The following is a 144,179-nucleotide window of genomic DNA, read 5'->3' as shown; positions in this document are numbered from 1 at the left end:
TTTATCAGTAATTACTCAAATGTGCTGCTCAAGATTCTAGTTGTATGTACCAAAAGTATTTTTTAAGGAATAAAGTTTGAAAATCCATTAAAGATTGTAATCTGTGTTTATTGGCTGAGCAGCAGCGAAGCCTGTCTCTCGAGAAAGTACAAAATGTCATTTCTGTCTTACTGTCAGCACGATATCTCGAAAATAAAATTACCTATAGACTTAAAATTTTTCATGAACCTTCATTTTTATATAATTAACACTGAGTTTTATTAAGGTGCATGTCACCCCACGTGATTTTGTTAAGTGATAGCGAATGATTTTAAATTCGTTTTTTGGATAACCATGATGTCAACGAGAAAATAGCAGTGTAACTAAATTTGTAAACAAATTTAGTACGATCGTATGAGATTTCAACATTAACAGCTTAATTCATAGAGTTAAAAGAATACTAGTGGGAAGTCAGTGTTAAACATTTGTCACAGGATTTGATTTTAGCGCCCTCTTGCGTTGAAGTACCTTCCCTTTCATATCGAAACTTTTATTATTTAAACACTGTTATAAAAAACCCAATTTAATGAACAAAAATGTGAATCTATCATGTGATAAGATGATTTATCTGTAAACTTTTAAATTTTGCAAGAAACATCATTTCTACATAGAAAATAATGAGTTCTAAATATGAACCATGAAATTTGGATATTCAGGGGGCAAACACAATTTCTCTTTTGTCTGTCTGGGGATATAAGTTTTGGCCTGGGTTCTCGAGAATAAAATGAGCTATGGACTTAAAATTTTGTAAACAATCTCGGTTAAGGAGACACGTGTTGAGGAGTATCCCTAACTAGTTATTATTATTACTATTATTGTGGTGGTACACAATCATTTAGTACGATAGACAGGTTTTAAACTGTTGTGCTATCTAAATTGATCATAAAACCTCCATTTCAAAAGGATCAACTAAGTTAGAAATGAGCTAAATGCATTTTAACTTGAACAGTGTGCAGAGTGTTAGATTTGCGCAAAATCCCGACAGGCCAGCCGAGCCCGTACTACTCCGCTACTGACTGTCTGGGCAGCCCGAGTTAAATATCCCAGACCCCAAAGGATTAAACACCCACTTTTTCGATCCCCACCAAAGCTAGTGTGGCTAACGCTCGATTTCTTTTTAAGGGGAAATTCTCCCACTAGCTGAGTTCTTATACAATTTAAATGAACTCTTAACTTCCTTACTAGTTCACATTCTGCCAGCCTAACTCCTTACTATCGAAAACACTTTTGCTTTCCGCCGAATCTTATCATCTCCACTACATCTACTTTTTTATGTGTATATGACAGAAAAATACTCTATTGAAAATACTTCACTTTTATACAATACATGTAACCTTACATTAAATAAATGTCTTAGGCACATCAAATAAGAATACAATTTTTACCGTCTTTATATCAAATTACTATCAGTTCTTATACAATTTAGGTGAGCTCTCAACTTCCTGGCTAACTCATATTCTAGCAGTCTAACTCATTACTATCGAAAACACTTTTGCTTCCCACCAAATAGCTCATCGTCTTCAGTGCATCTACATTTTTATTTGTATATGACAGAAGAATACTGTAGTGAAAATACTTTACTTTTATACAATACATGTAACCTTACATTAAATAGATTGCTTACGCACATAAAATAATAATATGCTGTACAATGTTTACCATGCTTAAATCAAATAACTATCAGTATATGGAATTTACGAGAATCACAAAAACACCAGTAATCTACATTTATTTAGTTACCAACAGTAAATTGTTTTCCTAAAAGTAGATGTTTCACAGTTTTATCTTACTTGTAAAAGGATCGCGATCGTAACGTCTCAAACATCTCCAACCTGTGCTGTTCCGTTCCCAGCACATAAAGATGTAGTGTGTTACATCTGAACGTTATTGCCTTACACAATTTCACATGTGTATCCCAATGTATGCTCCACGATACGTGTAACCTCTCACAATATCAACATTATTTTCTTATCTTACAAGCAGGAAGATGTCTTTGTAGAAATTGTGGTACAAGAAGTAATTCACGAATTACGGCTTTTGATGAATAAAATGTTTTTATATCTATACATCTCCTAAGACCAGTTACTTTTATATGTGGCTTACATCAAATTGTTCATTTGGACTCCAAATGGTGACCTCTTTAAAAATGGAGGGTTAAAATAATGTATAAGTTAAAATGAAACATGATTTTATTAATATTAAGAATGTAAAATGACTCAAATATGCGTGTTGTTATAGTTTGAATAGCTTTTCCACATGACTATATCTGAAAACAACACTATGAACTCAAAGTAAATTTATTTAGACATTTTCAATATTTAAACATGTTAAGTCTTAAGAACAAGTGTGCAAAAGGAACCATGTTATCGATTAAACGCAATATTTTATCGGTACAATCTTCTCTAATCATAAATTCCTGAACCGTGCTTCAAGCCATTCAACTGTCGGAATATTACGATTACATCCAACTACGAAAAAGTCGTTAATTCCACCCACCACCTATAATAAAACAGGCTCGGAAAAGATATTAAAGTCTGTTGTAGTGGATTACCTGTTGATGTAAATGTAAATAAATGTGTGATCAATGTGTGCGTTAACATGTAATAAGCCGATTATTGAATTGTTTCAAAATATTATTTTACGTTAGTTTATGTTACCAGCTTTTGAACCAGGTAAAACATGGCCAATATATCACGATTTTGAATGCCCATTTTTTGCACTAGTGATAAAAAAAGCTTTAGCTTAATTCATTGGAATGTAAGAAGTATTAGGAATAAATTTAATATGTTAGAGGCAAAATTAAAAACTATTAAAAAGAAATTAACATTATAATATTTACCGAAGTGTGGATAAAGAGTGAAGAGACTCCTTTTTATCACCTAACAGGCTATAAAATGTATAGTAAATGTAATGACGAGTGTGCGGCAGGAGGGTGTGATCGTTTACATAGATAATAAGTTAAGTGCTAAGTTTATTGACTGCAATATGACCACTGCTGACTGTGTCATTGTGGACGTTAAAATAAGTAACATTCCATTTTCAATAGCCGCTATTTATCGACTGCACGAATACACACAAAAAGATTTTTTTAGTTGAATTAGAAGATAAATTAAAACTCCTAAAAGCAAACTCGGTAGTAAATAGGAGATTTTAATATAAATATATTATCAGATAAGCCAGACGTGCAAAAATACATATCTATTATGAGCAACAACTGTTTTTGTACCCATGATAAAACAAATACGAGAATAGGACATAACTCGCAGTCATGTCTTGATCACATATTATTATTAGACACAAATCTGTAAATATATTTGATATAGCTATTTTTCAGTTAGGAATATCAGATCATTTTTTATTAGCCCTAAGTTTCGAATATGGTAAAAATACGTCACACGTAAATAGGGAAGTACTAATAATTAAAAGTAAAACTTTTGTGAATTATAACAACGTATGTAATGATATACTTAGGAGTAACTGGGCGGATGTATATAATAGTATTAATGTTGATTTAAGTGTTGAAAGTTTTTTATGTGATTTTAAAGGCATGTATAGAAAAAATAACACGTATGTAATGGAAGTACCGAATAATTTAGCTAGAGCCAAAGTGAAAAGTCCGTGAATAAACAAACACATTTTAGATGCAGTTAAGAAAAGGAATACTTTATATAAAGCCACATTGGAATAGGCCTTACGATATTAATCTTAAGAGATATTATGAAAATTACCTTGAAAAGATTAAAACAAAAAATAGATTTAACTAAGAATTCGTATTATACTAACTTGTTAAATAAATACAGTGGTAATAGTAAAGAGCAATGGAAAATTATAAATCAAAATTACAGGAAATAGGAGTAAAGGGCGAGTTGAGTCAAATAGAACTAGAGAGCGGCATTGTAATTGATAATCCAACTCTTATCAGTATAGAAGTAAACCAAATATTTTCGCCAGTACGGCTAATCAGCTGACAGCTAACCTTCCCAGTGCCGGCGCTTGGGACAGCAGCGATACACCTCAACTCTTGAATCTTTTTTTATCTATAGAACTGACCAGGAAGAAATCCTGGATATAATTAAACATTTTAAAACAAAAAAATCACGAGGTGTGGATAACATTTCTGTGATATACTAAAGCAAATCAGTCATAGTATTGCACCGGCACTTGAGCATATTTTTTATTTTAAGTTTTAAGTCAGGCCATTTTCCAACATATTTTAAAAAGAGTATTGTGGTTCCTTTACTGAAGAAACCTAATTCAATAAAATTAGACAACTTGAGACCGATTAGCCTTCTACCGATAACTTCTAAAATAATAGAGAAAATTATGAAAAAAACGGCTTCTTAGATTCCTAAACAGTAAACACTTTTTTAGCGAAAATTCAGTTTTGGGTTCACGAAGGGAAAATCAACGGAAGATGCACTTTCAGTTTTCGTAGAAGACATGTTTATATAATAACATCAATTTTTGGCAAAAAGGCATCTGCATTATTTATTGATTATAAAAAGGCATTTGACCTGGTGGACTAAACTATTTTACTTCTAAATTAGAACATGCAGGAATAAGAGGAGTGGCGCTCAGCTGGTTTAATACATACCTTTCAAACAGAGAACAAATTGTAAAATTTAAAGACTGTTATAGTAATCCAGAAATAGTTGAAAAAGGTGTGCCACAGGGCTCTGTGCTCTCGAGTACGTTATTCTTGATTATATTAATGATTTGCTGAAAAAAACATTCAAAGGGCAAAATTTATGCGTTTGCCGATGATTTGGTTCTATTATATGTTGATGAAAGCGAAGAGGAGATATGCAATGTATAATACAAGACTTAAACATTTTGAAGTTGTGGTGTGTTCAAAATAAAATGATTGTAAATGTATCTAAAACTAAAGTAGTTAATTTTAATTTAAGAGATTTAAGAGATTTTAAGTTTATTAATGATATAACTTTTCATTAATTTAATTGTAAGCAAACAAACATATGTAGATGCGAGAAAATTGAGATAGTTAAGCATTTTAAATATCTAGGAGTATTTCTAGATAGTAAATTGTCATGGGTAAAAACATATTGAATATATACAAAATTCTTTAAAGCGTCAAATTAGGAAATTTTATTATATAAGGAATAAATGTAACGCAGATCTATTACGGACTTTGTATTTTGCTCTTATACATTCTAGGTTGCAATATGGTATTCACTGCTGGGGAGGAGCGTTTAAAAATTCAATAGGAAAACTTAGAGCAACCCAAAACCATTTTTTGCGTATAATTTTATATAAAAACACAGAGAGAGAATATCTTTTCCTCTTTATCAAAAGCTGAATATTTTACCACTCCAACATTTATTTATTTATAAAGTATTACAAATTTTTTTCAAAAGAAGCGGGAACAATAGAACAGAACATTTATATAAGCATACGTACATGACGCCGGAACGTAAAAAACAAAGCAGTTTTAAGACCAAAAGTTAAAAAAATCTTTTTTTTAAAAAATCGTTTGTGTTTTTAGGCCCAAAGTGTTTTAATAATGTTACCAATTGATATAAAAAAAAGTGTAAATCTAATAAAACCTTTAAAGTTCACCTGAAAAAATGGCTGATGAACTCTGAGGAAACCAAACAATTAACAGATATAATTGAATAAAACATTTTCTGAATGTATATGTGAGTGCTGTAAAGGTTGTGTATATGGAGTATGTATAGGTAAAATTTAGATTTCATTTAAAAAAATAAAATAAATAAACTACGAAAGTAGCAGTATTTGATAAGTGTGGTATAATTGTTCCAGTAATTATGTTTTGTGGTTGCTTAATTTTATATTAATAAGTAAGGTTTAAGATTGTCCACATTAGTTGTAAACAAATAAAGTGATAACACTACAGAGGCGAATGCCAATGCTCAAATTCTCAGTGTCATAAAAGTAGTGACTGATAATAATGTATATTGTTTGATTGCCGGCCATCAAAACTGTGTAGGATGGTCGAGTATATTCCTATCATTATAAGATGCATGAAGTTAATAATGCAGAAGAATAAAGATATTTTCATTTCATTTCATTTGATTAATTTGTAAATGCCATGTTGTTTTTCATTATTCATCCATCACAGTCTTTAACACTAAATAATTTTGCTAAATCTATTTCAATTTTTTCTACTGTTGAATTTACTCTTCTTAAATGAAGAATATTAACACTCTTTGTGTCCACTGACTAGTATGATATAAATGTATGTAGAACGTGTGATTATTTGAAACGGTATCTTACTTGCTCATGTAGACTGGATGTACTTCGGGAAGGATCATTATTAATAAGCCTAGTAAACATTAAGGATCTGAAGTTTCATGGAAGTTCCATACCACTTACTGTACACAACATTTACGAATTATATAATTCATTCCATTTTAGATACATTCGCTTAAAAAACAAAGTAATCTATCGCACTTTACCGGGGAGTTATTTGATTGTTTCCCCCAAACGAGGAAAATGGATTTCATTGCTGCGCAGATGGATCAGCTTCGTGAGCATTTGAACTTTGACCCAACGCCACAACCCCATCCTTCACCCCCAAACTCCCACGTTCCACCAACCCACCCTCCAGCTCTCAGTTGAGTACTTCCTACCCCGACTAGACAATGTCATTAAACAACTGCTTGAGGTTTCAGACCCCACTCTTCAAAAACCCTTGCCGCCTTTGTTTATATGTAAGCCATGCACGTTTTACAATAGGAAACTCAACGGGTTCGATTTCACGTTTTTTATATTCAAAAGGTGTATTTTCCTCAATTTTTTGGACACATGTAAGTATTTCGTTGTCAATAACACTGTATCGATTATTTGTCAGATGGCCTAGTAGCTGGATGATTATTAAATGGTAATATATTTCCTTATATTATACTCGTACAAACGTCCCCACGAATAGCTGACCTCCTTTGATACATTGCAAAATGTGAATGTTTTTACCATAGATAGAAAATCGGAGTTAGATTACGACCGATCCATTTGGAGAGAATACATTTACTTCAGAACGTCTCGAAATCATAGTATATTTATTTTTTTTTTACTTTTAGTATTCTTCTTATATTTCATTTTTTTATGTTACTACTTTCTTTGCCTTATTTTCAAACGGTATAAACTGTTAATACCTGTGATTGTTTGGGTTATTTTGTTTTTAATTTTTGTGTCAATTATAATGAATGACGCTGACAATATCTCTCTGAATCATGATTCAATGGGAAGTGCTTTAATTAATTTTGACGTAATGGAATGACTAAAAAATTGAATACAATAGCATGTTTTTTATTAAATATTGCTTAAGAATTTATATATTATTATTCATGTTAAATTAACTTTTTACGAACAAAAAGTGTTATTCCCTTCAGTTATTATTTAAAATTAAATATTATAATAAAAGCATTGTAACAAAATCAATCCCCAATCCCTATCCCCAATCGTTGTCCTTGAGGCTGTTCCCAATTACTATTTAAAATTGCTATAATGTCTCGTGGAATTAGGAAAACGTATTTGATTTATCTGTATTCAGGAAAGGCACTTTAAAAAACTATTACTAAAATACTGCGAATAGTTAAAAAAATAAATTATTAAACCCTTTTACAACACCTAAAATAATCTTTTCAATTTATCTTAAACCAATAGAGCAGAGTTTCCATATCAAAATAGTTAATTAGGGCTATTCATAGTTTTATTACGCTGTATCGAAATCTCACCAGTTCTGATCAGTCGATATATTTTGATCAAGTCATTGATCAACTTCGTTCAACATTTGATGAAAAGTACCAAAAATGTGATAAAACTTAATCTAGGCTAATAGCGTGATTAAAGAAGTGCTTAAAATTTAACCTGGAGATATCCATGTTCCCGTAAAATACAAAAAATACTTGACGTATTTTATAAAAATGGTTTATTATATTCATCTAGGATCAACATTGTACAAGACATCAAGTTAAAATATTTTCTTAAAATATTCTAACACTTTTCAAAATTTGTTTGTTTTGTAATAAATTAATTTAGATATTTTTACAAAAATGTAGAATATATTAATATCACAATTAAAGATTTCTCAAAGATTGAAAATTATATAGTTGTAAACGGTATTTTTATTTATAAAATAAATATCGGTAAGTTAATCCACATGGTCCATACTCCATGTTAATATTAAACTTAATTTCATTCTCTTTTTTTGTTTCACAAGAGCAATCATATTGATCCTGGATCCACTCTATCAAGATAATGGGCTTGGGTCCTCGGAGGGATCCATATTGTGTGCTATCAGGACAAAGGATCCCCTAATGGTTTCTTTAAACATTGACGACTTTGTATTACTACACAATGCAGTCAAAGAGAAGACTTGTTGCGACTCAAAATTCGATTGAGCTGCTCATAAAAGATTACTTTACCTCCAATGCTAGTAATAATTAAGTGAATTAGTAATACTACATTAACTTTATTCGAATACAGTAATTTAATTATAGACTTAAAGAAAACTTTGTTGTGAAATTATAGTCATTTGAGTATTTTTTTTTCTTTTAATAAATAAATATTTGAATGGATATTTTATTTCTATTAAAATATGTTACAAAATGATTTTTATTCAATCGCTAATCATTACTAAATCACTGATGAATAGTTTAAGTATCAACAATATGTTATATTAAGATCTCCTCCAAAATACTCGTATATATTATATTTATCTCATGTATATCAACATTCAAAAATTGGTAATTCCATTTCTTATGGTAAAACTGGCATTGAACCATTTTCAGTCCCATCATAAAATTCACATTCATATGCTCTCATCATTGCTTACTTGAGTGTTCCTTTAAAATATTTCAGTGTGACAAATTACACAAAGTACTATTTATAATTTTTAATGTTGACTTGTTTCTTACTTATAACACTTCGATTATTTAGAATAATTTGTAATCTGCTTATTTTATATTGCGTAACGTTTAATATAAACAAAAAAGTTTTCTTTCATAATGATTTACTGTCATTATTAGGTTTGTTTTCATTGTCTATAAAATGTTCTTGTTTTACTTTTTTGGAGTTTTTCCATCTCATCTCTTTTAGTTTTTGCCTCTATTTTTAAACACAATTTATTTCACATTTTCCACGATTTTTTTGTTTTGTTCATATCCTCGCTATTTTTCTCTCTGTCTATCTTTCTATAAAAAACCTTATAATAATTTCCTTAATTTAAATTATAATTATATTATTTATAACTTTTTTATAGGAATCCTATTCTTGCTTCTAAACTCCTTCTGTATCGCCTTTACTTATAACATATCCAAGATAAGTTTTTCCAACGAAAGTAGTCATGCTCAATTTTACTGCGCAGGTTACTACGCAGACCAGCTCTCTCCCGCGCCGGAGGTGAGGGCTAACAGCACAGTCACCCTGAAGAATCGGGGTTTCCACCTCCACAATCTGTCTTACGCAGGGCCCATAGTAATGGGAGTGGGAGGTATGTACTACTTTAACTTACAACAGTCACGAACTTTGATAAAACGCTATGGAAATCTATAAATAAAAGGTACGTCCACAGATCAAGGAAACAAATTCCAACCTTCTGAAACAGTTATGAATTAAGATCTTATTAATTTATTATAAACGTACACCAACATGCATAAGGACGCGTTTCTAGCATAATGAGAACAAAGACAGCGTCAAATTATCAAACAACTGGCAGTCTGTAATATAGAATCCATTTTGATTGCTGGATGTCGCAGTGATTGTTGATTGGTTAAGTACAGCCAAACACGATACAGCTCCCCTTTATAAGCGGATACGTTTTTTTAGAAGTACAGTACAGCGAGGGTAAAATATATCAAGAATTTAATCAATTTAACTTCACGATATGAACCGGAAACTGAGATGATGAAATGAGTGAAGATCAATTAGATGGATAAATATAATTGAGATGTAGACCCTCAGACTTAGCTGAGCTGAAGTGTCTCTTAACAAGTATATTTGATTAAATAATAGTGTAAATAAATAAAATCATATTTTAATTTTGATTCTCAGCCAGGTCTTTGGTTAATGAAAATCTAATTATGTATAATTCTAATTATTTGGGAGTGCCGATAGCCGAGAGGTCTAAGACGTTGGACTTCGAATCTCAGTTAGAGATAGCGCAGGTTCGAATCCTGGCTGTGACCGTTGCACTTTTTATCAATACCATCGACCTTGTACTGTATCGACTTTCCCTCTTATTCTGCTTGATAAGATCCTCGCCCAGGCCAGTGGTCTATGAGGACAGGCAGAGTAAGGCTTAAAAGGGGATCGGCTTCTCCTTTAAAAAAAATTGTCATCCATCACCCAGCCTAAAATAAATTCTGGGCATTTTTTTAAGTCAATGATGAGGTTACTACGAGCATCAAGTGACAAAAGAAGACAGACAAGAGTACTTTCTAATCTCATACACTAAGCAGAATCAACTGAGTCTATTTATCATTAGACTCATTTTAGACTCACAGGTCCATCCCGCATAGCACAAAAATGTTTGGTGTGTAAATATATAAATATCGATTAGCTTATGTGCTTTTATTAAGGACTCGTCTGGAAACAAACTCCAGTGACATATAAATGAGAAAATAGCATCATCATAACAAAATAAGATTTAACAGTAATTGGCATTCAAACGTCGAAAGAGAACAATCTCTGACAGCTATTTAGTTAAATGTTATTCAAATTAATAACAACGTGCTGTGTTGTGTTTTTCTTAAACATCAATGTAAATGTTGACAGAAAAAGATTTTTGGAAGACTGTGAAAAACAGTCTTTCCGTAGCAAAAGTACGTAGAATTTTAGTATTTTATCTTATACAAAAATCTGGGATTGAATTTTACTTTAGTGAAAAATCAAAAAAAGGCCAGAATTTTTTCAAAAAGTGTACACGCCCGCAAACCGTCTTCAGGGGCAATGGAAATAAAAACACAGTAACTGGGGTTGTGGCTAATATGTTTACAAACAGGAAATACAACTGTTTGTGTGACTTGATTGTAACACCCTGTCGCATAATCCAATTCTGTGTCATTGGCAGTGTCCAGGATGACACACTACCAGTGTGACCCAAAACGTCGTACTTGCGAACTTCCATCAATCTCTAAACCCTTCCACGGCTCAACACATTTTGTCATTCGCTGCTCTACAAACAACGTGTTCATCTCCTCCCCCCCCCCCATCCCCTTGTATTTGCATAGTCTAATGATCTTCCGCGCAGCGTTGTCTTTTCTTTTGTTGGTCTAGAACTATTGATTGTAGCTTCAAATCCATAATACCCCACCATCCATTGTGTATAGGTTACCTAAGCTTATCAACCATAAGCTTAAAATGTTTTAAATTTGCCCGCATTATATTTAGCAAACAACTATGTTTACTTGCACCAAAACTAGCAAACAGCTTTGTTTATAAACAGCATATTAGATTCGCGATATTTTCACATGTAGACACAATTTTATTAATAAGTAAGCACAACACATAGTAAAACTTATACTTGTACAGTAAGTACTGTATACAGCACACAAACAAGATTTGGTAATCGATGACAAAAACTTGCATTGAAAAGCACAAATTCATTCAACCATCGCACAGAACATCACAGATATTCATGATATTCATATTCTTACAAGTATTATATTTGATTTAGAATAATATACCAATCAGGGGCGCACCAGGAATTTTGGTTTTGGGGTAATTGGGGGGCTGCTTGCGGCTTCTGCGCGCTTGGGCTTGCTCCTGCCTGGGGCGGGGCTGCTGCGCTTCGGGGGGCTGGCTGGACTTCGGGCCCGCGGGCCAGGCTGGGGCCCTTCGCGGCCTTGGCGGGCGGCCGCGCCTGCTTCCTTCCTTCGGGGGCTCGCGGGTTGGGGGGGGCTCGCTCCCTGGCTACTTAGCGGCGGCTTAGGGTCGGGCTGCTTGCTCTGCTCGCCTGGCCGGCTTGCTGCGGCGCCCTCTCCTCTGCCGGGCTACTCGCCCCGCTGCGGAGGCGCCTTCGAGCGGAGGCTGCGCTTTCTCCTCCCCGCTGCGGCTGCGCGACTTGGCCGGCTTTGGCTTGGGCGGCCCCGTCGCGCCGCCCCTGCTGAGCTTTGCTTCTCGCGTGGGGCTTCGCGGCTGGCTCTGTTGCGCGGCGCTGGCCTCGGCTCTCCCGCTTGCCGCTTCGCGCGGCTGGGGCTTCGCTCCTCCGAGGTCTTCTCGGGCGCTTGGCGGTGCTGCTTCGGGCTCGCTGGCTGGCGCTTCTGCTCTCTGCACGGCCGCTGACCTGTGGCTTGCTTGGCTTGGCTTCGAGCCCCCTGCTTGGCGCGGCTTAGCTCTGCCGTCCGGCCTTGCTGCCGGGCTTGCTGCTTCCTTTGCTGGGGCTAGGGCTTGGCGGGCCCCGGCTGCTGTTGCCTTGCCCGCCTTCGGACTTCCCATGTATAAAATGTACGCCTATAGTTTTCCATTAATGACCTTCAATGACAGTAATATTTTATATTAGTTGGCCTATAACTATCGAACTACAATAAGATGTACCATTTAGGTACATCACTGTATTACATGATCATTAAGATAATTGAGTAAGCTAAAACAAACTAGTCTGTGGCTGTTTCATAATCAACTACAAGTTAATCTTATTAGAGAAAAATTAGTTAATAGGTTACTATTACATTAAACAGCTTTTAGCTCTAATTAAAACCTTATTAAAATTACAAGTTAAAAGCTTTATACTTGATTTTTATTAGAAATTGTCATCCTGGAATAAGTTGGATGTCATTAATTTGTTTTAAGTTTTCAAGGAAAGAAATAATAATTTAAATTACAAATGTAAATTTAATGATTACAAAATGAGATGTAAGATAAAGTTAAAATATTTTCAAGAACAAATTTCAGAGTTTTTGGTCGATTTTTGATAAACAGAAAACTACCTCTGTATTGGTCACTTCTATTTCACGGTGAATATTCCAAAGCCGCCAGTCCACTCAGTCTGTTAGCACCCCATGGTTAATTCCTTAGTTAGGTCTAGAGTCTACGTAATGTTGAGAACGACTTTTGCTGTACTGTGTTCAGGGATAGTGCACAATATTTACAACAATAATGGGATGTTAGGAAACATGTCCTTATCACACGTTCAACAATCAATTACATTTCTAGGTGTGTTGGTGTGGGTCTAAAAGCTGTTGTGCCACAACTCCAACTCGGCTTTGAGCAGGCTTTCGTTGTTTTTTTCCCACCAACTTTCAATTATGTCATTTTTATAAAAAACAACCACGCTGATGATAATTAAGTTTTGAGGTTTCTTTCCTTTCCACGTGATCCATCGGCTGTAGGCATCAGACACTCTAACCCCTTCAATATGTCTTTATGTTTCATGAATCGGGTTCCAAAGAAACTTATCAAAGATTCAATCCAAGGGATGAAAAAATAGATCGCGGTAGTAACTTCAGGGTATCTGCTGGTGTAGTTGTTTTTATTTTGTGTCTGCCAACTGTTCGGGGCATGGGAGATTTTACATCCAAGTTGTTGGCCCGATCTGGGTAGCCTCTTTCAAACAAGGAGTGAAGCTCTTCATCGCATTTTGTTCTTAGGATTTTAGGCTTTCAAGTACAGTTTCAGCATGTGTTGATTTGCAGAAGATAGTTCCAATCCTTCCTTGCAGCTTTTTGTTAGGTTTACGTGTAAACCAAGGCGCTTGTTCTGATGCAAGAGAGAAATGATGAATTTCGCCTTGACGTAAATGAGCTGAGTAAAATAAGAGTTCCAGAAGAAGAGTCTCTATCACTCCAGTTTTTTATTTCTCAACGCTACTTCAACTGGTTGAAGAAGTCCTTATGACAAAGACGGCATTCATGCCTTTGCCCCATCAGTTGGACAAAGTTGTAGCAGTTTTTTCACACTTGTTGGTTTCAACATTATCTCCGAAGCTATACACTGTGTAAAACGGGCTGGTCTTTTAGGAGTGTCCACGAAAAAATTATACAACCCTCTCTACTTATTCGAAAAGTTTCTGATAGGTGCAACTTAGAAGGTTTGATAATGCCAGAATAGGCTATGAGAAAGCGCAAATGCACAAATATTGCTGTGGGGTGAGCTTCTTGGATACAGGCTTGGGGTCCATTAAACTTCCACTCATGGCAGCCGATCCATCGTACCCCTGGGACAACCGATAGGTTATGGACGTCAATGTTACTATCTTCAAGTCCTTTTATTACAGTTTTTGCCAACTCCCAACCGGTTGTGGGAGGTTAGTGGCATGAACTTGAGATTGTCTCACATATTGGTAATTATTTGATGCAATCGAATTACGTATCGATCGACACAACGAAAACTGTTTCATTGTTGAAACACTCGGACGTTTTCATCTGCGAGATACTAAAAAAACTTAGCCTCTTTAACTTTAGTTGCTATTTTTTCAGTTATGAACGGTTACAGCATCAATTATTTGGTTTTGGAAGTTCCAACTTTGTAAGTAGCATTTTTTTCCACAGGATTCAAAGTGTTTTTTTAATCTTGATCCCGCTTCAATTCTGGCTCTAAGCAGTGCTCTAAAGTTACCCCTGATTCTCCGGAGCAGGTCTACGATTTATATCAAACTCGCCATAATCTCTAAGGCCCCCTAAGAGCAATATTTTGCCTTCCACACATATTTAATAGTGTCTATTATCGGAAAGAATTTCTTTTCACGTTGTTTTTGGGCCTTGAAGGTCTTTCCCTTTATCAAGGGATTTGTCGAATTGATTTGATTTCACTATCCATTACTCTTTTTAAAGTTAGCTGGCTTACACAAGAGTCCTTCTGGTACCTGTGAGCTGCATGTTTTCAAAATTTTTCTATGCTATTTTCGTTAGAAAAACCTTCCTCAACAAGTGGCCAGTATGTTGAGCGTTTACTATTGCTCTACTTCTTTTTTGGGAAAAAAACAGCATACAATGAACACAGTATGCAGAGTCTTTTTTCAATTCAGAATAAGACAGCCAAGTATATTTATTTAGCCATGAAACAAAAAAGTTTCGTTGTTGAGTCCCGTACGTTCTGTAAGAAAGTTAAAAGTCTACTTTGAGGGACCCATCTGTATTCAACACTTTTAACTTTTTCACTGTCTGTCAATTTTTTTTGTTTTAAACAAAGCAATGTCTAGGTATTTTGACTTACATCGAACTGCAGGAGATTCTTCGTAGCTCCGAGACATTCCTCCACACAACTCAGGCTGTTTCAGACATGTAGGCAGCTCTCTTACTTGCCCGAAATATTTTTGTGGCATTTTCAAACGGTTTAAAATAGTTTTGTATACTAGCTTTTCTTTTATCACATATCTTTACTAGGACTACTGTCCAACCAATTTGTCAGACCGAGACCACAAACACAGTTGAACTTGACAGCAGACAACATAACACCACTATACTGCAATTCGATAAAACTACGACTGTCAACTGGACAAAAAGACCAAATTCACTGCCGGGGCGGGCACGGCGCGTCTGGTGGAGAGTTGTCGGAACTAGAGCTGGTCGGCCATGGCAACGGCTCGTAGTCATCGCCATAGAGCAGGATGGAATGGAGGAGCTAACACAGCAGCGCAGGCAGTTATACTGGGAATACATACGTCTAAATATTTGTTTGCCACAACTCTTGCTTTCTTGATTTAATCAGTGTACTTTAATAAATAGGTTTAACGTTACCATTCATTTATAGTTTATAAAAGTACGATTAAAACATATATGATGATAACAGAACGAATTGATTAGTCACATACAGTATTTATTAGTCGGATATATCAGGTCCTTGGGGGGGCTTAAGCCCCCAAAGCCCCCCCTGGGTGCGCCATGATACCAATTACAAAACAAAATGGGATGTAAATCTACAAAGTTACATAAACAGAATTTCATTTTTTAAATAGTTCAAAAGTACAATTTACCATTTACTACGGGGACCCGACAGGTACTTCTTAAAATTGTCTGTCTGTCTGTCTGTCCGTGGTGAGAAAAATGTTAACGACTTGAAACTTGGTACGTAGGTTCCTCTTGGTCCGAGAAAGAATTCTAATGATTTTGAAATCAAAAGATCAAGTTATTGATAAGACTTAAAATAATTAATGATAAGACTTAAAATAATTAAGTCTTATCATTATACTAAATTCTTAATATTTTCGCATTGATCTTATGATTACCATGGCGACAACAAGAAAATCATTAAATGAACAAATTTGTAAACCCACTTAGTACAGCCATATGACATGTAATGAAGTTACTTTGTTGGATTGGATGGTAAGATTTTGGCTACGTTCTGTTAAGTCCTTTGTCACACCGTTGTGTCGGTTTATCGTCCTTGGAGTATATATGAACTAATGTGTGTTAAATCCTTTCACGTCTTGTGGCATAAGTGGTACTAAATCCTGAAATCTTAGTTTATTGGCTGAGTTTAGCCAATTTTCCAGAACATACCAGGGCAATATTATCTGTGTACACTTTATTCCTCCATGGTTAATTAAATTAGGCAAGTTGTTTATATACAAATCGCAAATATTAGGTCGAATCACTGACGCCTGAGGCACTCCATAACAGATTGGTAGCCATCCTAAACGAATATACTTACTCTTTCGTTATTCTGTCGTATATTTCAATACTCCGTTCTATCAGTTTATTTGTTGGATAAGATTTTACACAGCAAAAATCTTTAACTTATTAGTATGTTATTTATACGAACAAACAAAATTAAAATATTTTTTAATATATAAGAAAAGGTCTAAGATCCTGAACACCTTCTTATATGTTATATATTTGGATATAAATATTTTGAAAATCTGCTGCAACTAAAATTACTGTATGTCGTCTTTTGTTCTGAACAACGCACCAACTAAATTTACATACGAACAATCTGAGCTAAACAAACAGTACCGAAACTAATTAGCCATCGTATTTTCGTTAAGCATAATTTATTACCCATTTCATAACATTGACCAAGGTTGCGATTAATTCATTACAGTCAGGCTTGAAAAGAACTAATCTATTTTTTTGTCTGAATGGATCTAGCTCCTGAATTACCACCACCAACGAATAGTAAATAAATTAAAATAAAATAAATAACTAATATATCATATAAATTAACTATTGAAAAAATTATACTCTCCTTTAAGTACACTAACATTTAAAAAGCAACTTTTAAAACATATTTTGAAAACATTGCCCGTAACTTCAAAAATATTTTTACAAACAATGTAGTTCAGACGACGAAACGAGTAAAATACTAAAGCTAGTCTGTTAACCCATTATTAGTTTGTTTAGAATCATTATAAGTTTGTATAGAATCATTATCAGTTTGTATAGAATCATTATTAGTTTGTATAGAATCATTATCAGTTTGTATAGAATCATTATTAGTTTGTATAGAATCATTATTAGTTTGTATAGCATCATTATCAGTTTGTATAGAATCATTATTAGTTTGTATAGAATCTAATTTTGATCAGTCTTATCAGTCAGACATGCCTCAAGTTATTCAGAATCAGCCCTACCTAGAGTTTTTGAAATCAGACGTAACTAGGGTTACTCAGAATCAAGATATCTAGAATTACTTCAAATCTAGTGTTACCTAAAATCAGACCTGTCTGGGGTTTCTTAAAACATAATTATTTAGAGTTACTCATAATCAAAACTATCTATAGTTACTAAAAATCAGATCTGCGTAGGATCATCCAAGATTAAACCTATTACAAAATCATGTCTACCTAAAATTACTCAAAACATTATTCAAAACCAGACATACATAGTTTTATTAAACATCAGATATATCTAGAGTTACTTAAAATCAGTCCTTTCTGGAGTTACAAAAAACTATTTACGCAACCATTTCAAGGACTCAAGACACAGCAACTCAAGGATGATTTTTTGTTATCCTCTGTTCGTGCAACATTCCAAACAGGATTCGAATCCAAGTTTCTGATATTATAAACTGACCGTTCATCGACCAGAGACGGTTACTCGGAAATAATAGGTATAAAGCAGTTAACCTAATCCTTTATCCAATGTTCAATTTTGTGTAGACGTTTATGCTCCGATTGCTCTTCACAGCATTATACACTGCACAGCACTAGACAGTTAATTCGTACTGCTAGTACTACAATATTATGTAGAACAATACAACTCTAATGAATGATATTGATATTATCAATTCTATCCATAATTTTGCTTAAAAATAAATATAGTTAATCGCAAATATTTAATTTATTGGCAATGAATTCAAAACATAGTCGTCCTAACATTCTTGAACAATGGACACTGACGTATCAAATACTTTTTTATAATTTACTTTTTGTTTTTCAAGTCACACTGATTTTTAATAAGTGGTTTCTTCTTACTATTTTCAGTTTTCATTAATTTTTCACTACTACCATATAAGTATTATTTAATTTGGATCCTTGTGACGTTCGTAAAAACTTCTTAAGAAAATCATTGAGTGATAAAGGATTTTATTCAACTTCAGTTAGCAATATCAAGTAAAATAGTTGATAAATGAAAAACTCGTACCTTTACCCTTCAGCTTGCATCATATTAAGTTTGTAATACAATTTTCACTGACTACCTAGTAGGTTCATTTAAAAGTTTTATAAAATAGCGTACATGAGTTACAGTTGTGTTACAAAAATGCAATCTTTTCAGAATATTATAACAAATTGAATCTTTTGCTTTATCTCATCCATTGAACTATTTTTCGAATTATTCGTTCACTTCTTCCAAACATCCCCTTTAGTACATGATAGAAAAGAAAACTGCTCTCCACCCATAAAATATGAGAGGTATAGGTTTTGCTATAGTAATTATAGATTCGACGCTGAACACAGATTGTGGTATTGCTCTTCATCCTTGTGAACATATGGCCTTCAAACTTTTCATCTCTTTATACTTTCCATATGTTATTCTGTTTATAGTAGACCTAGTAATAAATGTCATATTATTCTACTTTTTAAAACAAAAGGCCATTTTTAATTACTTCAATCGCTTCATAAGTTGGTTTTGGATTTAATTTAGTTGTTATGGCTTTTATTAGTAAACCATATAACAAAAATAAATGAGATTAATACAGTTCATATTTTATATATTATATTGTTGTCAGTTTTACTTCAGACAAATATCCCAACTTTATCTAGTAACGTATAAACTATATTATAATCAATACAAGTAAAGTTTAAAATATCAAAAATCTAATTAACTCCAAATCACTGTAAGGTTATTTTTAAAGTGAAAGGATTTGAAATCAATTCGGTAGTTTATTTTTTACGTGCAGTAAGATGTAAGGTCTAAAATTATAGCAAAAAAGTGAATTATTTTAAACTTATTTTCACTCAAATGATTCACAAGATTCATGATGTTACAGCGTACAGTTGTATGAATATTTGGATTTACTAAGCAGGATTTGAGCTTGAAGCAGTGGTGCGAACATAATTTGATCAAACATTTTGATCAAACTGTCTCTAGTTGCCTCGGAGAGCGGTATCATGAGTTTCTGTGCTGATCGCTGCCATTGACTGGGCCGCATTTAATTATATGGAATTGATCATCGGTACATGGCATCTCAAGGTAAACTCAATGATCTTTACCGTAGCCCTCTAACGGAGAGATCCCGGGTTCGAATCTTGTGAAAGTCATAACAATTTTCAAATGCCCTGTCCCCACATGTTTAGGTATGGATAAACCTAATACGTATAACACACGATTATTTTAAAAACTATAACGTTTTTCTTAGTTAGATGGGGAATAATCTACCACTAGGGTAGAAGAAGAATGCTTTGTCATAAATCATTGTTTATTTTAAAAAAGGTATGTATTAACTTTAATAATTAATTTGCATGTGTTGAAACATAATTACCTTCAGTTATTCTTCCAATATGGTGTATATTTTCAATATAAGTAAATTTTAAAAACTCCACGTTAAATTAATTTTTGTCGACAAGTTAAAATGAAACCACATAAACCAGATTAATGAATGCGATATGTTTTGACAATACATTTTATTCTCAAAATTATTTACTCTCATTTTGATTTTCAACATTTATTTTCATTAATCCTAATTGCCGAAGCTTAAAACACTTTAGCTGCGGCTCTAAACTGAATGAGATAGACTACTCCGCCTATTTTTGTGCGTGGTAAGGAGTCTGCCGCTGTCAACGTGTTAAACAACAGTGCAATAGGCTAAGACTGACTGTAATATATGTAGTTAAGCGACATCTTGCGAAATAATTGTTGACACCCCTTTGCAATTCTGATTGCTTAAGAAATTTCACAATTTATTTATTAACCTGTGTTTGGTTTACTATACAGGTTTCATTGTGGTGGCAGCTTGTGTGATGACATTCGAAGCACGAGACAGTGCCGCCAAGGTTGTGCCTACGAGGCTGAAGTACTCCACAACACATCCCCACCGCCACAGCAAGCTTAGCCCTGCAGTGTCCAGCAAGCTCCACTCTTCTGTGCGCACGGACAGTCGGCGCAGTACGACTAAATGGGAGCAGACAGCCGTGTTCAGAGCGCCTGCCGTGTCCCCGGCCGCCAGTGAGGCTCTGAACCGTCGGGCTCTCACTGCGGCATTCATCCAGTTCTCCAAGAATCTCCAGCAGGCCGGCCCGATGCAACCGGCCATCAGCAAGAGTCCCTCAGCTCCGAACCTTGCCGAAGCGAAACTTCCGACGCCTACAGTTTCTCCTTTCCTAAAGTCTCATGTTTCTCCGAGGCAGAGACAGAAAAGGAGCAGAAATTCCTTACACCCATCCGACAGCGGTTGCACTCTACTGAATCCTCACGCTTTGTTACAACGGCAGGCTCTCTCTATGGACAATCCCGACTACAACCCTTACTTTTCTCCTCCGCATTCGCAACAGCTCAGCAGACAACACAGTGGGAAGGGCAGTAAGGAATCGCTGGAAGTAGATTTAGGCGCGGTGTGTCAAGCCCACGGATCTCAAGCTTCCATGGCTATGGACCTGCACCTCCCTAACGATTGTCCGGTGACCTTGAGAGTCAGAGACAAAACAAAAAGATCCGATACGGCAAAGAGACACGCTTTTGTCAGACAAACGCAAATCGTTGATGACGAAGAAACGGACCGAAGAGAAACCCATTCTTGTAGTCCGAGACTCTCCAGTCATCATCCGAGATCCTACGATGAAATCAGGCCTTATTCCAGATCAACGCCACATAGCAGAAGAGAATCGTTGACTAAAGCACCGTCGTTGAGATCCAATACGGAGGAACATCCGAGGTCTCGGTCAAACACTGGGGATTCGCGGAGGAGTTCAATATCAAAGAAAAGGTTTTCCAGAACAAATACAGAGGAAAGAAAAAGAAGGGGTTCGACCACATCAGATAAAAGGAAAGACGGTAATGTATCTCGTTCCAGCTCTTATGAGAAACGAAGACAACATTCCATCTGCTCCGGGAAGTCAGAACCACCTGGCGAGTCGGGAAGCGATGCTACTCCAGAGGAACTGGATAGGAAGTCTGAAACTTACATAGTTATAGAAGAAGTTGATGTTCAACTTCCAACATGTTCAGGTGCTGAAGAGGTAGTAATGGGTGATTCAGGTGAGGCAACTTGATACACGGTTTTCAAGGATGGATAAGTTTGAATCAATCTCTTGGCATAAGAGAATAGTATTAGCTTTGGTTCCAGAGAGGGAGTTTGTGGAATGCGTTCTGGATATTCTGTGGAAGCGGATGGCACATGCTAGGTAGAGTAGAAGATAGAAAATTCGTGTACATTGTCTACAATACATAATATTTTCACTAGCATAGTATATGTTGTTACGATTTACGAAGGAAGAAATACTCCAAATTACGGTAAATATACGTATGATCACCGTGAGACCATAGTATTCACACATTAAAATTGGTTAATTTATGAGATATTTATACTACAATCCCATACTTGATGTTTAAAGATCTCAAAGGTAAAAATGTGAGTTTATTTCAAAGTTAACCTATTTTCAGAAAACTTTATTACTACTGAATCTAAAATCTAATAACTTTTGTCTTGTGGTGGTCTGCTGGTGTAACAGGCATTTTTTAATATCTAGCGCCATCATTATTTTGTGGATTTTTACATATCATACTTTTCCGACTAATGGATTTGAGTTGTGAAATTCCGTCCAAAAACTGTATTTTGCTGTTTTCACATTTGCACATCTAGTAATGCTCGTTTAATTAAAATGTAGCTCTCATATAATTTTCTGTGACGATCTTTCAAACCTAGTATTTTCTTTAACTGAGTAGCGCGTTTGCAAATTCAACACGTTATCATTATTTTATAGACTACATAATATATTGTCTTTCGATCGTGTACTTTTGGTGAGAGGTTAGTTGGTCTCACACAGAACTGAAAAGGAAAGAGAGTAATACATTTGTGAGCACTAAAAGAATAACGTACTTTGCCATCGTTGATGGTTGGTGTAAAATCAAATATGAAGTTTCTAAAACTTATATTAACTTATAGAACTTAAAAAAATCTGTGTGTATAATCTGCTTGTACATACACATATGTTATAATTACTTTACCTATATAATTATGCTCGTGCTTTAGAAACTATCCCATAAAACTGAACGAATACCAGCTTTCAAAACGTTGTGTTTAAATTGTTAACACCCTCACCAGTGACGCCTTTTTTAGTATAAAATAACAGTGTTTTCGAATTTGTCGAAATATGATTCTATCTGTCGCAGAGTCAGATAAATTTATTGCTACGAAATTTCAAGAACATCTATTATAAAGTTACTCTGTTTTATAGATTCGCTCACTCGACAAAACAAATATCTAATTTTGTATTCAAAGAGATGGAAGTTTTTGGCACTTGAAAGGAAACAAGAATTGCAAATATTCTTTGAGAATTTCAGACAAGATAGATTAGCCGGATTGGAATTTACCAATCCAAACATTTGTTAGTTTTATCTTTGGAAGTAGGAGCTCTTCAGAAGACAACTCATTTATTGCTGAAATTTGTTACCGTTTGAAATCCCTCGATCTATAAGACATCTAGCGGCTAACGTGGGAACTCTTGCCGACGACGGAGGGCGCGGCGACTGGTAAGCAGCGCGCCGGGTGGATTGTAGTGGAACTAGTGCAGCGCGTAAAACAAAGCTACTAAAGCAGACGATGGTGTGGTGTTTACTTTGATCTGCTCCTGATTGGCGGGAAAAGTTTATCTACAGTCAATGGTTTCATTATAGTAGAGCTAAAATTCTAAAGAAATATTCGAACACTCATGTTTTTATTAATCGGTTCATCGTTATTATTGTTTCACCAGTATAACGTTTGCCTTCACAATAGTTCATTAGTTGTGGTCGCACAATACTATAATACGAATACTAAAATCAGGGTTATTTGTGAGAGTCGTGAATTCAAGATTATGGTAATTGTAACTAGAGTATACTTTAATATTGTAAAACAAATATACCAAGATTTTGTAAGGTTATCAAGTACGATAAACTTATATAATTAAGGTTGGTCTGTTTCAATAAACTTAATTTAATTTTAATATAATATAAATAATTGATAATTATGAAATTATTCAATTCAATAAATAGGCTAAGTAAAAAGCAACCGATTTCTCAGCTTATAGATTTGTCTTAAATCAGCGTGGTTTGTTAAAGCACAGCATATTAGTACACAAGCTACAATGTTTATATTTTACACATGGTTCATTTAAATCACAAATAAAAACATTATAAAACAATATACAAATTATTAAAGAAATTATATATATATATATATATATATGTTGTTTTATCCCCGTTAACACCCTCGCTGCTGTTCTATACTGAATCATCACGAGTACCGTTACGTACACTTAATAACCAGCACACAGTACAGTGGCGTCTGCCGAAGCCAACGAGTTGTTTTAAAATCGTAGTTTTAAATTCACATACTTTGTTCGGAGTAAGGAAAGAACGTTATCAATAAATTATAAAACCTGTTTTCATAAAACTGAGACGTATGTATAGAAAATAATAAAAGTAAAAATCAACAAAGAAGGAAACGTTTTTCTCAACAGTTCTTATGTCCAGTATGAACAAGTGTGAGACAATTAATCTCCTGGAAACTACAAATTTGTGAAGTTAGGCAAAAGAAGAAGTATTTTTTTAATAATGTACGTATTATAAGGAAATTCTTCATCCGAATTTAAAGATTTTAATAATTACAAATAATCATAGGGAGTTTAAGGAGATTTGTTGTATTCAAAAGAAAAATATAAAATTTCTTTTTAGGTACTTAGGTAAGATGGAAAAATTCTAAACGCTGGTCTCCAGCAAAATTTTGTCGCACAGTTCCCCATATTCCCTATATGCCCTCCACTCAGAAGCAGCTGGTGGTTGTTATTGCGGTGTAGGTAGGATGAATCCTTCACTTCTTTTTAAAATGGTAGTATTTCGATATTTTTGACAAAGATTGGCCGAATAATAAGAGGAGAAATATTATTTATTGCCAAACTCTGGGAGCAATTTTGGAATTTTTACTCCCAGAAAATGCATTTCTAGACCTGTGTCTTGTGAAAAATCTTATCATGGCATAAAATTCTTCAGTGTCAATTTTAGAACACCTAAAGGATAATTGAAGGAATTGTACAATCCATTATCATTATCTAATTATTAATTGTGTGGATTTTAATTACGTATATTTTAAACGGTTTAAGGGTGGAAAATATTTTACTTATGAATTTTACTACCCTCAAACTTAGTTGTTTTTTTAATTTTATTTATAAGATTTTTGTATTATTGTATACACGTCATATCTTATAAATCTTGAATTAAACATTATTGATTTTCTCATCCAAATTTCTTTAAAAATAACTTGGGTCAAGGTTATATGAGTGGAAAGCATTTAGACTTATACCTTCTAACATCAAACGTTTGTGTACCTCATATACACATCGCTGACACAAACGTTTATTACATTAATTCTTCAAACAAATCAACGTTATCAATACATTTCTTTCAAATAAATCAATGTTGCGTTTTTCTTCACCGGCAACGTTTAGTCCATGTATTGTTTGGTAATTCTTACAAAGACAAACATAAAACTGACTATGAACCTTGACCTACAAAGTTCAGCCACACCCTCCTTTCTTTCAGTGGTTCATTTAATCTGTTGACCACAACTAACAAATGAAAATAGTAGCTTGATTTTTGTACATGGGAAGAAAACAATAAGATTTTATTTATTCTTAGAATAATAACACTTCTACAAAATAGTTTCCAATTTAAGTATTATTTTTTATTGTTATCTTCCAATTTTAAAATACCTAAATATTCTAACAATAATTAAATTTAAAATAGCCTACTAAGAATTGAAAAGAAAATCTTTGAAGCTGTTATTAATATAGAGGTTTAGTTAGCTAATTACGTAACTAGTATAATGAAAAATAGATTATGTTATTGTAAATTGTAGTGGATGGTAATCACATTGTTGATAATAACAAGATTGTTACGAATGTAAAATGAACTATAGTATATAAAGCTCTTTCTACAATGAGTTCAGTTCATATTCAAAACATAAATCATATACTTTATTACTTACTCTTCAGCTACTGTTGTACTATTTTAAATATAATATCCATACGGTATGAAGCAGTCTTATTTGTTTTGGTGTTCCATAAAATACGAGTTTCTGCCTAAACAACTATCACATATGCACAATGTATCAAACGTAAGCTTCATCAAGATGTCGATGTTGTGGTGAGATTTAAAGTCGTGTTCATTGAAGCTATCATAACAGATGCTTCATATTACATCAATCAATGTATGAATTTAAATTGTATAATTTTCTTCTATTTCTTGCTGGTTACTAAAAGTAGGTATGACAAATAAATCAAACCATCTGAGATTATAGTTGGTGAGACTGTATGTAATTAGCCACCTACAGTACATTTTAATGGTACCATAATCAATAACGAATGACTTCTGTAACACAAAGTCTTTCCAATTCTATTCAATATCGTAACAAATTAAAATTTACAAAAATTATTCTATGTACCTTTATTTTCTTAACATGTTTCACACTTAAAAAATTCATACTCAAAACATACTCATTATTAAACTCATTGATGCAATTTCTCTTTCAACAATGATGAAGATTTTCAAATAAATTAAAGCCTTCATAGTTGTGCTCATACTGTTACATAACCAATAATTGTTTAACTGTGATATGACTGTTGATGTTTATATGTTTTGTATATGTAAATTTTACTGTTGTGCCAATAAAACACGTTATAATGCTAACTTTAGTTTCTCACCTTTTTAGACCATTTTACTACCAAGAACGTAGCCAGAAAAATATTTTGGGGGGTCAAGACAACTAATATTTTTGTGTAGTGAACAGAAAGTTCGTGACCCGTTTCTATGTTGAGAACGATCTTTCAGCATTAAATGTCAGTATTGCTGAATTACTTTAAAAAATAATAATCGCGTACTAAAAAAGAAATAGAAAAAATAAAATTTGGGGGGTCCCGAACTCCTTGAACTCCCTCTCTGGCTACGTCCTTGTTTACTACAAATCATAAGGTTTTGTGATAATAGAAGCTTTTGCTACTTCAGCCCAGTAGTTGTGAATATGTTTTGCCTGAACATGCATATGTTCATCCTCGTTGGTAAAAAGTAATAAGTATAATGGGCTCTTGTATAGGAATGGATGTATTCAAATTCCTGAAAGTAAGAACTTTTTTCCTGAGAACACTTTTAGTCTAAGATTTTAAACCACTTAGGAGACTCTCATCAAGCCATCCCAAACGCTTTTTTAATCAGTCTACAGTTTTCAATGTCAAAGATCTCTATTGATTCTTGTAGTTCACGGTGTGACATTTTATACTATGTGATTTATGTGGATGAATCAGTCATAATCAGACGAAAACAACAACTCTTGAAAGAGACAGTATGTATGACTAAAGGTTGTTATTAACTAATCAACATACCATAAAATAACCTATCATAAAATAACCTGTATACAAATTAAAGGATTTGAAGAGTCAAAACATAAAAGGGAGAAAGATAAAAATTAGCCATGTCATGCAGAAATCAATTAATTATTCTTAATTGTCTTTTTGTTCTGATACAAGCACTAGCACTGACACTAAATTTAGAACTAGAAGATTTCAATACAATTTTTAACGTAACCATGAAATTCGCAAGGTAGTTACATTTTTACAAGGTGGAGTACGACACCATACGTATCACTTAACAGGCTTCGCTAAGGTTGAATGCCAAAGTTCAAGCTTATAGCACATTCCATCCTTGAGATTCAGACCGAAAACAGACAGATATCATACAAAAAAGAAATTTTTACGTTCCCACAGAAGACAAAAGGGGAACTGTCTCAGTCCACTGAGTGTTAGGCTTCAATGACTTTCAGCCAAATACCATGGTTGGACATGCACCATCATAGAACTCATTCTTGTCTGTATCAAATTAAAGTTCCATGCAAAATTCAGATATGTTGCCACATAATAAATTCACATTTATATTCATTATGTTAAGTGTCATAACAGTGTTTAAATATATAAATAATAAAAGTACGATTGAGATAGGTAGAGTATTGCAATTTTGACTTTTTACTAGAGCACTGCAACACAAGAGTGCGCTGAAATCACATCTTGTTACCATCTTTTACATTGAGTTTTCATTCTATTATTTTACTTTTTACTGTATAAACGGGCAGTAAGAGGGAGCAATTTTAGATTGGCTCATGTCAATATGCGCTCCCTCAACACTGGATTTGAAGAACTCCATGCCCTTGTGCAAGATTTCGATTTTGAGGTAATTGGTGTCACTGAGACATGGCTTGACCCTTATACTCCTCCTTATACTCATTTACGAGATGCCGGGTTATACTTTTTTGAGAGCTGACCGCAGTCTGCAGCCTGGTAGTGGCGTTGCCGTTTACATCAAGGGCTATCTTAGATTTGAGCGAGTCGAGCTGACCGAAGTTGACCCTAGTATTGAACACATTTCGTTTATAATCAGAATGAGAGAGTGTAAACTAGGGGTTGCCATCGTCTACAGACCTCCTGATGTGAACTACACTTGCTTAAAATCTCTGTTCCAGTCTTTTTTTTGTGGACATGGCTGTTGAGGTTAACTCTGTCGTCTGTTTGGGTGACATCAACGTTGGTCTGATGTGCAATACCTGCAGTGCTGCTGGCTACCTTCGTCGTCTGATTAAGTCTCACAACGTTGTACAGCACATCAGTGAGCTGACTAGAGTGACAAGCATTTCAGAAACACTGATTGATCATCTGATTGCTGACAAAGCTACCAAAGTAGAAAAGTGTGGAGTTATAGACACATCAAGTATTATTGATCATCGAGGATTGAGAATAACAGACCACAGAGTAATATATTGTGACTTAAGATTCGAACAAAAGAAGAAGACTCACCCAAGTTGATAAGGTACAGAGATTACTCCAAATTTCATTTGAATGAAACATTGGCAATGGCTGCTGAAGTGGATTGGAGTAGAGCATGTGATCTCAGCAGTGTTGATGATATAGAATATTTCATAACTTCCAACATTAAAAGCATTTTTGACAAACATACTCCAATTGTTACTAAAAGATTAACAAAAAATAAGGCCCCCTGGAGAACCCGAGAGAAGTTATAGAACTCACAAAAGTAAAAACCAGGTTGAAGAGGCAGTTTCTTAGGAATCAGAATGATGCTAACTGGTCAGAATATAAAAGAGTCAGAAACACACTGAATAGTGCTATAAGATCGGCAAAGAAGAGATATTTTGAAGATAAACTGGCCAATTGTAGAGACTCTAGTATTTTCTGGAAATGCTTACGGCAGAATGGTATAGTGCGGGTCAAAATATCAAAAACTGCCTCCAAACATGAATATTAATGATATAAACAAGTACTTTCACAGAGATGGGCACGTCTTGCGAACCTGATGAAGCATTGGAGCAGTTTTATGATACGAACAGAAGGGTAGGACTAACTAACGAGTTTAAGTTTAGGATAGTTTCACACAAAGAGGTGGTGTCAGTAATGAATGAAATTACCTCTAAGGCAGTAGGAACAGACGACATCGGTATTGATATGACAAGAGCAATAAGCCCATATGCTACTGATGCCATTACCCACCTTGTAAATATGTCCTTGGCAAGAGATGAGTTTCCACAGACATGGAAGATGAGTATAGTCAAACCATTGCCGAAAACACAGATACCAACAAATATTTCTCATCTTAGACCCATATCAATCTTACCAGCCATGTCAAAAATAGTGGAAAATTTGGTTGTGAGACAAATTGCGGATGTTGTTGATGAGCAAAATATTCTCCCGAAACTCCAGTCTGGGTTCAATGTACTGTACTGTTCCAGCGGGAGCCACGGTACCTGGCAGAAAGGCTGTGCAGTCGTGCCGAGATCGTTTGCCGCAACACTCGGCAGAGTGACCAACTTCACTTTAAAAAAGGTGATTGGAGATTGGAGATTGGTCGAAGGGGGTTTTCCCATTTTGGTCCAAAGTTGTACAACGGTCTCCCTTGTGACCTTAAATTGCTTGAAGGTCGCCATTTTAAACTTCGGCTAAAGAAGCACCTCTTTTCACTGGAGTGAACGTTTTATACTTTTAACTTTGTACTTTTAACTGTTTTAAATAAATTTAGTGTCTGAAATATATTGTATTATGTTGACGTGAGTTATTATGAAAAACAGATGTATCTGATAATCGCTTGAAATAAAGGCATGTTTATTTATTTATTTATTTATTTATAAATAGGTATTAATATATCACATGTTAAGATCTCATTTGATTATATTAAGCTTGTCTTATTAATTCTGAAATGTTATCGTCTCCATCATTGTTACCCATAAGAAAAATGTAAAAATATTTGGTAAATACATAGACAATCATTGAACTCTGTATTATCTATATAAAAATTAAGCTTTATGCGAAATTTCAAGTCTTCAGGTCATGTCTTTTTCAAGATATCCTGCGGATAGGCAGACAGAAATAAAATTTTTCCGGCCCCACAAGTAATAGGCTTTCCTAACAATAAGGTAAGTATAAAACTGTTCACATTTATTCTAAAACAAGGATTTCATAGTTAAATTTGTTTGTTAACATATTCTCTCATAACGGATGAGCTCATGTAAACATTCTCCTACGTTAATATATGTTTGTATAGCACGAATACATTAATTAAACTAGTCTTGATGGTCGAATTTAGATGTCTGATGAGATAAACCACAGAGAATTTCAAAGTAAAAGGCAGGAAGCTGCCTAGGAAGTCATAGTTAAGATTGTCCAAGACAGCAATATAAGCTTAAGTAGGAGTAGCAGGCTGTCTTGAATTCCCCACTAGGCACAAATGGGGACAACAGCTGGCGCGGGGCGATACAACAAGGTGGTTCTCTTTGTTGTACAATAAGTTATCGTTTTTTATATTAAAGACGGGCTAGAAACAAATTTTTGACAAGCTGTAATTAACCTTTGTATTTAGCAATTACACTGACCATATCAATCCCAGCCAAGGTATCCTAAAATACGTTGTTATCTAAGTCGTGTTACATGACCATTATATGAATCAGTCTTAAAGTCTTGGCGTGCATTTACTGATCCTCGATGACTCAGGTAGCCTACTTAACCTATTACATAGTGCACATTCGTGTCAATTCAAAGTCCAATTCTGAAAATCAAACTAAGCGAAAGGCAAATTAAACAACTGGTATTGAATTATTAGGTGAGTCATATGAACTCTTCATTTTAGTTTCAAAGTACAAACACAGTATTATTGTATGTTGAGGAAGGATAAGTAATTTGAATGTCTCATGTTGCCAAATATTTTTAGAAATATTCATATGTAAACTTTAAATTACAGAGGAAATTCCAATTTGCCATACAGACAAAAATGAGTGAGAGGCGTCCATGCACGAAATTTGAATGAGCGCCATTAAAGCCTATTATTCAGCATGCTGACAGTTTTTTATCATTTGTCTGCCGGGGGATGTGAAAATTTCTTTTCTGTACGATACCTGTCGTCTGTGTGCCCGCAGGACACCTTGAGAATGAAATGTATTTGAAATTTTAAATGGAACCTCAAAGAAAGCTTTTTTTACGCGACATGTTATGTCCCTGAGCACACAAACTGATTTGTATTTGTCATCGTTGTTTTAATCTATAATTTAAATTAGGTAATACTATATGGTATTGCTATTTGCATCATAATATGGTAGCTGATTTTAATTATTGTGGACATACAAAATTCTGGGACACTGTGTAGCACTTTATGTTCTGAGAGTCGGTTACCTGTCAAAAATATTGCCAATATTTACAGTAAATATATGATGTTTAAATTGCTTTTAAGAGTATTTACGGGTCGTATTTCAAATCTAAAATTACACGTGTTTGATTCCTATGTATAAGTAATGGATATATCAAATTTCGTTCAAAATGCCCACTAGATATTGTGTGATTGAGTATCAAATATTGAAACATCTCTTTTTCTTCTCCAAACTTTCACATGTGTACATTCATTAAAGTAGTAATTCATTTTTAATTTGAGGAAATAAAAGTTATATAAAGCCGATAGCACACGATTTTTGATTCTACCTCCGAAACCAAACATTAAAATGTATAATAGAATTTTTTACTGTTCTGACTAGTTAATAGAGTTTATTCATCTATCTGGGTTCTTTACAACTGATTATAAGAGTCTGCCAAAGTTGGTGTTGACTGAAAAAGTCACAAAAACGGCGAAACATCCCTAGAGATAATGAAGTATGCAATTTTATGGGTCATTGTTTCTACAATCTACCCTATCTCGTTGCTTTTGGATAGATTCAAAAAATGTTCAATGTTAACATCATTTGGAACTCTAATATGAACAGCAAAAGGTTCCGCTGAGTCCTTAAGGTACAATGGGTACTATAAGAAAACTTCACTTTAGAAACATTTCAATGCTCCATATTACGTTCCAAAAGGCCCCAGAGGAACTCTGATATTAAAAGAAAACTTTCACATATTATGTGAGATGTTATGTTTATTTTGAAATAGATTATATGTAATCTGTTTTATATTGCCTCTCAAGATTTGGCATCGATTATAGGTTGCTTCCACTCAGTACTCTAACATGGAAAATGAAGTACCCATGCATGCGAGCAGTAAATGATGATCATTGGGAGAAAACTATATATCGCCAACTTATATCTGTCTTAATACTCAATGTCATGCCTCTAAGAATTAATAGAAGAGCATCGTCTGGGGCCCTGATGAAACCTCTATGGTTATTTAAAAACTCCAATGTTCGCAATCAATCAGCTGCCTCTTCACTGCTCCAGGACGGATTCCACACTGCCTACAACAACGTCACTCGAAACACTATTGTAAACAACAGACTGTTTACTAGCATTCGTGATATAAGTGATGATCATTGGAGGAAAACTATACACCTCGCTACTTATAATGATCCATGTTATATTTCACACGGATGGGGCTACCGGGTGGCAACCCATTTTCATTAAAATAAAGTATTAATCGAAATTATTTCGGTAGTTTCAAAATTCAGTGTACAAACATAATAACATAAAACAAGACAAAAACATATTGAATCTATAATCTTCTCCTTTTTTGAAGTTATAAAAAAATAAAGCACGGAGCAAGAGAAAAAAGGACAGTTATCATTACTCTTGTCTACAAACATTGAATTGATTGATTTAATTGATTAAAGTGACCGTTGTTAAAAATATAATTGTCCTTTCGTTTAAATCATAAAGTATCAAACGATACTTTTGGGCTCGGCCTTTCGAATAGTGTAGTGTAATCACGGTATTTCTATAGGGCGCGGTCACGTGACGTCGCAAAGTAACCTGAACTGTAACACGGCGAACAGTTTAAATTAGCGACCACTTCGTTCAAATTCGTTTTAGGGACGTAAAATGACTGCTTAGAATAATTAAGTTACGACGTTGATTATATGTGTCATTAAACTGTAAACGTGTATATAATTATCGAAAAAAATCATTTTCCGTCGGAAATATACTTCAAAAACTCTACTGATTAGAGCTTCAACTAATTTGGACTTCAGTGATTGAGGTAAACGTAGTGTTTTCGATTGAGTTAGGACGACGATTTTTGTTATCATTAAACTGTACACTGTGCCTATATAATTATCGAGAAAAAAATCACTTTCGGTCGGTAAATACCGAAGAAAAGCTCTCTACAGATTCAAGTTTCGACGATTTTGGATTTCATTGGTTGAGTGGTTGTGGTAAAAGTGATATTTATATTAGGACGGTGATTTTAGGTATTAATTCAACGCCAACGAATACATATATAAGGAAAAAAAATTAAATCACTTCCGGTCGGAAAATACCGAGGAAAAGCTCTATTGATTCAGATTTTGACGATTTTGGATTTCACTAATTGAGTCATTGAGATAAAAGTGGTACTTAGAATTATGTTAGAACATTGATTTCAGGTATCAATTGAACGCCGACCAATAATTATATAATTATAAAAGAATAATTGAAAAAATCACTTCCGGTCGGATAATACACCGGAAAAACTCTATTGATAAGAAGTTCCGACTACTTTGGATTTCACTGACTGAGGTATTATTTCATTTTCGTTAGTATATTCCGATCGGAAGTGATTTTTTTTCTCGATAATTATATATTTATTAGTCGGCGTTGAATTAATCTCTAAAATCAATGTCCTAACATAATTATAAGTACTACTTTCACTTCAACCACTCAACGAGTGAAATCCAAAACCGTCAAAACGAATCAGTAGAGAGCTTTTCTTCGGTATTTACCGATCGGAAGTGATTTTTTTCTCGGTAATTATATAGGTAGTCGAGTACAGTTTAATGATAACAGTTGATACAGTTGATAACAAAAAATCGTCGTCCTTACTCAATCAAAAATACCACGTTTACCTCAATAACCGAAGTCCGAAGTAGTTGAAGTTCTAATTATTATAGTTTTTCAGTTGTATTTTATTTCCGACCAAAAGTGATTTTTTTGATTTTTTCCGATAATTATATACTCGTCTACAGTATAATGATACAAAAAAATTGTGATTATAACTCATTTATAAATACCTAAATCAGTGAAATCCAAAGTAGCCGAACTTCTAATCAGTAGAGTTTTTCCGGTGCATTTTCCGACCGTTACCTTGATTTGTACCCGAGCAACACTCGAAAAATGCCCTCCTCTCCTAAAGGGTTTTCGGCCGTTAGTGGCCCAATGTCCCCGAATAGGTATTTCATTTCTCCACAGAATATAGTTGTGTCAATTATACACTTGAGTGAAGCTCTGTTATGTTCTTTTTCTTTCTTATCCAGTGAATCCAACATCACTTTGGTGCCTTCTACTCGGCCAGAATCGAACTTCGTAAAGTTTCTGTAGCTATACAAGAAAATTTGTGGTACTAGAGTTGCTGTGAAAGTTTACTTTGCCTATTACGTCTTTCCACTTTCTATAAGGCGTAGTTACTAAATCTCCATGTTTTTGGTATTTACCTTTTACCAGTGAATTCATAGGCAAATAACACACAAAACGTCCCCCGGATCCCTCGGTTTCGGACCCCCCCGAAAGAAATTTCTGGCTACGCTACTTAGTGTTTTCTTAGATAAAATGCATACCAGTTCATATTAATGAAATGACAATTATTATTGATATGCTGAGACTAATAATCGTGTCAACCAGATAATCGTAATAATTTATATTGTACTGGTTTCCTGTCAGCGTAGACATAAATAACAGAAAGAATCTTACACAACAAAAGGAAAATAAATGATAATATGATGGGCTCCTAAAGATAGGTATACGTAATATACAGTTACCGTAACATTTTCAGCTTTTGGAAGGGATGGGTGAATTGCCGGGTATTTGCAGCTCTGCTGGTAATTTTATTTGACTTACTAAAGTTGAGAGCTTTGAAAAACCCCATTTGAGATTCTTCTAAGCAATTAAGATGTATGACCCAAACTATTGAAAATTATCATGTTTTACATAACAAGATCCCATATCGAGCATACACGACAATAGCATAATCAACATTGTATTTACTAGACATAGCCAGCCTTATGTACTTAATATCTTGATACTTGACTTTATTTTTAACATGTTATAGTCAGGATACAGGCTCTTCAATTACTACTTCAATGTTTAATGTGACACAGTTCATTGCTACCTTTACAGAAAATATATCGATATCCCATCAACAGGGCAAGCAATGTCGTGCGATTCTGCAGTCATTGTGTCACGTAAAGTAGCATGACACTTGAGGTAATCAAGAGTTATGTAGCGTCTTTGGATGCCACATGAACAGTATATTATGATGTGTAGTTTTTTGTTAGTTTTTCAATGCTAAATAAATTGCATGCAGTAAATAATTCATAGATTTTGTATTTTGGTAGTTTATTATTGTTAAAATACTCAAATAAGGGATAATCATCCTCGTCTGTGAGCTATTATATATAGAACTTCTCACTTATTTTGTTTATAAAGGTGAGTGTTTGAAAAAATTTCAGTTATATATTAATATATCATAGAAGGAATGCTCCACACGGGCTCAATAAATTCTTTACATGTGATTCATAAAATATTTACACCAATAAACATTAGTAGCAATTGTTACACTGAAAATTCCGTCCCATATTTCAATGAATATATTCAGTCAATTCTGAAGTTATATCAAATTATTGCTTTGTCGTAAACGTATTAATAACTTGCTTTGTTTATAGTATGTTATGTATAACACATTTCATTCTGGCTTGTTCCCAGCTGGTAACAGTCGATAGTCAATGTTGGTCATTCTTCAAACCGTGTACATATTTTTTGGCAGACGAACATTTATTGCAAACGTTAACATGGCCACCGAGAGTGTTTGTAGTGTAGCCTTAAAAGAAATTTGACAGTGTGGTGTATTGTATTACTTTGTTTTAAGTTGTGAGTTAAGATTATTTTGGTTAGTGTTATGCAGTATTGTACAAGTTATAAAAATGTCTACCAGATCCCAGCTGACAAAGGATTTGAATGGTAAGTCAGAGAAAATAAAATTTTCTGTCAATTTATATTTACCTTGACCTAGAGGTTTAAGGTTTCGTCGTTAACATTCATAACACTGGTTCAAACTTTACTCCGGGTGTTTATGCGTAAATACTGCATTATAGTTATATTTACGGATATGTAAATATGTTTGCATTTGATTTAATATTTGATATGATAAGAGACTCAACCTCAGGTTAATAGTTCTTTTTTCATAATTTTGACAGCTAACTTTATCAATGGTGTAATGTTTACATTGAGTCTGTCAATTTCAAGTGATCCAATTGCCTGGTGTTACTTGTCCATTTACAATAAAATCATTTTCCCTTTAATCCTATTTTCAGTGATAACAGAGCACAAAAGTATTCATTAAAATTTGTTTCTTTTACCAAACTGATAACAGTTATTTTCGTTTTATGGAGCCCTACTAATTCAAGTTTTGTAAGGGTCAGGTTCAGCTAACTTATATACTAAACAGAATTGGGTAACACTAGATGAAGAAATAAAACCTATTTTATTTAATAATAAATATCCTAAATAGGCTATTGTGCTTAGTGACATTTGTAAAATTGTGTCCAAATATGGTAAATTAGCAATATCCAGTCATAAAGTTTGACATGCAGTCATATAATAACTTCCTAATTTTAAATGTACATACGATCTGTTGACAAACCACTTGGTATCTTCCAATCACATAAAAATATATTTTCTTGATTTAAAAGTAACACGTGATTACATGATAAACTCATACTCTTACTTAGAAAAAACTATGAGCAATTAAAAGGGAATATACTAATATAATGTACTAATATTTACCTGCTTACATAATCCACACTTAAACACATAAATAACTCTCTAAACTAATTGACGGAATTAGAGATAAAACCTAACTCTGTGGCATCCGTACAGCAGTAGAGAATGGATGCCATGTTTATCCAAAAGGCAGTGAAGGCTACTGCACGAGATGGTTGTTGGTGCTCTACTAACCTGTTCTTTCCACAGAATACTTAGATAAGCTATTGGGCACAGATAACATTGAAAATCATAGATAACAAGAAGCACAGTACACAAATGTAACCACAAAAGGACATTTCCATTTCGATAATTTAAAAAATTTGTTATTTGTAATTTCCACTTCGTAAATATATATATATCTATATAAATTTGTCAATAAACGTTGAATCACAAAAAGTACTTGCTCCGCCGGGACTCTGAACCGGGTCTCTCACTTGCCAGGGGAGCATGTAACCACTACACCACACAGCCCTCTCTTTTTACGATTAAATTATTTTGTATTTGATGGTTTCCGTCACGTATGTGTTTTAAATAAGCAAACTAACATAGCCTATGATCGGAAGGCCAAATACAGGTCAAATGACAATATTTATTATAGTATACAAATTATTCTGAAATTTTTACTCTGTTATTATAATTGTGAAATATCCATACAGTGCAAGGATTTGTGTAACTTTTTGCATTCATATTTTAACAGAAACTTGAAAATTGCAATACAATGGCATAGAAATTAATTAGGGCCTACCCGGTACTCTTTTTTGAATTTTAATTTTGTAACAGCCTAACTTAGAGGTTTATAATAGTGAACTTGAATTAAAAGAAATCTGGAATTATAGTGTTGGCCTACTGTAAGGACAATTGTATTGGATAAAGTAATTGACAATCATAATTTGTTGTATTAATTTTGAAGTAGGCTATAGACTATTGTGTACTTTATTCATTCACATTATGTGTAATTTTTCAAAGAGAGAAAGCTATGAAAGTAAATAAGAAAGAAATTATAGTGCATGAAGCGCTAAAGATTAAAACACACTCTATAAAGGTCCTGAATGGCCTGACATTTATGTCTCCGACCAACAGCAAATCCTGCAGGTGCACAATGCCTATGGCAACAAATGAAAAACATCTCTTGAAATAATTTTGGTACTTTGGGATTATACCGACCACACCCAGACATGAATCGTTATTTCACATTTCGTTTCTACTGATTACTAGATTAGCGTAGAACAATATTTCGTCAATATAAAACAGGAATTGTCTTATCGCAAACCCCTCCCCATCCTCAGACAGAGGTCAAAGTCGAGCGTCTAGTAGATAACGTGATTGCAGTCTCGCCGCCCGTTCAGCTGGTGCATCGCTTTGTTGTACTTCCGTGTTTTACCTCTACATTTCTCCAAACACAAAAATTCAACAAAAACAATCATTTACCAAACTAAACTCTTTATTAAAAAAACACTAAAAACTTGTTTTTATTCTTGATCACATTCCGCCACCCAAAATGCGAGTGCCTCCGGCCATCAGCGCGGGCATTGACAGCACCTTCGGTGCTGCCCCGCGCTGATGTCGACGAAAGAAAAACATCCCTCGAGATAGTACCTATCAGTAAAATATCAAATTCTAGAGGGGCTAATCAGAAATATAAATTGAATTGTAATGGAAAGGCAATTATGTACCGTGCAAATCACGTGATGCCGCGCGGCCTGCCGTAATCAGGATTCTCGAGAAAGATAAGATAACAGCGATCACAATACCTGGAAATGCTTGTAAGTTTGTAATTTTGTAATTGAAGAGTTGTTTTTTTTTTCGTTCTATCATGTTTGTTTCTATAAATTTCTATTTTTGTGTTCTTCATACTAGTGTGGTCGGTATAATCCCAAAGTACCATAATTTTATTTATTATCACAGCTTCACCAAGGTTTTAAATTTTCCGCACGGCTGAAGGTAAAAATATGATCTGTCAATATTTGAACTTAAACTAATAACCTATTTATTAAAGAACCTAAATAGGCTAAAGAAAAAATAAAAATCTATCTGGATATTAACCAACTACATTCTAAACCAAATTTGATAAAAATCCACTTGTTTTATTACTTGTGTTTCATGGCTACAAGCACATTATACATTTTTGGAAAACCCCTGTTTTTTACTTTGATGTTTCAAAATAAATACTTTTGCTTAAAACCAAAATTTGTCTTTTTTTCATAAGCATAAAACTTCATAATTTTGAATTTTTAAATAAATGATTATAATATAAATATTAGATTTGAATGTAATCAATATACAGGGTGAGTCAGAAATATGGTAAAATATTTTAAGACAGGGTTCTAGACCTAAAAATAAGAAAAAAATGTTATATAAAGGTAGGTCCGGAAACGCTCCATTACTGAGTAATGGCTGGCGAAAGATTTTGCTTTGTTTTCAGTTCACCTAGTGAAATTAAGTGATTCTGAAAGGTTTTGTTCTTACTTTTTAACTCAAATAAGATGGATGTATAAAGAAAATTACCTGAAAAAATCAAATAAAACCACTCTAGAGGTTGTAGTGGTGAACAGTTTTTGAGAAAAAGTATGAAATTTGCCAAAAATCTAATAACAAAAATACCGTCTTAAATATTTGATGTCGAATAACATTGTTAAATGACCAATAAACAAATTTTTTTTCATAATACAGATTTTAGAGAATTTAATTCTGAAAATAACCATAATAAACAAAGTTAACTAAATGTGTAAAAAAGTTAATGATATTGACTCCTCACGTATCACACTACACAGCAAACGTTTGCTGTTTTATAATAAGGAATGAGTATCTGATTGGTAACAGCTGGTGAAAAATAAACATTTTTAATTCAAAATTTTATTTCTAAATACAATAAACATCTACAATTGCTTTTAGTATCACCCGGAAGATTAAAAAGGATGCTCTAAATGACCTCCATTGTTCAAAATGCACGCGTTCAGGCGTATTCTCATAAAGTTTCGGACCCATTCAAAAAATCCAGGTGTCTGCTTAATGGTTTCTATTCCATTATTAAATGTTTAATCGGAGTTCTTCAGTGGTATCTATTGGGGAAGAATAAACTAATGTTTTTAAATGTCCCCAAAGGTAAAAAAAGTCCAAAGGATTTAAGTCCGGTGATCTTGCTGGCCATTGAAACTGGTCCACCTCGCGGCCTATCGATTTGATTTGTGAAACTCTCATTTATGTGTCCACGAACAGCCAGAGAGTAGTGCGTATGTGCCCGTCATGCATAAACCACATGTTTTTGGCTCATATGCAGAGGTACATCATCAAGCAGGTACACCACGCCATTAAGCCCTGGGAGGAAGAGCACGAATACGAGAAAATGATCTGCTAAGATTCCATCCCAAACATTTTACTGAAAACTGATGTTGCGGGCGATTAGGTTTGATAGCATGAGGATTTCTGTCTGCCCAAATGTGGTTGTTATGGAAGTTAATGATAGCTGTTCTTGTAAAGTGAGCCTCATTGGTAAACAAAAATTGTATTCAAAAAGTTTGGATCAGCACATTTTAAACAGAAGCCATCGACAAAAACAACATGGGAAGCGTAGTCTTGCGGCAAAAGAGTTGCTTAACATGGAGTTGCTTGGACATGCTGGAAGTGGTATGGGTTGTAACTGGTACTCGTGTAGTATTCTCCGAATACTAGATTGGCTGACATTGAACTGTAGTGACAATTCTCTAGTGCTCTTTTCATGATAATCATAAATTTTATTAAGAACCAATTCTTCTAATTCAACAGTCCTACATGATCGGGGGGGCGATGCCTGCATTACTATGCTCCGAAGACTTCAAAGAACCTGTTTAAGATAGTTCTTTTGCTAGACAGACGTCTTGCTGAAGTACTATTGCAGCGTTCCAAACCATACATTAAAATGCATGTCTGCTAAATCAGGGTTTGAAATACACATGAATATTACCTTCCATTTTTAATAAATGAAACACACAACACAACATCACTAATAAAATGGATGGAAATAACTAGTTAAAATACTTAACACAAGCACATAGTATCTTTACAGTTTGTTGTTTTGTTCAACAATGAGGTGACATATGTCATCTAATAATAAATGCCTAGCTAATTATTTATTATTTAAAAATGTTTAAACAGTTGTTTAAATAATTAATTATTACCAGCTGTTACCCAATCAGATATACTCATTCCTTATTATAAAACAGCAAACGTTTTGCTGTGTAGTGTGATACGTGAGGAGTCAATATCATAACTTTTTTACACATTTAGTTAACTTTGTTTATTATGGTTGTTTTCGGAATTAAAATTCTCTACAATCTGTATTATGAAAACAATTTGTTTATTGGTCATTTAACAATGTTATTCGACATCAAACATTTAAGACGGTATTTTTGTTATTAGATTTTTGGCAAATTTCATACTTTTTCTCAAAAACTGTTCACACTACAACCTCTAGAGTGGTTTTATTTTATTTTTCAGGTGATTTTCTTTATACATCAATCTTATTTGAGTTAAAAAATAAGAACAAAACCTTTCAGAATCACTTAATTTCACCAGGTGAACTGAAAACAAAGCAAAATATTTCGCCAGCCATTACTCAGTAAATGGAGCGTTTCCAGACCTACCTTTATATAACATTTTTTTTTTTTTTTTTTTAGCTCTAGAATCCCGTCTTAAAATATTTTACCATATTTTCTGACTCACCCCTGTATAAATGTACAGTAAATACTGAAAGACACGTACATCAAACTACTACTAAACCTAATTAACAGATATCTGAGTTTCATATTGAATATAAAATAACACAGCAATCAAAGGTACTTAAGTTAAAAATTAATGTATGAAAATATTATATTATTTCATCAAATAACCTGTGTTTTCTTTTTTAAATATTACATCTCTGGAGGCTGTATTCCTGAATAGCATGTTGATATAAAATCAATAAATAAGTTGCTGATAGTTTATTAAAATTATTTCTTCAGTGGAAAATTTAAAATCTAACCTGAGTGGTAGACTAGCAAAATATTATACCTACCATGAGGTAGATCATGGTATGTCAGACCTTGCGTAAGGATAAAATAAGAATCATCCCTTGGAGGAACATATAGGACGGTCACAAACTCAATGTTGCCTAAGTAGAAATTAAGTTTCACGCAAAATTTTGTCTATTGCTTAATTCTTATGATATTCTGTGATCAGAAAGAAGAGACTTTATCAGCCACATGAATCAGAACAAATAACTTTTATTAAAAGTGTTTTGATATGATTTTAAACTCTTGTAACTTACTTTTTGAGAAATCTGAAACTTTAAATTTATGTAAAGTAGTTACACTAGCTTATACAGCAGGTTTACCTATAAAGTTTTTAATTTTACACTGCACTCCAATTAAGTTTTTAGATGCAATGAATATTTTTTGTTGACATTTAGCATAATAAATTAAATATCTAAACACTGAAATTATATATTAATATAAATTAAAAATCTTAAATTAATAAAAGAATTAGCAAAACCAATGAATTGAAATGTTTGGGGAACACTACACATAAACAGAAATAAAGAAAATCTCATAAACGATTTTTAAAATTCCAGTCTTCTTTCTTCTGTTTATTAAAAAATTAAACTGTAGTCATATCTAATTTTTTGTAATGGCTGAAATATTTCCAAAATGTTGTATTTGCATATTCACACCATATGGTATTTTAATATTAATTTTAATAAAAATAATGTAAGAATTTATTTGTGACGTTGCCTGATAATGATACCTTCGGTTTCGAAAGACCTCGTCCAAAATATAAATCATTTGGAAAAGTATTGTTTTATTAACATTTTAGTACTATTGAAAATTATATTTTAATATAGCAGTCCAATTGGCCATTTACCTCCTAAATTCAAACATACTCTCTAAGTAGAGTGTACATATTCTTGCTTGGAGTTCATTCTTCAATTTAAGTTAGATATAAAATAGTTTTACTGTTTTATTTGTATGTAGACTACTTTGAACACAAATTTCATAGGATTCAGGGCATTGAAGAAGTAAGAAATCATCTTTCATTGTCTTTTGAGAGAGTAGAAATAAAAACTTGTGATTTATTACATACTCGCATTTAAGCAAGATAGTAGTACACCATGTCATGTGTCATGTAGCAGGTTTCACTGAGGTTGCTTGCAAAATTTCAAATCTAGAACTAATTTCATTCTCAATATGTCCTGCGGACAGATAGACATATTTAGAATCACAGAGAAATTTTTACATCTCTCCCTATTAGACAAAAGGAAAATTGTGTCAGCCTAATGAGTGATAGGATTCAATTACGCTCAGTCGAATTCCATGGTTGAACATGTGGAAATGTAGTTTCATGCAAAATTTAATGTCTACAAATGAAATCTTTCCTGAAATGTATTGTCACATGGTACATTAACATTTTTGCTCATTAAGATAGGTTTCATTGCAGAATAATGAAAGTTCACTGAAATGTGATTTATGTCACTGACTTTTAACATTCGCTTTCCACTCTATTATTTTTCTTTTTACTCTATTAATAAAAATGACACATACTAAAATCTCATATGATTTTAATCAGGTTGTATACAAATTTATTTATTCTGCTGTTTTCTTGTTGCTATTATAGTTACCCATAAGACCAATGTGAAATATTTGCTAACAATCGGCCAAATCCCAAGAAGTGACATGCACCAGCATCAATCTCAGTGTTGTCTATACAGAAATGAAGCTCCATGCAAACTTTTAAATCTTTGGATCAGTTTGTTTTCAAGATATCATGTGGACAGTCAGAAATATTTCCAGCACTCTGAGTGATAGGCTTCGCCAACGTTCAGCTAATAATATTGACTTCCATTTTTTCGTGTTGAAGGTGTTTTTTTCAGAGAGGATGGTCCGTGAAGGATGCAGTTAAAAAGTTCTTATGTTTTTCATCATTTTAAAGCCAAATTTTCTGAGTCACAAAAGATTGCTCTTATCAAAATTGCTGACTGGTCAAAGTTTCCTGTTTTGGTATTATGTATTAAAAAGTTATGGTAATAAATTTAATAAGTGATTAATGTTTTTGGAAATTAAGTATTACCTATTAGACACAAGTGGAAATGGAAAGAACTTGTAGGCTTGTCACTGTCTTCTAACAAAAGAACATACTTTTTTTGGAATGCTAGGATTTTCAAGCTTGTTGGACACAACTCAACAAGATAAATCATCTTTATCAGCATTCCTCCTGATAAGATTCCAGTATCAGTTTTAAGACTATAATGGACAGGTAATAAGTTAACATCTAGATTTTGTTGTTTCATTGTATGGCTAGAAGAAGATGGTTTTTATTATAGAATAAGTTGAGTTTTCAATCTCTGGTGAATAAGTATGATACACACACAATTTTTATATTTTTTGATGTCACAATTTTTAATACTAGTTATTTAGATAAGCCTTGTTTACAAGATTATCTGATTTGTTACTTTTTTGTGGTAATTGAAAAATACTGCTCACAAAACAAAACAAGTATAATTCTTATATTATATAACTCAACATTGTCTTTGTACATAAGATTTTACACTGTCATACAGTAGAGGGAAAACCTTTTGGGCTCTTCACTTATCAATTAATCTTTTATATAATTAACATAATGGATTTCAAATTTCCCATTTTAATAATCTGCAGGTTTATTCAAATGTTTGTCAAGTTGTATTGACTATAAATGAATAACCTAATTTTAAGACAATTTTCCAGTTTTCCTATCTATTACCTAATGTTATAATTGGCTCTTATAGTGTTTAATTATAATTAGATCAATGCTAATAAATCAGTGGATTTAAAAACTAAAGCCAGTCATAATTTTTTGTTAGGGTGATCATTGTAATTGAAACTTATGTCTTCTTAATCAAATTTTTTAATGATTTGTCTTTCTACATAATTTTTCTTTAAAGCAATTTACCAATTCAAGCAAATCTTAAAAAATAAAATGCTAAAAATTTTGAATACTGTTTCAGTAAATATTATTATTTATATATTCTCAAAATATTTTATTCTCATCTATTCCTTTTGTCTTGTATAAGCTAGTTTTCATTATTTTAAACATTTTAATTGCTACATTGGTTTTGTAAAGTTTTGGAAGGAAATGTTTAATGACCTCCATTTTCAAATTGGTATATTTTATTTTTTACCATTAAGTTAAACATTACATAATACATTTATATGTAAACAATAATAATTATTATTGTTAATACATATATATATACTAGCTGACCCGACAGACTTCGTCCTGTCAAAAAGATTTGTAATGTGCAGTTTTTTTGCCTACATATTTAAAAAAATTCTCCTGAACAGAACCGTCACCCTGGTGATAGGGCGTTGTGAATAAAAAATAATTAAATAAAACATATATAAGGATTTAAAAGTAAGTAATCGCTTTATTGTTAATCATGTGAATCATAATTATTATTATTATCATTGTAGTGCTTTGTGGTATACGATGTTTTTTGTTTGATTACCTGGCGCATAGATAAACAAATCTGATGGTTTTCCAACACGGGAACAGGCAACATACAATTGACCATGTGAGAAACATGGGTTTTTCTAGATTAATACCACAAACACTTAATGATTGCCCCTGGGACTTGTTTATAGTCATAGCAAAAGCAAGCCGCACTGGAAACTGTAGTCGTTTTAAACTCAAATGGCACATCAGTCGGAATCATTGGGATGCGCGGTATGAGAACATCCTCTCCTTTATACTTTCCTTTGAGTATAGTTGCTTTCTATCACATTGTTTAGTAAATTTTTTTATCGCTAACCGTGTACCGTTGCAAAGACGCGGTTGGTTGATATTTCCCAACATTATAACCACCGATCCAACCTTTAATTGAAGATTGTGAGGTGGCAATCCTGGCAAATCCAGCGAGTTTAAAAATTCCGGTGGATAGTTGACTACATCATCTTGATTAGTAGCCGAATCAACTGATTTATATATCCTCAATTCGCCTGTAATTTGTTCTTGAATTTTGAAATTTTACGTGAAATTTTAAATCTATGTTAGTATAAAATCATTTTTATGTTTATTCATAGTTTTTTTACAAAATTTTAACTGTGCTTATGAGATAAAATGTAAATGTCATCAGTAACAATGTTTATAAGATATAAAAAATATTCAAAATCATCTCAATTTCATAATGGACTGAATTATATTCATAATTAGCCCAATGTTGAAATTCAAATTTAAATTTTTACAAATATTCATATGAAAATCCTTTTTTTTTGGGATTGGGTGATAAGAACTAATATTTTCAATTTTGTAAGAGAAAAAAAAAATCAAGGTTTTGGTTTTTTACAGAACATATTTTAAGTTGTAATGTCCATGCATATTTGTAACACTGTAAAATATCCACTAATTAGACCTGTAATGAAGTTTAAAAACAATATAATTCCTGTTTTTATGGGAAAGGTGTATTTGAAAACAAAGAATCCTCAGTCACAACCTTTCACAACAGGGAATGTTGTAAAAACAAGTTCTGATTATATTTAGTTAGATGAGGGAAGAAAGTTTTCTACTTGAAAAATAATTTCTATTAATGTAGATACCCATGGTTTCCTATAAGGTCCCACACTATTTTACAATGGAAAATTCATGGGTGAATGGCCAGCATTCATAATGGCTATTACACTGAAAAAATAATGTGGTTCAATGTTTCAGCTCATAAGGAAAAACAACGGCAGGATTTTTCTGAGAAAATGTGAATGTGATGAGTAATGTGTGTCTGTCTGCCTATCATGCTTGACTCACTGGATTAAGGAGATAGGGCTCTGTGTGCAATTAATCTACTGTGAGAATTTCCTCTTGGCTAGAACACAGTCACAACACTTGCATCACTTTCAAGTAGGCCTCCTACACACTCATGAGTGTTGATCACTCTCCTGATAGCTTGTTGGTACAGGGCGAAGAACCTTTCTTCTCTAAAATAATACAGTACAGAGATTAAACCATGAACGGATTCTTTTTGGATTGTACAATTACAGGCAGATTGTACTGGTAAAATGCATTAAATATTTATGTATTGTTAGAAGTGACATGGCAGGTTAATTACTTTTTGAATTCAGTTTTTTTTTTATTAGTGCCGCGGAGAGAAAAGTACTTTGGGATTTTTTAAACCAAACCTGGAGTGAATTGTGTTGACCCTCAGGTATTGTGATCAACACAGATACTCAAAAGTTCTTACAATTTGGTCATGGTGTGAATTGCAATAGACAGGTTCTTAAAGAAATCCCTATCAAAGCTTGCTTAACTCAAGGTTTGACTTAATGAGATGGGCTCTGTGTGCCTAGTACACTACTTTCCTCTTGAGTCATCAGTGAACCTGTCTTTTGAGCCCAAGACCTCATCTTGATATTTTTATCTTAAGAGCGGCCAGCCCTTTTAGAGTGAAATAAAACTTTCTCTGAGTATTACCCCATAAGATAAGTACAATGAACTAAATGAACACCTTTATTGTACCCTTATTTTTACAGTCATAGATAGTATGGGCGTTGTCTCATTTTAAATGATATAATTTAATAACGAATCCAAAACGAAATTCCTAATTTTTCTTATAAATGTAGGGTGAGGTTTACTATACTTTTTTTTGAATATTTACATATGAGAGAAAAGTACTTTTTGATTTTTTAAACCAAACCTGTTGTGTATCAAAATAAAATAAACCAAAACCAAGATGTCCACTAGTGATCAACCAATGACAATTACTCAAATACTTCTTTACAATGTGCGTCATGGTGGATGATTGCAATAGGACAAATTCTTAAGTAAATCTACAAAATATAAAATTAATCTTGTTTTCAATTAATTTTCCATTGGTTTGCAACCTGTCCCATACCTGGCATCACTTTTGAGCCAAAGATTTGATATTTTTATCTTAAGTGCCGGCTTTTAGTGAAATAAATTACTTGCATAGGTCAGATCATTTCCACATTCTCCTCATTAAGACTCATTTGTCATCATGAAAACCTACACAGTTTATGGACCCTTCATTTCAGATAACATAGAATGTATTTGTCTCATTTTAAAGATATAATTATACAATCATCGATTAAACGACTAATTTCTATCCTCTAATATTGTGTAGATACTTTTCTTGAATATTTACATCATGATGAAGTAGGCTACAAAATATTTCTCAAGATTAAGTCCTATGGTATAATCAATAAACATGGTAAATCAAAGTAAAATATAATGGCCAAAACCAGTTCAACTAGTACATCACCCAATTTGACAATTAGGACTACCCTAATACTTTTTATCTCAGTTTAGTGGTATGAGTTAGATAGTCAAATCAATTTTTTAAATAATATAAGTGAAAATAATCTTTTTTCAGGGAAATTAATTCTCTTAACAAGCACTGAGCTTAATGGGCAACCTGTCAAAGATCATTATAGGCATCACTTTACTTTTGTGTAACACAGTTTGATAGAAATGATTAAATTACTTGCTATTGTTACCATAATCATTCCACTCTTCTCCTCATGAATTGGACTTCATTGTAAAATCAATGAAATACCGTCAGCGTTTGATGGTAAAAATTCATTTCAGATTACATTGATTTCATTTGCATGAGATTTTGACTTGAATTTGCATGGACCATACAATCATCTTGATTGCATCACTTAAAAACACAAGTCCCTAGAAAATATTGTGTAGATTTTATTTATCTCACAAACTCTGGAATCAAAAGTTAAAATAATATTTTTGTTCCCCGTCTTTGATATGTAGGAGAATTTTCTAATGTTTAAATATTCAAGTGATAATATACTTAGGCCTACCAGATTACTTTCATTCAGTTATTATGTAACAGGGCAAGTAATGGCCTTATCTTGTGATTTATATGATAATTGCCAATAAAGTCTTTTTTATAATAATATATTAAAGTGAGAGATAATAATTTTTAGGGGAAATATTCCTCTCCAGCGATGAGCTTTGAGGTAATAAAAATCTATTTTTAATATACAGTTGACCTACTTTCATGGTGTAGGATTCTAGGAGCATGAAGTAAAATCTTAAATGTAAGCATAGTTTGTGGGTATGCATACAAATTAAATAAAACTGCTAGGTACGAGAAAACTAAACGGATAAGTGTTTATTTTTAAAATCTTTATCATGAAATGGGTCCAAAAAGAGTCCCGGGTCGCTTGCTTTGATGTAAAAAATTGATTACACACAATTAGAGTTCTACTATTATAACCTTACACCAAAGTTATGGACATAAATATGTGATTGTTTCACATATTCAGTCATCCGGCTACTTCCTCAGGAAATAAAAGTCAGAAGAAGATTCTAATATTCATTACACTAGACATCAAGTTGTTGATATGATATCAAATTTTGGTCTATATTCCATCATGGTGGAGAGTACAGACAGGCCGCAGACGATCAAACAACCATTGGCCGACAAACCGAGTCAAAAATTCTCTTTTAGTTAAAGAAAAATATATATGATATAGTATATATATATAGGCAAGAGTGTCCAAAAAGTCCCGGGTCGGTTGAATATTTTTCAAAATATTTAAAAATAGAGCTACAAAACCTTACACAAAGTTTACTGGACATAAAAATCTATTTTTATCACATATTCACAGTCATCCGATACTTCCTCAGGGGGGCGGCCCGCTAGGAGTCAGAAGAAAATCTTAAAATGTAAGCATAGGTTGAATATGCATATCAAATTAAATGGTCTATATTAGTAGAGTACAGAGCCGCAAACCCGACCTCAAACGGACAACCGAGTCAAAAATGACAGCTGTTCAAAGATGGCAAGAGTTTTGGGTCCAAAAAGTCCCCGGGGTCGGTTGAATATTTTTTCAAAATATTTAAAGTAGAGCTACAAAACCTTACACAAAGTTACTGGACATAAAAATCTATTTTATCACATATTCAGTCATCCGCTACTTCCTCAGGGGGGCGGCCCGCTAGGAGTCAGAAGAAAATCTTAAATGTAAGCATAGGTTGATATGCATATCAAAATTAAAGGTCTATATTAGTAGAGTACAGAGCCGCAAACCCGACCTCAAAACGGACAACCGAGTCAAAAATGACAGCTGTTCAAAGATGGCAAGAGGTTTGGGTCCAAAAAGTCCCGGGTCACGAGCTTGAATATTTTTAACCCAAAATATTTTTAAAAATAGAGCTACAAAAACCTTACACATTTTTTAAGTTACTGGACATAAAAATCCTATTTTATCACATTATTCAGTCATCGCCATCTTTGAACTTCTTCCTCAGGGGGTCGGCAACGCTAGGAGTCAGACTAAGAAAATCTTAATTTGTAAGCATAGGTGTTGATATGTAAATTAAAGTCTATATTAGTAGAGTACAGAGCCGCAAACCCGACATCTCAAACGGACAACCGAGTCAAAAACAACAGCTGTTCAAAGATGGCTAATGAGTTTGCAACTTAGGTTATGTAACACAATTTCACTGAATGAGCTTTTTGATTTTAACTTTACTAACCCAAAAACTGTTTACAATTTAATGAGTTATTCAAATGATCCTCAAACACCTCAAGAAATCACCTCATGTCCATTTTTTAATGTTATAGGGTTTTTTATTTTTGTTAGTGGTATTCAATGATCACAGGGGAAATGTTGATATCAGTTGTCTTTAGGATGAGTAGGATCACATTCATTGATCACAGGGGAAATATTGATATCAGTTGGGATGAGTTGGATCACATTCATTGATTCACAGGGGAAATATTGATGTCGTTGGGATGAGTAGAATCACATTCATTTGATCACAGGTTGTGCTGTAGGAGCCTGTACAAGGCTAGAAAACTTTAAAAAAGGGAAACTTATTGTTTATTTTCAATGACAAATTGGTTTTGAGTGGATAAGAAATTGTTTTTTATAGAATACAATTGGAGTAGTAATATATACCTCTCCTGATTAATAGTTTTGGACGTGATTGCAGTCCCTTAATATTATTGTTTCACATATTAGAAAGAGTATAATTTTGATAATGGTTGTAAACTTAAGTTTCATTATAATTTTTTATATAGAAATTGAAAAGAAACAAGGTTCTATGTCTATTAAAAATACAATTTTATTTTAATAGCTCTTTAAAATGGACCTTATAAGTCAGTGTATTTTTTAAAATAATAAAAAATAAATGAAAATAGTAAGTTAATTGAAATAAATATAAGGTCAGATCAGTCTTAAAATAAGTGATAAAAAGTATTGTGTAGAATATGTAGATTTTGAAAACAAGATAGTCTTCCCAGGAAATAAAGTTCTTCTGTTATATAAATTGTTCTCTGCAGGAGCCAGATTTTTCATTGCTCTTTTCATTTTCTTGCAGAATAAATGTTTTCTACTTGATTTTCTTTTGACAGTTATCATAAAGAAAGAACAAATGAAAATCTGTAGTTGCTGGGGTAAGAGATGTGAATTTACTTGTAACTTACAAAAATAAGGACACATAAAATTAAACAAAAAAAAAAAAAAAAAAAAACTTAAAATTATATTAATTTTTGTAGTTTCTCAACCATTAGCCAATTTTTTAATTCATTAAACATTTTCATCAAACACTTGAAGTAAGATTAAAATATAAATAAACTTGCATGGTAAGAACAAACGTTATTCTATGTGAAGGATTCAGAAATACACGCTCTTTAATTAATTAGGATAAGATTGAATTACAAAAGAATAAAATGCTATTTTAATGGTGTTTCAATTTCTGTGAACTATTTGATATGGTGTTTTTACTGATGATTTTCTCCAAATCGTTCTTATTATTCTTTACTCTATTCGAATCACAGCATGCAATGCATTACAAATATCAGAATATGGTGAGTTAAACTATTGGTTTTTTTTTTTTTTACAGAAAGTGTTAAAGCACTCCTGGGGAAAACGAGTGAAGATATTATTGAAAAATGTCGTCCGACTGGAACAAAAGGAGATAAAACAGAAAACAGGGGTTTTGGTGAGTTCTTTTAATCTTATAACTGTATATTTAGTTTCAAAGTCTTTTACAATATAGTGATAATACAGTCCTATTAATAAATAGTCAAAGATATTTCAAAGTTGCTTTCAGCTACAAATTTTGAGTAGCAACCAAGTCTTAGAGTAGTACAATGGTCAGTTTCTTAGGATATCCATAGCATCAGTTTATGTTCAAGTTTCCATATTATTAAGTTTTGTATTTAATTTTTCAGCTTTAGCTGGAAATTTACTTTGATGTGATGGTTCATTACTAGGGGAAATGTTTACGTCGCAAACTATTTTTTTATTGTTCCTGTGTTGTTTGAATTTTCTTCTTTGTATTTGACCATTATTTGTAATATTTTTTAGGAAATTTGTAATGCGTTTGTTTTTATAAAACCTGAGATACAAATGAACAGTGGTAAAACAAAACAGTGTAACTGTTTTAAAACTTCATACAAACAGTAAATTTTTAGTGATATTATCATCAGATTATAAGCTATTAAGCTTAAGTATATGAAACACATTATAATTGTAATTTTCAAATTTAACGATGTTTGAAAACTTTGGTGTCATACATATCCAACAGGTTTATGTAAATATGGGTTTATTAGAAGAGGAAAAGTATCTAATAAATCTAAGCGATAGCTCAAAAGCAGGATCGAACTGGCAACCCTTCCGTTATCAAAATCCAGCATAGCTAATGCATCAACTAGTGGGACCTTTTGGTTTATCAGTCTCCAACACACTATACAGATCGAACTAATGACTTTGGTTATCAATCCCCCCACACACTAACAGAACAAACTAGTGATAGTTCCTTGATTATCAGTCACAAATGCTAAATGGATCCAATTGGTGGGACCTTCCAGTTATCAATCTCAAACACACTAACAGATTGAAATAACAATCATGGTTATCAGTCCCAACTTGCTACCACTGAACCGTTCCAATGGATGATATTATGTTGTTGACTTTATTATTAATTTATCTCTTTGACATTGTATTTTACAAGATGATTCCAGTTACATTGAAGAGTAAATTTGGTTGATAATGTACACATGCCAAAAATGTATGAGTACCTTTGTTCTATTTTTTTTAAAACAAAAACAATAATGTAATAAAAACGTTTTCAATTCACCCTTTTAAATGTGAGAGCAGATGGCTTCTTGCACGTAATTTGCTGAAGGAGACAAGTGGACATATATCTGCCTGCCTGCTGACTTTTGCGTAATACTCATGTAATAATGAAAATACGTACGAATTAAAATAATTTGTGTTTGGAGACATGTTTTTCAACCAAATGGTGATAAAATGTTGTACTTGAATAGGAACCAATTTAAAGAATAGAATAATATTAGTTCCTAAAATAAAAAATGTTTCTTTGTTATTATAGTAAACTGATGATAAACCAAAACAAATTCAAGTAAATGTATAATTTTTAAAACTTGCCTGCTGCTGAAAAATTACTAAAAAATATAACCGTGTTATAGACAATTTAATTCTGCATAATTGGGTAACAAATTGGTATGTGTATGTTACAATATGTACACAAATGTAGTGCAATCTAGGTAAAGAGGTATTCTCATTGTCTCATCAGGTTCATATTGTAGTCTATAAACATCTGAATCTTATTTGTAGTTTTCAGGTGTCTCATAATTGTAGTCTTTGTAAGCATCTGAAATCTTATTTGTAGTTTAGGTGTCCTCTGATGCCAGAACGATGCAAAGAGTTAATTTTGAGCTTCTTCATCCTTTGTCACTGATTATTTCTGGATCCTTTCAGACAAACATTGACTGTAGATTTCAGGAGTCTAGTCTGTGAACAGCATCAGATTTCAGATGCTACATGTAAGATGAAGGTGAACTGGCAGCTAAACTCCACATCCGCATTGAGAATCACGAACTCTAACCGCCATAGCTTGCGTTATGTGTTGAACAACTTTTTTGTGTGTCAGTTATGTTGTGGCAAACGTGTAACACAAGGATTATAATGTTAGAATTCAATTTAATTGAAAACCTAAATTTTAATGTGATGAACATGTATTTTGTTTGTCCAGGTGTTCTTCTGACCTTGTCGCTTGTTCTTACTCACTCAGCAAAGGTTCCGACCAGGGGTAAGTTATGTGTCTACACTGTATATCAGAAATATTAAAGTTGTGAAGTTTTTGTTTATTATATGCTCTTTATATAGTACAGCCTAATTTATAATTTGATTAAATGTCAGTTAATTTATACACATTGAAAACTGATCATTCAAAATGTAAGGTAACTGGTAGAAAATTCAAACCATCCATAAATGTAAAGTATACAAAAAAGGGACTGAAACAATTATATTAGATCAGATAATTAATATTTTTTAAAACAAAAGTATTAATGCTATTAAACTAGATTTAAATTTTCTTTCTTTGTATTGCATAATTTAATGTACTGTATTAATATGCAATACAAATAGCATTTAAATTTAGATTAATTAATAGTATTAAGACTTTTGGTTATATAAATTTTATTGAGCTGAATATAATTTATATAACAGAAGTCTTAATGTTATTAATCTAAATTTAAATGCTATTTGTGTATTGCATAATTGTGTGTGTGTGTAATGTGTACTGTAATTAATATGCTGTAAAAAAAAATACAAAATGTAAAGTTTTTGAATAATGTGCAGTAAAGAAACTCAGTCACACACAGGTTACACATGGATTAATATTTGACAGATCTTTTTGTGACAGTGATAAGTTAAACAAAGGCCTGGGTGATGAGGGTTTGGGGAGTGGAAAATTGACCTTGTCAGCTGTGAAACTGGGTAGATAGATTACATTTGGACTCGCGCACTATCCTTCCATTGTTAAATTTCGTGAAAAATCAAAGCAAATTCAGCAGTTCTTATTATATAAATATGTAACTCACTCTAATATGGCCTGTACAGCTGTGCATATAGCCATAGTGAGTGTTAATTATAGTACAAGACTACATGTTTCAATGTTCCTTCGTCCTTTTTTTTTTGTGTATTTTTGTAATTCTAGCATAAAAGAAATGTACAATACATTAATATCGAAGATTTCTCTATTATTTAAAGCAAAATTCAAATTAACCATCCTATTTTTACAATGATACAAGGCCAAGAACTGAATCACGGGAAATAAGTTCAAAGTATCTATGATTTCAGGTTTTTACATTTTCATCCATAAGATTTATCCATTTTCACACTCTAAGAAATCATCATAAAAATGATCCATCTAAGTTTATTTAGGTTTTATGAAGTAAAATTTGTGTTATTATAAAAATTTCATTTCTTCGAGATCATTAAACTTATTGCATGTGTGAAAACTCTCTCTACACTATTTTAAATCTATATTTCGTATCTAAAGGTCTCTGTAGTTGCAAGTACCAGTACCATTTTCATATATTTTGAGATATACATAATCTTCATGTTAGTCGAGACTAAGGAGTATATGAAACTCTGTAACTGAACTAAATATTTTAAAATGTTATATAGACCACTTTCTCTCAAAACCATTAAAACTCGAGTCTAAACAGCAAAAAAATGTATTTGGAATAAGAAGAACCACAACAAAATTATTAATGAATGCTTTAAATATATACAAATTATTGCAATATTTCCTTATAACAGATAGAGAAAAACCAAATAAATTGTCAAAACCATTTTTATGAAATACATAATTAAAAAACTTGACAACACACTATGTAACAGGTTTTCTTTGTCTAAATTCCACACCATATTTAACTTCAAGTGTTTAGAAAAATTTTAATCCAGACTGGTACATATACATTTTATACAAAATGAAATGCGACAAAAATACATCCACACCCCTTTATTGTAAGTTAAAAATCTATTTGAAGGAAACTATAATATGTTCTATGCATGCACGATGTTTTTATAACAATCATCAATATGTGGTGTAAAAATATGTTTTGTGTCTTAATACATTTGAACAGTTGAACATAACTTATGTTTGATAAGTTATTTAGACTTAGTCATTGAATTCGCCATTGAAAATGTGTTTTTTATGTTTGAAAGATTGATTACCACACCATACACACTACCTGGAAATTCAAGCGATTGAGAGCAAAAGAAACAATCAGGTTGGCTTTGTTTCTTCTTTAAAACTCAATCTGATAGACCTGTGATGAGTATCAAAAATGTTATAGAATTAATCATCATAAAGTTTTTTATGAAATTTAAATGAGCATTGATTAAAAGTATTTTTAACACATTCGAGTCTACGCTCGACGCCACTGCCCCAGACTCGAGCGCGCGGATTAGTTTAAACCCCCCCCACGACCACCACCCACGCGAAACCCCCCCACCCAACCCCCCCTCGGCGCTTCGAGCATGACGCTCTGAGCACAGATTGCCGATTGATATACTCAGAGTTGCTCGAGAGTGATTATTCCCATACCGAGTGCCGTCCTACTGCATTAGAAAGCCAGCTTTGATGTTCACGTTCTCGATTCAGAAAAATTCCGCTAGGCGCTACTTCACGTACATACCCGCTTGAGGCTTTTGTTTATCCACTGACGTGCCCGTGGCCTTGGCGCACGTCGTCATGTGCTGTCTAGGGCAACAATAAATTTTTTTAGCATTTGAAATTTTTTTGGCAATTAAAATTATTTGTAAATATGTATATTAGTTAAATGCCTTTAAAAAAAAACTGAAAATTACTTGTGTTTTATTTATTCAAAAAGTTAGTTTTCAAGTAACACAAGACATTCGCGGAAGTTTTTATTTTTCTACTTCAAAAAAGGTAAGTTTTTAAATTTAAAAAAAATTAATTAGATTTTATTCGGAATACAGTTTTACATATCAATTTTAAAAGAGGAAAGATAGAAACTTTCAAGAAAATATAATATCATATACATAAATTTAACAGTTTTCTAAAAAAAAAAATTTGAAAACCTAGATTAATTTATGCAGACCAGGCTATTAAAAACAGCAAATAGCGAGCCAGACTCCAATGTGTTTAAATATAGCCTACAAGGGGGTAAATTTAGTAATTCTCAGAATGAAGATATATATGGGGTGGGGCCTAATTATATTGTAAAAAAATAATTGCTGGCATCCTTAAAAAAAGGGAGACGAGCTTACTCTAAAACTGTGTTTGCTATTGCAATCATGCCAACTTTTATTAAATTGTTTAATTCTGTTTGCTAAGCTGTTATTTTATTACTTTGTAGATGAAAAAATTGTAATGTAATTTTTTAATTTGGGTTTAGGCTTAAACTTTCTGCTGCAATGGCTTTTGAAACTGTTGTTGATGTAATTTTAAAGGGTATGATGATAAGTGTTAGTCATACAAAGTAGTTTAATATATCCAAGCCAAGGCTTTTGGGGAAAATTAACCACAGTAGGTATATTGGGGAAAAAAAGTTAGACTATTATGGTATTAGGGGCAAGGAGTTCACAATTACAACTTTCTAATAGAAAGAAGACGGTTAAAATTTATAATAATAATGAGACCGGTTATCTTAATGTTACTGCAGAGATTCCCCAGGGCTCTTTTTTGGGGGCTCTTTTTTTTTTTGTGTTTAGCTTATGTTAATGACTAAATGTTAATTTTCTATCTCTGTCTATATTATAAGCTGATGATACCATTATGATTAGTACGGGTATTGGGGGCAAATTCCTAACACTACCACAACTAGTTATTTACTACAACTAATAACATCTTTAGAGTTAGCAAAACATCGGTACTCTGCAAATAAACTATTAATTAACGAGGATAAAACCAAGAATATAATATTTACATTAAGAAAGTCAAATAAATACCAGTAACGAGAATGAATGCTTGTTTAAACTTGTAAAACTATTGGGATTTTTTCTTGATGCTAAACTAAATTGGAGCTCATGTTAACATTTGTAAAAAGCTCGCATCTAGGTCAACATTTTCTATTTTTTATTTTATTGATTATTTATTAGTTTATCAACTTGAGGTCACTAATTTATAACTTACTTGACTCTTAATTGTAGAATTTGAATGTTTTTATTATAATTACAATGCACTTATTATATGTAGTGTAGTTTAAGTATATTGACAATTACTTCTTGTATATTTAATGGCAATAAATGAATATTGTATTAAAATACTACAAATACTTTATGCAGCTTGTTTTACTAGAACGATTAGTAGAATTTGAATGTTTTTATTATGAATTACAATGCATGTTATATCTAGTGTAGGTTAAGTGGTTTTGACAATACCTCTTGTGCATTTAATCGTATTTAATGGCAATAAATGTATATTGTATTAAATACAATACAAATACTTTATGCAGCTGTTGTACTAGTATATCCCAGATAAAAACTTACGATTTTTATTTTTGGAAAATTTTAAATATTTAGACATTAATTTCTATATAAATGCCTTTGTTTACACACAATGGTATTGTTAAATTTATGAAATAATTATCAGCACAAATATTGATGTTGGTTGTCAAGTTTGCAATTGGTATTGCAGCTGAGCCTGACGGTTGGTGACAAGATCTGGTCGTTCCTGACCAATGAGGACCCAGGCAGTTCGGAGGTGGATGCGATGGTGCAGGCGTTGGCCACTGCCATCCGGAACATCTTCCCTACAGTGCCTCTCACGTGAGCATCCTTGTAATGGTCTAAAATAGTCTGTTCAGTCAGTTCATCTGGAAATTTTGTATATGAAAGTGGCCGTGACTTTACTTGATAAAATATGTTTTCAGTAAAACTATTTATTACTAAATCAATTTGATGAAATAAAAAATAAATTCTTATATCTTAAAAATTTATCCTTGATATTTGTATCATATCCTGTGATACTTATTCATAGATTCTAATCCATTTTATAAACTGTCTTAAGTCAAAATTTCAGTAAACGGCATTTAACAAGACTTGAAAACAAATGTTATAATATGTTTTTTGATTATATTTAATAGCATTGAAAAATAGGAGTTTGTTAGTTTACTTATAATAGGCATCAGTGTGTAAAGTTACTAAAGTATAAGCTCTAAATTAAAATTTTTTACTTCTGAATTTTCAATAACTCTGGTTACATTAGTGTGTTGTTGGTTAAAATTCTACTGCCGATGACCGTAGGCACATTATTCGCAAAGTGGAGGTAGTGCCGGCGAAACGTATAGCACACCTACGAGAATCTGAGTTCACCCGAGCATCAGAGGTGCGTGGGTTGGGACCTTGTGATGGCTTCTCCACGCAGTATGCGTGTATGTGCGACTACCACACCATGCCATACAGAGAGGAGGTGGCGTGGGTGAGTGATTATTTTTACCCCTAGGAGGTATTTTGTGTTCTCACAATTCTGTAAGAAAGTAATATATATTATTCAATGACAAAATTTGGTTGTAATGCAACACGCTATTCCAACTAGAAGTGTTTTGCTGCAAAGGAAACCTATTGACTCCTAGTTTGTTTAAATACATTTTTATGTGGTTCAAGATTCTTCGACTAAAGGGTACACCCACCATTTACAGTTCCTGAAGGCTAGTAATGTGGAGAAGCATTTTCAAATAAAACTAGAAACAAAATATTCTGTATGTTTAAATTAAATGCTAGCTCGTTCATCATAGCTCATTCGTTTTACTTATGTGTTAGCTACACTTACACAGACAAACTCACACTCTACATACTACACTCTAAATAATTTAAATATGAGTGGGAATAAATTTATTGAGATAGTAGTTCGTTCCGAAAGAGTATTTATCTTAACGTTTTTTTTAATCATTTGTTGTACCTAGTAAGTTTGCCTCTTTCTGCATTGTGTGTGTTTTGGTGGAGTCTGTACATTCTATGACACATGATCAAAACAAGTACATTTTCTAAGCAATTTCCAGTTTTAATCATTACATTACATACTTCATTGTACAGAATTAAACAAATGAGCATTAGATTTCTTGCACTGAAACAATACAGAAAAGTCCAATTGATATATTTCATCAGCCTTTTTAGTAACCTAATTGGGAGCAGCTGATTTCATTGCTTTTGAGTCAGCTAGTTTGTTATTATGCTTTTCAATTATTTCAGTTTTTTTAGTACTTTAAGTTATTAAAATCGTAATAATTATGTGGTGATTAGTTTTAGTTGTATAACACAGAGACATAAGTGTGTATAGTGAACCATGCCTACATTCAATATTCAGTCTACACAGACATTTGTGTTATGTTTGTTTGTTTATTGTGTACCTGTATTAGACTAAACATAATTATTTTACATTGTTCTACAATTATGGCTGACTGGTACAAGTAATTTTCAAGACAAAGGATTTCATAAGTTTATAGATTATAACAATTCAGAAGATTCTAGCAGTTATTTTAAATATACCTTGTTCAGAAAGAGTTCAATAATGAAGACCTAGGCCAGATGATAATGCTGATGAAATTAAAGTTGATGTTTTTAAATCATGATAGGAAATACAATAAATATAGGCCTAAATAATTATCATATTCCTAGGAACAGAAACATGACTTGGAAAGGTATGGAAGATTTTGACAGTGAATGAAGACTTATAGTTATGTGAATGAAAAAAAGTGTTGTATGTTTTTTTTCTCATACAAATATTAAACCTTAAATATTGAAAGTAATATACTAGACTACATAAATTAAATAATACCATCCTAACACTAAGTTATATACATAATGCTAAATCCAGTCATAATTGTCAAATTAAGTTGTACAGGTATATGAGATCAAATAACTAACATGTCAAAGGGTTAACTTCTTTAGTGCATGCAACTGCTCTGTTACGAATAGAAAATTACACAGTCCTAGTTTTTTCTGACATTCACATGGTGTTTATTTTAGGACGTAGACACCATCTACTTATCTCATGACACCAGAGAACTCTGCTTGAGAGATTTCGATCACCTTGATCCCAAGTAGGTAGATTCATTTTTAGTGCATGGCTGATATTTGTTTATTGCTGTTAGTTATTAATGCTAAGAGCTTATATGTATTCTTTCCTTCCCACAAATATGTTATGTTCAGCCAGTGACAATGTGTGTCTTCTGTGACAGGGACCTAGTACCAATAATCAGTGCTCTCGAGTACAACACCTGGTTCACCAAGCTACGAGCTAGCCACATCAAACTGACACATGAAGCCCTTGACAGGATACTGCACATCATGAAGAAGAATCTCACCATAGAGGAGCTGTACCTTGACAATCTCGCTGTCAAGTGGTAATTCTTTACTCATTTCGTACTTAATTGTCCTGTTATCAATTATACAATTAATTGATTATGTTTGGTTCTTAAATGGTCATATTGCCAATGTTCAACAACAGAAAAGCCTTTGGCCATAGAATTGTGCATACAGAGGGTATTTTTGACAAATATTAGAGGTTTAAATTATGACCATCAATAATTTTTAGCTCATTTTCCCTATCCAGAGGTATACTCTTCGATGAAAGAATTGCATATGTATTAGTGTTCTCTGCAAGGCAGTTTTATATGTTTGATAAGCTTCAGTCATGTGATTAACAAGGCTACACTTCTTCAAACAGTTATTCTCTTTCACACTTACCCTAAAGTGAAACAAAATAAACTGGATATTTTAGTCTGTTTGGTGTTATAATAGAATGACCTTTGTTGTTCAATTTTGACTATGTTGTTTATCAAACTGTAGCATTGGCACTAACTGTTGATGCCCCAGGCTAATTTCCCAATTTTGGGGGTTCACTATAGATCAGCAATTCGGTAAGGAATAAGATACAAAGCAGACATGGATATGTGCTCATAGCACTCTGTTTATAACACTGCACCATTTGGAAACACAATGACTGGCAAATAAGATAAATGGCTCCCCATGAGGTGCGGTGAGTGTGCACACAAACATAAATGTTATATATGTGTTAAAAATGTAACGTTTTGAATAGTGGTGTTCTTCAAAGTAACACGTTCAAAATAATAACTTTAAGAGCTCCAATACGTAACCAATGTCAAATTTGTTGAATCATCCAGTTGAAAATAAAAGTTAAGATGGTAATTTAATAATACATTTTTTTACGTATAACTAAAACTGTAAAATTACATGTTCAATAACAGTGCACTTGTACCTATCTTATGTAAAAATCTTATGCTTAATAAGATCACAAGTTTCCGAACTATGAATGTCCAAATATACCTTTTTTCCTTACCAATATAAACCTTAAAGTTATTATTTGTAAATAATTTGCTTTACATATCTAATCACAGAAATAAACCAACTATATTTAATATAACTCCCATTATTGTAGTTTTACTGCTTATTTTGTTCTTAACTTTTAAACTCAGGGTATCCGTGCATTTTATCTGAGAGTAAGTCAAGTTCCAATACAGATTAAATCTTCTGTAAGTTAAATCATATGAATAATACATTTATAAAAAGAAAATACCCTCTCCATTGGTACTGGAAACTGGATCTCTCACGTATTGTAGCTATGGTGGGAAGGGTTTATTCAGTGTGAATGTTAAGTTCATCTCTGTTTCAGATCTAGATTACACTTGATTTTGTAGTCTAGGTGTCTCTGATGTCGAAACAATGCAGAGTTCGTTTTGAGCTTCTTTGTCACTGACTTTTTTTGGATCTCATCAGATTTCATACACTGCACTAATCGGAAAGTGAAGCAAAGATGAACTTAACATTCACATTGAATTAACCGTTCTTATCATAGCTACATTATGTATAGAAACCTTGGTTGCTCCACCGTACTTTGGGATTGTGTCTAAAACATTGTAGTGGACCTGGCGAGACACTAAGAACATCTCTTCATCTAGGTTACAGTTGGATTTTGGTTGCTTTTAACTTCTCTGTCACTGACTTTTTTGGGATCTCTTCAGGCGAACATGACTCCAGATTTCAGGACTCAAGTCTGTGACAGCATAAAATGTTAGATGCTAGATTAAGAGGAAGGTGAAAACAGAGGTGAACTTAAAATTTGCTTAGCGCTAATGTTTAAGAAAAGCTATTTGTACAATTATTTATTAAAAGCAATATATATAAATTAATGATGATATCATATGAACATTGTCATGTACAGGTTGTGATAATTACATGGTGAATAGTAGTCAGTTTTCAAATTCACTTGTGTTTCAGGGAGTTTGCGCACAAGTTGTCGTTGTCTCTCATCGCCAACAACAATACTCCCCTACATACTCTGGATCTGTCTAACAACATGATCGAAGATAAAGGTAAAACAGTTAAATCAGCCCTGGTTTGTTTAGTGGACAATCCGACCCGTATGTGTTGTTGACTGATCCAAACCATACTTATCAATACGTTTTTGTTGGTTCAAATGATATTGAGCATGGTTTCCCAGCACTTCGGTGTACCCTACAACCTATATTTTCAATTTGCTTGAACTTGAATTAACAATTCACTTTGTATAAATCCTTTCAGTTTAATTGATTTTTTGTTAATTCTTAAAATTGTGAGAGAGCTGGTGATAATATTGTGTTAACCAAGATTTCTCAATATGGTTTATTGGTTTATTCTAAGAATACTGCCTGGAAAAGGTTTTGGTTGTAATTATAGCAAATTGGGCTTTTGGATTTTAACATTATTTTGATGTTTTAAGATTATGATTTAACATTAAAAATAGTAAAAAGTACAACTATATTCAAAGTAGTAATATCTTATACTTATTATTTGTATTATTCGTAATATTATTTTATATAATCTCTCTAGTACTTTAAATATTTTTCTTTTAGATTTTATGTATTGTTTTCATTTGTAAGGAGTTTGGTTTTCTGACAAAATCAATAATATTCTACATGAATTTTTTGGTGTTTTGGCTGCAATTGTAGTATTTTAATGTCACTCTTTATTTAAACTAACCAGTTATTTCACTTTCAGTTTTACGTCGGAGGGGGGAAGGGAATGCACTAACTTTCTGTGGAAACTGTAATGTTACATGTTTTGTGTTATAATATATCTGTTTTAGAGTTAATAGTCACGTAGATCTGTCACTTCTACTTAATTTTAAATTTCCTTAGCTATTTCAAATATAGTCCGTGTTGTTTCCACATTGCACTAAGAAGCATTTCAGTATTTTATTTACTGGACTAGACTGTATTCTCAAATGTTCATACAACTTGTACTTATCTATGGAAATTTGTAATTTTTAGTGTCATGTAAAAGTAAAATAATTACAGACATTAAGTTCTTTTTTTTGTAAGTGTTTGGCATTTCAATTATTCAATTTGTGTTAAATTAATACTACTTTGATCTTTACCTATGATACAAAAGGCACTGAAAATGTAAAATGTAGGTTGGATCTCATGTGGGAAATAACCTGTAAAGTGAGTAAAAGATGACCCTAATGGTATTGTGGTGCTATTTTACTTTTGTCCATGCAATTTTGGTCTATTGTTTATGTGTGTGAAATAAAAATTTCTTTTTATCAATTTGATATTTTATTTTTATAATTTACACATTATTACCTATAAACACTAAACAAAATGTTTCAAAAGAATGTATAGGCTCTTTTGTAATTATTAACTTACCTTTGTAAAAACCGAAAATTAAAAATATTACAGAAAATACATTTAAAATATTTCATTTGTATGATAACATAGCAGGAAATAAGTACGACCTAGGGTCACTTGTTGCGATTTTCAATGAGCCCTCGAAGGGTTAAGGATAAATACAATCAAGTAAGGTAAGAATAGGGTGAAACATCCTGACTTGTGACACCTGTTATTGGAAAGAGGCTTTAGAAGTACATAAAAACAGTCCAGAGAAAATCTCCGTTTGGCGCCCAACTCAAGGTTAATATAAAGCTTTCTTTTATTTTTTACATTGTGATGAATGTTCTATTTTGTTATATGTAACAAATTGTAATGGTTTTTGTAGAATTCTGATTCACGAATTAGATTCACGCGGTGTGAAATATTTTGTTTGTATCTTTAAAAACTGTTTTGCTAACTGCATTAATCTGCAGCACCAGGACATAAGTTCCAGATAAACAATTCATGTTTCCTCATATCAGACAATCTAACATGGTTTTATTAATCAAAACTAATTTTAATATTCCAGTATTTATTACTATTTATGAATGAAATATCAGTTTAGTTTCTAAACTGTTTAGAAGGAAAATGGACACAGAATAGGTATTCTAATAATACTGATGTTGTATTATACCATTTAATATGAACAAAGATTTTGATGGATCCACAACAGACTTTCTTCATCCTCTTTATTATCTCTTGCACAAAGTGAATCTTGTAGTGACATATTAATTAAAGTCATTATATGGTTTTGTACACTCTCTAAAACTGGACGGAATTAAGTCTCAATAAAATGTTAAATATTCCCATCAAGTATCAAATACACAAAGGTTGTTTGGTAGGCTTTGATTGTACAGAAATTTCAGTAAATTTTAAAATTATTCTGTCATGTGGGACATAAAAGTTAAAAATAATTTCAGCTATTTTTCTACACTTTTATGCTTGTGGTGGGTTGTGGGTGATTTGTCACAATAAAACCATTTCCGTATGAGTGAACTTGAATTTTAATTCCAAAATTTTAATTTTTGAACTATAACAGATTTAAATCTCATTTAGTATTTCAACTGTAAATCATTCCATCCTTTGCTTAGAATTCTGAAAAACATTCATAAGATTAATACAGTAGTGTTTTCCAAAATCTAACAATGGGATAAACAAGGCCACAGTATAGACTTTCCAGTCGTGTAAACCATTATGGGGGTGTTTTTGTTGTTTTACTTTCACTCTCTGGTATTTTCTAAGACACAAGATGAAGGTTATATTTAATTGTATTTATAACATCACTAATACCAGGAGAATCTGACTGCCTATTAACATGACAGTATGAATAGAATTACATGAAAATGATTCGTGTTTTTACGAAAAAACTCAAACTTTTTAACATTTATTTTAAAATTTTACATACATTTATTTTTACGTAGTTGCTGTAATTGTTTGGGAAATTAGTCATTTTAAAGCAAGTCGGTACTTTACAATGGTGATCTACAACATTCCAGCTAATAGAGTCAATCATTTCAAGTCTCTGGAATAGAAAGCAGTGTGGTGCTTTGCATTGTTGTGGAGGTACCACATCCCCTATCCCCTTTATAGGTCATATGCTACCATTCCATGGTCTGTTTTTAAAAGTATTATTTCTGTTAACTATATTTTATGCTACGAAAGAAATATATGTATTAAGATATGTTTTTAGTGTATTTTTATTTTTTTAAATATATTTTTGTTTTAACCCTTTTAACCCCGACGTCCGTACTATACGGACGTCGTAAAAATGGCGTCAACTCCCGACGTCCGTATAGTGCAGACGTGCACTTTTTATTACTTTACTGGCTACCTATTTCACCAAATGCTTTGAAATTTCACAGACTTGTGCACAAAGATATTTTGCATCGAAATATATTAGTTTGTAATGGTTTGACTTCGTATTTTGTCAGTCTGTGACTGAGCAATTGCAGTTCGTCTCGACTGACTGCTCACGCTTGTTGCAGACAGCTGTATATCACGTGGTTGTGAATATTCCGTTTTCTTTACAGTTTTAGGTTAAAGCAGTATAATGTATGGCAGTTAAAGTTTAGTTTATTATTTGTTTTATTTCAAAATGAGTAAAAGACATCGTTCAAAGTCTCCCGTAAGTGAAAATACAATAATTAGTAACCTAGTTGCAAATGGTGTGGATGTGATTAGTGACGACGATTTGAGTGATGGATATCTTGAAAATTTACATTTTGTAGTAATGTAAATATTGTTTTAAAACTTTTTTAAAATTTAGATTATGAACAGTTTTAGTTATTTTTGTCAGAAATAACTTTGGTTTTATGTTTATTTTAAGTACTGTGAATTTCAAAGGTCTTGTTACATTGCCTTGCCCAGAAATGGCAAAAAGAAAAATTTACACGGCTTTACAAAAATTGATGTTACTCCACTTGTAAATAAGGTAGGCCTATAATTTTTTGTTTCCTTTTATTAAGGATTAAATATATCATAAAGTAAATGGGTATTTTTGTGTCAAATATTTTTTTATATCTATATGGTTTCCATGATCAAATTTGAAATTTTTTCATTTTTATTTATTTTTTATATATGTATATGCATTTAAAAAAAAATTACTTTCAAAATAATAATTTTATTTGTATATTTCTGTAAGCTACATGTATAAAGAAGTAAAACAAAAAAAGAATTATCTAAATATCTTAAAAAATAACTGAGTTATGAATTTTTTACAAAACACTTACATTTTGTCTGAAAATGGCTTGGGATTTCTGGCACATCACTTGATTTAATGGCCGGGGTTAAAAGGGTTAATCTGATAGTAAATTTACCACAGTTCTGTAAGCAATGCATCTTGGTGCTAAAATTGTAAAAGTGTATGTCATTTATGTTCTTCCATCTGATTTGCAATTAAAAATTACTTTTAAGATCTTAATTATATTTAAAAACTGACTGGAACACAATTATTTTCTAACAAGTCGTATGAACACAGAGATTGCAATGATAATAGTGTATTCCCTTCACCCCACCCCCCACTCCTATCACATTTTTGCTTGACAATCTTGCTCTTCTGCCCAGGTGCCTCTAGTTTGTGTGGAATCGTTGCCAAACTCTGCCAAGGTGCGCTATTACCACCATTATTTTATTTTAACTCATTTTAGCATTTCGTCCATTGCATGTTTTTTAACCGTAACTACTTGGTTACAGGTATCATGTAGTTTAGTGTTGTAGTTTGTAGTTTTTATTATTTTATATATATTCAGATCTGCTATCATATTATGTTTTAGTTAGAGGATTTTTTGAAACAATAATTTTGAAAATGTTTTAGGGTGCAGAAAATCTTTAAAAAATTCAAGTATTTAAACAAAATTTGGTTCTCTGGGAAGATCATAATTATTACGCTGCTAAATACTGAATAAATCACGTTTCCTCAGAATTTTACTACCATTTAACAGTTGTGTGTAATCATTGGTATTGTCAATTTACAAATACATGCTGTAGGGCATCTTAAGCCTATACAGTCACAGGATTTTAATTTAATAAGCTCATAAGTTTAAATTTATAATCAAGTATTAAGTAAGATATAATAATCATTTGACCTAAAACTAAGAATATAGCAGTAGATATAATGATTCTCTGAATATAATTTCACGTTTTATCCGCAAAATATCCAAGATGCTTAACAAAAATCGTTCTTATACTACTTAGCACTCACAATATATTCTCTATAAAGAAAGGTGAATCTTTTTTTTTAGTTTTCTCCAGATATAACTTTTTATATTAATATATATATTTTTTGATAATTCCATTTATTGGTTATCTTGTATAATGGTGTGAATAAAAAGAATTTGAAAATTTACAGTTAAAAGAACATTACACAATGCTGTAATTGTTCTTGTATGTAACAGGTTTTAAATTTTAAATTTAACATTCGTAGCACCAGTTGAGGAAAGCTTATAGAAATTTTGGATATCTTCAGACCTAATATATTTGTAAGATTGTTCCGTAACAGGCTGATCAATTTGTTGTTTAAAGTTTGTCCTTTGTTGATTTTTCTCAGGACTGAGAAGGAAACAGTATTTTTCCGAACATTTGCGATTGCTCAATGATACAAGAAATCAGTAACATTGTTCAAAATATAAGGGTAATTTTATTATATTTCAATAGTTCTTTTTGTTATTGAAGATAAATTGTGATAATAGTGGGTATTCAAAAATTTCAAAAGAAGTAAGTCAACCAAAATATACACTTAATAATTGGGAGAAAGGGAAAAATGAAAATTATGTGGAAATTGGAATTCAAACCAATTAATAACAGTTATTAGTTACTGATGATTAATATTTAAGATTAGGATGGATTTTGGCTGGATTGAGAACAAGTGTTTAGAGATAGAATACTAGATTTTCAATTTCAGTGTGGTATGCAACTAGTATAAAAGTCTACAGGGCCCACTTATTTTTTCTTCCATAGAATTAGCTAATTTATTTCTGAAAACATTAAATTTCACTATATAATGTAATACCAATTTCATTTTCCAATTAGTAGACTTTTTTCTCTTCTTAATATTTTTGAACATATATTTCCTTACCATAAGTGAAAAATTTAAGTTGCACTGGCATTGTTGGTTTCTTAACCCTTTTAGCCCCGGCGTCCGATATATCGGACAGAGGTGGTCTAGCTAAAATGCCCAACGTCCGATATACCGGACGTCTCGAGAATTTAATGTAGCTGGCTAATAATATGTCCAAATGCCATCAGTTTCGGTATAGTAGTCGGTGAAGAAACGGGCTACATGCAAAAACAATAAACCTTCCAATTGGCATCGTATTTCGTCGTCGTTGAGCGTAGTTTATTTGTCGATGTCAGCTGTCAGACAACTTCAGTTGCATTGTTGTTGTATGCTGACTTATAACCTCAATTAGTTTACGTGATTGAAAGCGGTTGTTTTTCTTGTGATTTATTGTATTATTAGTAAAAAAACATGAGTAAACGTCGTAGAGAAAAGTTACCAGTGTGTTAAAACACTTTGATAAACACTATTATTGGTACTTTGGGATTATACCGACCACACCCAGACATGAATCGTTATTTGACATTTTACTTCTACTGATTACTAGATTAGCGTAGAACAATATTTCGTCAATATAAAACAGGAATTGTTTATCGCAAACCCCTCCCCATCCTCAGACAGAGGTCAAAGTCGAGCGGTCTAGTAGATAACGTGATTGCAGAGTCTCACCGCCCGTTCAGCTGGTGCGTCGCTTTGTTGTACTTCCGTGTTTTACCTCTACATTTCTCCAAACACAAAAATTCAATAAAAACAAACATGATCAAACTAAAACTAAACTCTTTATTGAAAAAACACTCAAAACTTGTTTTTATTCTTGATCACACTCCGCCACCCAAAATGCGAGTGCCATGCCTTCGCGCTGATGTCATCGAAAGAAAAACATCCCTCGAGATAGTACCTATCAGTAAAATATCAAATTCTAGAGGATCTGATCAGAAATATAAATTGAATTGTAATGGAAAGGCAATTATGTACCGCGTGGCCTGTCGTAATCGGGATTCTCGAGAAAGATAAGATAACAGCGACAACAATACCGATCACAATGCCTGGAAATGCTTGTAATTTTGTAATTAAAGAGTTGTTTTTTCGTTCTGTCATGTTTGTTTCTATAAATTTATATTTTTGTGTTCTTCATACTGGTGTAGTCGGTATAATCCCAAAGTACCCTATTATTAGTGGTGAATGTGCTATTTTTGAAGACAATGAATTGAGTTGTTTATATAAAATGTATATATTGTAAATATTATTTCTTTTACTTTTTTGAAAAATTAAACAAGTTTTAGTCTTACAAACCATTACAATTAGTTTGTGTTATTTTACAATTGTTATTATTTCAAAAGTGCAAAAACAAGTATACATATCTGTATACTTCTACTGACGTGTATGTGGAAATATATGAAGAAGTGCTTATGCAGCAATACAATTAATTGGAGATATCTCCTGCATTTATCAAGGAAAGTTCTTCAAATGTTGTGTGTGTTGTAAGAAATATGTGTACAACAAAATTGCTTCATTTTTCAGGGGCTACAATTTTTTTTTCTACCCTTTATGTATGTCCAAACTATAAAAAATTAAAAAAATAAAAATTTTTTTTGTGTATAAATACGCTAAAAAAAACAAATCATTCTGTAAAAGTACTTTTTAACTATTACATCTAAGACTACACTTATTTGTGAACAATTTAAAACAAAAACCTAAAAATTATCTTCAAAAATAAGAAAACTAGATGTATTTTCCCTCAATTCTGCACTACGGTCCCTTATCGCCATGGGCTTTCTGGCAAGTCCATGGAAAAATGGCTGGGGTTAAAAGGGTTAAGAATTTAAACTTAATAAAATGTTTTTAAAATAAGTCTGATTGGATAACTTGTCTCAAGCTTATCTGTTATTGGGTGATGTGACAGGAGCCAGTCACCTGAGCACACCACTCTCCAAGGTATCCAAGGGTCTGATACACCTGAACGTGTCACATTGCAGCCTCACCAGCAAGGGTGTGAACCAACTCGCACACGCTCTGTCCCTCAACAAGCTCATGCCCAACACCCTCACCTACCTCAACCTCAGTGGCAACAACCTCAAGGAAGATGTCAATGTGAGTCCTACAGCGTATTAGTAGTAGTGACGAATTTTTTCAACATGTCTTTAGTCAGAGGTGAATATTTATTGAAAAATTTTAAGGTGACAGGATTTTTCTGGAGTTCATTGGTAAAAAAAAAATCAGTAACACTAAGTTCCGATGTCTGCAATCTGATTTCGTTCTCGGGTAGATAACTAACCTAGAACATATCTACAATCTAGGTTGAAATCACATCAAAGCACACAAACATCAATCACAAGAAACATGTTGTTTGTCACATCATTAAAACTATCTCTAAAACATGCACTTAGTAAAACTAACACATTTTTTTATTATCTGAACTTAATCATACATGACCTCTATTGTAACCTGAGAGTTAACATTTTTCTATTTAAAATATGGAATAAGATGTAATGGTGGTTATGCCATTCACCCATCACTTGCAACAAAAAGTGAAATTTATTGTAACATTTACAATCTAAAATACTACCACATTCCAGTGTATATATATTCTTACATTTGCATAAATCTGTATTAAATAGCTTTTTTTAAATTAATTAATTTTATTATGGTAAATTTTGTAATGCAAACTCAAAATTATAAGCTTTGAAAACTTACTTTATGTAATTGTGTTCACAATAATTTAATATTGTTAAAAATTAAACATCAAATAGACCATTACAAATTAAAACAATATATTTGGTGTTTGGTCTTCCGATCATATGTTAGTTTGGTTATTTAAACGCATATGTGACAGATACGGCTAAATACAAAATAATTGAATCGTAAAAAGTAAGGGCTCTGTGGTGTAATGGTAGCACATTCACCCGGCAAGTGAGAGATCCGGGTTCGAGTCCCGGCGGAGCAAGTACTTTTTGTGATTCAATGTTTATTTAAAAAAAGAAAAAGAATTTAATTCGGCTTTTGCCATTTATACAAATTTAATTAAATGTAAATTAAAACAATATTTATAAATACAGTGTAATTTGTTACTGATTAGAATTGGTAAAGTAGGATTAATAAACCAATAAATGGATTGCACACATTCTGGTAACATGAGGATTAACACTAGTTTTAACACAGAGTACTCTGTAATGGGAATCTGTTTAGCAGAATTCTAAAATATATTCAAAAATGGTTTTGTCACTTAAACATAATCAAACAAACGTATATAAATATATACACTGGACTGAAGAAAAATTATTAAAACTAAACAACTCCTATTCTGTCCTTAATGTTCAATGCGTTTTGTAATAAATAATAAAAAGTGAAAAAATTATAACAAGAAACAATGAATAATTGTGTCCTAAACAACATCGATAATTTTTTTAGTACAAATCATATAAAAATAAATAAATATAAAACCAATTGTGACCCTAAGAAAGAAGATTTATTAACATCTATGTTTTTGGTATTGAATATTATAAAGGATTTTTTATAAAATACACAAACTTCTATAAACCTTTTGTGTTTACTTCAAAAACAACTCCATGATATGTTTTAAAAATTATTATTATGTGAATTTTGTTACTTAAAAATTCAACTGTAATCAATCACATATAACACTTAAATCTACATAGAATTTAAATTTGTTACTTTTACTCGTCGTAGTTTGTCATTACCATTGGTACACTTTACTAATTTGGCTGTATGTCTGTATTATTGTGTTTTATGGTAAACAATGGTTTTGTTAAATAATGGTTAGAAAAGGCAGCCATTACTCTTATTACTATCTGAATGAACAACACCTGTGATCCTATAGTATTTGGCATTTAAGGTCGTAAATTAGGCTTTACTAAAACTGTAGTTTTTTTTTTTTTGCAAGTATAAATTATGTAAAAACTCAACAACAAAGTGTTCTTTGAGCATAACAAGTTGCTGTATCCAGCAGTAATGATTGTTTCATTTGAATTATAATCACAAGGTTTAAATTAAATTTTAAATCAATTAATAATAATAATTCAATAAATAACATAGTTAAATTAATTAAAACAATTAAATATAATTACAATATCAATATTACATTTCATAACTTCAATATATAATTACATATTTTGGTAGTGGAAATTATTATTTGGAAAAAGTGAAATATCATTTGCTGTATTATTGATTTTTAAGTCATCACATATGAAACATAAACATTTGTAGCATAATCATCTTTTAAAATCTCTGTGTAAATATGTTTTTCTCACTAATATTTTGCATGTTAAATATTTTAGATGAGTTTCATAATTAGATTTTTGAAAATATAGAAAATGTGTGAGAATACTTGTATTTTTAAGTTGTCTGTAAATATCACTTATAATTATCACATTAGTAATTGAACATCTGTTGTTTCTAAATATCTGTTCAGCATGATATTTAACCCTCAAATCTGAGGCTTTAACAAAAACCAATTTTCTTGTGGGCTTCGGTTGTCTTATAATCTTTAGGCTAAAGATATTAGCGCCTAGGAATTTTTTCCTGGTTTTACAAACAGTAGGACAGTTCAGCCATATGTGTTCTGTTTATTCTTTTGCATCTCCACAGAGTTTACATTCAGTTTGGCATAAACCCACCTCTATAAGATGTTTTTGATGAGGGTTACGTCCTGTTAGCAACCCTAGTAGTAGTTGTATATCGTCCACCTTGTTTAGAATAGGAGAATGGTGCATACAGAGAGATAAAACTTTTCATTGCTTGAGTTCTACTTTTCTCCTTGTCCTTCTTCTTTTCCCAATCATTTACAAGAGCTTTATTGTAAGAGAAGGCTATCCACAGCCCGGCTTAGACCCTACCAAAAGGCTTTCAGAACCTATCTTGGCCTGGTCCGCTGCTTCATTCCCAAAAATGCCTTTTTGACCCAACATCCAGCCACGGACAACCATGTTCCTCTTTGCCAGTTCAATCAGAGCATTCTTGCATTACTAACTTCAGTCAAGGAAGGAGGCATCAAGCTCCATTAAAGCAGCCTGATTGTCTTATAGTATTAAGTTCTGTATCCCTAATTATGTATTTATCTTTGTTTAATTTTTATAATGAAACTATGTACGATCTCTTTACCTAAAAGCAAACTGTTGATTGACTTCTAAGTCACTAGTTCATCATTTATATTCTACCATTTTTCCGTTACAGTGGCATTAATTATAAATCTTTTATATAAATGATTACTCACCTTAACAGTCCTTACTTGTAGTTTTTTCTACCAGTTTTGGTTATGTTTAATCATCTTTAGTCACAGAACCATATAAGAAGACATCACATTATGATCTTTATCACTTAGTTTAGGATTGTGATTACCTTAAAATATACAGGGTCTCCAAAAAAGAATGCTTGGATTTTAAACAGCTATTACTTAAAACTATTCAAGATACTAAATGATTTAAATGTTAAATTGAAGAGAAAAGAACAAATTTTGTTTTCTTCCCTTAGTACGTTTTGATGTGTGAGCTCTCTTTGTCACTCTGCAGATATCAAAGCAGTATTTGATTTCTCACAGATTTCTCTGAAATTCACCTATGCAGATGTGCCAAATTAGGAATATTTATAACATAAACAATGTTCTTTACATAACCCCACAACAAAAATTTAAAAGGGGTCAAATATGGACTCCTGGGTAACCAGCAAATGGGCACCTTTGCCTGTCCAACCATTTGGAAACATTTTATTAAGTGTTGCACACTTCTCAAAGGTAATAAGGCGGGCTACAGTCTTGCACGGTGACTCGGTTCACCGGCTTGTTCATAAATATCTCCAATTTGAGGAAATAACAATTTTTTTGTCTTATCTTAATAAATTATGCCATTAATTGTTTTTTGGTAAAAAATAAAAACCCTATCACTTGGTCATACTGTAATCCAAACCACATGTTCACATTCGGCGAATCGCTCACATGTTCCTGCACAATGTTAGGCTGTCATGAACCTCATATCTAACAATTGTGACGACAACGCCACTAGTGTGAAATGTAGCTTTGTCTAGGAACAGCATTCTTTTAATAAAATTTGGATATCATCAATCTCATTGATCATGAAGCTGACAAACTATGTATGCTTAGGGCGATTGACGGGTTTAATCTGATGTCTTAATTGAATTTTGTTGGCATGAATTCAATGCGAATACCTCAAACTGTCAATTTGATTATGTTTAACTGAAGACTTTGTCGGACAATCAATTTCCGGCCAATTGAATGTCCTTTCAACACACTTCCTGTGTCATGAAACTGGTTAAACTAGAGTCGAATTGCTTTATTATATGGCGAATTCTGACCGCGATATATAATTTGAAACCAATACTGCACACTAACGATTAATTTCAGTTCTGCGTGACATAGGACACACAGTGCCTTCTGTTGCGCCATAAACATCTTACCTGCGCCAGGTGTGTCAGTCTCAATAGTGGATTTCCACCGCAAAACTCTTCTGCGCATGCCAAGGTCAATGTGTCCTCCCATTCTACTCGGAAAACAAAACTTAGTTATTTCAACTTCAATTTGACATTTAAATTGTTTAGTTATCATGAATAACTTTCAAGCAATTGGTGTTCAACATTCCAGCTTTGTTTGGAGATCCTGTACAAACATTGGTCAAACGTATAAAAAAAACGTCAAAAAACTTTAAAAAAAAGGAAAAACCTGTGTACTATCCTGACCTCTAAACAGCCTGTCACTGTCACTATATTTGTCAAGTTTAGATGTCAAGTGGTATTTACATGTTCACACTCGTTTATTGTCATGTTGATATTGAGAAGTGAAAAGATTATAGTTGTTATCTGACACTTTAGGCCTTGTGCCCACTGGCTCTCCCAAGATTTTACTAATAGCAAATTTGAATGGTTCTTTTCTTTTACTAGTCAAATTACAATTTTTTTGTTATTATCTTTAGAAACAAACCATTGTTAAATCATTTATGTCTAATAACAAATTATTATTACTTGGTAGTGGTTCTTGTATCGTATTATTATCAATTTTCACTTTTCTTTGTATCAGTCTTGGTTTTAGATATACTACCGTGGTCATGACATTAATAATAATAAATTTTATGTTGAATTACATATGAGCAAAATGGATGGAAGTAGTACCCTAACAAATAAACAAATCTTAACTTATTATGTGGCAAACAAACTCTTTTTCTAAATTTCTTACTTAATGTTGTGTGTTTATTTCACACATAGGAACCAATTCTGGTAAGTAGTCATTCCCATCACAGCCGAATATATCAACTCTAATTTTCTGTGTCTGCTTTTTTGTTTTTATAACTGTATTCGTTATGATGATGTTTGCTCTCGAAGACTTTGGGTTTATGCTATAAAAAAGTATTGCACCTACATTAGGTTAGTAATTTTTGTTGGAATGTGTAAACTACTTGCCGATTTGTTATTTTCTTCATTAAAAAATGATCTAAAAGTTTGGTTTCAACTGTGGGTCACATTTTTCTGGGGCATTTCATATTTTAATTATTTTTGTAGAATTACAAAGTATAATATAGAGCTGTTGAAAAAAGTAGTGAACCAAACATTTAGGCATTTTCATTACAGTTATTGTTGTTTCATAAGGTGTAATTCCAAGCTTAAATTTTTTGTTGGTTTTTACATTTTTTACTTTTTGCTCATCATTATGAATGGGAATGAATTGAAATGAAAATAAGCATGTTTGTACAATCATTTTGAAACAATTTCATTTATTCAGCCATTTCAGTCATTACGGTTCATGAAATTTGTTGTCATTTGTACATTCAGGAAGGATCAAAATACCATCATAACATATCTGTACTATTAAAACATCAATTGGTTTTAATACTACTTACTTTTGGTAGAAAAATATCAATTCTGATCCTAAACAAATTGTACTATAGCGTTTTACCCAGGTTATGCATTTTAAACGGTAATATTTCAATATTTTTATAATCAAATCAATAATAAGGTAGAAAGAATAAGAATCATATGCTCTGTGTATTTTAATACATAATATTTATGGTTCTTTTGAAGAGAGTAATTTGTCTAGATTATGTTTTCTATTCAGATTAAATTACAATAATTACACAGTACAATAAAATATTTGATCAAATTAAATCGTAATATTATTAATTTGTACTAAATTTGTGTGATTCGTCCCAGTAAATAGAAACTACTCCTGGCAATAACAGTATTATATACATTATTTTCAGTATTATTAGAGAAATTTAAATTTAATATGGTCTAGTAAGCTTTTAATTATTTCATAAGTTTCTCAGATTTTTCACAAAAATTTATACTAATATAAAAGTTGTATCAAACCTTTATTAACGGATACAAATTCCTAGTTTATATAGAGGACATAACTTATCAACTATGTCTTTATTTGTTTTTGAAATTTAAGTTTGTTTTGTTCCAGAACCTTTGTAATTTTCTGGCTCAGCCAAATCAAATCACCCACCTTGATATCTCAGGCACAGACTGCACCCTGGAAACTGTAAGTGAATTTTACACTATCCAATGATTGATTATAAGTATAAGAAATAATATGTAGCAGGTTTTTAGACGTATGTTGCTGTACAATAACTAAAGCGTGTAATAAGTGAATTGAGGTACATACCTTTGCGAGCACCATAAACTTTTAACAAGATCCATTGTGATGTACAATGTTGACGTTGTGTAGATATCACAATTTTGTTGGGCTCCCCAATGGGCTCTCCCAAGTTATGTTAAGAGTGGTACTGTATAATACTGCTATACGTAACACACGTCAAATATTTTTTGAGACTAAAAGAACATTACGACCCACCCTAAAACAGGTTGTTATTAAAAAGTAAAATGACTGCCACTGAAACAAGTTAGAATTGTTGTCCATAAAAATGTTGTCTCAAAGAAGACATTGATTGGCAAAATGGCTGCTCCTCACCACCACACTCTCGTCAACTTTATCGTAATGCCATTTCAATATCTTTGTGCCATTGTCTAGTAATTGTTGCTCTAGTATTTTAATCATTAATACACGGTAGCAAATATTGAAATGAAGTATGAAATTTCAAGAATTCTAGAACTGGCTGCATTTTAATACTAGGATATAATATAATAGGAATTAAACAGTTTTGAAACTGAGAATCTAAATCACTCATCTCGGATTATAGCATATGTTTTAGCCTGTTCACAACCAGGATTTTGCTACTAGCCGAGGTTTTATCAGTGGAATTCTTCCAATAATCGCTTTTCAATGAACTTTTGTTGTGGTTGTGAACTACTTTAGATCATTGTATCATGTACAGTGCACATCTTGTTCTATTTATTGTTCCCATTAATTAATGTTGATTGGTAATAGTGATAAATGAATCATTTTTGTATTGACTGATGATTTTGTTAAGGGTGGTACTGTATAATACTGCTATACGTAACACATGTCAAATATTTTTTTAGACTAAAAGAACATTACAACCCACCCTAAAACAGGTTGTTATTAAAAAGTAAAATGACTGCCACTGAAACAAGTTAGAATTGTTGTCCATAAAAATGTTGTCTCAAAGAAGACATTGATTGGCAAAAATGGCTGCTCCTCACCACCACACTCTCGTCAACTTTATCGTAATGCCATTTCAATATCTTTGTGCCATTGTCTAGTAATTGTTGCTCTAGTATTTTAATCATTAATACACGGTAGCAAATATTGAAATGAAGTATGAAATTTCAAGAATTCTAGAACTGGCTGCATTTTAATACTAGGATATAATATAATAGGAATTAAACAGTTTTGAAACTGAGAATCTAAATCACTCATCTCGGATTATAGCATATGTTTTAGCCTGTTCACAACCAGGATTTTGCTACTGGCCGAGGTTTTATCAGTGGAATTCTTCCAATAATCGCTTTTCAATGAACTTTTGTTGTGGTTGTGAACTACTTTAGATCATTGTATCATGTACAGTGCACATCTTGTTCTATTTATTGTTCCCATTAATTAATGTTGATTGGTAATAGTGATAAATGAATCATTTTTGTATTGACTGATGATGGAGCATCACTGTAATTCTACACTGGTGGAATTAACTGAAGGTATAATTTGTGTAGATTATTAGACTCTATCTAAAGAACTACCTCTGTATTTTCCAGATATTTGGCGCATTATTGCGTGGCTGTGCCACGAATCTAGTCCACCTGAATGTATCCAAGAATGCATTCAGCACCAAAAAGGCCAAAGAAGTGCCTCCATCATTCAAACAGTTCTTCACTAGCACTCTGTCCCTCAAGTACCTCAACATGTCCTACTGCAAGCTGCCTCTTGAGGCACTTAAGTGAGTAACATCTTTATGCATTCCTTAACAGCCTACTGTAGTGAAACGACCTGGAGTTATAATTTAGATGGCTACAATTAAGATGGCTTCAAGTTCAGCCGGATCTTAAATTTGTGGTTGATAGTTTTCCCATTGTGTTTGACAAAGTGTACATTATGAAAAACTTTACAATTTAGTTAATACATTTTTCTTTCCATAAAATTGTGATATTATTCTGCTTGTAAATTAATTTTAATCTGTAATATAATAATTTATTATTATTGTTATTATTAGAAATAATAGTTTTAAATGAATTTACTACAATTGAAATTAATTCAATTAAATCTGAATAGAAATTTATGTATAGTGTTTCTGTGTCCTCTTAGAGAAATGTAACTCAAGGCTGCATAAGATACAAAAAGTTTGTTTCTACTTAAAGTTTTAAAATTTCGCCTGTTTTTATGCAGAAGATGCCAGACAATCTGTCATCACATGTTATCAATCTATTTAACATTCTTTTTATAATATATTTTAATATTTTACGGTGTGTTAACACGTCCACTGCTGCTCTATACTGAATGATTTTGAGTTAACCTCAACATGGGTTCATATAGTGGAATTTTCTTGACCTGAGCAATAACATGGTATACCTTTGTCCAGAGAGTTACTGACACACTATATTGAAATAAAGCTTCATGCAAAATGTCCAGTATATACGTCAGTTCGTTCTAGAGATATTTTGCGGACGACCAAAAAGACAGATAGATAAATAAAATAATTTTTTTTCTGTTGATAGGCTTTGCAGATAACAATGAATATGGATCAGTAAATTTAGTTTTTACATTGTGGAAAAAAGTATATCATTAGGATTCAATTTTGGTGTAGAATTGTTTAAATTATTTGTGACAAAACAAAATGTACACTGTATGAAAATGTTTGGGTGGAAAAAAGGTCACTCTTACTTTACAAATAAAAGAACCAAAATTAATAACGGAAAACCTATGATTTTTTTATTACAATTAAAAATTTAAACATTTTTTAATAAGGGCAAAGTTGCAGTTTTTTACAATTTAACCCTTTAGGTTCAGCTTTAAATTCATGTGATTGGCCTCTCATATCAACTGGCCACAATGGTGGCCATAGCTGTTCTCAGTCTCAGGTTGTTGATTTACGACCTCGTTCTGTCCCTCAGCTCGGCAGGCCACACCTAGTGGCGGCCCTCACTGTTTTGCCATTCAGCTCATCAGGCTATTAAGTGTGGTCCTGTATTGTGCAGTTATAAAATAAAACCTTATCCAGTTGTGGATAAATTTTATTGATCATGCAGAGGGTCATGTTGGCTCTGTATTAAATCGTCATCATTTAGCCTAAAAACAACACTATGTTGTCACATTTTTTGTTCAATATAAAGATCCATGACAAGAGTAAATTTACTTAATTCTTAAAAAACAGTGGTTGAGGATTTTCAACGTGAAAAGTTCTACTTCAAAAGTGCATTATTGCCGGAAAGAATTACTTTGAGCACTCATGAACTTTTGCAAATTATTAAAACTATTCTTGTAACTATTTGGGGTAATTCTTGTAATTGTAATATATTATTCTATGTTAAATTGTTTCCTAGTCTTGTAAACTAGTGAAGGTCAAGCTGGATCATATATCCTTTCAATTGGTTTTTGAAAATATTCAAAGTTTTAACATTTTTAGTCAGAAATTCTTGGTTGATAGTCAGGGATGCTACAGGTCAGGGAAATCAGGGAAGTTCAGGGAAAAAAGAACAGGACTGGAAATCAGGGAAAAGTCAGGGAATCCGGTCTCAAGTCAGGGAAAAGTCAGGGAATTTCGACGTTGGTCAGGGAAAAATATAAAATCCCTTTACACAAATAAACTTACTGCCGCCGCGCCGAGTCCAAGCCTGCAGATGACGCGGCACATGAAGCAGGCAGCCAAAAACCCTGGGGATTGCGTCGTAAAAAAGTCAGGGAAAAATGAAAAAATTTGGTCTGGAAATCAGGGAAAAGTCAGGGAATTTCATTATTGGACTCCTGTAGCAACCCTGATAGTGTACTTTATACTTATATTCTAAATTGATGTCTGGATACGGTTTTTTAAGCAACACAGCAGAGAAAAGTGACAACCTAACAATATGCCATCAAAACATAAGAGGTCTGATTTCAAAAATAAACCGGCTGAACCATCTACTATGTGAAATATGTCCCAGCCTCTTAGTCTTATTAGAACATGGTCTCAAGCAAAGTGATATTGAAAACACAAAACTTCAAGGATACACTCTCATAGCTGAATACTGCAGAAAAGAACATAAATTGTGGGAGTTGCTATTTATTGTAAAGACAGCTTAATAAACAGTATAGAAGCTATTGACATAATTAACTACTGTGAAGAAAAACTACTTGAGGCTGCAATGGCTCACATAACAATCAGAGGGAAGCATCTCTACCTCCTAGGTGTTTACCGCCCTCCTGGGGTAAACATTCAAACTAGCTTGGACATTCTATCAAACATCCTGGAACATATTCAAGAGCATAATAAGTAGTTTATTATGACAGGAGACATAAATATTGACAGATTAAAACCCAACCACCCTGACTACATAATGCTTGACAACGAGCTGGCAACACAAAACATAAGAAGGCTCCCTTTACCACCAACTCGCATTACACCTGACACAAGTACTTCAATTGACTGTATATGCACTAATATTCCAGAACATGACCTTAGTGCAACAATTTTACAAACTGGACTATCAGATCATACAGCTCAAATGTGCAGTGTGTATTGTAGTAAACATTATACTAATACACAAACTCTACGGCGACAAATGGGAAGGAGAAACTTCGACCAGCTCAAGTCATTGCTTTTCATTAAAAACTGGGGTACTGTCCACAATGCTGAAGATGCAGAGTCAGCATTCAATATATTTGAAGGAGTACTGCGAACTGCCCTTGACATCGCTTGCCCTCAAAGGAAGAATAAAAGTAAGAGTAAACCAATTCACTACTATGACCAAGAATCAGCCGAGATGAAAGCTGCCTATTTAAGAGCTCTAAACACCTATGAAATAACTGGAAAGGTGTAAGACAGAGAAACTATGGTAAATATGAAAAAGATGTATGACAATAAACTAAAATCACTACAACAAAATGAAAATACCCGGAAAATAATGACATCTGACAACAAATCCAAAGCTGTATGGAACCTAATAAATACAGAGAGCCATGCTAAACAACCTAGTAAAACCTGTCCCAAGCTAAACATTAACAATGCAGTGGTAGACAACCCTATTCAGGTAGCTGAACAACTAAACACCTATTTTACTCAAATAGCTGAACTGACAATACAGCAAAACAACCAACAATTGGGAGATTGCAGACTAGGAGAGGATCTAAACACCCCTTTAACCCTTATAACGTCAGTATATCTTTTCACGACTTCCAGCAAACGGCACAATATTAAAAAAAAAAAAAAAAATTAAATGTGTAAAGTTCATTTTTATTTTTACTTTCTATAATTATGGTAAGTATAAAAAAGTAAAAATTATAAAATTATAAAGTCACTGTACTCAGGATCGTCAATGTTACGAGACATGTTATTTATCACTAATAATGAACACGGTACTTTGGGATTATACCGACCACACTCAGACATGAATCGTTATTTGACATTTTGCTTCTACTGATTACTAGATTAGCGTAGAACAATATTTCGTCAATATAAAACAGGAATTGTCTTATCGCAAACCCCTCCCCATCCTCAGTCAGAGGTCAAAGTCGAGCGGTCTAGTAGATAACGTGATTGCAGAGTCTCGCCGCCCATTCAGCTGGTGCGTCGCTTTGTTGTACTTCCGTGTTTTACCTCTACATTTCTCCAAACACAAAAATTCAATAAAAACAAACATGATCAAACTAAAACTAAACTCTTTATTGAAAAAACACTCAAAACTTGTTTTTATTCTTGATCATACTCCGCCACCCAAAATGCGAGTGCCATGCCTTCTCGCTGATGTCAACGAAAGAAAAACATCCCTCGAGATAGTACCTATCAGTAAAATATCAAATTCTAGAGGATCTGATCAGAAATATAAATTGAATTGTAATGGAAAGGCAATTATGTACCGCGCAAATCATGTGATGCCGCGTGGCCTGTCGTAATCGGGATTCTCGAGAAAGATAAGATAACAGCGACAACAATACCGATCACAATGCTTGTAAGTTTGTAATTTTGTAATTAAAGAGTTGTTTTTTCGTTCTATCATGTTTGTTTAGCTACAAATTTATATTTTTGTGTTCTTCATACTGGTGTGGTCGGTATAATGCCAAAGTACACTAAATAGGTGACACTAAACACTAAAATGACACTAAAAACACTAAATGAATAGTAAAACTAAGATATCAATACTTTTAACAAATAAATAAAAACCATATAAACAGAAAACACGACGAAGGAAACCGACTCAGCGATGGTTAGACACGCACTACCTGAAGCCAAACTGCAAACAAAAGCGCGCGCACTGTACGGCGTCTTTGCCGTGTGGCGGGGAGAGTGTCTAGACACCGCGTCTATTGTTTCAAACAATGTAACGCGACAGCTATATTTTGACGCTTGACATAGGTCAATAACCCACACACATGGTTGACGCATACCGTTAGTGACATTGATCGGATTTAAAAGGAACTTAAATTTGCTATAGACGCAGTTTTGTGTCGATGCGCCGTACCGCGTCTTTGCCGTTTGGAGATAGTTTGTCTATGCGCCATATGGCGTCTGTGACGTTATAAGGGTTAATACAACCATTTCATCTGACTCCCACAACATGGGAAGAAGTAAAACAAGTAATACACAGTCTAAAAAATAAATCATCCAGTGGTACAGATGAATACTCTTCAAAAACTGTAAAGCATTGTGCAGAAGAATTTACTCAACCTCTTACATCAATCATAAATAAATCGTTTTCCCTAGGCCAATTTCCTACAAAACTTAAAATCTCCAAGGTATATCCCAAGCACAAAAAGGGGCTAACAACTGACCCCAAAAATTATAGACCCATATCATTAATCTCTACATTTTCAAAAATTATAGAAAAAATTGTATTGAAGAGGCTAATGACGCATCTTGCAAAACACAGCCTTATTACCGACTGTCAACATGGCTTCCAAAAGGGAAAATCAACTTTATCTGCCATCATAAGCTTGGTTGAGTCCATAATCAACAGTATAGAAGAAGGAAAATTTGTGACTGCATTATTTCTAGATTACAGCAAGGCCTTCGACTGTTTGGGACACAATCTTATCTCTAAAAAACTTGCAGCCTTGGGAGTAAGAGGCTTAGAAAACAAGTGGTTTGACAGCTACCTAAAAGGAAGATCTCAAGTTGTGGAGATTAAGCATACAACATCTAAACTCACTAGAATGTTCAGATCACACCCTAAACCAATTACAAGAGGAGTCCCACAGGGATCTGTACTAGGACCCATCCTTTTAATTCTGCTGACTAACGATCTCCCAGCCCTAATTGAAAACAACAGCACCAGCTGCATAAGTACGCAGATGATACAACTCTCCTTTTAAGAAATGGCTCAGCTGAAGAATTGTATAATAACTCTGTTCATTCTCTACAAAATGCCATTGCCTACAGCAAATTAAATGACTTGGCGATAAATCCTGACAAAACTACACAAGTGCATTTTAGCAAGAAAAAAGTCCTACCTGCAAGCATCCCCAATATATCAGTGCTTAATCAGACTAAGTTTTTAGGTGTAACTCTAGACAGCGGCCTCACTTGGACAGATCACGTAAACAACATTTGCAGAAAGATCAGTATAGGTATCTACGTTGTTAAACGTATCAAATGGGTTGGCACTCTGGAAGCGGCAAAAGTAGCCTACTATGCATTAGTAGAGTCTCACATTAGATACAGCCTCATAATCTGGGAAACCTTGTTAGGGAACCTTAAGAGAGTGCTTGTACTACAAAAGAAGGCAGTCAGGACCCTTGCAAACCTTGAGCCGCTGCAAAGCTGCCGACAGGCCTACCAGACCCTAGGCATACTTACAGTTCCTGCACTCTACATTTATGAAGCGATCTTACATGTCGACAAATTACACCTGCAGACTCACATGGACGTTCACAATTACCCTAAACGCCATGCCTCAAGGCTTACCATTCCGCAACACAGAACAGCCCTCTTTGAAAAAAAACCATCATACATAGGCCGAAAATTAAAAAAACCTCCTTCCAGACTTCCTCCGAAACCTGACAGGCGACAGACTGAAGAACTCGTTTAGAGAATTTCTACTTAAGAATCCTGTCTACACCGTAGAAGAGTTTCTGGAATCTGCAAGAAACTACCATGACCTTCAACATTTAAACACCAATTTTGAATTCACAACTATTATATTACAATTGTATTATAATAACTTTGTACTGTAATCTGACAAATTACTGTTCTTAATGATCATGTAATAAAGATACTTTGACTTTGATAGTCAACACCAAAATGTAGCAAATATATGTATACATGTTTAACTATTTGCTATTCTGTCAGATGATAAACAAAGGCAATTGAAAAATAATGGTCTCATTGATAGAGCACAATGGATTTGAAAAAATTTAGTTTCAGCACTGTTTCAAGCAGGGTTTTGTTCAATATCTTTTAAATGTCTTCTGTAAAAGCGTTCCACTAATACTGAGTGAATGTTTGCTGGCAGGAATCTGTTACTGGGACTGGCTTGTAACGAGTCCACCACTGACATAGCTCTGGACATGAGCTGTAATAACCTGGGCTCGCAGGGGGCACATGTGCTGGAGTCGTGCATACACGGCGTGAGATCCATCGGGTCCTTGGACATCAGTGAGAACAGTACGTGACCACCTGTGTTTATTTTTGTATTCATTGTACAGTGTATAATATATTTATGGCTGTCAGTTAGTGCTATAGTCTACACTTCATATACTCTGTAAGTCTAGAGTCTACTTGTATTGTTATGCCAAGAGTGTTCAATAATTAAACATGGACTACTGGCGTTGAGAAAAACATAGTTGATAATTATAAAGTTGATACTTCTAGAACTTTGTATTGGTACCACTGGCATAAGTCTTAATCATTTATGAGTCAACATCGTTATGTTGATAACCTCAAATTTAAGTTTCACATTGGTTGAATAGTGTTCTTTGATTGGTTTTTTTATTATTATTAAATTGTAGAAAATTAAATATAATAAATATCCATTCTAGAACAACAGGAGTACATTATGAAAATTGTATGAGCTGTGGCTATTTCTGTAAGTGGGTTCAAAAATGGCATTAAAGGCTTGATGATCATAGTTTTGGCTGACAGTGGAAGTTTTTACTCCTTCATCATGCATGTCTACAATAAACATCCAATAATATTAAGATATCTTTATAACAAGTTTAGGTTTGAATTAAAAGGGCTGAAAGCCAAGGATTTGAAAAATCAGTAGGCTTATCTCAAAAACTTCCTTTTAAAGTCAAGTGATTTGAAATAAACGCATAAAAATATATAAAAGTACTCATATTTAGAAATTTTCTATTGCTCTGTAATCTTTCTCAACCAGTAGAGAGCAGAACCTTTTTTTTCATGTAATAGGAGTTTATGTAATAGTTTACAGAAAGCTTTAACAAATGATACTTTGTGATATCGTAAAAACCCTGCTATATGATGGGATTTGGTCTTAAACAAACAAATTACATGATTTTAAGAGATAAAAAATGCACATATTAGAAACAAAGACTTTTAACATAATCTGTGATTGGAGTAGCTTTGGAAAGGCAATTATAATTTTTTTATTTCCAAATTGTATAAGACTGGAGATTTGATTTTGTAATTTCATGTTATCCATTTCCATCCTTTCCGAGGCTGTTCTTATTCTTGAAAGCAAGTTTTTATCCACTACCGGCTTGCTAGACCTGACGTAGCTTCACCAGAGCCCCGTTAGCCGTCTCTTTGAGCCGTTGCCCGTCCCTCACGACGAGGACGAGGGGTTGGACTTTGAGGGACATTATATCACGACGACCCGTGATAACGGAAACGTCAGATGATGATGATGTTATCCATTTAATAATTTAATTGTCTTACTCATTCAATAACTCTTACTATCTACCTAGTCCTGTCTCCAGGTTTAAATTTCTCTGCAGAATTAATGTAATATAATTTAGAAAGTCGTTATATATTTTCATTGGAAATTTCACAATTTATTTTGGTTTGGCTCATTGATATGAACTAATTTGATGAATACATTTTGTTCTCCAGGCTTAAATAAATTGTGAATTTAACAAAATTACAAGATCTGTTTTATTAGTTATTATCTCTAATAAATATGGTTCCAGCTCCTTTGGCTACCCTCTCTTATCTCTGCAGATGAAAAAATATAAATAAATTTAAATATTGTTTTTAGTGCTGTTTTCTTTCATCACATTGTGTTAGGACTTCTTATTTCCCTATACATACAACTGATGTATTGAGGAAATTGTATACTTCTCTACTCCAGCTTAAGTACCACTACTACTACTTATAAAAAGCTAGGCTTTTATGTACCTATTTACCCCCAAATCAGACTAACCTCATTCATGCTCGTGATTGTAATAGTTGTATTGGCATGTTACAGACATGGATATGGATCTGGCAGCTGTGGTTGTAGCAGTCAGTAAGAACAAGTCCATCAAACATCTGCACATGGGTCGTAACATGGCCAACATGAAAGCCAAACATATTGCGGCCATCATGGACGCGCTAGTCACCATGATTCAGGTATATCTTTTGAGAGGTAATGTATTAGCATAACATCAAAGAACGTAAAATAACCAATATGCCACACATCATCAAGAATTCTCTTTCCAACATTCCAGAAATCACATAAAAGTTTGGTTTACCCTCTTGAGGTCAGTGATATATTGTCACATAACATCTTTTAATTTACCACTAAATTGTACAGTGAATAAAACAGTACATCTAAATGTTTCAATGTTATGCATAAGTTTCGTATGGTTACTAATCATGGTTAGAATTCCACCTACTACTTTAAATATAGAGCTATGATTGTCATTTTGTTGTCATTAAATGAACAAGCAGTTTTCCTTAGTACAATACCAGGTGATGCGTACTGTAAGACCTGGAACTGTGAATTATTGCAAAATACAGTGTGTACTTTATTAATAAATACAGTAGAGTTGTTTCAGGGGAGGAACAAAATCTATTTTGTTCTGCTTTGATTACTACATACTAAGGGATGTATAGAAATGTTATTATATTTTGACCTGTATTAAAAGAACAGTAAAAGTAATAGGTACGGATAATTCTCTTTGTAACATTAGACATAATTTTTACAGTGCCACTTCAACTATTAGTAGGCTGGTCTGACAGTCTTTATGAACTCATTAGACCGGAATTTAGCACTAAAACTTAAATAGAGAGTTTACAAATATTTTTTAATCACTTCTCAGAACCAGTTTTGTGTGTTGCAGGAGGAGGATTGTGTGCTGCAGACACTAGCCATTCCTGACTCCAGGCTCAAGTCTGATCTCTACAATCTGATCAACGCCCTGGGCAGCAACCAGTGCTTGCAAACCATTGACTTCAGGTATTCACTTCAACATTTTTACTCTAGTACTTTGCTAAACTCTTTGTCTTCTGATAGTCACTGCCATTCCCTTGCCAGCTCGGTCATATTCAGTAATTTGTTTTATCTCCAGAGTCTCCATGAAAGTGTAAATATAGATCAACATGTGTTTTTGAGCCTAATCTAACGCTGGTTGCCTCTTTTAGTGTAGTGGAGTTTGTCTTGGTTAGTTCTATCCCTGTGTCACGGCAAGCCTCCAATCATGTAACAATCCATTGGACAATTAAGATCAGCAAACCGATGGTCTCGGGCCTCGGTTAGTAAATGATCGGTAGCTGTAAGCAGCAAAGCGGTAATGGCCGCTATACATATGGTGTTTTTCTGTTTGAGTTTATTCAGCCACCAAAATAGGTCTATGAACGAAGTTGTCCAACTATTATTCTTCAGTGAAAATAGCATTTTTAAAAGACGTTTATTAGGTAGATTGTGCAGACTAGTGTTCACCCTATAAACAGGCTTAGAGTTTGGTTCAGTGAATATTAGCATCTGTTTCACGGTTTAATAAGAGATGCAGTTCAGTTTTTTGAGTACACCAGAATGTTAGTTAATTTTTTACCAGGCCTGATAAGACACCTTTTGGAGAAAAAATAGTGGGTGTGTGACAACAAGCAAAGCTGAGAAGAGAGTGTTTGGGTCTGTGATGCACAACAATGACAGAATGAGTTTAGGGCTGAGCGGCAGGAGTAAAATGTAATATCTGCAGTTGGCGGCGGATCAGTGGCATCGTGTGGTAACCGCCATGATACTGCTCATGTCTTTCATGGCCAGTATCAAGCATTCATATGTGCAATACAAACAAAACATTAAACATTAAGTCGCCACTTAAATACTCACGCCCCCCACTTACCGCTCATATCGCTACCGAGGACTCGGTTGGTATATGAACAATTACGCCTCATGCACACATTTCGATTGGATATCAAATTACATAGATTACAACAAAGAAAGTGATGTTATGTATTGATATCATAGTCACATCCAAACCTTGACTGAACTAGCTAAGTTTTACACTGGCTAAAAGTTGCGCAAGTTTTGTGTCCGATATTAAGAATCGCTAGTCTAAACAGGCGCAAGAGCTCTCATGATCACTGCCACAACCAGTGTTGGACTGGTGTTGGTGTGAAAAAATGTGGATAGATATCCAAATTAACAAATTACTGTAGTTTACAGAATATTTTAATTATTTCTTTTAATCTATTTATTTTGGTGCATTGTCCATGAGTCTGCTGCGTCTATTTGTGAACAACAACTAATCGGCAGTACACAAATTACCTAAAGCTAAAACGTATTTTTGTAGTTCTTTGTTTAAAAACTATTTAGAAATATTCAGTAACAAAATAACGTGGTGTATAAATAATATTTTTATTGAAGTTTATATTTTTTATATCTGGACAAATAAAGACAATGCCAGCATGTCTGCTGCTGGTACTATGTGCAGACATAGCTGCTCGGTGGTATACACACAAGCACTAATTATTATTTGATCAGAATCTATGTTGTATCGTACTTTGTTTAGTTGTACATAAATCGATTAACTATATACGTACACACATATTTATGTAACTGGAATATATTCTGCAAGCTTGTTTTATAAGCTAACATTTCTATATGTAAAAGGAGAAGGTAGAAGATATGACTTGTAGTTTTAAAAATATATTCATTTCCCTGAATCTGTGAATTCCTTTGAAGTATCATGGCATTCTTAGATTAGTTTTTTACCAAAAGGTCAAAGTTTCAGATGAAGGTATTTTGGTTTATTTGTTGGTTTTACCGAACCGACCTTGTGTATCGCCAAAATCGTTGTCTTGTACTCAGAGTTCGTGCATTGCAGACCTCTGACTCGCAATGTTGGCCTGGAGTCTGCCTCATGGTAGAGATGTGTGGGTAATTGTTTGTTCTTTCTATTTTTACAAATTGACTACATGTATTTTCCAAACATCACTGGAAGAAAAGTTATTAGGTATGCACGATGTTTTTTCGACATTTCAAAAGACACTATAGAGATAACTAAGGAGATTAAAATAGTTGGTAGGCAGCAATGAATCGTCACTGAATTTCTCGTATATCTCTAACGACGAAATTGGCTAGACCACCGCAGCTTCGTGGCATTTCCTTCACATACAGCTGGTAACGATAAACCTTCACCTTTCCACTTAGCATAAGGGTTAAATACAGTATTACTGTTGTTTATTTGGTTTGAATGTAGATTTTCAACCAGGAAAACAAAGAATTTAAAAGAGGTTTTGAGTGGCCAACCTGAAAATATTATTAATTTATCTGAAATTAACACATTGTGTAAATGTACAACTTTTGGATATACCATCTGATAAAGTAGAAACATTGTTCTGTCTGAGTAATTGATTGTACATGGAGATAGCCAGTCATAGCAATAGCAAAATAACTCTTACGAAATAACAAAGAATCACAGGGTTACATAAAAAGAAAGTTAAGTTATAATTTTCTCTTCATTTTCCATCTAGCAAATAACATAAAAAAGCAAAGCAATGGTAAAAAATAGTAGCTTTATTGATGTAAACCATTCCTCAACTGCTAGAGAGAGTAAAACTTACATAAAACCTGATTGCTTTTCAAATATTTCCAATAATTGCTACCAGAATGTATCAAACAGTTAATGCAACTGCAGTTAGTTTATTTTTAAATAATTTTGCTAAAATCAGTTTCTGATTAGTTTATAGCTGTTAGATTTAGAGACCTTGGCGACTCTCTTAGATTCAGTTGATCACACCTTGATGACTTTGTGACTGTTGCTTCAGTGGTAACTTGATGGGAGATGCAGGCGCAAGGCTGTTGGCTAAGGCATTGCAGATCAACTCCAAGATACGGAGCATAACTTATGACAGAAACAACATCACGCTTCAGGGTTACGCTGATCTTGCCTATGCTCTGGAAAGGTATCTTTGGAATGGATAACCTAAAAAATACTTGTTCAAAGAGAATTATTCCAAAATTTTTTCTTGATTTTGAATTTGATTCTAATCCTTTTGTTTTTAGTAACTAGTGATGAATCATTTTAAAATGTGTTCTATTTTGATTTTGAATGTGTTTATACTAATGGTTTTGTTATTTGTAATAAAAAAAATGTTCAGCAGTCGCCATTTTGTTAATATTAAAGTAAATCGTACCATTATTGTTTATTATTTTTCCCTTATTTATTAATATTGGTGTGCGAAGTTTGATAGCTGTAGCTTTACTACTTCTTGAGATATTAAATTTTTTATAACAAATTCAAAATGGTAGCTAGCAGCTAAACGAAGCATTTCTCGGCCAATGGTTATGTGACATTTTTTGTTTGAAATTATGTTTACTATCGTCCACAGAAGTTTTTGACATCCTTTGTGAACACTCAAAATATATATATATATACTAGCTGTTTCCCGCGGCTTCGCACGCTTTTTCGTAAGTTTTGCCCGCGTATGAGCATTTCTGGTTGAAGTAAATTATATTTCCAACCCCGATGTAGATTTTACCTTGATGTCACGATCAAGAAAATATGTCAAAAATGTATTGTACATGCATAATGTATTTTATTACAAAGTGGTCTACCACTCAACCTTTAAGTTCAACCAAAAATTTAGTTTAGACAATTATACATCATAACTTAGCGCCTTCAAATAGTGTTTCACTGTTTAATATACGTATCTATCTCGTAATTGCAGGTTATAATGTGCAGGCGCTTTGAAAACTTTTCTTCATTTTATTCGTTTATATTCACGACATAAGCGAATAATTCAGATAATAACTATCCTATCTTCTAAGTTAGACTAAATTACGGATACATGTGAAATTTGATTGAAATTGGTTCAGTCGTTTTGGAGTTTATTGGCAACATACATCGTGACTCAAGATTTTTATATATATAAGATATGTTAATTTGGTTATTTAAATGCATATGTGACAGATACGGCCAAATACTAAATAATTGAATCGTAAAAGGTAAGGGCTCTTTTGTGATTCAATGTTTATAATATTGAAATTATATATATATATATATATAAAATATAAAAATCTAATGGTAGCTGTCTATGTGTTACTCATTCACATACAAACTACTGAACCGATCGTATTGAAATTTTTACATGAACATTCTTAGGGTCCGTGGTTAACATAAAGCTTTATTCTTATTTCAAAACTCCACCTGTTTTTGCAAACTCCCTTTTAGGCCTAATCAGCAGATAGTAAATGTGTTTTTTACATCAATTGTTCTTTATAAACATTATAATGTAACAACACAATCATATGATTAATTAATTTAAGTACTATTTTAAATTTCTTTACGGTTATATTATTGAAAGCGTAGATTAAGCTTAAAAAGTAACAACACTTCTTATTTTAACCTACTCTGTAATCACTGATGAGCACAGACGTTTTTCAGATAATAAAATAGGAAGTTTTAGTAAAAATTGTACTTTTAACTGTAAATTTTAGCAAATATTAAGTATGCAGTGCTTGATCATTAATGTAATACAGATATCAAAGTTATTATCTAATTTTTGATAAAGATTTAAAGGCTACTGTAAGTCATATCTTAGTTGTTTTTTGACTGAAGTAGGCCTTTTAGACAACCTCAACTATGGTTCGGTTCCAGAAATACCTTAGAACGAAATAAACTACAATGGCCATTGGTATACACTTTTAAACTGAAATAGACCTCTCAGATTTGAGTACGTTTATATATCCTTTATCATCAACGCAAACTCAACTTCCGTTTCAAAATTACATAGAGCCCCATTATTCATTACATATCAAGTGTGTTAATTGAAAAGCAAAGAACTTTGAATTTAGGATGCCTTCATGCTGGCTTAAAATAGTTTAATTGTTACTGAAGTCTGTTATCATGAAATACTGGAGAGATATTCAAGTTATTCCACGGTACTTATAAAAATTATTTCACTCCCTGACTTGATGGCCCCAAAACTTAACATTTAAAATGGATCAGAATGGAATATTTTTCAGTGATTATCACCTATCAGGAGTAATTATAAATGTAATTTAAAAGGAATATGCCAACAAGGATTATCAGCAATCCGATGCAGCAAATCCGATAATTGTGTTCAGTATTTCTTTGAATATCAATAATCAATTGAAAACCATTGTCAGGTATGACTATAAAATACTAAATTCCAAGCCAGTTTGTGTAACAATTAATTATGATACAAAATTATCATAAAATTAAAACAGAACGCAATTAAAACTGTCCAAAGTTAATTAAATCTTGATTTTATAAAGTATTGGTTTGAATGGATTAGTGTATTCAAATCAAGACTATTATTACATCTGATTCTGTTTTGTACTGTATGTAATAGCAACTACACTGTGAGGTACATGCCACTGCCACTGTACGACGTCCTGCCATGTATGAAGGTCAATGCTGACAAGACTGACACACTGATGAGGAAGATCCAGGATATCCTCCATCGGAACGTTTCACCCAAGAAATACAGCAACGGGCAGGCTTTCAGGTTACAACAGGTTAGTGTCTGATAAAAGTCTGCAATATTTGTTGCTTGTATTTTCAATGCTTTCAAGCCCATTGTAACACAGAAGTAGATTTTGATGTAAAAAAAGTACCACCCTGTTCCCTCTCTATTTCTTCCAGTCACATGTGAGTCAGTGAGTCAGTCCTCTTGCCTTGGACATGGTATTGATATTCTGTACAAAGAGGCAGTTTTAGTTTTTTAACTGGTTATAATAAACCTCAAGTAAATCCCTTACAGTGGTGAATACAATCCAAAGGAAAAGATATCAGATATTGCTAGAGAATTTGTCTTAACTACCTCTGTATTATAATATGACATAATTATTATTAGCCTTGATCATTAACAGCAACAAAATTAAGTAAGTATGTGTTCAAGGGTGAACTGACAACACTTTTTCCAATGTTCTTATATTTCAAAGTTCGCTGCGGTATGAGTTACCGGTAACTCATAGTACACTTTTAGTTGAGAACCTTCCCAGATTTCACCAAACCTATATATTTTCAAATTTTTTACTCATTTAATTGAGCATTTAATTTAAGTGGCGAGAAATATATTTTATAATTATCACAATGAAGAGTATTATTACGTATTACGTATGAGTTAAAAGTGGCTCATGCCATAAATTGATGACTTTGTTTAGACAGTTATTTTTCAATTGCAGCATGTTCATCTGTGACTCAACTCGGATATGGACGATTGTTTTCCTTGTTCTTCCTAGATTTCAGCTGCTATTATTGTCTGCTATGTTATTGCATCATTCCTGAGGGTACAGAGTAGATTTTTATGTTTTTCATGTTTTGGAGCTTCATTCAATTTTGAATATAAACCATTTTCAACATAGGTCACATGTGACTCATGCCAGTTTAAAAGTAAACACCGTACATTGTGGTCCTCTCTAATAATCTGGTAGTTCTACCAATTTAACTTAGATCTAGTGCTGACATACACTAAATTATCAGACACTAAAGTCCACCATCTTCATAAGTCATCTGTGACTTGTACCGCAATATGTGAAACACATTTAACAATGCAGGGAACATGTTAATAGGCCTACTTCCATAATAACATGCATTGGGTAGAATGTAAAATCAAGTAGAGTATCATTTGATTTTTTTTTAATGTAAACAAAGTTAAATAAAGTGTTAGAAATATCAGTTTTATTTTTAAACTTAGAACTTTTTCGATAAGCAACTCGCTTTACTCTTTGTGCTTTTATACTTATCTTCACCACTAATATAAAATATATTTCGAACCATTAAAATTGTATAAAGTTCATTTAATTATTACATTTTACTGTTGTGGAACTGCTGTAGTCGTATTATGGTAATTTGTACCATGATCATTTGTCCTTTCTCATCAGCATCTTTGTTTGTATTATTATTGTTTGCACAGTGTCGTGCTAAGTATTTTTAATGTAAAATTTTTGTAAAAATATTTTTTTTTAAACTCCAATTATTTTGAAAACAAATAATGCCATACATGTTTTGTGCATAGTCAATCCCTCATTTTTTATAAATCCTCTGGTATCTTCCTATTTGTCCACCTTGGAAAAGCCATAAGTTAAGACTACTTCTTAATGTTTAATAATAGAACCGAACAAACTTTAATTTTGAAATCTAATTGTGATTGGGTCATGCAGGGTTTCCTATTGAGTTCAACCCAGCAGATGGTGGACAGGCTAGTGCTTCAGACGCAGGAAACAATACGAACGGTGGCACAGGAGTCCATGGACAAGAACAACGACATTAACCATGCCACCAACCTCATACAGGATGCTGACAACTCCAAACAGGTCTGCAATAATTGTAGCTGTGTATCTTGCTTAAACATGGATGGAAATTCTCTTAGGTTACCGGTGTTTAATACTCTATCCTATCTTTATTAAATGTACAATAATGGTCAGTAAATTTACATATAAATTAAAATTGAATGATTTTTAAGCAAAGGTGAGTTTTATAGAATATTGAAATCTGTCATTGTTAAAAGCATACAAATTGACATGTTACAGTTGCTGCCCCGACTGCATGAGGTGGTTCAGAGGTGGGAGGAGGCGGGAAACCCTATTGACGTCAAGCTCAAACAATTATCGGAGGAACTGCACACTGTTATCACTAACTACCTTCAGGTATCATCTTGCTTTTTATTTTTTTAGTAATCTCTTCTCTTCTTCCTTTATAATCTTCCTTTCATCACCTATCCTTAACTTATCTTCTCTCTTTCGTTATCAGTTTCCATCTCGAATAGTTTCCTTTTGTCATTGTTATCTCCCAAGCATTTTTCTGCCAAAGCTGAAACTATGTAGGCTCTTTTCAATAAACTTTCTTCCAAATTCCACTTTTAACTTTACCTTGTCTGACCATTCCATAAACTATCCCTTTTTTCTTTACCTCTTGTTTTATTTAAGTGTCCTAAAACCCATTTCCAGTTCTGTCTCCTTAATTCTTTGTAATTGACTGTGTCTCAACAAAGAGTGTAATAAGTTAATCTTAATATTTAATGAAGATGAATCTTACAGTTGGCTTTATTTTCCTCTAAAATATATCCCATAATGGACCCTGTGTTGTTACAGGATGGCCTGGAGTGTATGGTGAAGTGTGCAGGGGAACAGTGCCCAACAGTGCTGGCAAGTGAGAGAGTGCAGACTGAGATACGCAATACGTGCAGAGAGAAAAACTTCCTCGACCCGTCGTTCACGCATAATGCAGTACTGGAGTTGGCGGGCACACACATCATGAATAAGATCAAGTACGATGTTCTCTGTCACTGTAGCATTAGTTTGTTTGCCACAAGAATTTACCTCAGTGATTAGCTTCGTACAAAATTCTTTTGATCACTACAGAGTAGTTGACAGTAGGTTTTTTTGTCAAACTGAGCAAATGTTTCAATAACTTTTTACATAGATTAGAGGGGATTCTAGATATTGATAAATTCTTCCTCTGTAGTTAGAAATAGACTACAGTTATTTTATTTTATTTTTTATTATGAATCTATCTGATATTGAATCAATTTGTTTCGTTATAGAGAGAATGATATATTTCGGAAGTGTATTTTTTCCAGTCATTCCAATAATAACATTTATGGTGTCGTTATTTCAAGATATGGTGTGTGACAGTCATATCACATACTATTCATACCATCTGACACCCTGGAGTATAAATCGTAATCCAATTTGCTGAAGAAGTGCTCATTGCTTACCTGATATGTGGAAAAATTTGAATCGTAATATGATTTTCTTTTTCAATATGCTAAGACGTGGAATATTGAATAAAATTACTCCTTGACACATGCCTAAAGAATTGCCAACCTAAACTAGTGTTGTGTCAAAGCCAAATCTTGAATCTACCCAATCATCAACAAAGATTCGTATTGGAGAATCGATGGATGGGATTCAACAATCAAATCTGCCGTGATCCGCAGCGTTATTAATTATTGGCAAATGGGCAGTACACAAATTATCAATCGCTAAAACATGTTTCAGCCGTACTTTAAAAATTCCTTAAACACCCAATTGACACTTTATCCAACTTTTGTAAATTGCAGTTAGTAAAAGTATTTTTTTACATTTACGTTCATGTAACGCCATGAGTTTGCTGTGATTATTCGCAGACTACTGCTGAGTGACATTACACAAATTGCCGACAATCGTAAAAACATGTTTTTGTCGTACTTTATGTTTGAAGACAACCTGTTAATAGATAACCTAATTACAAAATTATCGTAATTTTGTAAATAATATTTTACTTGCAGTTAGTATTTTCTATATTTATGTTTATGCATCGCCGCGAGTCTGCTGTGTCTATTCCCGGACAACGCTGGTCTGTAGTATGCAAGTTACCAATAACTAAACTGTGTTTTTGTTGTACTTTGTGTATCAAAACCCATAGATAGTTTATATAATTACCAAATTATTATGCTTTTATAAGTAACTACCAGTTACCCATTGCTTCACACATAATTTCTTGCGCTTTCTGGTTTGAATGGATTATATTTCCGATGCAATATGTCCAATTCTTTTAGATTAACACATTGAATACGGAGCCCGAATATAGGTCGGGCTAGCACACACGGCGTTGTATACGGAGCCCGACCTATATTCGGGCTCTGGTACTTAATTCAATACTTTTAGGTTTTCAGTAAAAAATCGGGTTTAGTTGTTTCAGACTATTTCCTATGTTATATTGTTTATATTATTATACCTCTTTTTATGACAAGTAACAGTTGTGCAGCTGTAAAAATAGTATTTTCAACTATTGCACAACTGCTTAGTTACATAACCGGCTGACAACGCAGGGATGCGAGCATTTTTATTATAAACAAAATTCCACTGTTACTGAATAAAGTGATAAATGTTGGTTTAGTGATGGTTTAGTTTATTTTGATTGGTTTCTTAGTGATACAAGTTTTATTTTTCTTGATCATTGTGTAAAATGAGTAATCATTTAGACAAAATAACGATGCGCACAATACAAATATGATGTCAGATTCTGAGCATGATATGGAGGATGACCGTATTTTTAATGAAAATAAAATATCATCTGCGATTCAGTTTGAAAGAATCTTGGGTCAAATTTATGATTCTGGATCGTAGTGTGAGTTTTTCAACGACAATGATCCTGATCCAGATTTTAAGGTTAGGCCTAATCAAGACGTGAATGATACTGATTATGATTATGATAGGCCTTCCATTAGTAATAACATGAATACTTTCTTTCTTTCTTTTATGTTAATTTTATATCAAAAACACATTTATAGAACATTAGGTGGTTAAAAAAAAGTTTATACAACATTAGGGGGTTTAAAAATAAAACGTTTATACAGTTACAATTTTTCAAATTTTATTTTTTTCTATAATTTTTATTACTTTATAATTTTGTTCAAAGGATTATTTTATCATAAAATTTTCTAAAACTGTGCATTCTCCTCTTTAATTTGATATATAATATGTTAGGTTAAAACAATGTCTTCATAATTTAAAAACATTTTTTAAATCACAAAAAACTGCCAGTATACTGAGTATATTCAATGTTATAGGCTTAGGGTTCAATGTGTTAAAGACATATTCTGGAAGCCATACTATAATCTATCAAATTATGATATTGAAGCAGGAGGTAGGGAATACAACTTAGTTTTTTAAAATTTCAATTTGCAAATCCCTTTAAAATTGATATCAGTTCTTGAATTACTTTTTATGTTATTTGACAATCTCCTGAAGAATGGCAAAAGTTGGATTGGTGATTATTTTGTTTAAATCATACTTAGGCTAAAAAAGCTATTAGGGTTACAAATTTTATTCAGAATTGAGTTATTGATTTTAAGATTTGGAATCGTATTTGTTATTTGGAATTTGCTCGTCACTAGTCTAAACAGTATACAACAACTGAGGGGAAAATGTCCCAATCTGACACTGTCATATGCCCCAATCGCTGGGATCATTTAACTGTTCATTTGTGTTATAGTATTATAATAAATTTTCATTGAAATATCTAGCAATGTAGAGAAATGTATGCAGCTAAACATGTAAGACAATTGGTATTCTATCAACATAGTCTCAGAAATTTGTTCAGGAACATGCCCCTACATTATATTGTGCTTTTTGTGGACCATAAGGTGAAATGTATCATTTTAGGAGGGTTTTGACCTCTTTATTGACATAGCTTCAAGAAATGCAATAGTGTTAATTACATACATGTTAGTAGTTACATTTAATTAATTATATAATTAAATATAATTATTATGTTTTGTTATATTCACTAGTTTATAAGAATATCTTAAATTTTAAGGCTCAGTAAGAGTGAATTATGCATTCTGGTAAATCTAGACATGCCATACTTCTGTTCTCCCTATATATGAAATAGCTTGATTCCTAATATAAAGTTACTTGTACCACCTTAAATAATGAAAACAGTTTCTTCATGTATAATCTTCTGACAAAGTTATAAACAGAACTAGTTGAATTAAATATAATTTGTATAATTTAATATACAAAACAAACACAAATAATGTAATAAATTTATATATTAAATAAATATGTAATACTAAGAAAGATTGTGTGTTTTGCTCGTACTAAACATATTTTTGCCAATGTAATAACATAGATGGTAGAACCATCATCAAGCAAAGACTTTTGCATTAGAACATGGAGTAATGGTAACAAGTAGGTACCATGTCTGTGTGCCTCTACCTAATGTAGTACTGCTCTCTTGAATTAAATGAATTGCAAGTGTTTACCAATGTGAAAATACATGAAACACTATATAATTTCTATAGTGTGTGATGTTGTGTTTAGTCTGAGATCTTATTCAATTGTTGTCCCATTAAATAAAATTACAAAAGCATGCAGATGATTGAAGATTCATTAAATTACAAAGTGACAATTTTGCAGAAGTAGAACGAAAAGAGAATATCAACTTATATTCTTTGTAACTTAGTAGGGAAGTTAATGACATTAACACAAAGTAGCAACATGAGTTGAAGTTCCCTTAATTTAGGCTATATCATGTTTTGGATGTAACATAATTGCTTATAAAATCACAAATTGTAGTAAGAAACTTTAAAATTTATTTTAAGAATGAGATGAACAAAGTTCAAATAGATGAAAAATTAATCATTATTAACAATTTCCCATCCTCTGTCAGAGCTAACATAGCAAAATCTCCACTACTGTTCTATGTCAGAGCTGTTGCACCAGGATTATTGAACTCTCTGTACATTATTAGGGAGGGTCTTATGTAATTGACAAATATTCCGTTAGATGGGTGACCTTTCACTTTGCTTGAATTTCAAAGAAAACAACTTTACAAATAAAGCCATTGAATTGCTGTCGTTAATGAAAATGGTCTGCTTGATTTACTGATGGTTTGTTACAGTGAACTGAATCTGGCAGTAGCTGCTCATGTCTCAGACAGAATCACGGATGAAGTCATTGAATCACTGTCCAAGTGCCACAAATCTCTGGTCAGTACTTCTCCAAACACTGATTTGCTCAGTATTTACTACTTTTAGGTTTATTACAGGTATTCTTAGCCATTTTTCCAACCCTGTGAAGGGTTGGTGACTGTAGTTGGAGTCTAGAAAAAACTACTTAATTTTCATTAGATTGTAATACTGTGAATTTTTGGAATTGACACTGATTTTTGGCTACAGGAAGAGTGAAAGTATAAATAATCTTTATTTGTTGTATGAACTCTTAACGGGTTATCAACAAAGTTGATAATACAGTCAGTTGAGACTAAGTCAAAAAAATTTCTTAAAACTATACAAGAGTTAAAAAAAATAAATCTACTTTAACCCTGGAACTGGCAAACGCCCGATATCGGGCATTTTAGTCGCATCCTAGATGGCAGCGCTTGATATCGGGCGTTTTAATATGTCTTTTATTTCTCAATATTACGTACTTAAAACACGATCAAAGAGTATCGGTATTGATACCAATCAAAAGAGGAAGGTTCAATTTATGTAAATAATACACTACTAAATAATTTTATCGTTTCGTTACACGTTCATACGTTTTATAATCTCTGAACTGTTTGTTTACATTCTCCCGCGTACCACAGTAGTTGCGTGCGCAGCGATGAGTCAACTGGATCATTCGGCTATTGTTATTTCGTCAGCTGCATGGTGTTCTGTCTGGTTTATTGTTTGTTTGAATTCATTGTAATGATGATTGTGTATATGAGTAAGTTTTTTGTGCATGTTTACGTAATGGATCGTAATGTACGCGATCGTTCAAGTGACATTTGAGAAGTAGTTGTACGTGAAATAAGCAACGATGAGGATTCCGATTTAGACATTCAATCAGAACATATTAAAAAAATATAAAATGAATATGAACTAATAGTTACAAGATTGTACAAATCCAAGTGAGCTTTGAAGTTCTTACTTTTGTTGATAAGTAGCACTTTCGAATGTCAGTGTATGATTTTTGTATCGTTTACCACATGTAAAAATAAATAGCTTATAAACTATGTGTTGTTTTATTTTTACTCAGAATTAAATGCTCTTTCTTTTTTATATTTTGGATTTTGCATATCAATAAAAACAACAATTTTACAAATCAAAAACTTTGAACTAACTTTTCTTTTTTCGAAAAAAAAAAATTTTATAAAGAGGTAGAGTAAGGATATTTTTTTGTTTTAATTATATTATGTGAAGAATGTTCCTTGAACAATGCTGAATAAAAAATATATAATATGACATAGGTACTTTATAGTAAACATGTAATAATAAAATAAATATAAGGCTATGTATGAAGTATTAAAAACACTCTGCCACTGAGAGAAATATGACCGCCAGTTCCAGGGTTAATATATAACATTTAAAATAGATTTTGACATACTTTGATGGTGTCAAATAAACATACTTGACGTCATTATTTATCTTAAAGAAAACCTGTAATGATTGTATGCAATGAATGTAAAGATTGTGGTTGATTCATGTAATTAATTTCAAAATATGATCAATTCAATTCAATTCAATAATATCTTTATTCACACATTCATCAAGAATGGTTACAGAGTCAACACATGCAGTAAAAATTGATGTCATCAAGAAGTAAGTAAACTAGTTTAAACTATTATAAATGCAAAGAGAAAATATCTTTAAAATTTGATATTAACTAACATTTCTGTAAAATAAAATATATATGAGGAGAAAATATATGAATGCATATACATACACATACATGTCTTAAATAATAGCATTAACAGAATTAAAAAACTCATTCAAACTATAAATTGTAGAGTTTATCAACAGGCTGTGCAGTCTTTTCTTCAGAGTTTAGAGTCACATGTTTTGAAGTTTTCTGGAAGCATGTTAAAGAGTCTTGCACCGCTATAGGAAGGCTTCTTGGTGTAAAGGGTTGTTCTGTGCGCTGGAAGGGATATATCATTTGCCCGTCTTGTTGTGTAGCTGTTGACGTCACCAACCCTTGGTAATCTTTCTCTTGAGGCGTGGGTGATTACCTCGATGATGTATATGGATACTACTGTGAGTATCTCAAAAGATTTAAAAGCCTCTCTACAAGATTCTTGTGGCTGTAGTCCTGCCATGATCCGCATAACCCGCTTCTGTAATACCAGGACACGATGAAGGTTGCCAGCAGATGAACTTCCCCACAGAGTTATTCCATATCGAACATGTTCGAATCACATATGCGTGATAACCACAGAGCGTGATATGCGGCTTTCAAAGCGATAGAGGTACCAATGGATTTAATCCTCTTCATTGCAAAGATTGCAGAGTTAAGCCTTGAACACAGTTGGTCGGTGTGATTGCTCCAGGAGAGGCCTTGATCCAGAGTTAGGCCTAAGTATTTTGTGTTGTCAACTCTCTGAAGATCTGGGGGCTCAGTCAAGCATTCTTTTAATCGTCCAGAAGCGAGATATTTTGTCTTTGCAGCGTTAAAAACTAGGTCGTTATTTGAGCAATATTGTTGTGCCATACTGACTGATATGAAGGTACGAATGTCCAGGTCTTCAATGGCATTGCCACTCGTTACAAGAACAGTGTCATCAGCAAACATGACTGGGTAGCTTATATTACCCAAATACTTAGGTAGGTCTGCAGTAAAAAGAACAAACAGAACCGGACCCAACACTGAACCCTGGGGAACACCTCTTGTAACAGCCAAGGGTCCAGATCTTGCAGTCCTCTCTGTTCCATCCAGGTTTTGTTTTATTTCAACGACCTGTTCTCTTCCCGTTAAGTAACTCTCAAACCACTTGACTGTAGTCCCTCCAAAACCAAGAGATTTAATTTTGTTGATAATTAAACTATGGCCCAAACAGTCAAACGCCTTACTTAAATCAAGGAAAACACTTGTAACTGTGTTCCCTTCCTCCAAGTTGTCAATGATGTGTTCTATTAAATCGGTAAAAGCACTTGTGGTTGATCTTCCAGGGATAAACCCATGTTGTCTATCAGGCAGGAGATTGTTGAGTTTAAGGTGGTTTTGAATTCTGGTTAAAATTATTTTTTCTATGATTTTTGAAATAGTTGGGATTAGGGATATCGGCCTGAAATTTTGTAGCTCCTTTTTGCTTCCCTGCTTATGAAGGGGATAAACTTTAGATATTTTGAGTTTGCTAGGAAAAATCACTACTTTTAGTGCATCACATAAATATTAGATATTATTGTAAAATAAACTAAAGGGTGATGTGTTTACAATTTTAAAATTTAAACAGAATATGGTCTACAGTTATTAAACATTTATGTTAGACACATTGAAAAACTTATCCCGTGAATAAAAAGGCATATCTAGAAGTCAGTTGTAAAATTTAGTTTTAAAATCATTTATAGGGTATTTAGCTATTAAGGTTACTAACTTATTGTAGGTAACAATGACATGACAATATGACTATTTAAAGTTTTACTAAATCTATTTTTACTAAGCATCATATTTTTTCCTGATGTTATATTCATGTGATTTATGTCTGATAAGATGAAATTTTCTTAACCAAATTAAATATGTAAATATTAATTACAGTTTGTAGCTACAATTTTTTTAAATAGAGGCTTATAATGTATCAGGATTTCTCCTATCCTACTGTAATTACCATAAAAATTATATAATATGATATGTCTGAAGACAGACTGGAAATGAGCAAAATTTGCTATTTTAATGTAATTTTGGTCAATATATTCAGTTAATCATTTTATAATATATTGAGTTAATCGTTTTGTAATAAAAATGACTGGTTAGCCTGGAAGTAATGTAATCGACATGGACTCTCCAAGAAAGTGCCTTATCCAAACGAATTCCTAGGAATTTAACATTGTCCGTGTATCCCTGTGAAGCATCAATGCACAAGGTCTAAGGCTGAATAACATTTGAATTTCATCCTCATCGAAAAGGAATCTATTACTTTCAAACCAGATTGAGGCTTCATCAATAGTATTTTGAGCTAATAGTTGTAGTTGTTTTATTTCAGGGTTAGTATTTAAAAAGTTGTGTCATCAGCGTACACAACAATTTTGAGATTACTAGAATTATGGATATGGGCAAAAATTTTAAGGCATATCTTTTTCCCCTTTTTTAACATGGGCAGATTCTAAAGATCTTTAATTTATTAGGAAAATGTTCAAGAAGACAAGAGGTTCAAGGAATAAGACAGAGGCTCAGCTAAGTCAAAAATAATTTTCTTAGCAAATTATTAGACATGCATCATAACTGTCTGAGTTATTCAATTTTCTAGTAGCTCCAATAATATTACTGGGTGTGATAAAATTCCAAGTAAATGGTAAATGTCTGATGTATGTGTACTACAAAATCTGTTGAGGTGAGAAAACTTGTATAAATTCTTTTCTTAATGTTTGCGATTGATTCAATAAAAAAAAAGTTAAAGGTATTTGCAGCATTTAATGGATTAATTATACACATTGCAATTCTTTTACAAGTATTTCCTCCTTTTCTTTTTTGTTTAAATGAAGGCCATGTAATGTGTAGTATATCCGATTTACATGCTTTAAGTCAACCACTTGAACATTATCAGCTTTGAGTATGAAGTTGATATTTCCTTCAGTACATTGATAATTGGAGCACCTGGACTTGAACATATAGAGGTTTACTGAATTTTTTAAAGCTTGATTTAGAGGCACATACATATTATTTCCATGACTGTCTGAGAAAACCTTCTTTCTTTGAATTCAGGGATATTTGTTTAGTATTTGACAAAGAAATTCTATTTGGTGTGTTTCTTTTTTTTCTGTGTATGTATATGTTTTTTCTTGTGATCAGTCTCTCTCAGGTTTAGGCTTCTTTATATTCTAATAATTTTTCATTTTCTGAGCTTTCCACAGTTTTCTATTGTCCTGCTTCTGATTTTTCACTACTGCTCTACCCCCCCCCCCCGCCCTCTCCACTACATCTCTACATTCACAATTCATGAGCAATTCCATGTCTTCTTTAGATATATTGAAGCCATTGGTGATAGTATAAGCTATGTAAGCACGCTTTTATATGCAATTTGAGAATGGTGGTAATGTAATATTTTGTGGGAAATCTTTGTTGTTAATTTTCTGTACAATAAATTTAACAGCTACAATAGCATAAATACCGAAGTCATATGAGTTTTCTTACACTGAACCATTTATCAGATTTAGATTCAGTCCTGTTTCTGTTGACATTGAGGTTCTCAGCGAATACATGAACTGAATAAACGGCAGCTCTCAATGTGGGCCTTGTCTTTCCACAGTAAATTTGCTCTAAATCAGTTATTTATTGTTTGATTGTAATGTCATTAGATTTGTGAAAAAAACTCTAAAACTGTTATTTTTGCAATTCTTGAGAAAAAATGCTAGTTTTTAAAGTATTTAAAGTTTAAAAGTTTTAATGGCCGCATTTTGAAAATACTAAAGATAATTTCATGATATTCTTTTTAGTAACTAGCCTTGTTATCATAAACATTTGAGTCAAATTTGGTATAATTTAATTTATTACTTTTAAGATATTAATTTTTTTATAAAAACCCATACAGACCGACAGATGGGAAACTAAGCATCGGAGACCCATGTTCATATGGTGAAATACGTTTGTCTTGACCTGAACAGTAACTTGATATACCTTTGTCCAGAGAGTTACGGGACACCCTTTATCTTTCAACAAACTTGCATATCATAAAAAGATAACTGTCAAAATTGCCTATGGCCTTCTTCAAATGCAAATAATATATTTTTTTTAATCATAACAAGATATATAATATCATATTCATATACTATCATACATTTTGTAACCTTACGTGAAATTTTAAAATAGCTTGACATAACAGGAAAAATTACTGCTATTTGTAAGGTTAAGAAATAAGTAAAAGAATAAATATACTTGATGCTGTTCTTTTATTTTCAAGTTTTCCAAGACAAGTATTTGTGTGGAAAAACTCAACAGTAAAAGACGTTAAAGGGAGTTTTTGCTGCAGATTTAATGTCACTCTCTGATTATTATAGTGGTTATGTTCCAGCTGGGTGATATGTCCAAGAAGCGATCGTCCACTCCAGATGTACTCCGCACGATGTCACGTATCAGCTCCGACTCCTCACGCAATGATCCCAGCGAGAGCCTCGCCATGTCCGATGCTAGTCAACAGTCCGACCCCTCCCCTATGGTCTGTATCTATCACTATCACAAAGATCATCTGATCCCAAAAATTGTACACTTAATTTGTAAATCTACCACTAGAGAATCTTGAATTTTTTTTAATATAGCTAAATACAGAGTGAACATAAAGTTACTATTTCTCTGAAGACGCAAATTTACTAAACATCTGCTGTATGTACTTAAACCCATTGACTACCAGGTACTATTCAGGTATTTTTACCCTCAGGTACCAAATGAATTTTTCATTTTGCAATGGAAATCATTGTGTGGATGCTTAGGCTCAATTAAAAATATTAAACAACCATATAACATGTTAAAACTGTATTTTACTATATTATATCTTATTTATTATCTAGTATATACTTGCCTTGCAACAATTGTATTTATGCCAGATCTACCACTAAAAATAAAATTATGCGGATCATTAGCTTGCCTTGGGCACTTCCAAATTTGTAGGTTAGGTGTTGTCACATAAGGTTCTTAAATTTCTTTATTGTCATTTTCACTCAAAATTTTGTCATCAAAGTTACCATCACTCACATCATTTTTACTTTCACAGAGTATTTTCTCAATAAAGTTATTAAACTTTCATAAAAGAACAACGTTATTTTACCGTGACGTCATTTTAGATGACAACTAATCTAAACAAACCATTAAAGATGAGACTGTAAACAAAATCGATTTCAAGAGAGTCGACCAGTTTCAAAATCGAACATGTTAAATTTTAACAGACCATTGAACTTAGCGATATGCTAACTGAATGATACATTCAGGTAATCACAACAGTCAATACAAAATAGGTTGTTGGAAAACAACTGTGTTCTTAATCCTTATGTGTGTCCTGTAATTGTTGTATCTGCAAACATAAACTGTTCACAGACTCTGGTCACTCTAACAGTTGTGTCTACACTTGGAGGGTAATCACATTGGGATGTACTGATTTGTGGCCCAACTGTGGTACTTGTTTAAGTACCTATGGTATATGTTTAGTAAATTGGCGGTTTCTCAGAAATGTATAGTGGCTATATGTTCGCTCTGTATTGTTAGAGTAGTCACACAATTGTCAATCTTTTTTACTATTATTATGTTGTGGATTGTACTCAGTTATACTTTTGATGGATTGAAGTCATACTATCCACTGATAGAAAAAAATGTATGAAAGGTTTTTTGTGTATTGATTTAATGAAACATGCTTCTAACTTTGAATTTACTGCTAATTAAATTGTTTACTTCCATTCTAAATAATGAGTTTCTTTTGAGATTAGGTTTACATTATACATAAATGATTGCAAATCGCATATTTATATTAGTTTCTGTTGCAAAGTTTTAAGCTGTTGGAAGATCCTTTATATATTTTGTGTCAATATAAAGATCGGTATCAAGTTGGCATTTGTAAAGGAAGGGTTTTCTTTATTAGCCCAAGTTGTAACTTATGCCTAATGTAAGACTCACAGATATTGTGAAATTACTGCTTTATTATCTACAAAAACGTCCACTTCCTCAAAATATTGCATGTTTAAAATGTATGTAATTACCCTTTTTAAATTTGTTTTTAATACAACTTTGTTTCTTATGCCAGAAGCTGGAATACTTGAATTTGGTAAGTTGCACGAGGTCTTATTATCATAAAGAATGTAAACTGTTGATCTTGGAGTGATGTTACACAAAATAATTTTGTTTCACAGAAGTGGTCTTTAGAATTCAGTAATGTGTTGTGAATGCTTGCATCTTGCTCTCTTTCCCAAAAGGAATTTGGGTCTTAACCAACAAAATATTGTGAAAATAATAATTATCATAACAAGTTTTAGGTATTATGGGGATAAAACAGTGTTGTAAAAAATATATGTAATTATTTAATACCATATCAAACGTATAACATCATATTTAATCTTTCTTCTTAGGCTTAAGTGTCCAGTGTCATAACTATCATCCAATGTTTTCTATTATCCAATATTGTCTATTGTCTATTGTCTAATGCCAGTTCCACACCATAGAAATATTATTAACATTTCAACGTAGTGTGAATCAGAAAACTTAGATTATAATCACATTGAATATTGTTTTCTTATAAAGTATTTAATTATTTACTGTTGTGTTACGAACAAAGTAGAGGATAAAGAGCATGGATAAATAATGTGAGTGCATGAAGACTTAAAGAAATATACAGATATCTAACAATGTGTGGTGGTAGATATAGAAGTTGGAGTGCTTAGTTCAAACATAGTTAGATTTTTAGTCACTTGTAAACTTAATATACATTAGTATTCATTTTTTGTATGAGTACTTACGTACTTATGCAAACTGGAACATTTTGAAAAGTCAGAGGTATAGAAACGCATGGATTTTGTTTTCAGTTAGTAACATCTCTTTGAGAAACTAACAACAGTTTTCTGAAACATACTTAATTCAGCATTTGTTTAAATTCTACAGGAATTTTCAATAAATTGAATTGTTCCAACCATCTAATGGAGTATTTCAAGTAGGTGTAGACTGGCCAGTAAAGGGAAAAATGGGCATGATTATTTTATCTATAAAAAATCAGGCAATAATTTTGTTTATGTACTAAACTAAATATATTTCTAAAATAAATGGTGTGCATTCTATGTATGCCACCATCGACTTAATTTACAGGAGGATTTAAATGAAACTTCATCCACTTTTTACTGAAAATATAAAACATAATTCTAGAATTTCATATTTGGCTGCCATTGTTGAATATAGCGGCCAACTTTAAAATTTCATTTATGGAATACACTGTATATTTTTATGTCAAATTCAAATGTAAAACATCGTTTTAAATGTTTGTATTCTTGGTAATTTTCTTTTTAACTTACTCGTTTTGGAGCTACCGCCTATTAAAGTTTTAAAAAATGAAACTTTTTAATGTGTTCAAGTTATAAAAGCAGATTAAGTTATTGTTAAGTGGACTATTAGTATTGTGAATACATTCAGTAGTAAAGTCTTAGTGTAATTAATAAACAAATAATGCCTCAGTTACCAACAACCAGGTCAGGTTGCATGGTGACATCTTTATATTTTTTAACTGTAGCTGATAAAATATTTAAACTTTACACATCAATAATATACATAAATATCTACTTTTTCCCTAAGAAGTAAGAAGAATTAAATGAGAGCGTAGGTCGAGTAGTGCATCAAATTAAAGCTTGTCTATCTTGAGAACACAATGTCGTAAATTTGACTTCATAGTGTGCAATCTATTCAAAATGGCAGCGGTTTAATTTACAAGTGTAAACTTGTATAGTTTTATTGATATTATATTACTTGGAGTAGTAAAACTCCCACTGTGCATTAGCAACAATAAAAGCCACCACATTCTTTCATAAAAGCATTACAAGTAGCACGTTGTTACACAAAGTGCATAATTGGAGGAGACCACATCAATCATAAACATGGTTTCAGTCCAAATAATTGATATATTTTTCACTGGTTTGTATCAAGCTGTCCTCATATTATGTTTGTTGTATGTGTGTTTTATAAATAACTAATTTCTTAACTTCTTGGTGATATTTTTTCTCTTACTAAAGTAATTGTAAATAAGGAAAAGAGTTATTAAAAAAAAGTATATAAAGAATGGTATTTTAAAGTGGTCTGGATTCTTCATATTTTATATTTACAAACATTAATAAACAACAAGGCAAACTTATAAATTAGACTCATGATTATAATCATTCCATTTTTTGAAAGGAAAAATACTATTTAACAAAAAAAAAAAAGCAATAAATAACCAGTTATACACGTAGGCAACGGGCTAGTTTCCTTTTATTGTATCTCACGTGACTTGTAGAACTTCTATTTTTTAGTGTTGTTTTCCTTTAGTCAAGGAAAATCTTAAGGTAATTTTCTTGTTTTTAAAGTATAAGTTTTATAGAAACAATGTCAAATCTCAACCACTTTACTCCCTTATTTTTTGTCATATAACTGTGATATATTATATATTCATTTTTAAAGATAAACTCAATACACATCCAGTTTTTTCTATATTGTTATTGGTTTTTCAGAAAAAATCTAACCTTTTTGTACATTATTGTTTAAATATCCAAAGCATTTAGATTTGTATTAAGATATCTTTCTAAATGAGACATGTTTCATAATTCTATGACCCAAAATAAGGGTTAAAAGTATTTGAAGTATAACAATTTTCTTACGGCTTTATGTCAAGGTTGTCATACTAGAGCCGGTCCTTAAACAGGTGATGCTAGTGAATCTGTGGATGTTTAATTTTGTTAATAGTAGCTCAACTTTAAATGTAGTAATATTTTTGTATTTGAATTTCTAAAATATCAACGACCATAAGAACTGAAGGATCTAATAATAGATATGAGACTTTACATCTCCAAGCTCTTTATAGATGTTTGAAATCACACTTTAAATGTTGTAACATGTACACAAGTGGCAGTTGTTTAAACAGGTGTTGTGTGTGAGACTTGTGTTGTGTTTAGGCCACGCCGCACCTGTCCACAAAACGCAAGAGTCTCCATGGTCGCAAGCTGAGGCCCAAGTCTGTGGTTGACAACATCGAGGGCATGTCTGCGGATGACATCCCTGACCTCCTACCCTCCCTCCCCACCAGTGCTGAGGGTGAGTGAACATATCATTTATTATTATTTCTCTAATGGATCTAGATAGGATTTTCGTTTTCATTTGCTAAAAATTTTTTTTTTCTTGACTTGTAAGCTTACATTCTTTAGTACCATAAGGTAAGGTTAATCAAACAACAATAATTAAGGTAATTCAACAAAAGGCCAAATGAGGGGTCAAGAACATAAGTCAAATAGCGGAAAAACCAAATGTGGTCGTTGTTAGGGATATCTGATCATTTACCATACGAAAAGTTCTCAACCCTAGGGGTGGCGCAAGAGGGTGAGGGGATCAAAATCTTTTTTTTCACCCATATCTAGTAGGGGTTGGTTTAAAAAAATTTATACGGGTACACAAAATTAAAGCTGATAAAGTTTCCTACATTTTTGTTTTGGTGGTTTTTAATATCTGTTATCATTAATGACATATAAGCTCTCATAAATTAGACATTTTTGAAAAAATCCTTGTGGCAGCACAAACAATTTTTCAAAAAGGAAGCTGTAGAGAATTAAATTTATTTCAACATGACTCTTTGTTTTGTCATTTTATGTGAATTTAGTTGAAAGTAAGAGAGTCGTAAGATTTTTTTGTAAGAGTTTAGTGATGGGCAAATCCAGAATTTTTAAATCTTAAATCCGATTCCAAATTTAAAAAATGTAGGACCAATTATTCTCAAATTACATCCTAATAGGTTTTGTAACCTAACCTTTTATTTTTTTTTTTTATAATCACCACCAATTCAGTTTCTGTCATTCTTAAGCCTTTGGAGACTGTATGGTAATATAAAAATAAACCAAGAATACCACTTTATTGTAAAGGGATTTGCAGAAGTTCAGAGCAATAGATATGTTTTAAAAACAAAGTCATATCTCCTTCACTATACTTTAATTTGTTAGGTTAATCTGGTAATTTGATATATTGTGATACAGGCTTCCAGAACCTTAAAATCAACTTTCAACAAAAATAAGGGCATATATTTTTTAACATATTTAACATTTTAAATGTTTGAACAATTTTAAACATCCCCTAAAAATGATAAAAATATATTAAAGTTTAAACATAATGTATATTTTATATAGAAAATATTTATACAACTACAAAAATTGTCAAGTGGACAAATATTAGCTGCTGACTTCTGCACATACACGCAGCAGACTTATTGCTTTACATAAACATAGAAAATAGAAATGTTTTTTATTTACAGTTTTTCGTAAACAAAATACAACAAAAACATGTTTTAACAATCGCTAAATTACATACTAGTGATAAGCGGTCATCTGCAAATAGACTCTGCAGACTCACAGCAAGACACAAAGAGAAATATAGAAAATACTAACTGCAAGCAAAATATTATTTACAAAATTGTCATTTTTAATTAATTATGTTACCTATTTACCGATTTTCTAAAATACAGTACAGTAAAAACACTTTTGCAATTGGTAATTTTAGTAATTAACAGTCCTTAAATAATCAACTTAAAAAGGGCAATGGTAATTCAGGTGATTTATTTTAATTTTACTTAAAAAAATACTTTAAAAATCAATTTTATCTCTTCTCTCATTGTTAAAATTATTTCTTATGTTGTCTTTTATAATATTGTATTAATTTCTAAATGTAATGTATCTTTTCTGTTGAAAAATGACTACTCTGACACTGTTGTCATTAACATAACACTGTAAAACAAAGAGGAAATTGACCTTAGGAATGTCGAAAACACTTTTTCACTTTTATGAGCATCATATTGCAAAACACTGTGTTTCTTGTAAAGTGTCTCCTAACATTGTAATTTAATGACAGTAAACAACCAGAGTTGTCATGGTTGTTGCAGAATCTCTGGACTCTGTGTGTGAACTCCCGCCACCTGCCCAACCACTACAGCACCTGGTGAAAGGCAGGCCTCGACGTGCCAAGACTCGTGCCCCCTCCCGTCCCACCTTACGACCTCCCACCCCTCTTCTGGAGGACACAGTGGACACGTTCTTCAACGTCACTCCCACTACACCACTAATTTCACCCACTTCTGAAGACAGGTATACCAAAGAACATTTTAATCTGAATTTATACAAAATATCTTATAGTTCATAATATTTGGAATATTATTCATAATAGAATATAAATAATGATATTAATGCACTAATCTTTTAAGAACAAAAATGATTCTAATCTCAAGTGAACATTTTTTTTTTCATTCTCAATTCTGAATTTGAATCTAGTATCACCAATATCTGTGTAGGTATTAGGTTATAGATTGATTTTAAATTAATGAGGTTTGGATTAGTAGAACCTTATGAAAATCTTTTTCTAAAATAATTTACAATGATATGGGTCTTGTTCTTGTAGATATCTATAGAATCAACTGTCAAACGTCCATTGTTTGTTTACAGTGTGAGCTCAAGCCTCTTTCTGGGTGAGAGCGGAGGAGATGCAACGGGGGACCACAGCCATAAGGACACGCCCCGCTCTGTGTCCAGTGACAACCTCTCACCCTCACTGCTGCCCCGCCTCGCCCACTCGCCCATCGCCCGCCGCTTCGCAAGTGTTGACAGTCAGTAGTCTCACACACTTAAGCTCATATAATTATTTCCACTTCCCTCCCAAAAAAATAAAACAGTCTAAATTGATGGTGGCACTGCGCTTATGTTGGATCTGAGCTTTCCTTGAAGTCAAGAACCCATCAACTGTATGAAAAAACAAGAGGTCCTCAGCTCATAGCAGAAGTTTAACCAAATTCCGGTTTATTGCAACTTTTATAAGTTACCCAAGCAGGTGAACCTTTGTTGGAACTTTACACTCTTTTTCATAAATTACCAACACTTTATAATATTTAAATTTACATTTTTATTGGGAATATGTATTCTCTTAATTACTTCAGTTCACATTTAACTTAATGTTTCATTTCATTTTATTTCTAATCCATATTTTTTTTTGCATCATTGTAAACATACCTATAGAGTGCAAGGAATTTCGTGCTTGGGATCTTAGAAATTTACATACTTCTCATATGGGTAAGAAATTTTACAAACAAACCTGTAGTATACGAGTGTCAATAACCCTTTTTATAGCAGGAATATTTAAAGGCATTGTATAGCTTCTGGCCTTGTGACGGTTAACTCCAAATCATTTAAATAAGAATAATGTATTTTACATAATCAATTATTCAGATCTTATTAATTTCTTGAAATTGAACACAAGAATATTCTATAATTTGTATTTATTAGGTGGGAAAGATGATGGCAGTGGGGAGGAGAGTGATGCGTCACGGTCCAGGAAAAGTAGACAGGTAAGTCAAGCAATCTTGCAAGAAGACTTTTTCTATTCTTAATTTTTATAGTAAAATGTACCCTCTTGTATTCTGTCTATTCAAAAGAATTTTCCAATTTTTATATTGACCAGTTTTTTAGAGATCGTAATATTATTCTTCATAGAAGGTGATAAACAGTGAGGGCTGTTTTTGCTCACACACAATAGCCTGCTTTAACAATGTATACACCCATACATTGTCACCTTCATTAAACCTAAACCCCAATATCCACAACACGATTAGAAACAACCTACTATTGGGTGTTGGCCTTAAGTTACTAGCCCGACTACTCATACAGATGACCAGATGATTTACCTCTTCACTCTCCTATCACACTCTCTCTGATCTCACACCACAAGCTCTGGTACAGCCTTCCCTCCATTCCAGACAGCAGAAATTGGCCCTGACATCACAGTATTGTCAGATACTTAGTTTTTTGTCATATATTATTTGTCATAAAAACCCATTCACACATTTCCATTTTGGCTGAATTGGTCCTTCAATTTAGGTTCCAAAATATGCTAATACATTTAAACCTATTTTGATATTGATATAACATAAAGCAGCATTATATGGTTATGCAAAGACGTAATCGGTACATTCTAAATATGAAAACAAACTTTTAAATGTCCGCTTATGCTTTATAAAATATATAAAGTAATGTTAGACTTGTAAAAATGTATTGAGAATATTTAAAAGCATCATATTGAAAAAATTGATTTTAGTCAAGAAACATAGACAATAGTGATGGACATGAGATCTGAATTCAAGAATATTAACCATGAGATACTATGTGCTCAGGATGGTGAGTGCGAGTGCACAGGCCGGGTTAGGTCCTTGGCAGACTCACTCAGATCTCCCAGCAATGGGTTTCCCGCCCCCAAATCACCAGTCTTCCGTCAAATCAACGATACAGGTATATAGTTGTTTAGTAATCGTCTCGCTCATATAAGCTCTCTAATTTTTATTTATTGCTGTTACTACAGTTTGTAATGTTATCGAATGGTCTGTAAGTGTTGCAGTGGGGGCTTTGAAGGCTGGGACAGAACCCTTTACACTGTAGTCTAGTCTCAATGTGCTATTACCAGACGTACAGGTGTCTCTGGTAGCTCAGTAGTTAGGGTCACCCCAGGTCTCCGAGCTCGAATCCCAGTTAAGCACCGCACTTTCACACTCTAACAAATAACTACATGATCCTAGTGTGAAGTAATATGATAAATGGTTCCAGGCTACAAAATAATCAATAACAAAAAAGAAATACCCCATCTAATTCTACCTTTTATATCAAGTTGGAAGGTACAGGATACCCCCAATTTTTTCATTGTAAGATTATAATTTTCTGTACTTTTCTTCTTTAACACGCCGTGGAAATTTACTTCACGAGAATGTACTCAGGCTCATCTGTAAGATAAACGTATAGTCTGCTTGTAAGAATATGTAAACTATTTCATCTCTTCCCATTCCATTAGCCAGTTCCATAACAGATCCAATGGGTCAAAACAGCATAAGACAGTTATAGTAGTTCACTGCTGGAAAATTATTTCCAGTAAAAAGTGAATGAAAACTGTAACACAGTTATGAGACAGCTAATTTCCACTTACAGTGTTAATGGTTTTTGAGAATAACAATAATTTAAAATGCCATAATCTTTTGTTAGTTCATTAGTATGATGCAATTAGAATATGTAAAACACTGAGGAAGTAGTTTTTATTGTCCTCATTTGTAAATAAAAATAAGAAAAACTGTTAGAAATGTATTTCTGTGAATGTTAAGTAGAGAAACTTGCTTTAAATTGAGTTAATACAGTGTTGTGCGAATTAATGTGAACAGAGGTCAAAATTCAGTTTTCATAAGTTGGAGCATCTGCTGTGTATGTTATGTCAGCTGTTTTGACGGAAAAAATGACATAACCTCAAAACCTCATTGACATAGACCTTCCTAGTTTTACAAAATCACATAAATTCTTAGGCATATATCTAGATGATAACATTAATTGGAAGGTTCATGTCAGTAGCTTTTATCTTTTTTGCGCTTGCGAGATACTGTTTCTTTGGACACAATTAAAACTGTTTACCACAGCTATGTGGAGTCCATTTTCAGATACAGTATTATGTTGTGGGAGCAGGCTTCAGGAATTAAAACAGCATTCAGACTTAAAAAATGCTCAATACGTATCGTAAAAATTCCCATCCAAGAACTTTGTGCAAAAATAATTTTAAAACATTTAAAAATATTAACTGTAATGGCTCTACGAAGGCTCTCAATTGGATTTATTGTAATAAACATAGTTTACCAGAAATTACAAAATTTCAACATGATTACAATACAAGAAACAGTAATAAATATTGGTTACCAAATCACCGTTTTAATTTACTTGCAAGGAGTCCAAGTTGTACAATGTTATACCAAATTATTACAACAGTTTAAATGAAAATCAATTCAAGGAAAAGTTGAAGACGTTATTAATTTATAATTCTTTTTATTCTGTACAATAATTTGTTAATTTTAAGTTTGGGAAAACCCCTGTGTAGTAGTACACTAAAAGCAAGTTGGTTGAAAATAACTGTATGCTAGTGGTCTGTATTGTTAAGTTTTTGTATTTTAGGACAATTATGGTGTTAGTTTTACGTTTATGACAAATCACCTATCCAAAATGTGTTCAAATGTGTTACAAACTGGTGAATCTGGATCTCTCGGGAACATAGCAGATCATGTTCATGCACATGAGTCCACCTAACATAGTAAATTAAGTCTAAATTGCATTAGATAAAATCGACCTCCTGTGTACTGAGCGTGACTGACTGTTATAGGTATGAGCTGCAAGGGCAGGTCCCCACCTCCACCCCTTGCACCTAAACCTCGCCCTTGGTCTATGGCAGGCTCTGATCGCAAGTCAGGTAAGTAGTTATATTCTATATTATGGTATAAGATAGTAGACATTATATTGGCTTCAACTTGGTTAGAAGCATTTTTCTTTCATTAGATGACTATAAATCAAACTTGCAAAAGATAATAGTGTATATTAATTATATTAACCTTTAGCTTTTATTTTAAGCTACGTTGAGCCATTGTAAATGTGTTTAATTTTAAATTGGAAAGCTTATATTTAGTTTTCTGTATTTTTTCTACTTTTGTTTAGGAAAAGATAGTTTAATTATGATAATAATCAATCTTCTCTGAAACTTATATTTTATTTTTTCTACGATTAGTAATATGATTTACCAATTCACTTAATACTTTGTAAATATTAATGTTAACAAAGTATCCCAATTGTTTTATCATTGGGATATAAAATTAAACATATATACAGGGTGAGTTAGAAATATGGTAAAATATTTTAAGACGTGATTTTAAGAAAAAAATGTTATATGAAGGTAGGTCCGGACACGCTCCATTAGTGAGTAATGGCTGGCGAAAGATTCTGCTTTGATTTCAGTTCACCTGGTGAAATTAAGTGGTTCTGAAATATTTTGTTCTTACTTTTGAACTCAAATAAGGTGGATTTATATGGAAAGTTCAAATAAAACCACTCTAGAGGTTTTAGTGTGAACAGTTTTTTGAGAAAAAGTATGAAATTTGCCAAAAAATATAATAACAAAAATATTGTCTTAAATGTTTGATGTCCAATAACATTGTTAAATGACCATTAAACAAACTGTTTTTCCTAATACAGATTGTAGAGAATTTAGTTCTTAAAAAACCATAATAAGCAAATTTAACTAAATGTGTAAAAAAGTTATGAAATTGACTCCTCACGTATTACACTACACAGAAAACTTTTTGCTGTGTTAAAATAAGGAATGAGTATCTGATTAGTAACAGCTGGTAATAATTAATCATTTAAACAACAGCTGTTTAAACATTTTTAAATAATAAATAATCAGCTGGGAATTTATTATTAGATGACATAGGTCACCTCATTGTTGAACAAAACAACAAACTGTAAAGATACTGTGTTTTTGTGTTAAGTATTTTAATCAGTTATTTTCATCCATTTTATTAGTGATTTTGTGTTGTGTGTTTCATTTAATAAAAATGGAAGGTAATAATCATGTGTATTCAAACTCTGAATTAGCAGACATGCATTTAATGTATGGTTTGGGACACTGCAATAGTACTGCAGCAAGACGTCTGTATCAAAAGAACTTTTTATAACCGCAGATGTCCAAGCGCAAGATTTTTGGCCACTATTCATCAACGCCTATCTGAAACAGGTTCTTTGAAGTCTTCAGAGCATAGTAATGCAGGCATTGCCATGTACATCTTACATCGATCATGTAGGAATGTTGAATTAGAAGAGTTGGTTATTAATTAAATTTCTGATTATCCTGAAAAGAGCACTAGAGAATTGTCACTACAGTTCAATGTCAGCCAATCTAGTATTTGGAGAATACTACACGAGTACCAGTTACACCCTTACCACTTCCAGCATGTCCAAACTCTTTTGCCACAAGACTACGTTTTCCGTGTTACTTTTGTCAATGTCTTCTGGGAAAATGTGCTGATCCAAACTTTTTAAATACAATTTTGTTTACCGATGAGGCTCACTTTACAAGATCAGCTATCAATAACTTCCATAACAACCACACTTGGGCAGACAGAAATCCTCATGCTATCAAACCTAATCGCCCACAACATCAGTTTTCAGTAAATGTTTGGGCTGGAATCTTAGCAGATCATTTAGTCGTATTCGTGTTTCCTCCCAGGCTTAATGGCGTGGTGTACTTGAAATTTTTAAGAGACGAGCTACCTAACCAGCTTGATTATGTAGTTCTGCATTTGTGCCAAAACATGTGGTTTATGCATGACGGGGCACCTGCGCACTACTCTCTGGCTGTTTGTGGACACCTAAATGAGAGTTTCACAAATCAATGGATAGGCCGAGGTGGACCAGTTTCATGGCCAGCAAGATCACCGGCTTTAAATTCTTTGGACTTTTACCTTTGGGGACATTTAAAAACATTAGTTAGTTTACTCTTCCCCAATAGATACCATTGAAGAAGTCCGATTAACATCTCTAATGGAATAGAAACCATTAAGCAGACACCTGGAGTTTTTGAATGGGTCCGAAACTCGATGAGAAGACGTCTGAACGTGTGCATTTTGAACTACGAAGGTCGTTTTGAGCATCATATTTAATCTTCGAGTGATACTTAGAGCGATTGTACATGTTTATTGTATTTAAAAATAAAATTTTGAACTAAAAATATGTTTGTTTTTCACTAGCTGTTACCAATCAGATACTCATTTCTTATTATAAAACAGCAAAAGTTTTCTGTGTAGTGTATAATGTGAGGAGTCAATTTCATAACTTTTTTACACATTTAGCAATAAATAAGGTGATTTTCCATATAAATCCACCTTATTTGAGTCAATAAAAGTTAAAACAAAACATTTCAGAATCACTTAATTTCACCAGGTGAACTGAAAACAAAGCAAAATCATTTGCCAGCCATTACTCACTAATGGAGCGTTTCCGGACCTACCTTTATATAACATTTTTTTCTTATTTTCAGCTCTACAATTACGTCTTAAAATATTTCTGACTCACCCTGTATATCATTGAAATAAAAATCTTATTATAGCTTTTAGGAAGACATTTGAAATATAATTAAAGTTCTGGAAAAACTAAGTATAATTATTCTTCTTGGCAGATTACTAAGATTGAGTGATAAAACAATTTTTGTGTACTATGGCATTTGGGTTCCAAAATATACATATATATATATATATATTATATATATATATATATATATATGTATATATATAAATAAGCAAATACTTTTTGTGATTCAATGTTTATAGAAATTAAATAAGGCTATTGCCATTTATAGAGTTTAATGTAAATAAAAGTCGTTTGACAGGTATTTGGTCTTCCGATCATATGTTAGTTTGCTTATTTAAATGCATATGTGACAGATACGGCCAAATACAAAATAATTGAATCGGGAAAAGTAAGCGCTCTGTGGTGTAATGGTAGCACATTCACCCGGCAAGTGAGAGATCCGGGTTCGACTCCCGGCGGAGCAAGTACTTTTTGTGATTCAATGTTTATTGAAATTTTATATATATATATATATATATATATGTGTGTGTGTGTGTGTGTGTGTGTGTGTGTGTGTGTGTGTGTGTGTGTGTGTGTGTGTGTGTGTGTGTGTGTGTGTATTTTATGAAGTTAAGAGCATTCTTCTAAAAAGTCCTAGAAGGAGTGTTATGGAATTTTGATTATGTATCATTAATTACTTAGTGTCTTTGAATAAAATGTGAAATTTTTGAAATTGTGACTAGGGACTAGCTTCATATATCTGTAGCTCCGAAAGGAGGAATTTGCATACCCATATTCATGAAACCATGAGATTGAAAAACCACACTTTAACTCTTATGAAAACATCTTGATGATTTTTCATGAATTTAAATAAACTCCGTCTTAAATGCAGCTAAAATCATGCACACAATTTTCAAGTTTATATTTTTGTTTTGTGCAAGGCCTTTCAAAATTAAAGATTTCATCTTCAGGCAACTCCACAAATAAATATTTACATGTATGTAAAAACAATTCCATCTCACCAAGTCTATTTGAAATATATCTTCACATACTGTGATAATCTAGACAGTCTCACATTAAAACTAAGTGTTAGTGTACAATAAACTTGCAAAGTGATGTTGTGGTTTACAGGGGACTTCTGCGGACTGCTGAGTGACGGCTCGAGCCCCAACACGTCAGCAGCGAACACTCCAGACTCGGGCGATGCACTGGAGGACGGAGTAGACACAGCCAGCATCGGCTCAGGTATTGTCTGGAACAGGAAATTTTCTTGACACGTAGAAAGGGCTAATGATTGGTTGGTTTATTTTTTTGGATTCAGTTACATCGCACATGCCTTGAAGGTTTTTAATGTGAACTCTATCTATTTTTCTACCTGTACCCAAGCAATGAATGAATGCCACAGTTGAGCTCAATAAGTGTTCATCACCATTTATCCTTGGAAATAGAGGATAAGTATGTTTATTGTCAATAGAAAAAAGTTGAATATATGGTGTTTCTTAACCGAATCTGGCCAAGTTTTAATGTTCAGAATAATATTAGTGTAAGTTGTGCAGATTTGTATTGTGAAAAGTCAAGGAATTTGGAAATGTAGAACTATGATGCTAACATTACTGTGCATCAGGAAATTAATATATAAATTACTTACAACCAGTAACTAACTTATTTATTAAAATAGCTAATCTATTCTTCCTATCCAATAATATGAAGATGCATTTTTTTAACTCCTCAAGTAGGGTATTGAGAGAATGGAAATATTCATAACTTTAAAATTTATACAGGAAGAAGAGTAGCAGAGCTGCAAGATATTTGATGTAGTGATCAGAGCTAAAGAATTCCTTCTGTAACTGTGATGGCAGAGCTTTGATCGTCGATCACACTCTTTTCAGTATATTTATTTGTACCTTGAAAACGTGATTTATCCTTCCTCTGTGACCAATGGCTGTTGAAAAGGTTCTGACCACCTAGATCCCTCTCTTATCTCTATCTGAACATGGATAGCATAACCTCTTAGACTGTGGAATGAGGTTTTCTTGACAATCTTTGGTCAGTAGGGTGCTAGGTCATTCAACCATCTGACTTTCAACTCATCAGCATCATAGCAGTGGTCATGAAGCCATTTGCATAACATGCCTCGGTTCTTTTGAAGGTTGGTGTAATTTACTTGTGCATTTCTACAGTATTGTGGCTGTTGTTTCAAGTGCTGTATCCCAAATGTGTGTTTTTGAAATCAAGAGCCAGCAAGTGAATTCTTTTTCTTTAGATAACAGTCTTCTCTTGTTTGCTGAGTTAAAGTTGTCTTTTGATAATTGTAAATGAGTTGGAACATGCAGTGTTGGTGCAGGACGCTATTAGCCGTGGACAACTAGCGATACAACTTGTACTACCATTGTCATAACTAGTTGACTAACAAATTTTAGCCCAGTCTACCAGTTGTACAACAACATAGTTCGAAATCATCTCAATTTGAACAAGCTGATTGAACCAAAAATGTTTTCTTTGAGTGCTCTAGCCTACTGCTCATGCATGCACCAACATTGTTGTACAATAGTGTCACAACTAGCTGTGTCTGGTTAATAGGCTGCGTATATAGCAATGCCCCCGACCCAGTTGAGACACAAAAAGTTGACGGAGCTGAAGCAGGGTCCAAACACTGTCGTCAAATAGTTGCACAACCAATGGCTAATAGCGGCCTAATCTAGCACTGCAGTGATTCCTCTGTTTGTTATTCTTATTACAGTTCCCACATTTATCTTTGAAGAGGCGCTTACACCTGAGATATCTTCTTCTGATAAGTAAATATTATACAGATGTGAAATTCAAGATTAAATTGGGACCAAAAAAGATGGAGAAAAAATTTACTTGTGTCTTAAACAGCTTTTTGGAAACTCCAGTGGTTCTTCAAAGTTATGCTCTTATTTCTAGTCTCTCGTTACAGTTTTTTTTTCTTATAAAGTTTAAATCACTTGATAGTACTTAACTATCAGCAATGGTGCAGCTGTCTCAAATGCTTGCAGATTTCTCCCCTACCGTCCACAACAATGTACTGGACATCCCCTCTTTGGTTTTTGTCATATCTGGTCACTGCAGTACCCAATTCTCAGTGAGTTGAGAAGCAAATGCCTTGAGCTTGTAATAGTGGAGACCACCATTTACAAAATACCCACATAAGGAGTGTTCACTAGAATCCCTCAGTTTTGACAGACGTTTTTGAATTAGGGAGTTTCCAAAAATCAAATACTAATTCAACTGTCATGGGTGTATTCTGCTTCTGTTGGATTCTCTAGTTTGCATTGCATTTTAATCAGCTACTTCCTAAAAAAATACAAACATGACGAAGATAACATTTTGGATGTGTAGTGCTGAAATGGTGGCCATGTAATTCAGAACTATCACTGAACTCAACGTGACATCAAATGTCACGATACTGTATGCAACAGGTGGCTGTGATGCATTTTTTATTTGCTGGTTGGATTATGACACAGGATCCTATCAGGAGGATGCTGCTGGAAGCATGATATGGTCTGTAAATGCAGTTCATAACCTTTCTCATGTGTATGAGTTGGATGAATTAAACAGATTTGGGTGAATTAAACAAAGTTGGGTGAATTAAACAGGGACATCAATAGCCATTTTACCATTCCTTTCCTATGTATCCTTGCTTTCCGTTGTATTTATTTGTATGTCTGGCAATATAAAGAAATAAAAATCAATTTAAAGTTGGATTTTAAATCTTATCCAACAAGTTTAGGTTAATACTACATTACCGGTGTTTGAACAGTGCATTTCAATTTTCCTCGTGGTCATAAATTGTAGAGATGTAACTGAAAGAAGCATGGACTCTATAATCCCAACTTTACCTCTCTAATAAAACTATTTATAATTCCTTTTCACTAACGGTTGTGTCTCACATTACAGCCAGTAGTGACAAGCGTTCCGTGCGGGAGTTGGCCGCAAGTCTCAACAAGCACAGTGACAAGAAGCCAGAATCAAGTAAGAGCCCCTCAGCGTAGTAATACGACCATCGCGTGTCTGTTGGTAAATATTGTCTCACTACATGCATGGTGCAGTCGACGTGCGTACTGTGGATGCTGTAGACTTTTTGGATGTCCCTTTTCCAGCACTGGCTGTTTGTGTTGGCACCCCTCTCTCCAAGCTCATCATGCAATTGAAAAAGGCCAGGCAAAGCCAAAGGACCAAAATAATACGAAGAAAGGATAATTGATTAGTAAATTAAGTACATTTACTCATCCGTTGGTAATAAAAAAATGAGTTTTATATGCTTCTGTTTACTTCAAATATACTCACCATTAATAATATTAATAAACTGTAAAATTAAAGTAAGTTCAGGTGATGGCACTTTTAATAAATAAATTGCATTAACAATCTTAATTATTCCTAACAAGCAGCACTATTTATATTCAACAAAAAAGAAAAATTATGTTTTTAAAGTAATAGTTAATATAGTTCATTGGCTTGCTAAGCTGGTAAGAAGTGAATTTTAATTATAATTCTTTATATTTTTTCCGAGTTCATTGGAGTGTTTAGTATATTTCATTAATTAATTAGTTTTAATTTATTATTTTATTTTATTAATAAGCTTAATCCAATTATATTTTCTGTTTATTCATTTTGGCGTTGAGAATGTGTATGTAGCTGTGATCTGTGACAAGAATCCAAGACAAAATTGAATAATTTGTTGTTTTAAATTAAAATTTTGTTTGTAAAAGTCAATAAACCAATTCAAGTTTACAACAATAATAATTAATATCTAATATATATTATAATGAATACACCAAACCATCAGAATTTATATATAAGTTATTATAAGTTTGTTTATGTTGACTTCACATGTCCTTTTCCAAATAGTTAAAGAAGTTTGAAATGTGGCCAAATTATATTTCTTTTTTTTCAATGCGACATGTTTAAATTCTAAAAATGTTATAATTCACCATATTAAAAATTAAAGATGGACCCATTCAAAAAGTATTGGTCCACAAAGTTCTTGATTTAGAGCTTGTTTTAAAGAGTATTAAAAAATCGTTCATTCTGAACTATGACTATTTAAAACTTTGGAACAATAAAAATTATCTAAAACTGAAATTAAAAAAATATATGTATATAAATAATACTCTTCTTGTAGCATGTTTGTTTATTTGTGAACTGGAATCAGTTTAAGCAAGATTCTTAGTGTAAAGACCGTGAAACTGTCCATGTATATGACAACAGATTTATGCACAAGATGTCCGTGAGTCAAGTGCAAAATATTGAATAAATAGTAATACTTCAATATAATCGAGAATCAATGAGTTCCAGGATCAATTATCAGAATTAGTCCATCTCTAGTTGTAATTAAATATTTTATAATCTAATTAATTAAAATAACTCTGCTGTACTCACACACTCTCTCACAGCTATGCATGTTTGCGCATGTTTGTAGGCAGTCAACCCCTCCACAAGCCCCGGCCTGCCTTCCATTGTAACCCTACACTGGACAAGGTAACTAACCCCAACTGGTTGTTTGGTTGAGTTCCAACGGTTTTCTTATTGTAAATATTGTGTTTCTAGATTGTTTTGCATTTAATAAATCAGTTGTTATCAAATAGTGTTGAAGACGTTATGAGTTTTGGTTAACAAACATATACGAGAAATATTATTATAAATAGAAATGTGTTCCTCAGATCAGTTTAGGTACTATCATAGATGTTTGGTTTGCTCAGATTAATAGAAGATATAATTCAGGCCCGTGTGACAACAGAGAATCAATTTTGTCAATCCAGACCACAACCTAAGTGATTCAGTATGTACTCACTTAGTTCCACTGGCATCTAGTTTGATAATAGTTGACAAATATTGTAAATAATTTGACCAATTAAAAGAAATTGTGTTAAAAATGTTAAAGGTGTGTTAAAGGTGTGCACAGGAGGTTCTGGTCTGTATAATGTATTAGACCATTAAAGAAATGATCAATCACACACAGCACATTCCTAAAAGAGCATTGTTTGGTAGTATTTTAAAATAAGCCTGTGAGAAAATGTTTTTATTAACATCTTTACAGCAAATATCAGTTGTAATCGTTGACTCAAATTCCTCGAAATCAACCAACTTTACTGTTAATGTTTGTCCTCAAAGAAACATTGTTTTATTTGAGCTGCTTAAACATTTCAGTTCGGCTAACCTTGTATGATGCCACTGCATTGGCTATTTTTTGGTTCTGTATTTATGCACAATATCCATGATATGGATACCATAATATCAATATTGTCCACAGTGATCCAAAAACATCCATCCTCTGGCAGGAGAAACAATTGTCACAGACATTGTAATTAACAACTCTGAATAAAAATATTGGCTTAGTAAATAGTCAGATTGGTCTGCATAAGTGAAATTTTGTTCAGACCTATCAATATTTTGATTGTAAGCTGTCAACCTTTTCTTTTTAGGAATGCACTTCCTAACAAAATGAGGGTCGTTCAATAAATCCCTATAAAAAGATAGAAAAACTTGTTTTTTCAGCAAAACTTTTCTCCAAAAACATAATCTACATTCAGCTCTATACATTTTTCCAATCTTTGTTAAGCTGTCCAAAAAATAGGAGTTCTGAAGTTCTTTAAAATAAACTTTTGTTTGCTCAGTAAGCTTTGAAATGAAGCCTTGTTCACCAAGCCAATTTTTCAAATTCAGAAACAGGAAAAAGTCACTGGGTGCCATATCTGGTGAATACGGTGTGTGTTGCAATGTTTTGAACTTCAATTCAGCCATTTTGGCTGCCGAAACCTTACAGGAATGCACATGCGCTGTTAGCCAACGTGACACCCATCTCACAGATATTTTTTTACTAACACTTTTTCATGCAAAATTGAAGCAACTGCACCTTATGATATCCATGTACCTTAACTATTTTGCACACTTTAATTCGTCGATCATTCAAAATCATTTCCTGGATTTTTTCAATCATTTCGGGAGTAGACACTTTCACTTGTCGTCTCGATCGATGTTCATCATTTAGAGCAGATATGCTATGAACTGCATCCAACTCAGATTTTATTTCTTTTGGGTTAAGCCCTTCAAATAAAAATGTTTTATCACCGCTCGAAACTTATTTTTCTCCATTATTATAAACAAATCAAAGTTGTTCACTTCAATCGTCTATAGCATCAAAATTACGTGATGAGCTGTCTAGTCAATAATGCTGCTTAGAAACAAATTTTTTCAGTCGAGTGCTATCTGTAGGGTTTTCTAATGACTTATTGATCGACCCTTGTATTTTTTCAGAAGTGTTATAATGATGCTACTAACAAGGTTAACGCTGCTTTGAATGTAATTTCTCAGTAACCTCACTCATCCTGCACACAAGACAACACCCTGAGTAAATATTCATCTTTATTAGTTTTCATTTCAAGATGTTTATTTTTTTACATTTTGTGAGCTAGGGTCCCTAGAGGCCCCATTCCGTAGGGTGGTATTCCATAACCACCGCATCCCTCAGTTGTGATCACTCCCCAAATTTCATGCCAAATCCGCCCCTGCAAACTAAAATGTTAAAACAGTTAAATGGTATGTATCAAAATAGTGTAATTTGATTATTCAGTCTTCTGGCTGGGTAGGCCACTAGATTTAGTGATCCACCAATAGGCAATGATTATAAATCCTGATTGAATTTTGTGCATAGATTATATTAAAATGAATCGTAAAATATGTTTGCTTTACTTAAAACATGGATGTGTACACAGGTGGTGTTGACGGCACATGATGAGGAGAGTCGACAAAGACTCCTCGCCTTTGCCGCTGCTTCGGCCGCACAACACTTCCACTTTGATGACTCCGTCGATGTTTGACGTATTGCGTAGTGGCGGTCACCAGTACGCAACAGTGCAATACCTTCAAACTTTTACCACCATACCGTAATTTACTGCTAGATTTTTCAATACAGTAGCCACTATAATTTTTATAATTTCCTAGTTACCTAGATTTAATTGCTTTGAAATGTAAGGTTTTTAAGACCAGCTCAAGAATGGAGTAGGTACGTGCACGCTGACGTATTAGTGCCTCCCATTTTGTTTTGTTACAACAGAAACATTTGAGGATCTCTGAGTTTTGTCTGTAGTTATGGAACATGTCCGTCTATATCTCTTTAGTGTGCTGTCAATGACAAGATTCCTTAGGGAATAAAAATAATTAAAAAGTTATGATGGTTAAAATTCAAGTTTACCCAGTTAAAATAATTATCACATATTTTAATTACCATACTCTCTTACCTACTTGATCATCTGAATAACTAGTATTTGGGAAAAAAAGTATTCGTCAAATAAAACACCACATTTTCTGGGTTTTTACATTCCATGGATTTAGGTTTTTATGATAAACCTTGTACAGTGATAATTGTTTTCTTTATTTGTGCAACTCGGTTTGCAGTTAATTAAATACTTTAATAAGTATTACTATATTGTATTTAAGATATTCCATTCTGGTCATAATTTTACGTGATGTTACTAAATTGTTATGTTTACGAGGCATTGTTTAGTGCTCATATTTCAGTGTACATCGATTTTTTCTCAATATATTTGTAGGTTGTGCTATAAAATATACATAGTTGGAGTGTTAATTATTATTCCTGTTTAGAAAATTAGTAGAAAATGAAAGTGGCCAAATTGTGAAGTGAAGCTGATTATAAATGCAACTTTAAGACTCATGAATTATGATGTGGTTGGTTAGTTGTGCACATTTATTGTGTTTAAGGTGTTAGTCTATATCAGGCCAGCAATAATAGGTTTTTTATAGTATTGAGTAACAGAGTTTTTTTGAACTGATAAATCCTTTAACTTATTTATTAATTGTGAACAGTTTTTAGTATAAAACAGGATCAAACAATAAATTTGACATTGTTACAAAACACAACTAATAACTTCAGCATTACTTAATCAGTAGTGTAGCCAAGCATTTCAGAAGAAGTTGTAAAATCTATGATTGTGAGTTTATTGAAGTTTAAATTAGCTAGTTGGCAACTGTATGTTGGCTCTAGCGTAGATTAATGTTCTCCAAAAAATTATATGTTCTCTTTGATTATATGTTTGGGAACCAGTATGAGTCCTCCATACGGGATTTTAACCCCCATAACACCTCTTGGCTACAGCACTGTAATTAAGTATTGTGTAATTTGTGTGAAATCATTCATAGCCTGTACCACATACAGAACAACAATCTAGCTTACTTTAATAAACCTGGTTTTACTGATTAACACGCAAGCATACACTACTAATATACCAATTTTTTCAGTTTCTGTGAGGAAAAAGTTCTAGGTTTTTACTTTATAGCCAGAGAAAGTGGGTAGATCTACTGTTTTGTGAACTTGTTTGTACCCGTTTTTATGTCTGAGTTTTATAGATGTTCGATGTATAATTTGGTGTTGAATGTGCGAAAACAGTTTCTTTTAAGAACAGTTTGAGTATTATTGTCTTTATAATATGTATGAATTCAACAGTCGGAACAGAGACCATGGTAGTTTGTCATGATGACATAGCAAATTCTGAAATAAAAATTCTTGCGCATTATTAATGTCTGTAACGTGCAAACATGTCATATAGTATTCAAATTTGATTTATGAAAAACAAAGTAACAATGAAAGCACAAAATACCATCTAAACTGGCATTGGCTTGTCGTACTGTGTGTCTTCTCAGATGTCAAATAGGCTTGCATGTTAAAAGTCAACCGTCAAACCTGACCTTGCCTCCTCAGTTCCTATTTTCATCCCATTTCTGTGATTAACCTTATTCAGTATTACTTTGCGTTTTGTCCTTTTTTATCTCTCTCTCTCGTAACAAAAATCTTAAATGTTTACTGTATAATCGCATTTTTGTATATACTTTAAATTCTCATATGCTAACAAATTCACATAATTTCGTGTTAGCCGTATGAGATCCAATATCTTAAATTTTTGTAAATTATGCAATTGTTAGAGTTATGATTAGTTTAATGGATCTATTAGTTTTAAAACATTCCAGGGTCTTAATTTAAACATGCACCTGTTAATTTTCATAATAAATCTTATCACTGTGATGAATAATGCTTCCGTATGTAATTTTTTTGTCATTCAAAATTTAAATTGTACTAATATCACTTACCAAAATATTATTGTTATGAGTATATATTCTTTATCACCAGCAAAGCAGTCAAATAGAAAATTGTTGAAAATAAGTAATTTTCACCTACAAAAATATTAAACTGATTAAATTAGAAAATTTTTAAAACCTTAACTTCAATACTAACTATATTGTGTTTCTATGTTATATTCTATATCTATTTCTAATATATATATATATATATATATATATATATATATATATATATTTATTAGAAATATTCTAATTTCTATTCATTAGAAATAAATATAGGAATGCACCAACAGGCAGAAAAATTCACCAAAAGTTCTTTCTAAATCATTTTCATTTTTTTGTTATATCTTATTCCATGAGTTGAGGTGTATTGACACACTGCATACTGACTCACTAAATCAGTATCACAAAAAGCATCATCAAAAAAAGAATGATGAACAATACTCTGAAAAATAAGTAAGAACATTGTGGTCCATCTAACAACAATCAAGCAACATCCATGGTTTCACTGAAACCAATATTTAACATAATTGAAAATTATTTATGTACTAAAGAGTTTCTGAAATTCTTAGCTGCAGGTGTTAAACTGGCAGGGAACAGGTGTTTAGACAAAAAATCATGAAAAACCTGGCAATAACTTCTGCATTGTGCTAAAAAATCTGCTTTTGTTTGTGGGCAACTGAGACTTTAAAATTAAAAAATCAGTAGCATTCTATGTCGGTTTGAAATTGTAATATGTAATTTTCTCTATAAGAAGAAACCACATGTCCTAAATAAAATTTTATCATGTTGTTTAAAAATGTATAACAATAAGAGAAATCAATAATATTTAACCTTATCCCACCTACACTTAGAGGGTAACATACATTCAATTTGGCACCTAATTTCTTGTTATAAAGTAGTGTCATAGGAGAATATACAATTGTTATAATAGTTACTAGTGGTTTATATGACTCTGGCCATGAATTCACTGGTATGAATTGTTTAAATTTTAGAAAATTTTCACTTGTACCACTACATCAATTTTTCTTCCTCCCAGGATGTGGAGTGTATGCAGTACACAATTATCAGTGTGTGATAACTCTGTTTTAAGAGTGTTTAAAATCTGAATATATCATGACATGTATAGTTCAGTAAACAAACATGATTTCCTTAGGTGCATTATATTTATAACACGCCAGCTGATGCTTGTATTTTAGAGTGACCTCAAAGTAAAGGACAACAACTTAAAATTAAAATATTTTCAAATCAGTTTTTCTGTCAGTTCTTGCAGGAAAGTATTAAACTGAACTGTATAGAATAGGCTGAGGTGAATTTCTTAAAAAATAATAGTTTACGACTTTCTATTGGTTGCGTTGCTTTCAACAAATGTGAAGAAATTACCACAATTATCACTTTAAAGTTAGAACTTGTAGTTTCTTACTTCTACCAGAGTAAGAAAATTGAGTCTAGAATTGTCACCATGCCAGTTTAACACACACTAAATACTTTATTTGCTACATTGAGAACACACCAACCAATACTAATAACTTCATTTTTGTGAGCCTTTCTATATCAAGGCCCTCATAAAAATACAAAGTTATTAGTGTTGGTTGGTGTGTTCTCAATGTAGTGAATAAATTAAGAATAGCCAATACAAGCTCCATCTTCAACACACTAGATCTGTGTGACTCATTCACTTGTGAGTATTTACTTATTGAGGAAGGTGCAAAACCAACTTCGTAAGCTCATTCCACAATGATAGTCAAACATTGCTCCCAACTTCACAATTGAATTTTTCAATCTTCACTAAAAGTGTCTTTTAAAACTCTAATCGATTTTTGTAATATTACAGTTTTAAATACTGAGTCCTAGGTTAAAAGGTTGTTAGCATTATTATATTTTGTTGTTACATTGTATTTTAGTTTTGTTGTCTTGTTACTGATAAATTTCTATATTTGTTGTGTTGTATTTTGATTTGTTGATTGTTCATTTATTAGTTATGGTAGCTATTAATTTTGAATTTAGTGAGCATGTTATTTTTAGCCATATTATGTCTCATAGTACTAAAGATTTAAACTGTAATCAAGTAAATATTTAGCTGTGTAAATATACACTGTTGAAAAGACATTCCACTCTGAATTCTAACATCTTGTTTGTATTTTCATGTGGTAGCTGTTTCCAATTTATCTTATTGAAGTTCGTACAATATTATTGTAGTAAAATACATTTTTTATATTGTATGTTAATTCTTTTTTTTAAGTAATAAATGGAAATAGCATTTTACTGAAGTTGAGTCGTCAGCCAGTCAAGTTTCCACAAGATTGGTATTTTTATTTAACAAAAGACACAGTACTTATACTTTCCTTGTCCTGTATAGTTAAAAGTAATAAAGGCACAACATACATTAATGTATTGATTTTACTTCGACAACTACAAGGATAGAAAAAATATTTTACATAAACTGTGAAGTTTGTAAATTTAACATCTAGTTATTTTATGCACCAAAATATTGGATTAAACCAATTCTTGGTTGTATATACAGTATTTTTATAACATCTAATATTGATGATTCAACAAATAACTTTTTTGCACTAAGAAGACATTAACTAATGTGTCATTTTAATTATTTTGTATAAATATACATAGTTTGTATTATTTTTCGTTTTCTCAAATATATTTTGTACTTCTCTTATAAGGCTCCCAAATTTCTTATTACTATTAAAACTATAGTAGGTCTCGTCATTGGTATTATTTTGCAACATGTTTTTACATCTCTACATGTTTCCAACTAATTAGAATATCAAGAAACTGAATGGCAGATAATTTTTAATCGAGTTTTTTTGGTGTTTTATGTCATACACATATTATCATTGTCAAAAATCATAATCTTAAAGTTGGGCTACAAAATAACTTTTCTAATTGGTTTGCCCTAGACTGTACTCTCTAAACATCAATCATCACAGTATATGGGGGTAGAATATTTTACTAAGAGTATCCGTCACAACTTTTAGTAAGTAAATGCGTTGCTGTAACTTTAACTCTTTCCACAAAAGAGCAAAGGGGTTCTCATCATCCACAAAGCTGCACAGCCTTCAATGACAAGCGGAACAATTCAGGTCATTTCAATATTTACTTATAAATTATTGTTGGTAATGCTCATTTTTGTTTTTATCTATGTTATTTCTTTTAAAATATTTATTCTTGTAGAATGTAAAATGGATAATAACATGGAATTGTCACAATTACAAAAGTGCTAAACCCTTACTAATGTAGTAATGTGTTTTAATTACATATATGTTGTTCATGTGTTGAAAAATAACTTTTCCCATCAGTTTTGACCAAGTAACCAAGCAAAATAAAATCCTGTTTTTTTTTTTTTTTTTTTTTTTTTATCCAAATTTAATAACCGTTTTGTGGGTTATTTTTGTCTTACGGATGACTCCCTCTAGACATTTTATTCATTCTAAAAACAGAAAACAAATAATTTTTTTATTCTTAATTCATTTTAAATGTATTAGAAATTTTGTAATGTAGGATTTTTGTCAAATATATATATTAAAGTATAAATGTTCATTTTATTTAAATTGTCTCTAAAAATGCTGTGTAAGAAACAAACGTAAAATCATTGGCTCCAGAATTTATAAAAATACTCATCCTAATAATTAAAGATATATGATAGAAAAAAGTTATCTTACATAGACACAGTGGATAGCGTTAATGTTATACATGCTCTGCAGGTTTATCAATGACCTCGATTTTTTTTCTCTACTTCCAGCTTCAGTTTAAAAATTTTTCACAAGCTTTTTATCTCTATAACAACACAGTCATTTCATTAGTAACCAAATACATGATTTTTTTATGATTTATTTATTTTTTAACTAAAAGTAATGTTGTAATTTATATTTTATAAAATAGTATGTCTTTTAAAAAGATAGTGTATGTATTGTATTTAAACAAGATATTATGAGAATACTCATATTAAACTTTTGCCTATAAACACATAAAAAAATTATAATTTTAGTAATATAACTTTACAACACTGTTTATATTTGACAAGTAACACTGTTTGTATACTACACTGTCTCTGTACCAAATTTGCCATAATTTAAAAATCATAACTTTGCCTAAAACTAATATTTTATCACAGTTGGATTTTTTTTATATCTTTACCACCTAATTCTCTGTTTCTTGACAAAAACAAATAGTATTAACACTTTTATTCAAATGGAGAAGCCTAACAAAATGTCTTATGAATAGATTGAGGAAGGTGTAAAACTGAAACCGGAGTGCATTTAAGTCCACTGCACAATATTTTGTATTAGGAAGTCATAAGTTTATGACTTCCCTGCTTGTTTCATAAGGTGCTTTATTTTCAGTTTTGTATTTAAGGCATTTTTTTTTTAAATTAACCTTTATAATCCATACAGCATTGTATCTTAAACAAAATAACTTTTAGTTTTGTATGAGCTTTGAAAACGTGTATGGGAAGTGAGCTGTGTACAGATGCCTGATAATACTTTGTTAATGTTCTGCAAATCACAAATTTTGCTTATTTTAAGGTTTACTTTTGTTATTTTTTCCATTTTCTTAAATCTGTAAAGAATATGGACTAAGACTACCGCATTTCTTGAATGAATAACTTTAATAGACAGCCTATAAGACTTAACATAGTGAATCGTAGTTGTTTCGTAATAAGTAAGTGATAGGTGTTACGCGCAACACATATAAGAGGCTGCCAGTCATTTATGTGTTTTCTAAATGCAGAGATACAACAATCTTACCATTACATTTTTTTAGTTACTCGAACATTAATACAATTTCACATTTATAAAATATTAACTGTTTTTAAGTTTAAAAATATGGAAAATGTAATTACTGTTAAGAATAATGATTTTACAACTTTTTTTCATTCCATTAAGGCCATGTGTTTTCTCTCTTGATATATTAGGTTTCAAGTAAATAATTTTGTTCTCTGCATTTTGAAAAATCATAAATTTTTAGTATCTACAATTATTAGTTAGAGTATTGCCAAAGGATTTTGTAAATATTTAATAGCACTAAATTAAATATAATCCTTATAATGCCAAGTTTACGATCCAGATTAGTCAATTTATTCGTGTTGTCTTTTGTAAAGTCTGATTATTTCTAACTAAGCTTAAATTACCAATATTGTTGATATATCCCTGTAGTTTCATTTTGTTGAATATTACCACTGTACAATACCCTTAGAATATTGTAATAAAAAGTATTTATGGAAGTTGACTTGTTTATTTACCTCTTTGCCTTGATAAACAATAACAGGGCTAAGATTGTTTAGTTAGCGCCATTGCATCTTCCGCTTAGGCGGTGTCTAAAATCTGACTCTGTCATACTGTCCGACACGACTCTGCATTGAATTAAGCCTTCCTACAATACTTGTGTTATGTGTAGATTATGTGTCTAAAACATTGTAGTGCACTCAATTATACACCTGGTGAGACAATGAGAATACTACTTCATCTAGGTTACACTGAATGGCTACTGAGTAAACCAAATATAGCTCTTTATTAGTTTAGTATAGAGATCTCTGATGTTGAAACAATGCAAGGTGTTTGTTTTGAACGTAATCGCCATTTTTTTTATCTCTCCATATAGACATTTATTCAGATTTCAGGAGTTAAGAATGTGGCAGTGTTAGATTTTACACACTGCACTAAGCAGAAAATTAAATGGAGCTAAACTCAACACTCACATTAAGACTGTGTCCTGAGTGAACTATATTCTTGGAAACTTAGCAATGAAATGTTCCCTAGCATATGTGAGGGTCCATGAGGAAGGAGACCTTTGAAACGATCTAGAGCAATAAGACAGGGTTATCTTCCAAAGACCATTACTTACATCACTGATACATTTCGCTGTTTGTACTAAGCTTGCAAATGGTATCGCCATTGAAGTCAATCTGACATCTATCCTAGAGCAACAAGGAAGGATAGAGAGCAGAGGTTGGGATTTTCCAAATGAGCATACTTTACCTTAAAGATATTATGGAGGACTTCTGTATACCTCAGGATAGCAGTTATTGTTTCTTGAGTTCTTTGAAACAAGACATAAAATAAAGACAGAATAAGGTGCTAAGATTTAGTTTTCTTCCAATTATCAGTTACCTTATGGATGCTAGGACAAATTTTGTTTTTCATGCTTGTGTTTCGAGTGACGCTCTTGTTCTAGACAATGTTGAATCCATTCTTGGTGCTCCAGACATTGGGATTTTCCAAAATACTATTGCACCATCTTGATGCATGTAGAAATATGGTTTAGCTTTTACATAACCTTAACACTACCTTAGTAAATATAAACCCACTTCATAAAGTGATTGTCTGGAAGAGTTCTTTGGTGATCTTTACAAGTATAAATGATCACAGTGACATTTTTTAACCTGTGTGGATTTTCTTTGCCCATAGAACTCCGTTTAAATGGATGTTTCATGAAACCCGTTCTACATACTTGTAATTATTACTTATTTAGGTAGTTGTGTTACAACTTCTGTTTGTCAACGTCTTTGAACCTTGAATATTCTCAGTGTGTTGTTAAAACTTAAAATCCAGTAACCGAACTTCTGCCAACTGACTGATAAACAACAGCAGACATTCATCTATACACACTGTGAAATGATAAAGATGGCATAGACATTCATCCATACTCACTCTGAACAAATAAGGACAACATAGATAGTTGTTCATCTATAATCACTGCAAACATAAAGACAGCATAACCTTCATCTATACTCACTCTGAACTAATGAAGATGGCATATACGTTCAACTATAATCACTTTGAACTAATAAAGGCGGCACAGACATTCATCTGTACTCACTCTGAATAAATAAGGACAGCATAAATGTTCATGTATACTCTCTGTAAACTGATAAAGACAGCATAGACATTCATCTATACTCACTGTGAACTGATTCAAGACAGCACAGACTTTCATCTATACTCACTGTGAACTGATTCAAGACAGCGCAGACTTTCATCTATACTCACTGTGAACTAATAAAGAGGGTAAACTCTTTGAACTGGTGAATATAGTATAGATGTTCGCCAATACCCATTGAATTGATAATAGCCATCAGTAACTTATTGCTCTTAAAAATCCTGTTATATGTTTTTTCAACTTCATATTTTACAATTTTTTGCATGTGTAATATTTTTCCTCAGCAGCTGACAATATCTAAGGCTGCGCTGCACACATCTGGCTCACTTTACTCACAAGTGAATCATCGTTTATACTACTAGAAGTTATAATTTCTACAAAAGCTTTTCTCACCATAAAATTGATCACGAATTATAAGTTTGATAGCGTATGTTTTCTATGTAGCATTTTCTATTTTATCTGAAAACAAGAAATAATGGGTGTACCACATGTATATTTACGTTTTCTTTTCTTTTATACAGGGTGATTCACGAAGATATGCAGAAACTGTGGGAGCTCATTCTGCATGTAAAATTTATTAAAAATGTTCATATAAACATGGGTCTGGAAATTCTTTGGTAGTGAGTTAATAAAAATTCATTTAATCAAACATCTTTTTGCTTTCTGTGTATTTTATTTACACCGTTTTATTCAGAATAGAATTTTCTACCAATTGTATTAAAAATTTGAATATGTTTTTTGTGAAATAACAAAGTTATTGTTGCTCAAAGATGAAATGATGTGTTTTTACAATCTATGTTTTGCATTTGACACTGGTTTTCTCAAAAACTACTTAACTTACAGTTTGGGTATGTTTCTAGTTACTGAGTCAGAAAAACAGAATAGAGATAGATTTATGTTTATGTCAATCCCTTATGTGCTGGAATTATCAGAGAAAATTAGGAGAGTAGGTAGAAAGTGCAATATTAGAACCGCCTTTAAAACACACAATACTCTTTGACAAAGTCTCGTAAAAAAAAAAAACAAAAAAAAATGCCATACAGGATTCCAAAAACTGTGTTTACAGTATAAAATGTAGTTGCAATAGGGAATACATAGCTGAGACAAAAACACCAATACGAGACAAACGTGAGGGTAAAAGAACACAATGAAAACACAAGAAAGGGTCTCACAGAAAAGTCAAAAATTGCACATCATTGTTGGTCCAAAGACCGTCATATGAATTGGGATGAAGCCAACAATTGGGATAATACATCGGGAAGCTCATTTCTTTAAAAGGAAATTAAAAGAGGCATCATACATTGAATTGGCAGACCAACCATCAGTCGAGATTAGGCCGCTTTGGTTGCCAATTCTGAAAAATAAACTACAATGAAAACCAAAAGTATCAAACAGATTAATAATATTTGTAATAAACCAATGCGCAGTATGGTTTTAAGAATTTCATCTAGCTTGAACCAATAATTACAAAAGAGCCAACTCCTGTCCCCTTCTTCCTTTTTTTCCGACATCTTGTTTCTGCTGTGACGATCGCCATTTGCTATTGGCCTCGTGTCAGTCGCAGGCGGTTGGTCGACGAATGCAGATCTATTGTGGCCTGTATTCTCTAGTTCAGGTTTTATAATTAATGCTGTGTTTAGTTTTTTATTAAGTGCATGTTTTAGAGTTAGTGAAGTTGACACATAACATGGTGGTTGTGATTCCTGACTTACGCTTGTCACAACAGTCTTGTATGATTTTTTCTTTTAACCTAGTTTGTAATTATGTGTTAGGTTAGTTATTTACCTGAAGAAGAGATCAGATTGCAGATCTCACAAACTTAGTATTGCTAACGTTTGTATCACTGAACGATGGCAAATGTCTGGAAAAATTCTTCACAATCGTTCCATTGTCAAAAACTAACTTCAAGCAAATAAGTACAGCATATTATTTTTATTTATTTATTTAACTTCCAATGGTCAAAAGACCAATTTACAACGTGTCACATTTTTACAAAGTTTCTCAAGATGACTAATACTTATACACACAAAGGGCCAAGCCAAACATGCAATGGGACTTAAAACTTAAAAAAAAAACTTAAGGTATGAGAAGGGACAAGCCAAACATGCAACTAGACTGGAAAAATACAGCTAACATTATGCAACAATAACAATAAATATAACTATATAATTTACAATAAATATAACTATACTAGTAAAGGTAAAGAAAATCTACATAATTGTAATAAATATTAACTGTATTAGAGTAACAAAATAGAATCTATAGAATTCATAATAAATTTTAACAATGATAACAAATAAATAACAATAATTTATAATACATATTGAGGATCATGATAAGTAAATAGAATTAGGAAAAAAACTAATGAACATGCACCATAATGTTATACTAATAAATACAGATTTGATTGCAGAATACAGACTCAATGAAGTGCCTTCCAGTCCAACAACTTCTTTTTGAAGGCCTACTCTCTTGTACAAAACAGATCAATGTCGTCCGGCATGTTGTTGGCCAGCAGTTGGAGGCGAGGAAAAGTGCTGTGGAACAAGTACTGGGTTGAATACTGACGTCTAGCGAAGAGATGGGTGTGGCGCAGGTGTCGAGAAGTGCGGAAGTCCAGCTTGACAAGTAGATCAGGGGCATCAATGTTCGAGTTAATCAGCTACTGTCGAGAAGTGCGGAAGTCCAGCTTGACAAGTAGATCAGGGGCATCAATGTTCGAGTTAATCAGCTTCCTCAGGAACAGTAGGTCATTGATTATTCGTCTTGTGTGAAGTGGCATCAAGTTCAACTGAAGTTGCAGATCATGAATTGGAGCAGTGCGGTAGTCGAAGCCTAGCAGCACACCAACAAAACGGATGAAACGGGTTTGAACGTTCTCAAGTCCATCAATCTGTCCAATCAAGTAAGGGCTCCAAACAGGTGAAGAGTATTCCAGTAAGGTCTCACCAGATGGATGTAAAGGATCCGTAGAGCATGAATAGAGAACATGTTGCGGCTGTTCCGTATGACAAAGTATAGGGCAGAATTAGCTCTTTTACAAATATAGTTAATATGTTCTTGAGGGTTTAAATTAGGAGAAAGCATGACTCCAAGGTCTTTTATCATCAGAGAACGCGAGAGGGGTTGATCTTCAAGTGTGTAAGGGAAGATGATAGATGTGCTAGACCTGGAGTAAGATATCATAGAGAATTTGCGTGCAACTGTTAAAATTTATTGTCAACGAAATTGCACCTGCATTAGTATACATTGTTAATAATAGTTTTAGTAAGGGAATTTTCCCTGAAAGTCTAAAACTAAGCTCCGTAGTGCCAATCTTAAAAAGCAGTAATTCTATAAAAAATAGATTCACTTAGACCAATAAGCCTATTGTCAGTTTTTTCTAAGTTAATTGAAACTATTATGTTGGTTAGATTACAAAAATATCTTGATAGGTTAAATTTTCTATAGTGCTTACCAATTTGGCTTTATAAAAGGTAAATCCACTGAGGACGCTTTAATAGCAGTAACGGAAAAAAATATATAATAGCCTTAATTGCAAATTAAAAAACCGCTGGACTCTTTGTTGACTTTAAAAAGGGCCTTCGATCTAGTGGATCATGACATTCTATTAAATAAACTAGAAACTATTGGAATAAGAGGAATTGCATTAAATTGGTTTAGGAGTTTCCTTGTGGGTAGAGAACAGCGGGTAAATAAAATAGCAAATGTTTATAGTGCTCCAAAATTAGTAGAATCTGGTGTGCCACAAGGCTCAGTTACCTCTGCAGTTTTATTTCTAATTTTCATTAATGATTTGCTTAATCTCAATTTTCAAGGTAAAATCAGTGCTTTTGCCGATGATATTGCTCTTTTTTATTCCCACAGCGCGATTCTCTTGGAATTGGTGAACTAATAAATAATGATCTGTTGCTGTTAAGAGGGTGGTGTTTAGCAAACCGAATGCAGGTCAATGTAGACAAGACCAAATACATATTTTTTGATTTTTATGGTTTTAACATACCTGTTCCTTTAAAATTTCATTCAAGATTTTGTAATTTATTAAATTGTAACTGTAAAGCTTTAGAAAAAGTAAGCAATATTAAATACTTAGGAATTATATTTGATGAAAAATTTACATTTGAATCTCATATTACGAATCTGCATAGTAAAATAAGATTATCAATTAGAAAGTTTTATTTTTTAAGAAATTTTTTGTAGCATTAGTCTTCTGAGAACACTTTACTTTGCACTGGTAAACTCAAGACTGCAGTATGGGCTGGTATGTTGGGGAGGTACGTATAAATACTTAATAGAAAAATTACGAACAACTCAAAACTACTACTTAAGAATAATTTTAAACAAACGTAAAATAGAAAGTTTCATTCCCCTTTTTCAACAACTGCACATTTTACCAATTCAACAATCTTTTCATTTTTTAAAGTTCTTAGGATTTTTTTTATCAGAAGTGGAAATATGGGGAACTGACAACTTGTATTATAACACCCGATATGTTTTAAATAAGAATTTTCGGCTTCCTAAGGTAAATAAGTCAATTTTTCGTCACTGTTTTCTTTATTTAGGCCCTAAATTATACAATCAACTTCCCATCCAGTGTAAAAAATAGCTGTTCCTTAAGGGCATTCTGCAAGGATACAATTACCTGGCTTTCTTCTATTCATGATGTTAACTTCCTATTTAACGTTATTGCATAAATGTATCCTTTCTGTAACTTCTAGGAATAATTTTAAGTATTTTATTATTATATTATTATATATTATATTATATTATTATATTATTTATTCTTCATGGCCATCTTTTGTTCTTCTTTTTTGCTTATGTTATGTACTTGTCCTTAGTTGTCTTTATTGTCTTTTACTGTCCATGATTTGTCCTTATATAGAAGCCTACATAGAATAAAAAATAATCAGTTTTCTTTCGCTTCTTACTTTATATAAATAACCATAGATGTAAGTTTATACAGATACTGCAGTTGTAAGCGACATGTATTTTTTCTTGAGACGCTAGACTCAACGTTTTAGTTTTGTTATTCATGGTACTTTATTTTTATTTTTTATTTTAGCTGGTCACATTACTTGTACAAGTGACCAGTAATATTTCCAAACGATTTACAAGTATTGTATTATTATATAAAAAACTGGAAATAAATCATTTATTCATTTGGATATATTTAATGACGTCATTATCATAACACCACTTCATCAACAGATCAATACTGTTCTGTAAAGCTTGGCAATCGTAGAGGGTTTTTATTGTTCTGAAGAATTTAGCATCATTGGCGAAGAGTAAAACTTTTGATCCTTGGGTGTACTGGACCAAGTCATTGATAAATATTGAGAAGAGAACAGGGCCCAACAGCTATCCCTGATATAGCAGAGAAAGGCTTCGACAAACAGCCAGCAACCTGAACCCGAAGAGAACCCCACGAGCATGTTGAAGTATATGGTAAGGTGAGGAGGTAAGACGCTACTGCAGAATTTCATAATCAATGGAGAGATGTCGTCAGGGCCAGCTCCCTTGTTCACATCAAGCGAACTCAGTACACCCTCCACCTCAGCACAGGTTACATAGCAGGAAGAGAGAGTGGTACATGCCTTGAGGTCATATATAGGTGGAGATGAAGATGGAGCCTTGTACACAGAGGAAAAAAACTTGGCGAACATGTTAGAGATGTCTTGAGGCCTTTCAGAAAATTAATGATCGAGCTGCAATCGAGAAGGAAGTGATGGAGTCCTCTTGGAAGAATTGACAAAACTCCAGAAGACTCAAACGTTACTTTCCAGAGATGAGTCAATGGACTGAATATATGTTGAGTAGCATTCCCTTGTTAGTCTACTACATGTTCACGAACACCACAAAATTGATAATAAAGATGATTATCAAGAGTTTGTAGCGCTTATGAAGTATCTTCTTCCTGATGATCGCAGCTTTTAGTTCAGGGGAGAACCAAACAGGAAAGGCACCATTTAGTTTGGTTTTCTGGCTCGATGGAGAGGTCCTGTTACATCTATACACCCTGTAATTGAAGAAACCAAGTTCAACATTACTTATATCCCTTTACCAACGTATTTAGATGGACATGCGCTCCTGATAGTGCAGCTAAGTTGGAAGCAAAATTCTGAAAAGAAGTCTTCGATAGGAACACTGTTATCAAACACAGGATAGTTTAGACGCTGAACCCAGTCAAACACATGGGCTAGATCACATTTCCTTAGATTGGGAGCAAATGCACTATAGTTGAGGTTTTCTTAAGGATTGATATCCAGGTCCATCTCTAGCGCAGGATGGTGACATTCCACAGGAAGAAGAGGGTCTGAGGCATTCAGGACTTGCAAGTTCACAGAAG

The 144,179-nt window shown here is 32.7% G+C and overlaps 2 protein-coding genes across 2 annotated transcripts; both read left to right on the top strand.

Moving 5' to 3' along the window:
* Positions 1-6,513: 6,513 nt before the first annotated feature.
* Positions 6,514-23,758, top strand: LOC124355692. The gene is made up of 3 exons (XM_046806853.1): positions 6,514-6,634; positions 9,386-9,511; positions 20,331-23,758. The coding sequence occupies exons 1-3, from the start codon at positions 6,514-6,516 to the stop codon at positions 21,602-21,604; spliced, it is 1,521 nt and encodes a 506-aa protein (XP_046662809.1). The 3' UTR covers positions 21,605-23,758.
* Positions 23,759-55,870: 32,112 nt separating this feature from the next.
* On the top strand, positions 55,871-136,178 carry LOC124354252 (F-actin-uncapping protein LRRC16A). Its single transcript, XM_046804570.1, has 30 exons — positions 55,871-55,909; positions 58,282-58,412; positions 58,890-59,064; positions 60,612-60,685; positions 60,824-60,988; positions 62,883-62,977; positions 67,358-67,399; positions 70,753-70,940; positions 77,275-77,352; positions 78,984-79,165; positions 85,866-86,017; positions 87,783-87,925; positions 88,639-88,754; positions 91,568-91,705; positions 94,118-94,283; positions 95,931-96,083; positions 96,300-96,416; positions 96,861-97,036; positions 101,158-101,245; positions 107,245-107,388; positions 111,842-111,980; positions 113,809-114,010; positions 114,365-114,525; positions 115,199-115,260; positions 116,083-116,197; positions 118,092-118,178; positions 121,958-122,071; positions 124,745-124,819; positions 126,267-126,325; positions 128,560-136,178. Exons 2-30 carry the CDS (start codon positions 58,357-58,359, stop codon positions 128,662-128,664), a joined length of 3,567 nt encoding a protein of 1,188 aa, XP_046660526.1. The 5' UTR covers positions 55,871-55,909; positions 58,282-58,356; the 3' UTR covers positions 128,665-136,178.
* Positions 136,179-144,179: the final 8,001 nt, after the last annotated feature.

Source organism: Homalodisca vitripennis, chromosome 2, assembly GCF_021130785.1.
Source record: "Homalodisca vitripennis isolate AUS2020 chromosome 2, UT_GWSS_2.1, whole genome shotgun sequence".
Taxonomy (NCBI): domain Eukaryota; kingdom Metazoa; phylum Arthropoda; class Insecta; order Hemiptera; family Cicadellidae; genus Homalodisca; species Homalodisca vitripennis.
The sequence above is the reverse complement of the archived record's forward strand: the minus strand, read 5'-3'. Positions and strand labels throughout refer to the sequence as shown.

Excerpts from the sequence above, each read along its gene's own strand:
- LOC124354252 (XM_046804570.1), top strand. The coding sequence starts at position 58,357 with ATGGTGCAGGCGTTGGCCACTGCCATCCGGAACATCTTCCCTACAGTG. Across the intron at positions 96,084-96,299 it reads ATGCTGACAACTCCAAACAG|TTGCTGCCCCGACTGCATGA; the intron begins GTCTGCAATAAT and ends GACATGTTACAG. Across the intron at positions 96,417-96,860 it reads TTATCACTAACTACCTTCAG|GATGGCCTGGAGTGTATGGT; the intron begins GTATCATCTTGC and ends GTGTTGTTACAG.
- LOC124355692 (XM_046806853.1), top strand. The coding sequence starts at position 6,514 with ATGGATTTCATTGCTGCGCAGATGGATCAGCTTCGTGAGCATTTGAAC. Across the intron at positions 6,635-9,385 it reads AACCCACCCTCCAGCTCTCA|GTTACTACGCAGACCAGCTC; the intron begins GTTGAGTACTTC and ends TTTACTGCGCAG. Across the intron at positions 9,512-20,330 it reads CATAGTAATGGGAGTGGGAG|GTTTCATTGTGGTGGCAGCT; the intron begins GTATGTACTACT and ends TTTACTATACAG.